General features: G+C 37.5%; 1 long non-coding RNA gene across 1 annotated transcript; it reads right to left on the bottom strand.

The window, feature by feature from the left end:
* Positions 1–12,837: 12,837 nt before the first annotated feature.
* LOC143678975 (uncharacterized) lies at positions 12,838–109,631 on the bottom strand. Its single transcript, XR_013173509.1, has 7 exons — positions 109,475–109,631; positions 107,722–107,773; positions 67,634–67,701; positions 33,948–34,103; positions 25,649–25,790; positions 23,830–23,901; positions 12,838–13,043 (listed from the first exon to the last, which is right to left on the bottom strand). It is a non-coding gene; the product is annotated as an uncharacterized LOC143678975 (long non-coding RNA).
* Between the last annotated feature and the right edge of the window lie 17,516 nt (positions 109,632–127,147).

Below are 127,147 nucleotides of genomic sequence, written 5' to 3' on the forward strand. Positions count from 1 at the left end.
GCCAGCCTCTTCAGAACATCAGCTATTCCATTCCCCTATCCCATATTATTGACAGTTCCTTCCAACATGAAAAAGTTAGAATGGGCATAGCCCAAATACCTCTTTAGTGGAGTTACACCGAGAAGGTAGGGTTTAGCACATGAGTATAAGTGCTGAGTTATTATGTTGATATTTCTTTTAGTCTCCAACATCTTAGAGTGGCTGGAAGTAAAAACTTAAAATTGTGGAATTGTAACCCATACCAAACTCTGAAATCTGTTCTACAACAATTGCTGTGATGTGCTTTGAAATTTATTGCTTTTTGGATATATGTTATTTTTTCACAAAAAAAAAGGAAAAAAACTCGATTGTGATGATTAAAATAATAATAAGAAGAAATAAGAACACCTAGGGGTCTATCTGAAATCCTGCAAAAGATTCACACAGTAAGATTGCTTTCCAGAAGCCTAAAACTTTCAGGTGTTCCTAGGCCAGATAAGTCCTGAAACCCAGAAGCACCAGTCTCTCCAGGAACATCAACTTGTTCCATCCCCTGTCCCATATTATCCACAGCCCTTTACAACATAAAAAAAAAAAAAAATTAGAATGGACAGAGTCCAAATAACCCTAAAGATTGGGAGAAGGATCAAAGGAGAAGAAAAAATTATAACAGAGAAGATAGGATTTAACAAATGAGTACGACTGCTGAATCATTATATTGACATTTCTTTTAGTCTCCAGTGTCTTAAAGCAGCTAAAAGGAAAAACCTAAAATTGTGGAACAGTAACCTATACCAAACTCTGGAATTTGTTCTCTAATTCCTCGTTACAATACTTTGAAATTTATTGCTTTTTTATATATATGTTTTATTTCACAATAAAAAAAGGCAAATAACAAAAAGTAATAGGAAACCACCAAGTGTTCTAGGAAACAAAGCCTGAAACAAGACTTATGTGCAAATTCTGTATAAGGAAATGCAATACGAGGTCTGGGAGAATGAGAGAAAAAGGATGGGAGCAGAGAAGGATGAGAAGCATCCCAGCTGGCCCTGCACCACTAAAAGACACAGTGCAACATGGGTCCCACTGGGAAAGATTATACAGACACAAAAGCACCTGGTAGTAATGCTTAGGAAGGATGGGAGTGGAGAGAGAAATTTGTCCGCAGGCTCCTTCTTATCTCCTGTTCCATACTAATCAGAGTCCCATGAAGAGTTCATTCCTCCTCCAGGTTTCACTCCTGCTCCTTTCAGCAGCCCCTGAGTAAACCAGAATCTAAGCCCTGCTGCCCTGAAGCTGGGGGGAGCAGGAGAATATAGCAGAGCCTCAGGCTGTGGAAACAGAGCCAAGCAGGACGCACAGGCAGTTTGTAGGTGGTCAAGGGTCCCAAAGACAGACGCCGAGAGAACCCAAGGGGACACACAACATGTGTGCAATGCACCAATAAGTATGTGAAAGACAATTATGAATTAAGTAATTGAAAACTAAAGCAATAGTTAGACTCCAATTTGCACCTGTGAAATGAGCAAAAATGGAAAGACGGTATCAGTGCTAACACGTTTTCTGTGAGATACACATCGTTTAAAATTGTCATGACAGATTAACTTGTAAAACATTTCTGGAATTTAGTAGTAGCATCAAAAACGTTAAAATTGGACATAGATTTTCCTTAGCACTTCCACTTCTAAAAATGTATTATAGGAATTAATCCTGAATTTGCACAAAGATTTAATCATAGCAGTATTCATCGCAACATCATTTGTAAAAGGGAAAAATTGGGTACAACACAAATGCTCATCACTAGGAGAGGTTAACAGTACTATTATTATAAATACTTTAAAAATGAGAAGCTGCTTTTCATTATATTTTTGAAAACATATCAGAGATATATTATTCATGTGTAGGCAAAAAGACAATTGGTATATGGAGATAAAAGAAACTTGCAGAAATTAGATGTGTAAACTTAAATCTCATATTTTTTCAAATGATATGAATTCTAAGAGTAATATAACAAAATAATGATTATTTCAAGGGAGGAATAATAATTTTCACTTTCTGTATTATTTTAATTTTTATACATACATATAAATGTCTAAATAATAGTTACAAATATTTTTAAAGGAAAAAAATTGGACACAATAAATATAGAAGACTCTTTTTGAGTTTTACTGCAAAGGCGAAAAAAGGTGTAGCTAGCCAAGGAAGGGTGTTAAGGGCTGTTTTTTTCAAGCAGATAAACCCCAGAAAAGATCATGTTTTAAAATTTAACCCATTCCTGAAAGAGGATCCTTATCTCACACCCCATACAAAAATTAACTCAAAATGGATCAAAGACATAAACATTAGATCTAAGACCACACAACTTTTGGAATAAAATGTAGGGAAACATCTTATAAAACTTATACTAGGAGACGGTTTCTTAGATCTTACACCCAAAGTTTAAGCATTGAAGAAAGAAATAGATAAATGGGAACTCTTCAAAATTAAACAGTTTTGTGCATCAAATAACTTTGTCAAGAAAGTAAAAAGACAGCTTACACGATGGGAGACAATATTTGGAAACGATATATCAGATAAGGATCTAGTATCCAGAATACATAAAAAGATTGTTCAACTCAACAACAAAAAGACAGACAACCCAGTTACAAAATGGACAAAAGACATGAACAGACACTTCTCAGAAGAAAAAATACAAGTGGCTAAAAGGCACGTGAAAAGATGCTCAACCTCCCTGGTTATTAGGGAAATGCAAATCAAAACCACAATGAGATATCATCTCACACCCACCAAAATGGCCACTATCAATAAAACAGAAAACGACAAGTGCTGGAGAGGATGTGGAGAAAGAGGCACATTTATCCACTGTTGGTGGGAATGTCAAATGGTACAACAACTGTGGAAGGTAGTTTGGCAGTTCCTCAGGAAGCTAAGTAGAGAATTGCCATATGATCTGGCAATACCATTGCTAGGTATCTACTCAGAGGACATGAGCGCAAGAACACAAACAGACATTTGTATACCAATGTTTATAGCAGCATTATTTACAATTGCCAAGAGATGGAAACAGCCCAGACATCCATCAACAGACGAGTGGGTAAACAAGCTGTGGTATATACATATGATGGAATATTATGCAGCTGTAAGACAGAATAAAGTCATGAAGCATGTAACAACGTGGATGGACCTTGAGGACATTATGCTAAGTGGGATTAGCCAGAACCAAAAGGACAAATTCTGTATGGTCTCACTGATATAAACTAACATTAAAGAATGAACTTGGAGAATTTCAATTAAGAACACAGGTCATCAGGAGATAGAAACAGGGTAGATTTTGGGTAATTGGAGCTGAAGGGATATAGATTGTGCAACAGGACTGATTGTAAAAATTCAGAAATGGATAGCACAATACTACCTAATTGTAGCGCAATGTTAGTATACCAAAAGGAGCTGAATGTGAGAATGACAGATGGAGGAAGGCTGGGGGCACAAATGAAACTGGAAGTAAAGATAGATGATAAAGATTGAGATGCATAATCTAGAAATGTATAATCTAGAGTGTATAATGATAGTGACTAAATGTACAAATTTAAAAATGTTTTTGCATGAGGAAGAACAAAGGAGTGTCGTTACTGCAGGGTGCTGAAGATAGATGGTAATTAATATTTTAAAATTTCAACTTATGTGTGAAACTAAAGCAAAAAATGTTTATTTGGTACAAAATTTTTATTTTGACTAGTGCAGTTCCTAATGTAACTTATGTGGACAGCTTAATTGAACACCACAAATACATGGAACCTTGAGTAGGGCATAAGATTTTGTAGGTTTGTCCAGAGTGATGCCCCAATAAATCCCAGAGTGATTTGAACAGTGAGTAAAAAAGTATTTCCCTTGGGGAAATGGTGAGAAAAGGGGAAAATTCAACTTCCCCAAGTGGAGAATTCTTGATATTCACACAAGCAGTGAGGACAACCAAAGCTATAGGCTGAGCCCCCAGACTTAGGGTTTGTTCATATGAAACTTACCCCCACAAGGATAGGTCAAGCCTACTTAAAATTAGCCCTAAGAGTCACCCCCAAGAGAAACTCTTGTGTTGCTCAGATGTGGCCTCTCTCTCCAGCCAACACAACAAGCAAACTCACCACCCTCCCCCTGTCTACATGGGACATGACTCCCAGGGGTATGGACCTTCCTGGCAAAGTGGGACAGAAATCCTGGAATGAGCTGTGACTCAGCATCAAAGGATTGAGAAAACCTTCTCGACCAAAAGGGGGAAGAGCAAAATGAGACAAAGTAAAGTCTCAGTGGCTGAGATATTCCAAACAGAGTCAAGAGGTAATCCTGGAGGTTATTCTTAATGTATTAAATAGATATCACCTTGTTGGTCAAGATGTAATGGAGAGGCTGGAGGGAACTGCCTGAAAATGTAGAGCTGTGTTCCAGTAGCCATGTTTCTTGAAGATGGTTGTATAATGATCTAGCTTTCACAATGTATCTGTGTGATTGTGAAAACCTTGTGTCTGATGGTCCTTTTATCTACTTTATCAACAGATGAGTAAAACATATGGCATAAAAATAAGTAACATGGGGAACAAATGTTAAAATAAATTTAGTAGATTGAAATGCTAGTGATCAATGAAAGGGAGGGGTAACGGGTATGGTATGTATGAATTTTTTTCTGTTGTCTTTTATTTCTTTTTCTGAATTGATGCGAATGTTCTAAGAAAATATCAGGATGATGAATATGCAACTATGTGATGATATTGTGAATTACTGATTATACATGTAGAATAAAATGATCATATGTTAAGAATGTTTGTGTCTGTTTGTTGTTATATTTTTTTAATTAAAAATTAATTTAAAAAAAGAAATGATGTTGGGGGAGAAGTTGAAAGGATGGCCTTGAATAAACGAGAAGGTGAGGCTCATTGTACATATATGTGGACAGATTGGCTTAGCAATAATGTGGAAGATTCACCTGTTGTGGGAACAAGCGGGAAGGTGGAGTAAGTGGGTGCTGGTGCTGGTAGGTAGATAGAAGTGAGAATAAGTTTCTATGGAAGTTTTCTTTTGATTGCTTTGTGTTTTTTCAGTCAAACACTTCAGCAAAAAGTGAGGATAGGAAGAAGATTTTGGAAGTGTGGGAGAGTGGAGATGGTATGAAAGAATTTTCCAAGAGAGTAAAAGTGAATGGACCAGGGGACCATGGAATGACTGCTAGGTACTATCATGGTCTGACTAACAGTTCATGATTGTGAATTTAAACTGCAACCCATCAGCAGAGTTATGTGTTAATATCTGAATATTTATTTTTAAATACTTAGGCATTCTAGATGTTTAATATGATAAAAATAAGGAAGAGTCAGAAAAAAAATGAGGTACCCAAACATTTATTAGCATATTTTCTATAATAGATTTGAGAAGAAGATAATTCCTTAAAGCTCAGAATCTATGGAAACCAAAACCTTAAATATAAAGGTTATCAAAAGGTTTGCCATAGATTGCCGATGATTTTCAGATACGGAAAGTATGGATTTTTGAGATTTGACCAGGCTATGAATTCTAGAAATCATATTATTGGAAACAATTTCCCGGATTATATTATTCTATGCATGAAAAGATTAATGATATTATTAAACATATTCAATGTTTTCAATATTTTGTACTTTAGACATCTGAAGTTTTAGAGTTAGCTTGAAGTCTTGTCTATCTAGCAGCAGTGTGGAAATTTCTCGAAGAGACCAATCTCACATCAATATGATTAAAGGAATCTTTACAGAATGGAAAATCAATAAAGAAAAGAGCCATATCCAAAAAAAAGAAAACAAAACAAAACAAAAGAGCCATGATGTTGTCACAGACAATGGAACAAACACAGCTCTGAGTGGTCTAGGAACCAGAGCCATACGCTCTGTTCACATCCTTCAGCTGTGTGTGCTCAGAAGTACTTACAACACGTGTAAACTAATAGAGTTACTGACTCTAAACAGCAAGACCATAACCCTCTCCATCATTCTTCTGCAGCCAAAGACAACATATGACATATAAAGGATTTTGGAACTACCTGATCGTGTACTAATATAAGATGGTCAAACAATGAGGAAGTGCAGCTATTGATTGTTTGGGGGTAAAAAAAAAAAAGCTGCTTGAGAGCCTATTACATTCCTCTATGCTACATTTTTCAAATTTGGAGTGTTAGTCCCTTCATCCCTGGCCAAACGCAGTGTGGGAAAGATTCTCATTATACCTCCCAAAGATTTTTCAAGGAATCTTTTTTGAAAGACTCCCCCCCTCACCTCCCTCATTACCCTCCATTCCTTCTCTACTCTCTCTGGCCTTTCAAAACACATGAAGCAGTTTCTATGGCTGCAGACATCCCCACTGGACTCCTGGTGACAGGAGTGCCTTGTGGTGGGCACTCAGACAACAGGCATCAAGGAAGACGTAATGACCACAATCTCCTTAGGCTCTTTCTTGGAATGTGCTTAATATGTAAAGATCCCCCTCCCCAAAGCAGGTATGGGTTCACGAACATGTCACCCCCATAATTGCATTGTTTCATCTAAGGAGCCAGCACAAGAGAGAAGCTGCCCTTAGGGACTCCAGGATCCCACATGATGTCATCAGCTTGATGTCTTGCTCCTTTTCTGTCCCTCTGCACTAGTTCTCTTGGCAATTGGCCTAATTCTTTCCTGTGGTGGACTGGTGTCCTCTTTGTTTCGGCAGTTGGGCAGACTTGGCCAAAGTTGGCCTCAGATTGACATCATCTCAGCTTAGTGGGCCCAGAGGAAAGATGAAGGGATCTCCCCCAGAATATACGTATGTGTATTTAAATCCCATAGAAGAATTGTGATTGTCCTGGCAACAATGGAGCTCTCCTCTCTGAACCAGTCACTGATCAGAGAGGTGGGGTGCTGTGATTAGCCAGGTCTGGGTCTCATGTCCACACCTGTGTCCTGTGACGGGCAATCCCAGTAAAACCACTTACACAGAGGATACCTTACAGGAAGGGGGGCATTGTACCAAATAAAGAAGGAAAAGATGGTGGGTTAAAAAAAAAAAAAGAGTGGTTCTACCACCTCCATATCAACAAAGCCTAATCATAAAGCAAAGTCCTGGTGCTGACAATCTGTTAATGCCTTATTGCCCCCCAGCAAAACCTTGTCTAGGGTTTCGGAAAAGGGAACCGAAGCTAACTCCTTCTATTAAGATTTAATGCTCTCCTAAATGCTCTCTCCTAAAATGGATTCATTGCATGAGTCTCTCTGAAAAGAAAGGCACATAACCACCCTGTAGGATATTTCTTCCTGATTATGATTTACATAGAGATTGCAAAAGCAAGAAACTGCTACATGTGTAGATAGAGGAACAAAAGAAACATTGTTTCCAAGATAATCTTCCATCATGATATTGGTATTAATGTTAATAATATTCCAAGAAATGGGAGTCAGTAATTTTGTTTTGGTTTACATATAATGAATATGACACTGCAATTACACACTGGTGTGTGTTACTCTTATTTATGTGGCAAATCACAGTGAAGCAGTGGCTCAAGAGGGTGAGCCAGCGTGCATTCACATGAGCACTTGCACTGAACTCAGTAATCCATGGAGCTGGCTCGGCAAGTCTGTCAACACACCGTCCCTGGCAAAGCCTGCATTTGTTCAGTCCCCTCCCACCAGTGCACATTCATTCATTCATTCTCCATCCAAATGGTTTTACTTTTCAAATACCTATTGAGTTCTTGGCACTGCAGTAGGCACAGAGTCTATATTGGGGAAGAGACAGACGACAAGATTTGATGTTACAATGTAGTCAGTGCCTGGGTACACAGAACGATTGGCAATAAATGTAGTATTAACTTAATACATGATCAGAAGGACACACCTTTGAAAATATATTAAACATTGTATTCCCCTCCCCCCCCACACACACAAGGTAATACATAATAAATCCAAATAAACATAGATAGATTTGAGAACATTAGGACTAATGATCATTTGTATGGACATAGTAGCCTATGAGAGGCTGTAAGCCTCTAAAGAAGTCTTGCATTCTGAATAGAAATAGCATTAGCAGAGAGAAGGGTCCAGAAAGGTAGACCTACTCAATATTACACATAGCGTGAAGAAGATACAAGGAGGCAAGGACATGCTAAGAAGACCTGAGAAATGGCAGAGACTGCAGGAATCAGAATATGCAGAAACCATAAAGAACAGGTACCTTGGGACTGAGGCCATGGTAGGAGTTCAAGGTCAACAACGATGGTCTGGTGAGGACAGAGGCTAATGCCCTGGGAAACACAGAAGGACATCTCAACTGAAGACCAGTAAGAATTCAGATCACAGAATGAGGATCTCTCCTCCTTCATCCCCTAGACACATGCAACTTCTCCCATGGCCTAAGATAACTCATCCTTTGGCCACACCCAAAGCCCTTTTGGGGAGAAGTCAGGGGAGGAAAGAAATCTTTCAAGACTGAGTCAGTCTGAAATACACTTATCTGGAAGAAACTGAACCAGCATATATTGTCAAATAAGTATTCCAACACTACCCACCCTTTGCTATCCAAGTACAGTACCTATAAATTTTTGGCATAATATGAATTGCAAAACATTGAATTTTCACAGATCTTGAAAGGAAATTTGAAAATTATTTTGAAAGTTAAATAAGCATGATAGTGATAAGTCAAATATTAAAGGGTGAAGGAAAGGGAAAAGTCAAAGGTGACCCCCAGATATCTGGCTTGCTTGCTGGTTGGGAGATAACATTAATCAACATCTAAATACGGGGAGAGAACACCTCAAATTGGGCTTATGGGGAAAAGGATGAATTTTGTTTTGAATCTGTTAAACTGAAAGGGCCTCTGAAACATCCCGGTAAAGATATCCAGGAGACAAGTTGGAAAGTGTGATTTAAAAGAAAAAAGTTTTGAAAATCATCAAGATGCACAGAAAATTTGAAAATAATGGAAATGGATGAGGAAAAGAGGGTGGGATTTCTGTGCTCTTATACCCAACTCTATATAATTAAACTCTAATCGTGCTGTATCTTCACCTTGGGTGTTAGCTCCAAGAGCATAAAGGACATGCTTTCTTGATCTCCAATTCCCCTTGGCTCTGAGCTGAGCCACAGGAGGCTTAGCAGATACCTGTGATTGAAATGTTGAGTGTTTCCTTTCTTGGCAGGTAGTGAACAACAAGGGGCCACTCTTCACAGTAAAAAGGATCTCATCTTGACAGAGATAGTTGCTCTCTTTATGTGCCCTCCTTATACAGAGAGACCTGTATATGATAAATAGTATCTGAGAGCTTTGGCATCATGTAGGTATGAATCAAGAGGTCCCTAAGAAACCAGGGTTCTGAGTTATATTCTAACCCCTCTTGAATGAGTCATCACTATTCTTAATGTTTCAGCTCCCTCTCCAGTCCCACCACAAGTAATAGTCAAAGACTATTTGCAAATTGACTAAGACAAAAGGTAAATTTGTTTTAGACAAAATATAGTGAGCACTTTAAAAACATGATCAATAAATAGCTTCAAGATTCGTCTTAACCCACATAGCAATAGTGTGGAAAACTACTAGGTGTATGGTCTCTCTTGGACCATTGTCTATTTAACCTTCAGAAAGCAGTAGAAAGGAGGAGTGGAACTCAAGCCAAAACAGTCACAAACTCCTTTTAATTGCGTTATACAGAACTTTTTACATTTCTCCAAAATCCCACTCCCAAACCCATTTTCACATGCTATTTGCCCTGGCTGAAAGGCCCTTAGCTTTCTTTTTCCCCGGGCAAACTCCAATTCATTCTCCAAAGCCCAGTTTAAAAACCCTTCCTCGTGGAAAAGCTCCCCAAGGCAGAGTTAGAGACTTGGAACATAGTGCTTCAATTACAGTGGTTGTTTCAATTCATCATCATCTGTTTTATTTATTTCTTCCACCTAGATTGTGAGTTCTTTAAGACTGAAGCCATTTCATTCATTTGTTAAAAAAAAAAAAGATGATCTGAGCATAGAAATTTTAATATGCATTGTTCACAGAAGGTGCACAATAATTTAAATTACACTTCCTGTCCATTGCACCTGGTCTATAGCATGATGTCTTGAAATAAATTCACACGAGAAGGAAAAAATAAAGTCAAGCATGAGCTATGTAACTCATTGGCTGAAACCATTCTCCCTTTGAGAACGAAAATACAAGATACTGTAGATCAACTATTAATACTATAAGGCAAATTTTTGGCATGCCCAAGCAACATGATGCTAAAGTTTCCAAGGAAGCATCTCTAATATTATTTCACATGTTAAATCTTCTGCAAATTTGAAGAAAACAGAAGATGGAAGATAGATCTGGCTTTGTCTGAAAATAAAGTGTCATAATGCATTTTGACATGTTTTAAATGTATTCAAAGCTGATGAAATGGAGATTTTATATTTTGGCATTGGAGAAAGGCCTTGAATATCAGCCAAAGGATTCCTAAGAGAAATAGAAATAGTTTATGTTGAAAACCAGGTAGGAAAATGTATTAGACGTTCAGGAAATATTTCAAGGTCCAAAATCATTGACTGCACTGTCAGAGAGTTAAAACCTCTTCACTGTGACTGTACAGGTTAGAGCTCATTACAGCATTGTGTTAGAGCAACCATTCTCAACACGGTATTTTGGGGACCAATTAAGTGGTGAATTACAAATAATTTATTACAAATAATAATTTACCAATGTTTGTAAATGATGTTTTCACAAATAGATTACAGTGGATGCAAGATATACTCTATCAATACATCATCATTATTCCCCAGCATCTTTTTTTCTTCTGAGTTGGAGAAGAAAGGTTGTAATTACAGATAATTCTGCAGTATTATCTGTAGATAAAATAAGTAGAAATTGCTTCCCATCCTATCCATACTGTGGTCCGTAGTTAGAAAATACCACTGGCTTTAACAGGAATTATGAATTATTTCAGTACCTAATTTCTCCATGAAATGAGGGTGAAGAAATTTTTCAAAATTTAGAAATGCACATGAAATTATATTATACCTATAAATGTTATTCAGCATGGGTATTGTCAGAAAACAACGAGTACCTCTAAGTTCTAGAATACTTATCAAATTATTGAAAATAATGTTATGAAGAATCACAGTCCATACTTTCTTCAGCCAATAGTCCTTTCTTTTTTTTTTTTACATGGGCAGGCACCAGGAATCGAACCCATCGAACCCAGGTCCTTGGGCATGGCAGGCAAGCTCTCTTACCTGCTGAGCCACCATGGCCCGTCCAGCCAATAGTCTTAACCTGACTCCAAGTTTCAAATATTTGAGCATTAGAAGGAGACTCATCTTGAGAAAGGGACTCTAAACACATTTAAAGCAATGATAAGAGCTGCAACCTTTAAAAATTGTCGTTCTCTCTTGAGAGAAGGAAAATTTGTTGTCATGCTTCAAAAATCATAGATAGATAGATAGGTAGGTAGACAGACAGACAGAAAGATAGATAATCTTCATAGTCATAGAAATGTTTACTAGGTTTGTGTCTCTCTCAATATTTTTCATTCTCCTGAAAAAAATAGCAACAACAAAAAGATTTAATTTGCTGGAAAGATGGTGTTGAAGAAAGATTTTACTCTTACTTTCCACTAATGATATTTTTTGTTTGTTTGTTTGTTTTGCACAGACAGGCACCGAAAATCAAACCCACGTCTCTGGCATGGCAGGTGAGAACTCTGCCTGCTGAGCCACCGTGGCCTGCCCTCTGTTAATGACATTTTGAAGTTATTTTTTGCCATTAAAAAATTAAAAGACCAGAGTTGTTATTTTAGAACTTTCCCCTTCTCACTTTTCCTTCTCTTGGTCTTTTGTGCATCATCTTCCTCTACCACATTATCATTCCATCGAGTCTTGCCTTTTGGCCTCTTCCATCCTCGTCGTCATTGCTGCCTTAATATTGTTACTTTCACCATCTCCATCCCTTTCCTTTTCATCCATTCCCTTAATTCTCTTCCGCTACTAGTCTGAGTTTGACACCATCAAGCCCGAGTTATTCCTTCTACTTTTTGTCTACAATCCCCATGCCTTCCTGTGCTTCTCTTTGTCCTCTAAATCCTGTACCTTCTGTAAAATGCTCAAGGTCAACAACGACACTCAAGTGGCAAGAGATAATGAGTTTTTAATGCCAAATATTCTGAGAAAAAAAGCAACTGAAGATGTATTTTAACTCAAACTCTTCTTTCTTATATTTCTACCACTATAAGAAGTTATGATTCTAAATAGTTAGAAATCTATTTTGATCCTAAATAGTTAGAAATGTATTTTGACTGAGAGATATCTAACACTACACAAATGTCACCAAGCTTTAAGAAACGTTGGGAGATGCAAACATTTGCTTTTGAGAACACAATAAAAACATTCAATTGAAAAATATTTCTAACAGAAATCTTATCATGAAACAGTTGGCTTTCTTTAATATTGAAAAATAAGTATCAAACAGCTACTATTTACATGACATTGCACAAAGCACTGGGAGACACAAAAACAGAAAATATGCCTCCAACTCTCAGTCTATTAAGAAAGGCAGGCCTGTAAACATGTAAGCAGTATAGTGGATAATCCAATGTGAACCAAAATAATGACAGAACCAAGTCAGCTACTGGGGGATATGGAGATAAATCAGTCATTTACTCTGCCCTTAAGGAATTTACAGTCTAGCAAAAAAAGAAAGGATAGGTAGATGAAAGATAAAACAAATTAGAAAATGAAAATCTTGTTAAAATTTTATTTGAAAGGGTTATGAAGTATTCAAGGAAAAAAACTTTTATTTTCATTGAGTGGAAATCAGAGAAGACTTCATAGAGATAATTATATGTGAACTGGATCTTAAAAACACAGCATTAAAAACTGACATGTACACATCTATTCCTAAATTTTAACTGTTATTTCTAAATCCTGAGATACTGAGCTCTTTGTGTATAACTTGGTAGTTCGCTGGAACTTTGAGTATCTGTGTGATTCCCAAGACTCGGAATCAGAGTACCGCAGCTCTGCAAGTCGGCATTACTCCATACAGCAACTGTTAAGCTGAAAAACAGATCAGACTTCAATTAGAGATATGAACGAAACAGACATGGTTAGGGCTAAGGTAAATCAGAATACAGGGTAAAGAAGGATGTTGACTGTATTTTAAACCTTAAACTTCTGTGTGAGAGCAAAGGAAGAGATGCTTCTTTGGTACAAAGTTTATATTTTCTATAGCACACTATCTAATTTAAACTGTATGCTCAGTTTATTTAAACAACATAATTATGTAGAACCTAAAATAGGGAATGAGATCTTGTTATCTGTACAGGTTAATGTAATCCCTGATACAGAGAATTTGGGGCAGAAAATTAAAAAGTATTTATTTGCAAAGTCCCCTTAAGGGCCTGGGGGAAAATATAGAAATATTAAACTCCACCCCCCCATCCCAACCCGGGGAATTCCTGATATTCTCATAAGCATTAGGGACTCCCAATTTAATAAGCCAAACCCTTAGTCTTGGAACTTGCCCTTATGAAACTTATTCCTGCAAAGGAGAAGCTAAGCCTACCTGTAATTATGCCTAAGAGTCACCTCCAGAGAACCTCTTGTTGCTCAGATGTGGCCTCTCTATCTCTAAGCCAATTTTGCAAATAAACTCACTACCATCCCAGCAGTATAAGTCTCCCTGGCCACGTGGGGCATGGGGAAGAGAAACAAAGTTTCAGTGGTTAAAAGATTTCCAGTAGAGTCAAGAGTCATTTTGGAGGTTATTCTTATGCATTATATAGATATCCCTTTTTAGTTTCTAATGTATTAGAATAGCTGGATGGAAATACCTGAAACTGTTGAACTATAATCCAGTAGGCTTGATTCTTGATAATGATTGTATAACTATATGGCTTTTATGGTATGACAATATGATTGTGAAAACCTTGTGACTGACACTCTCTTTATCCAGTATATGAGCAGATGAGTAATAAAATAAAGACAAATAAATAGACAAGCAAACAATGGTGGATAAGGGGTATGGGCTGTTTGAGGTGTTCTTTTTTATTTTGTGGAATAATGAAAATGTTGTTAAATTGATTGTGGTGAAGAATGCACAACTATATGATGATACTGTGAGCCATTGATTATATACTTTGGATGGATTATATGGTATGTGAATATATCTCCATGAAATTGCATTAAAAAAAACAACAAGCATCGTATAGTGGTTACTCTTAGAAGGAGTAGTAACTGGGAACTTCTGGGGTACTAGCTATGTTCCGGTTTTTTTTTATTATTCTGGCTTGGTTATTTGGATGTTTCCTACTTTGTGACTTTGTGGGACTAAATCAAGCTGTATAATTATAATTTGTGTACTTTTCTGTATATGTACTATATTTCAATAAAAATGGCAGTAGTAGCCAAAAAAGAAAAAAAAAGTGACATGTATATGTTACACTGGAATATAAGACAGTGAACATGACATAGGGATACTTTTGAATGTTTTAAATAATTAAAAAAGAAAACAGCTTAAAACTTAAGCATAACTGTTATTAGTAGCCAACGATTTGTGCTTAACAATCATGGTGCCCCAAAAGAGTACAAAATCAGCAGTTTGAGACCCAAAAGGGTATACAGTTAAGCTTTCCTCAGCCCTAACTAAGACTGAACCAGTTGTTCTTTTCTTTTAATAAATTTAAGCAGCTAAATATAAAGAGTAGTGTTACTTTTTTTTAACATTTAATAGTTTAGGAAAAGACTTAAAGACATAAAAACATCTGGGTGTAAATTGGTACTGTTCCCACACCCCAGCTATCAGTCACTGTTCAATTTTACACTAGTTCTATCCTGAGGGTAACTGGAATCAGAACTTCTTTCCTTGTCCTGGCTAGTGCAGACAACTATATCTTCTTCTGCTGTAAGGTAAACCATCAAAAATACTTTATGGTGTCATAGTCATTCTACTATGAGGACTCAACATTTCTAACTGCCCACATTCCACATTGCCAATTCAAGATTAAAATGACAATTTCTGTCTTGTTTAGCTACTGAAAAGGAAAGATTATGATATTTTTCAATCAGTAGGGAGTAATTTTCTTTTTCTAAAAATACACATATGTACATAGAAAAAAGCTAGAAGGATAGCCACAAGGTTTTAACTTGAATTGTATGGAATATAATGGTTTTTTTCTTCCTTATATGCATTTTCCAATTTTCTCCAATTTACATATACTGCTTCTGTATTAATAAAAGAATATTAAATTTACAAAAAAAAAAAACCTGACACATGTAAATGAAGAATAAGAACAGAATGCTGGGGAATATCAACATCTCTGGGAACGGCCTAAAAAGAGAGACTCCATAAAGGAGCAGAGAAGGAACAGTCTGAGAATATGAGAAGAGGTGGGAATATGGCAGAAATCAACGAATTAGAGTTTCAAGTAAGAAGATTTTCTGATTAGCTATAGCTGTGAAACAACCACTAGTAGCTATTGCTCCATAACAAATTTGGTTGCTATTTTATTATATTTCTTAATTTTGTGAGTCACAAATTCAGACAAGTTTTGGCTATTTGTCAAGAATTTGACAACTCTTCTGTTCCATGTGGCATTGATGAAGTATATTCAATGGCATTCAGCTGATAGCTGGACTAGTCTGGACAGTCCAAGACAACGTCAGTCATGTGTCAGATGCTTTGGTGGAATCAGCTGGAAGGTTGGACTCAGCTAAGCCCCTCTCCCTCTCCATGTGGTTTCAGGGCCTCTCCACCTGATTTTCCTAGCAGTCTTCTTAGCCGGTAGCTCAAAGACCCAAGGTTAGGTTTTCCCAGAGACAGGGAGTAGAAGTTGCCAGTATCCTAAAATCTGGGACCAGAAACTGGGAAGGCATCACTATCATCATTTTCTACTTGTAAAAGCAGTTACAGATCCTGCCCAGATTCAAGAGGCAGAGACAGAGAGACTCCAATCCCCTGATGGGCAATGGGTCAAAGATTTCTTCGTCTTAGTTAATGTTCCAAAGAAGGAATGATTGACAGTGGAATATGCAGCAAAGACATCGTCAAGAAAGGATCTGGGGAATGTACATGGAAGTTGACGACATGAAGGTCAGTAGGAACTGTAATGAGATAAGTTCAGTGGAGCAGCTGAAGCAGAAGTCAAAGTCAAGTGCTTGAGAAGTTAATTAAAGTTTATTATAGCTGAAAGAATACGATGAGTAGGGCAAGGGAAAACTGAACTGTTTCCAGAAGATGCCAGGTGAAGAGAGGGTTGCTGTAGGAAGGAAAAGCAAATACCAATAGGCTTTAAAAAAGAAGGAAAGAATCAGAAAAGGAGGGAGCAGCAGAAAACATAGGATGGAGAAGCGATTTTAAAAAAAGGTCCTGCAAGAAGCAAAAAAGAAAGGGGTAAAAAGCATTGAAAGTCAATGAGAGATGTTTCAACTTCTGAGAGAGAGCAAAGGAAGTGACTACCAATTACACCACTGGGTAATTCTGTACATCAAGGATCAGGAAGTTGAAGTTTATAACTTAGATCCTCAAAGCAGCTTCTTTCCTCTCTCCCTTCTCCTTCCACCACAGGAGCAGTGTCTCTTTGACTGATAAACCCTAAAGAGCTTTGCCTCTCTCCTCCCTGGTGAGCTGGAACCAGCTTTTGCAGTCAGGGGGTCAGGGGGTCAGGGTGTGAGTGCTCTACAGGGCAATCTTCAGCCCATGCAGGGCTCTGGATGAGGCAGCAGAGGAGGTCTCTCTTGCAGAATTTTCCTGGAGGTACAGAATTTCAGGTTCTGCTCATCCGTAGCCTGAACCAGTTTTTAGAGCATCTCATCAAGCATACACAAAGTACAGGAAATGGGATACAGAGACCGCCTTTAAAATATTATTCACACTACAGCTTGCTAATCACGATACTAATAATCCTGGTGAACAGCAAATGGATTACAGGTATCCTGGGAGATACTAATCCCCCCAGAACTCAGGACAACTAGGCAGCACTACCCCCAAGGCGGTCACCTCCAGCCATAAGCAGCTTCCCCTGAGAATCTTCTGAGGGTAGAAGGAGCATGAGCAGAGTCTGACATCTCGGAAATGCCTGCGGGGGACAAGCAAGTGATAACTAAATGTACTTGCTGCTCCATCACTTGCTAAAGCCAAAAAAAAGCGTTCTATTGCCCTGACTGCAGCAGATGTGTCTCTATATTACTGACTTCAGGAGCCAGCTCTCCATGCTATTTCAAAATAATAACAAAGCTACATTTTGGAGAAGGTGCAGCCTTTCTAGAGAGGTCACGGAGAGCACATCAATAACAAAAGGACAGATATACACAACATATGTGCTGTAAGAGATTCAAGATGCTGCTTGCCCGGGGCCTGCCAAAAGCCCCAGCAGGCTCCCCACCCAATAACCCTAGGTGGAGTGTGCCTTAGGGACCTGTTACATGAACTTCTCTAGCAGCTCCATGAGCCTCTTGTTCCAGGAAGTTGGACGGGCACTTCTGGCAGCCACAGGGCAGGTAGCAGCTCAAATCTCCATCACTAATAGCAGAGGTCCTCTTTAACAATGTGACCTCTTTAACAATGTTTAAGAGATGACCTCTTTAGCAATGTGAACACAGCCTACGAAATGTAGCTTTACTTTCATATTGAAATACCTGCTAAGAAAAAAATTTTATAAAAATCACATTATCATAAGAAATCTCAACATTACATTTATAAATGGAAGATAAAGAATTGTTATTTCAACTATTATCTAAGTAATAATTATAAAAATTTGTTTAAATTTTTATCATATATTTGTGTGAAGATAGTCTACTGTCCATGATGACCATAAAAAAATCAAAGATGTTATTATTAAAAAATCTTAATCCGGAATTGTGGATAACTGTTTCAACTATAATGCCTGATATTAAACACTTATATTCATGGGGTTGCACGGGTAGTTTAGTGGTAGAATTCTTGGCTGCCATGTGGGAAACCCGGGTTCAATTTCCAGACCATGCACTTCCCAAAAACGAAAGAAAGAAAAACAAACAAAAATTCAACAAATGGTGCTGCAATAATGGGATACACACATGGAAAAAAGAATAAAATATGACCCTCACCATACAGCATACAAAAAAAACTGTATATTCATGAAAGCAAATTCAAGATTCTCACTAAAGTTTTTTAAACTATTTTATTTGTTGTTTTATATTTAATGTCTCCCCTCATATCTTACAATTTCTTTTTCTTCTCATAATCATATTAATATGAAAAATAATGAATTTTTACCCAGGCTTCATATAGAAATCCTCAAATCCCATTCAGTTCATCCCAAATAATCCCAAATACCATATTTGTGTGTGTGCCATAACATGAAAATGATTAGGATGCACCAATTTACACTGATGCCAACTGAGCATAGGATTTAAAGATAACTACACAAATGAGTAATATTTGATAGAATATGGGTTTCTTTATCAGAGCATTCCAGGAAAAGACAAAGACTTCTCTTGCACTACTTGGAAATGAAAGAGAAATACTGAAATCTTAACAGTAACCTTGATTCTTAAATTCTTCCTCCTCCCAATTCCTAAAGAATATATCCTCACATCTAATTCTTTGCTTTCTTATTTGTTTGTTTGTTTAATCATTGCCAACAGACTAAAATAATGTGTTGTCTACTTATCTAATGCACAGTATTCAAATATGTATCCTGGTACAAGAGTAGCTCAGTGTTAGAGTTCTCGTCTGTCATGCCAAAGACCCAGGTTTGATTCTCAGATCCTGTATATGCCAAAAATATAAATAAATAAAAATAATCTTCCTTTAGGGTGGTGCAGTGGTAGCTCAGTGGCAGAATTCTCACCTGCCATTCTGGAGACCCAGGTTTGATTCCTGGAGCCTGCCCATACCAAAAAAAAAAAAAAAAAAAAGAATCAAATATGTATCCTAGAAAGAATGAATACAGGTGCATGTACAATGAACCAACCACAAAGGTTAAGAAAAGAGTATCCAGGATGGAGGTTAAGAATTATCCAAAATGAATTATTAAACTTTACCATTTGGGAAACCCTAGATACTGTATCAAACTTGAGGAGTACCCAAATCAAAATCAATAAGCCAAGCCCGTGATCTTGAGGCTTGCTCTTGTGAAGCTTATGCATGTAGCAGAGAAGCTTAGGCTACCTACAGGTATGCCTAAGAGTCGCCTCCGGAGGACCTCTTTTGTTCCTCAGAGGTGCTTCTCTCTCTAAGCCCAACTCTGCAAATGAAATCGCTGCCCTCCCCCCTTATGAGGAACATGATATCCAGGGGTGCAAATCTCCTTGGGATGAGCCTGGCCCTGGCACCATGGGATCAACAATGTCATCCTGACCAAAAGGTGGGAAAGAAGTGTAACAAATAAAGCATCAGTGGCTGAAAGAGTTCAAATAAAGTCGAGCAGCTACTCTGGAGGACACTCTTATGCAAGCTTCAGCTAGACACTGTTACCTATTACAACTTGTCAAACCCCAACCAAACAGTTCCAACCAATCCTAAAGAACACCGAGGGCAATATGTAAGATTTTACAAAGGTTCCATGCACTAAGGTAACTTTCCAGAAACCTACCACCTCCAATGGTCCCCTGGACCAGGTAAGCCCTGAAATGCAGAGGGTCCAGCCTCTCCAGAACATCAACTAGTTCCATTCCCCTATCCCATATTGTCAACAGCCCCTTCCAACATGAAAAAGTTAGAATGGGTTTAGCCCAAATACCCTTAACGAGTGGGAGAAAGATCAAAGGTGATGGTGGGGTTATACAGAGAAGACAGGGTTTAACAAACAAGTATGAGTGCTGTATCATTATACTGATATTTCATTTAGCCTCCAGTACCTTAAAGCAGCTACAAGTAAAAAACAAAAATTGTGGAATTGTAACCCATACCAAACTCTGGAATCTGTTCTACAACTAATTGTTGCGATGTACTTTGAAATTTATTGCTTTCTTGTATATATGTTACTTTTCACAAAAAAGGGGAAAAAAGAGAGAAAGAGGAATATAACAGAGAAGATACGGTTTAACAAATGAATATGACTGCAGTGTCATTATATTATTTCTTTTGGTCTCCAGTGTCTGGCGGCAGCTAGAAGAAAAGATGAAAAATTGTGGAACTGTAACTCCTAACAAACTTTAAAATCTATTCTGTAACTACTTGTTAAAATGTACTTGGAAATTTATTGCTTTTTCATATGTATGTATGTATGCTATTTTATTTCACAATAAAAAAAGAAAGAAAAAGAAAATGGTCCAAAATGGAAAAGAGACACAGGGAGAGGTGTGCCCGTGCTGAAAGCTGCTTCACAGGAAATGAAGCCCAGAGTCAAGTGTGGCCTGCCACTAGAGAGAATCTTAAAATGCAGCTCACAGCAAATGAAACATCTCCAGCTAAACTCAGAGGAGAAAAGTCGAGGCCAAACAGAACAGAGAAGCCTCAGATCTTGGCATGGATAATTTTTTATGACTCTAATATCAAGTAAATAAGTAATAGATAATAACCGACTTCGTTTGGAGCTATTTAGAATGATCGCCTCCTTCAGAAGTCATGTAGAACGCCCAGCAGGCTGATGGACCCTGGCAAGCGGCAGTTACGTGATGACACAGTGAGTTAAGCTGTCGGTAGAAAGGCATTTGGGAAGGAGAAAGTAAATGCGTGGAAGCAGTTGCCTGAAATCCCCAAAGCTTTCTCCATTAATGCCTGTTTTAAAATGCCGCGAGCATTTCTGTCAACGACTAAGGGTGGGCAAAGTGACCTAATAAGGCTGTTAAATTCATTCGCTGTGCGCTTGATCTAGCTCACTTCCAAATGTGTACTTGACCAAGGCCTGAGATGATAAAGCTGTCAGAGGTCATAATCAATACTAATGTGGTCACTCGGTCCTAGGCTATAGCAAAAGGCACAAGACTCCTCCGAACACCTTACTTTGGCAATAGGAACAGATTAATTGCTGTCATTTGCATCTGTAGCTATGCAAGTGATGATAATGATGTGCTATAATGAAACCTATGCCTCGGGCTATAAACGGACACCCTGAGGGGCTGGAGGAGGGTTCGCTCCACCTGTGCACCCAGATTTCATTCTTCCTAAAGTGTGTTAATAACTTTAAAGAATTGTTCATAACTTAGGGCAAGTTCCTAGCTGTAGACAAGCATATACTGGATCTTATATTCATAATTTCCAGGAACTTTTACATGCCAGATTATGTGTTGCCAAACACCGCATTTATTTGGTTCTAATACTGTTTAATCGTGATTCTATCCTAATTAATTTATAAGGCTCTAGCAAAATATGTGCATCTAGGATAGATTGATTCATGTCTATTATTCCTATTGTTTTTTTTTTTAATTCTTTAAGAAGGGTTGTTATAATTTTCTCGAATTTGGGGATCTCAAGTTATGCATTTATTAATCATTGTATAGGAATGGAGCTTTGCTTGTGCTCATACTTTCTTTAATAGCAATTGTTATGGTGCACAAAGCCAGTAGGTTGGTAGGAGGCCTAAAAGATAGTAGACTGTATCCGTGCTGAAAAAACAGAAAGTGAATAAATCTATTCGTCACTTAGAAAATTGGTCAAAGAACATTATTCCTCTTGGGATTTCAAATTATTACTGTTCACTTCTCATCTGGAAATGCAGGAGTTGGATAACCTTCTATTAGCTGTTTTGACTATTTCCTTTCATTAGGCAGATTCTAACAATCGTTTCATTACTTGCAACTTCATTGCATTAGCACAGTAAGACTTGGGGGAGTGAGCAGAGGGAGGGAATTTGAAGGTGGAACAACCCACTGCGATTTTTGTTATTGTGAGGGACATTGAGCAGGGCTGGGAGGGAATGATTATTTGTTTTCATTTCATTTTACTCCATGAGAAGTTTAAGAAAAAGCTCCTTAATTGTATATAATCTGGTTCTTCCCTGAACCTTCAGGTATTCGTTTGACACCTGAGACTCTGAGTGCTCTGAGTTAGAGCACTGAAGCTAGGAAAGTCAGCATTAGCCCATTCAGCAACTGTTCAAAAAGCTGAATAAGTGATCAGACTTTGTCTAGAGATATGAATGAAGCTGATCTGGATAGGACCAAGGCAAATCAGAATACAGAGTAAAGGATGATATGGCCCATATTTTCAAACTTCAAGCTCTGTGTGAGATTTAAAAGGAAGAGATGTCTGTTTGTGCAAAATTTATATTTTAGTTATTGCATCACCTAATTTAACTTGTGTGGTCAGTTTAGTTGAACACTATTAAATACATGGAATCTTGAATAGGGCATGAGATCTTGTTGGTTATACAGGTTAGTGTGATAGTCCAATATATCCCAGAGCAATCTGGACAGAGAATAAAAAAGTATTTGCAAAGTCCCCTTGGGGTATTGGGGAGAAAGGAAGAAATAATAAACTTCCCCATCTGGGAAATTCCTGGTATTCTCACAAGCAGTGGGGACAACAAATTCAATAGGTTGTGCCCTCAATCTTGGGGCTTGCCCCTATGAAGCTTATGCCAGCAAAGGATAAGGCTATCTACTGATAATTATGCCTAAGAGTCACCCAGGACAGCCTCATTTGTTGCCCAGATGTGGCCTCTCTTTCTAAGTCAACCTGACAGGTGAACTCACTGCCCTCCCCACTACATTGGACATGATTCCCAGGGGTACAAATCTCCCTGGCAACATGGGACAGGACTCCTAGGGATGAGCCAGGACCCAACATCATCAGAATGAGAAAGTCTTCTTCACCAAAAGGGGGAAGAGAGAAATGAGACAAAATAAAGTCTTCAGTGACTAAGACATTTCAAGCAGAGTCAGGAGTTTATCCTAGAGGCTCTTCTTACACATTATAAAGATATCCCTTTTTAGTTTATGGTGTATTGGAGTGGCTAAAAAGTACCTGAAACTGTTGAACTGTGTTCCAATAGCCTTGATTCTTGAAGAAAACTGTATAAGTATATAGCTATTACAATATGACTGTGTGATTGTGAAAACCTTGTGTTTGATGCTCCTTTTATCCAGTATGGAGATATGAGTAAAAATTTATATATAAGGATAATGAATAAATAAATAAATAATAGGGAGATAAAAGGTAAAACTCGGGTAGATTGAAATACTGTGGGTCAATGAGAGGGAGGAGTAAGGGGTGTGGGATGTACAAATACTTTTTTTTTTCTTTTTATTTCTTTTTCTGGAGTGATGCAAATGTTCTAAAAATGATCATGGTGATGAATATACAACTATGTGATGATATTGTGAGTCATTGTATAATATGGTTGGACTGTACGTGTGTGGATATTTCTCAACAAAAGTATTTTTGTAAAAGGAGATGGATTACAGACTTTTCACTATATAGTCTTTTTTACTGTTATGCTTACATATTCAAAAATAAAATGTTTTTAAATTGAAAAAGAAAAAACTCCTAAGACTCATCCTCTCGTCCCTCCTCTCCTCATGCCTGTTTCCTTACCTTTACCTTCTTTATTTTCTTACTTTTGTGGCTCTCTTCTTTTATCTTTACCAATATAATAATAGCTGCCATGTATGAAATGCCTAATAGGATGTGCCACTTCGTGTGGAAAAGCCATTTATTTGAAGTGTTTGCATAAATGATGATACCTAAAAGTTACGAAATGTGATCAAGGCTACCAGCTTTTCCAAGTTGTGCAACAGGATTTGGACCCAAATCACTTCTACTGCACTGCCTAGAACTCCCTGCTTCTCCTGTCTCTGTGTTGGGCCGGCTCAGATCTCTAGTACAACTCCCTTCGTGTATATGCTCTTGTAAAAGAATTTGCAGAAGGGTCATTGGGGATTAGGAAGACTGGAACAGAGCTGAAGAAATTTCTCTCACCTCCATCTGCAAAAGACTTTGCTGTCATCCCTGTTCTAATCAGCGTGTTTTACTCTGGAACATGCTTTGTCCCTAAGGCACATAAACAAAATTTTCTTACTGATATTTTAGTTCACGTTGATTTTTTGCATGTATCATCTGACACAGGTCACCCTAATTTATGCAAAAAAGAGAAATTTTATTCCCCCAAAAGATTTGTTACACATTGAAATTTTGTGACAAAATGCTTAATAAATATTTTAATTACCTTATAGGGTTGCCAGATTTAGTAAATAAAAGTACAGGATACCCAATTACTTTTGAATTTCAGATTTTTTCTTTAAAAAAATGCTTTTTAGAGCAATCTAAAAAATTCTCTTCTATCCAAACTATCAAGTAACATTTGAGTAGGGAGCATTAAGAGAGTTCTCTCTTTTAAGAAAATCTGGCTAAATAATTTAGAAAAGTGAAGATTCTCTCTGTAAAACTATTAATCATGCCTTAAGGCATCATTTTTGCATATTTGTATTTTTGCATAATAAGTTTCTTAAAGTGTAATTTTAAAATAGGAAGAAACATGACCTTAAAATAGGACTCAAACAACACATATTCATCAAAAAATTTAAGCAGCAAAGACAGTGATGAATTCCAGTTAACATAAAGCTGAGGACAAAGACATTAAAACAAATAGGGAAGAAAACGTACCTTCCCCAGATAACATTTTAATCAATCCAGAAATATGATCAGCACCATTTTATTCTATTCTTTCAATATAATATATTACAGTCTTACTCTATTCTTGGCATATTATAATATTTAGCGATGGAAACTTAAAGATTGTAGAAGCTACTACAACTGATGTGAGGCTGCATTTCAGAGAGGTGACCCAGGCAGAATGGGTGTTAAGAAGAAATTCAGAACTGTATGCAGCTGAAAATTCTCATCACAAAGAGTTGAGGGACCAGAAGCAGGAGCCATTTCATTCACCCTCCAAAGTATCCAGGACAGCTGTTTCTATCGGTTCCTTCCCTGTTGCTATTATCAGAAAAACAGCTTACGATAGAATGTAATGCTGAGTAGGCCCGATTTGTAACAGCACTGGTCAGGATCTTATATTCAGATTAAAAGTTGCTTTCAGTGGAACTATTATCCCAGAATCCTATAAGCACAATTCTGGCACGGAGAAGGAATATCTGAGGGTCACGTTCACCTCACATCTAAACAATGTTTAGAAAAAGATAGGAGGTATGATGCTTTCCCAACCATCCTTGGGAAAGTGCAACCGCCTCTAGTGTATAAACATGGGCCATCCCCCCCTCCGTGTGCCTTACAGAATGAGTGTTCTCATAAATAATACATGCAAGTGGCTGCAACCGTATTGTTTTGAAGCTGAAGACTATCAGTATTCTTGCTAAATTATCGCAGTGGTGAGTTTGTTTTCTAGAACTTGCTTCTTCAGAGAGGTTATTCCATAAGTGTTTGCATCTGACATGAGAATCACTGACCAACACAAACAACCAAAGGGCAGGTCATTTTATGAAAGATAAAACCAGAGTAGGGGGGAAGAAACTCACAATATTTAGGATTAGGCTATCTTCTTCACATAACAACATGAAACAGACAGGGCTCTTGTCACACCGTCCTAACTCTCAACAATCTATAATCTATGGCAATTTCTGATCGACTTCATTATTTGAATAACTAAGTGCAAAAAATATAAGTACAGTTTTTTTAATTGACTCACTTTTTTGAAATTCTTTGTAGTACCTGTACACCTGTTTACAACTCACTAGGAATAGATAAGGATCATCAGACCAACAGAAAAGTATTTAACACTTACCATGAACTTGGCCACATGCTAGATTCTATGACGAATAAAAAATGAACTGGAAGAGTCTTTGTCCTTGAGAAGTTTACACTCTATTAGGAAGCTGGGTTCCAAAAAGAAATAACTGTTTCACGAATTAGAATGTGGTAAGTGCCTGAGGAGAGAAGCAAAGTGTTATGAGAACATGCGGAAGGAAAAATGTAATTTGGGCTTTCCAGGAGAGAAAGCTGCTGAGTCTGAAGAAGGGGGGAGGATTTCATTTGACATATTTGAAGAAAAACAAAAAGTTCAAATGTGCATTCGTACAAAAACATGGATGTAATAAACGATAGAGTGTGGTCAAACAACAGTTGAATGTAGGATGACTACTGGAAAAGAACAGAATACTTAAGTTTGAGGATAGATTGTAAATAATAGATGGCCCATTCATTTCTTTTTTGGTTTTTGTTTGTTGTTTTTTGTTGTTATTATTTGCTCACCTACTATCTGTTTCCAGTATTCTAAAACAGCCTCCCATTTTAGGGAAGTTCTTTTCCCTGGCTCTCAGTCGCTGTTCCAGCAGGGCTAAAGAGAATATAAATTAGGAAGAAAAGAGTCCTGGGAGAGAAACTCTAGACACTCTAAGATTTAATAACTGCATGGAAGAAGGTTACTCACAAAAGAGACATAGAAAAGGTGCCAACAGACATGGGAGCAACATTTGAAGTTGCTTCATGAAGGCCAAGGCTAGAAACTGCTTCTACAGGAGTGGGTGGTCAAGTGTCGCATTCTGCCAAGAGGCCAAGGACAATGGTGACCGAAAAATATTCATTGAATTTATGGACAAGGTCATTATTAACAGAGAGAGTGAAAGAAAAAGCGGGGGAGAGAGGAGATGGGTGCTCTTGAGAGTGCTAAGGCTGGAAGCAGACTAAAGAGGGTTGACAAATAGAAGGCAAGGAAATGGATACGGCCAGGGTAGACAATTCTTTCAACTTCTTATAGTAACTTAGCAGTGAAAAAAAAGATGACCAATTAGTCAGGGACCCTGAGGAAATTAGGGGTCTCATGAGGTTCTGTTGGTTTTTAATTGGATGGATTAAGCATGTTTAAAAACCGATGGGAGGAATCCAATTGAGAGGATCAGTATGCTTGAGAAAATAGAAATATCAATAGTGTGGATTCCTAAGACGGTGAGAGAGATGTAATCCAGACCCTAGATAAGCAAGTCCTTCAACAAGGTGGAGGATGATAAATAGATACAAACGGGGAGAGTACAGTGTATTTGGCATTAAGGAAAAGAAGGCATCCTCAGACAATGACTTTTATTTGCTCTGAACAGCAGGAGGTGTGAGAGTGATGTGGAATCAGGAACCAAGATGGACAAGAGGGAAAAGGGGGAAATAAAGTTGGAGGAAGGAGGGTAAGCTGTTACAAAATTATCCATAGGATTATTTTTATAAGTTTTTACTTGCACATTGATTTGGTGGCACACCGTTCCAAATGACTACACTGGAAGAAGCAAATTTGAGGGTGCTTTAAAAAGTTTTTCTTAGTCTCAAAAATAGGTTAAGTAATTTGAAACTAAAATGCTCTTAACCTTCCAGATTTAGATGACTTTTCAGAGGTAAATGCACTTTGTAAGTGACGAAACTGGAGATGAGTTTTGAAAGCAAAAACTATGTCTGTATTATCAATGGGTTAATATTCTCATCATTTTAGATGCATTCGTTTTTGTATGTTACATAATCTGTAGCTACTGGCAATCACCCCAACCATTCAAATTTAATCACTATAAGGATAAGTGGATTGTTTAAATAAATAAATAAAATAATGGCTTTGTCTTTGGGGCTTAGATATAAAAGCCTATTCCATCACAAATATTCTAAAGGTATCATAAACAACAATCCACTAACATCAATCAGGGTGTATACCTTGCAAAGCAATATCACTGATGTCTGTTATCTAGCTGAGATTGATTATCTGCTTATCCTAAACTCATCTAAGTGCCAATCCAAACTGAGAGCAAGTTTGTTTCTAAAAATAGAGGGGAAAAAATTTAAAAGCCAATGCATTAGTGGTTTAGAATTTTTAATTAATCATTGTAAACCCATTCAAGATCAAGAATAAAAGTAATTGTTAGGTTGTAAGCAGCATAGAAGCCAAATAACATGGGAAATGGGCAAGACGTCCGTATGATCCTTGAAAAATATGTTTCTGGTATACAATTTTAAAAGCAGCTTTATTAGACTGACATTCAGTAAGGCCAAAATTTTGACCACATCAATCATTTTATTACCATTTTTAAAAACTCTGTCAATGAGGAATGTTCTGGTCATTAGAAAGGCAGAGACACTCCAGGGTTTTAAGCAGCAAACAAGAGCTGGTAGAACTATCTTTCTCTGAACATTAAACAAACAAACAAATGGTGAGAAAGGGGGAAAATTCAACTTTTCCAAGTGGAGAATTCTTGATAGTCTCACAAGCAGTGGGGACAACCTAAGCAATAGGCTGAGCCCCCAATCTTGGGGTTTGTTCACATGAAACTTAACCCTGCAAAGGATAGGCTAAGTCTACTTAAATTTGGTCTAAGAGTCATCCCCAAGAGAACCTCTTTTGTTGCTCAGATGTGGCCTCTCTCTCCAGCCAACACAACAAGCAAACGCACTGCCTTCCCGCTGTCTACATGGGACATGACTACCAGGGTTGTGGACCTTCCTGGCAATGTGGAACAGAAATCCTAGAATGAGCTGGGACTCAGCACCAAGGAATTGAGAAAACCTTCTTGACAAAAAGGGGAAGAGTGAAATGAGGCAAAATAAAGTGTCAATGGCTGAGAGATTCCAAACACAGTTGAGAGGTTATCCTGGAGGTTATTCTTATGCATTATATAGATACCACATTTTTAGTGAAGATGTAATGGAGAGGCTGGAGGGAACTGCCTGAAAATATAGAGCTGTGTTCCAGTAACCATGTTTCTTGAAGATGATTGTATAATGATACATACAGGGCTTCTGCAAAGTGATTGTGAAAACCTTGTGTCTGATGCTCCTTTCATCTACCTTGTCAACAGATGAGTAGAACATATGGAATAAAAATAAATAATAGGGAGAACAAATGTTAAAATAAATTTAATTTGAAATGCTAGTGATCAATGAAAGGGAGGGGTAAGGGGCATGTAAAATTTTTTTTCCTGTTTTTGTTTTATTTTTCCGTTGTCTTTTTATTCCTTTTTCTGAATTGATGCAAATGTTTTAGGAAATGATCATGATGATGAATATGCAACCATGTGATGATATTGTGAATTGCTGAGTGTATGTGTTGGGAATGTTTGTGTTTCTGTCTTGTAATTTTTTTTTTAATTAATTAAAAATTTAAAAAAGATAAAAAAATTAATGAATAAGTTAAAACAAACAAATTTAAAGTTATAATAAGACAAATGCTAAATCAAGAAAAAGGCAGCTAAAAAAATCATAGAACATGGTTTCCTGACTGCACCCATGCCCTCCCCTCACCCATCACCAGTTCACACAGAGCCAGTCCATGCACCAATGCTCGTTCCTGGACTTGATGCAGAGGAGAAACATAACTCTCATACATGTAATGAGAGCATATATGTCTGTGCCCAAATGTCTGGTGGTATAACACTCCTCACAGGCTCTTCACTGAAGAAGTTGCCCTGTGTATAGATGGCAGCTCATGTTGTTCTCCACAATACACTGTAGGAGAACAGTCAAATTACAACTGTCTTGCGGGTGCAAGGGTAATTCAGTGGTAAAATTCTCACCTGCCAAGCGAGAGACCTGGGCTCAATTCCCAGCCCATGCACTTCTCAAAAAAACCAACAAGAGATGCTGTAATAATAGGACATTCACATAGAAAAATAATGAAATGGGACCCCCACCATACAGCATACCAAAAAAAATAGACTATAGTATAGTGTAAATATAGCTTTTATATGCCCTGAGAAACCAAAAATTTCCCTTATTGCAATACTTGTTTTATTGCAATGGCCTCGAATTGAACCTGCAGTATCTCTAAGGTATGCCCATAATGTGTCATGCTGTGTTGGTTTGCTAAAGTTGCCAGAAAGCAATATACCATAAATGGAATAGCTTTTAAAAAGGAAATTCATTATATTACAACTTTACAGTTCAAAGGCCATGGAAATATTCAAACTAAGGCACCCACAGAAAAATACCTTGACTCAAGAAAAACCAATGGGTCCAAAACACCTCTGTCAGCTGGGTAGAAATGTGACTGCCAACTGTGGTGTCTTTGGCTTCTGGCTTCAAACAGCTTCCATGGGGGTATTTAATTTCTGCATCTCCAAACGTTTGGGTTTCATGTTGGCTCTGTCAGCTCTGTCAGCTCCTGTAAGCAACCCCACCTTGAATGGGTGGACACAAGTCTCCATGGAAACCACTCCATCAAAATGTCCTCCCCACAATTGGGTGGGTCACAGCTCCATGGGAAAAACTTAATCAAAAAAACTTAATAAAAAAGATCCCACACAACAATAATGAATGAGGATTAAAGAACCTGGCTTTTCTGGGGTACACAATCGTTTCAAACTGGCACACAGGTACAAGGGAGTTTTGATAAGACTAAATGCCAATTTCCCACAGAAAAATCATGGAAGTAAGAAAGCAGTGGGATGACGTATTTAAAGTACTGAAAGCAAAAATTTTTCAAGAATTCTATATCTGACAAACTGTCAAGAATAAGGGAGAGATTAAGACATTCCAAGATAGACAAAAATTGAGGAAGTTAGTTATCAATAGACTGACTTCACAAGAAACGCTAAAGGGAGTTCTTCAGGTTGAAAGGAAATGGCACTAGACATACATCAAAGTCTGATGAAGAAATAAAGATCTTGTAAAGGTAATGACATGGATAAACATAAATACTGACTGTATTTTTGGTTTATAACCTCACTTTTTCTTCCTATAGGGTCTAAAAGGCAAATTCATAAAACATAATGGTAAATCAATAGTTTGGGACTTATAACGTACAAATATTTAATTTGCAATAAGAACTATATAAACATGGGGAGACTGAGGGTATAGAAACAGAGTGTGCTAATGCTACTGAAGTTAAGTTGGTATCAAATCAAATGAGATCATTATAGATTTAAGATGTTATATTTAAGCCCCTTGGTAAACTACAAAGAAATATTGGAAAACCGTTCACAGAAAGAAACAAGAAGGATTCACTACGAAAATTAGCAGACTTAAATAAAATACAACTCTAAAGAAGATACACAAATGGCCAATAGGCATATGAAATAATGCTCAGAATCATTAGCCATTAGGCAAATGTAAATCAAATCACAATGAAAAAATACCCACTATAATGGCTATTATTTTAAAAGATGGAAAATAACAAATGCTGGTGAGGATGTGGAAAAATAAAAACCTTAATACATTCCTGGTGGGAATGTAAAATGTGCAACTGCTGTGGAAAATGGTTGGACAGTTCGTCAAAAAATTAAACCTAGAACTACTTTATAAACCAGCAATCCCATTTCTGGGTAAATGCCAAAAGAATTTAAAGCAGGGACTCAGATATTTGTACAGTAAAATTCATAGCAGAATTATTCATAATAGTCAACAGGTAGAAGCAACCCAAATGTCCATTGGCAGATGAATGGATAAACAAAACGTGGTATAGAGAGACAATGGAATGTTACTCAGCCTTAAAAAGGAATGACATTCTTATACATGAACCATGAAGAGACTGTGTTGAGTGAACTGTCAGACACAAAAGGACAGATATTGTATGATTCCACTTATATGAAAAGCTAGATATGCAAATTCACAGAGACAGAAAGTACAGTACAAGTTATTGGAGTGGCGGGAGAAGGGAAAAAGGGAGCTAATGCACAACATGTCCAGGGTTTCTGTTTGGGGTAATAGAGAAGTTCTGGTAACAGATGATGGTGAGCCTAACATTGTGAATGTAATTAATCCCAACAAATTATATTCTTGGGAGTGGTTAAGATGGGTAAATTTGTGTACATGTTACCACAATTAAAAAGAAAGAGAGAGAAATTGAACAAATGATGACAACCAAAAGTGGTACCTGATCCCTGACTGGATCTAATAATGGAGGATAATATACCCAAAAGGACATTGATGGGACATATGAGAAACCTGGAGTGCAGACCATAAGCTTTATAAGTATTCAAGGATCAGGTACATACAACCTACTCCCAAGTGTTTAGAAAATAGTTAAACTGATAGAAGGACAGAAAGATAGATGATAGATAGACATACAGACAGACAGTAGAGAGAGAGAGAGAGAGAGAGAGATAGTAAGATAGAGAGATGAAAGAAAGGAAGGAAGAGGAAAAAAAGAAAAGGAAGGAAGGAAGGAAGGAAGAGAGAGAGAGAGAAACAAAGAAAGAAACAGCAAATGTGGCAAAACATTAAAATTTGGTAGATCTAGGTATCTGGGTGAGAGGTATGTTGGAGCTCTCTATATAGGATTTATATTATTATTTTTGTAACTGTCACTTAAGTTTGAAATTATTTCAAAAAAAATTTTTTAACCTGCCAAATGTGTGAATAAAACTGTTTAAAAATGAACAGAGAGAAACAAACTAGTGCTGGAGAGAATGTGAAGAAAGAGCTGTACCTATTCACTGTTGGTAGGAAGCTGAGGGATGCAGTCTCTTGGTAGGGAAGTGTGGTGGTTCCACAGGAGCTAAGAGTAGGGTTGCCATATGATCCTACAACCCCATTGCTAGGTATATACCTGGAGGAACAGAGAGTGGGGTATGAATGGGTATTTGTCCACTGTTGTTTATGGTGGCAGTGTTCAAGATTCACAATGGATGGAGGTGAGCTAAAGGTACAACGACTGAAGAATGGAAGGGGGTACTGTGGTGTATACATAAAAGAGACTATGGAGTGACTGCAAGAAGGAATGAAGTTGTGAAGCATGCGACTAGTTGAATGACCTTGAGTACGGTATGTTGAATGATATGTCAGGAACAAAAAAATAAATATTATCATGTCTCACTCATATGGAGTTATAAAAATATACACTCAGAGAATTGAAGTCGGGAGCATGCTTTATCAGGTTGAGACCTACTGTAAAGGGTCCTAGATTGCAAGCTCTTAGAGTGGTGACATATATTCTGAAGTTGTAACTATTTTCTTCTCAATTCTGAGATGCTGAGCTATTTGTATATAAGCTAGTTCTTACCTAAAACTCAAAGTATTTATGTGACACCTGTGACTCTGAGCTAGAGCTCTAAAGCTGTGTCTAAGAGTCACCTCCAGAGAACCTCTTTTGTTGCTCATTTGTGACCTCTCTCTCTAAGCTAACTTGGCAGGTGAACTCACTGCCCTACTATGTGGGACATGACTCCCACAGGTATCAATTTCCCTGGCAACATGGGACGGAAATCTCAGATGAGCCAAGACCCAGCCTTAAAGAATTGAGAAAGCTTCTTGACCAAAATGGGAAGAGAGAATATGAGACAAAATAAAGTTTCAGTGGCTGAGACACTTCAAATAGAGTCAAGACGCTGCCCTGGATGTTATTCTCTGTATTATATAGATACTCTTTTCTAGTTTATGATATATTGGGGTGGCTAGAGGGAAGTACCTGAAACTGTAGAGCTGTGTCCCAATAGCCTTGTTTCTTGAAGATGATTGTATAATGATATAGCTTTTATAGTGTGACTGTGTGATTGTGAAAACCTTGTGTCTGATGCTCCTTTAATCTAGGGTATGGACAGTTGAGCAAAAAATATAGATTAAAAAATAAACAAATAATAGGGGGAACAAAGGTTAAAATAAATTGGTTAGAAGGAAATACTAGTGGTCACTAAGAGGGAGGGGTAAGGGTTATGATAAGTATGAACTTTTTTCTTTTTATTTATTTTTCTGGAATGATGCAAATGTCCTAAAAATGATAATGGTGATGAATATACAACTATGTGATGATATTGTGAGCTATTGATTACACACTATGTACGGAATACAGGTCAATAAAATATATTTTTTTAAAGTCAACAGAATGTAGGTAGGCATTAAAATAACTAATGTGACATCTCATGTTAAGCAGAAACTTTACACCATCTTCCATCCAAGTTATTATTCCCTGTTGTACTTAGACATCATCCAAAATGCAAGTCCTTCAAGTTACCCATTAAACATCATCCAAAATGCAAGTCCTTCGAGTTACCCATTCTGTTGCATTCATCCTGGTTACAACAATCCTGGACATTTCTGGTTTATGACTTTGTATCTCCACATTCTTACCCATGTCCCAAATACACACACATACTTATACGCACATACTGAACCCACTCACTTACCAGAATTTATATCTCTAGATCAGGAGTGGAGAGCTTCAGTATTCTCTCAGCTGCTTATTGCTATGCCCAGACTATTCTTCTTGCACCTTTATCCACAAAACCTTCTGCTGAAGTTCATGCTTCCAGCTTCTTACTCTCCTTGACAATTTCAATAACCTGTTTCAAGACCATTATCCAAATGTTACTGAACATTTTGGAACCCAGCTCATATTTCTCCTCTCATCTCTTACAATTATAGGCAATTTCAACAATTATATGGAAGTCTTAAAAATAGTACAAAGTAATAGTTAATATTAATTGCACCCCTTTACTCTACCAAGCCCCAGATAAGAGCTTTCATGAATTATTTTGTCTAACCCTCCCACAAATCCCGTGAGACATGAGCTACAATTGTCTTGATTTTATCAATGACAGAATGGAGACTTAGAAATGCTTAGTGACACTTGGTCAAGGTCACACAGTTGGTCCCCTAAGTAGCAGAGCTGAGAGTCAAATCCTGACAAACAACTGCTGAGCTGCCACCACACAATACCACCTCTCAAATAACCCACCAGCTTAATCTCACAGCTCCTTGACTTCCCCAAGCTCTTCCTCCATCACAGTCACACCCATGAGTCTGGGGACATGAGGAACTGCTCCAGTAGGAAATCATACTTTTCCTCATCTCATTATAACTTATACTTGCAGCTTCCCTTATTACCTACTCTCCCTCCACATTTTCTTCTATACCATGTGGCTCTCTGGTCTATTCCTCCAAACTAATCCCCTCCCTACTAATTTCCTTGCTTACCTTTTCTAAAACATTCGTAACCATAACCATTGTCCTCCAAACTCACTTGCTCCCAAATTTCCTAACCACACTCATTTTAATAATTTGCCTTTTTCCTCTATATCTAGTCTTCAAATTATCTCATCTCTCAGCAGCATCTGATTTAATTAATCTTCCCTCCTTATAAAATTTTGGGGTTGGGTTCATTCAATGATTATTTATGATCTATTCCACTAGCAGAGAATAAGATAACATATAGAGAACAGCTACTAAAGAAATAGAAACAATACAGAACAGCTCCCGGAGCCACGAAAGAAAACAGAAACACAGCGTACCCCATTCTGGAACGGCTGAACGGCTAAGAGAACACGCTGCGGTGAGGTCCCCGAGAGGCGCGCGCTTCCCCAAGCCGTGGCGGCTGGTGGCTGGAGCCCCACCCTCACTCCTTCCCAGGCTGGCTGGGAGATTTGGATTGGCGGTCCCTCAAGCCGAAGTGGCCGGCGCCCCCCCACACACATGGCTTCCCGGGCCGGCTGGGAGCTTTGGATCGGCACCCCCCCAAACCGCGTCAGCTGGCGACCGCCCCCATAGTGAGAGGCTTCCAAAGTTAAAGGAGCCACAGCACCTTTTACTGGTGGGACCCGCAAACAGACAAGCACCACATACTGGGCAGGATGAGAAAAACAGAGCCCAGAGACTTCAAAGGAAAGCCTTTCAACCTGCTGGGTCCCACACCCAGGGAAATCTGATTAAATTCCCAGATGCCAGCAAAAAATAATGGATCACACCAGGAAAGTTCAAGATATGGCCCAGTCAAAGGAACAAACCAATAGCTCAAATGAGATACAGGAGCTGAGTCAACTAATTCTGAATATACGAACAGAAATGGAAAACCTCTTCAAAAACAAAATCAATAAATTCAGTGAGGACATGAAGAAGGCATGGACTGAACAAAAAGAAGAAATGGAAAGTCTGAAAAAACAAATCAAAGAACTTATGGGATTGAAGGACAAAGTAGAAGAGATGGAAAAAACAATGGAAACCTACAATGGTAGATTTAAAGAGACAGAGGCTAGAATTAGTGAAATGGAGGATGGAACATCTGAATTCCAAAAAGAAACAGAAACTATCGGGAAAAGAATGGAAAAATTTGACCAGGGTATCAGGGAACTCAAGGACAATATGAACCGCACAAATATACGTGTTGTGGGTGTCCCAGAAGGAGAAGAGAAGGGAAAAGGAGGAGAAAAACTAATGGAAGAAATTATCACTGAAAATTTCCCAACTCTTATGAAAGACCTAAAATTACAGATCCAAGAAGTGCAGCGCACCCGAAAGACATTAGACCCAAATAGGCGTTCTCCAAGACACTTACTAGTTAGAATGTCAGAGGTCAAAGAGAAAGAGAAGATCTTGAAAGCAGCAAGAGAAAAACAATCCATTACATACAAGGGAAACCCAATAAGACTTTGTGTAGATTTCTCAGCAGAAACCATGGAAGCTAGAAGACAGTGGGATGATATATTTAAAATACTAAAAGAGAAAAACTGCCAACCAAGACTCCTATATCCAGCAAAATTATCCTTCAAAAATGAGGGAGAAATTAAAACATTCTCAGACAAAAAGTCACTGAAAGAATTTGTGACCAAGAGACCAGCTCTGCAAGAAATACTAAAGGGAGCACTAGAGTCAGATACAAAAAGACAGAAGAGAGAGATATGGAAAAGAGTGTAGAAAGAAGGAAAATCAGATATGATATATATAATACAAAAGGCAAAATGTTAGAGGAAAATATTATCCAAACAGTAATAACACTAAATGTCAATGGACTGAATTCCCCAATCAAAAGACATAGATTGGCAGAATGGATTAAAAAACAGGATCCTTCTATATGCTGTCTACAGGAAACACATCTTAGACCCAAAGATAAACATAGGTTGAAAGTGAAAGGTTGGGAAAAGATATTTCATGCAAATAACAACCAGAAAGGGCAGGAGTGGCTATACTAATATCCAACAAATTAGACTTCAAATGTAAAACAGTTAAAAGAGACAAAGAAGGACACTATATATTAATAAAAGGAACAATTAAACAAGAAGACATAACAATCATAAATATTTACGCACCGAATCAGAATGCCCCAAAATACGTGAGGAATATACTGCAAACACTGAAAAGGGAAATAGACTCATATACCATAATAGTTGGAGACTTCAACTCACCACTCTCATCAATGGACAGAACATCTAGACAGAGGATCAACAAAGAAATAGAGAATCTGAATATTACTATAAATGAACTAGACTTAATAGACATTTATAGGACATTACATCCCACAACAGCAGGATACACCTTTTTCTCAAGTGCTCATGGATCATTCTCAAAGATAGACCATATGCTGGGTCACAAAGCAAGTCTTAACAAATTTAAAAAGATTGAAATCTTACACAACACTTTCTCGGACCATAAAGGAATGATGTTGGAAATCAATAATAGGCAGAGTGCCAGAAAATTCACAAATACGTGGAGGCTCAACAACACACTCCTAAACAACGACTGGGTCAAAGAAGAAATTGCTAGAGAAATTAGCAAATACCTCGAGGCAAATGAAAATGAAAACACAACATATCAAAACTTATGGGACGCAGCAAAGGCAGTGCTAAGAGGGAAATTTATTGCTCTAAATGCCTATATCAGAAAAGAAGAAAAGGCAAAAATTCAGGAATTAACTATCCATTTGGAAGAACTGGAGAAAGAACAGCAAGCTAACCCCAAAGCAAGCAAAAGGAAAGAAATAACAAAGATTAGAGCACAAATAAATGAAATTGAAAACATGAAAACAATAGAGAAAATCAATAAGGCCAGAAGTTGGTTCTATGAGAAAATCAATAAGATTGATGGGCCCTTAGCAAGATTGACAAAAAGAAGAAGAGAGAGGATGCAAATAAATAAGATCAGAAATGGAAGAGGAGACATAACTACTGACCTCACAGAAATAAAGGAGGTAATAACAGGATACTATGAACAACTTTACGCTAATAAATACAACAATTTAGAGGAAATGGACGGGTTCCTGGAAAGACATGAACAACCAACTTTGACTCAAGAAGACATAGATGACCTCAACAAACCAATCACAAGTAAAGAAATTGAATTAGTCATTCAAAAGCTTCCTAAAAAGAAAAGTCCAGGACCAGATGGCTTCACATGTGAATTCTACCAAACGTTCCAGAAAGAATTAGTACCAATTCTCTTCAAACTCTTCAAAAAAATCGAAGTGGAGGGAAAACTACCTAATTCATTCTATGAAGCCAACATCACCCTCATACCAAAACCAGGCAAAGATATTACAAAAAAAGAAAACTACAGACCAATCTCTCTAATGAATACAGATGCAAAAATCCTCAATAAAATTCTAGCAAATCGTATCCAACAACACATTAAAAGAATTATACATCATGACCAAGTAGGATTCATCCCAGGTATGCAAGGATGGTTCAACATAAGAAAATCAATTAATGTAATACACCATATCAACAAATCAAAGCAGAAAAATCACATGATCATCTCAATTGATGCAGAGAAGGCATTTGACAAGATTCAACATCCTTTCCTGTTGAAAACATTTCAAAGGATAGGAATACAAGGGAACTTCCTTAAAATGATAGAGGGAATATATGAAAAACCCACAGCTAATATCATCCTTAATGGGGAAAAATTGAAAATGTTCCCCCTAAGATCAGGAACAAGACAAGGATGTCCACTATCACCACTATTATTCAACATTGTGTTGGAGGTTCTAGCCAGAGCAATTAGACAAGAAAAAGAAATACAAGGCATCAAAATTGGAAAGGAAGAAGTAAAACTATCACTGTTTGCAGATGATATGATAATATACGTCGAAAACCCGGAAAAATCCACAACAAAACTACTAGAGCTAATAAATGAGTACAGCAAAGTAGCAGGTTACAAGATCAACATTCAAAAATCTGTAGCATTTCTATACACTAGCAATGAACAAGCGGAGGGGGAAATCAAGAAACAAATCCCATTTACAATTGCAACTAAAAGAATAAAATACCTAGGAATAAATTTAACTAAAGAGACAAAAAACCTATATATAGAAAACTACAAAAAACTGCTAAAAGAAATCACAGAAGACCTAAATAGATGGAAGGGCATACCGTGTTCATGGATTGGAAGACTAAATATAGTTAAGATGTCAATCCTACCTAAATTGATTTACAGATTCAATGCAATACCAATCAAAATCCCAACAACGTATTTTTCAGAAATAGAAAAACCAATAAGCAAATTTATCTGGAAGGGCAGGGTGCCCCGAATTGCTAAAAACATCTTGAGGAAAAAAACGAAGCTGGAGGTCTTGCACTGCCTGACTTTAAGGCATATTATGAAGCCACAGTGGTCAAAACAGCATGGTACTGGCATAAAGATAGATATTTCGACCAATGGAATTGAATAGAGTGCTCAGATATAGACCCTCTCATCTATGGACATTTGATCTTTGATAAGGCAGTCAAGCCAACTCACCTGGGACAGAACAGTCTCCTCAATAAATGGTGCCTAGAGAACTGGATATCCATATGCAAAAGAATGAAAGAAGACCCATATCTCACACCCTACACAAAAGTTAACTCAAAATGGATCAAAGATCTAAACATTAGGTCTAAGACCATAGAACAGTTAGAGGAAAATGTCGGGAGATATCTTATGAATCTTACAATTGGAGGCGGTTTTATGGACCTTACACCTAAAGCAAGAGCACTGAAGAAGGAAATAAATAAATGGGAACTCCTCAAAATTAAACACGTTTGTGCATCAAAGAACTTCATCAAGAAAGTAGAAAGACAGCCTACACAATGGGAGATAATATTTGGAAATGACATATCAGATAAAGGTCTAGTATCCAGAATTTATAAAGAGATTGTTCAACTCAACAACAAAAAGACAGCCAACCCAATTACAAAATGGGAAAAAGACTTGAACAGACACCTACCAGAAAAGGAAATACAAATGGCCAAAAGGCACATGAAGAGATGCTCAATGTCCCTGGCCATTAGAGAAATGCAAATCAAAACCACAATGAGATATCATCTCACACCCACCAGAATGGCCATTATCAACAAAACAGAAAATGACAAGTGCTGGAGAGGATGTGGTGAAAGAGGCACACTTATCCACTGTTGGTGGGAATGCCAAATGGTGCAACCACTGTGGAAAACAGTTTGGCGGTTCCTCAAAAAAGCTGAATATAGAATTGCCATACGACCCAGCAATACCATTGCTGAGAATCTACTCAAAGGAATTAAGGGCAAAAGCTCAAACAGACATTTGCACACCAATGTTTATAGCAGCGTTATTTACAATTACAAAGAGATGGAAACAGCCAAAATCTCCATCAACAGACAAGTGGCTAAACAAACTGTGGTATATACATACGATGGAATATTATGCAGCTTTAAGGCAGGATAAACTTATGAAGCATGTAATAACATGGATGGACCTAGAGATCATTATGCTGAGTGAGTCTAGCCAAAAACTAAAAGACAAATACTGTATGGTTCCAATGATGTGAATCGACACTCGAGAATAAACTTGGAATATGTCATTGGTAACAGAGTTCAGCAGGAGTTAGAAACAGGGTAAGATAATGGGTAATTGGAGCTGATGGAATACAGACTGTGCAATAGGACTAGATACAAAAACTCAAAAATGGACAGCACAATAATACCTAAGTGTAAAGTAATCATGTTAAAATACTGAACGAAGCTGCATCCGAGCGATAGGTTCTTGTTTTGTTTTGTTTTGTTTGTTTTGTTCTTATTATTATTACTTTTATTTTTTTTCTCTATATTAACATTCTATATTTTTTTCTGTTATACTGCTAGTTCTTCTAAACCAATGCAAATGTACTAAGAAACGATGATCATGCATCTATGTGATGATGTTAAGAATTACTGATTGCATATGTAGAATGGTATGATGTCTTAAAAAAAAAAAAAAATGGTCAGCACAATACTGCCTAACTGTAATGTAATTATGTTGGAACGCTGAATGAAGCTGCATCTGATCTATAGTTTTTTTTTTGTTTTTTTTTCTTTCTCTTATATATTTTTGTACTTTTTATTTTTATTTGTGTTTTCTCTGTGTTATCACTTTATTTCTTTTTCTGTTGTCGTGCTATTTCTTTCTCTAAATCGATGCATATGTACTGAGAAATGATGACCATACACCTATGTGATGATATTAAGAATTACTGATTGCATATGTAGAATGGATTGATTTCTAATGTTGTGTTAGTTAATTTTTTTTAATTAATAAAAAAAAGGCTTCCAGTGATTAGATAAAAAATCACTCATTAAAAAAAAAAAAAAGAAATACAAGGCATCAAAATTGGAAAGGAAGAAGTAAAACTATCACATTTTGCAGATGATAGGATAATATATGTCGAAAATCCTGAAAAATCCACAGCAAAACTACTAGAGCTAATAAACGAGTACAGCAAAGTGGCAGGTTACAAGATCAACATTCAAAAATATGTAGTGTTTCTATACACTAGTAATGAACAAGCTGAGGGGGAAATCAAGAAACGAATCCCATTTACAATTGCAACTAAAAGAATAAAATACTTAGGAATAAATTTAACTAAAGAGACAAAAGACCTATACAAAGAAAACTACAAGAAGCTGTTAAAAGAAATCACAGGGGGCGGGCCGCGGTGGCTCAGCGGGCAAAGTGCTTGCCTGCTATGCCGGAGGACCTCGGTTCGATTCCCGGCCCCAGCCCATGTAACAAAAACGGAGAAACAGAATACAATAAAACAAGAAAATGTTTAAAGATGTTTCCCTTTCTTCCTTCCTTCCTTCCTTCTATCCTTCCTTCCTTCTCTCTGTCTTTAAAAAAAAAAAAAAAAAAAAAAAAAAAAAAAAAAAAAGAAATCACAGAAGACCTAAATAGATGGAAGGTCATACCGTGTTCATGGATTGGAAGACTAAATATAGTTAAGATGTCAATTCTACCTAAATTGATTTACAGATTCAATGCAATACCAATCAAAATCCCAACAACTTACTTTTCAGAAATAGAAAACCAATAAGCAAATTTATCTGGAAGGGCAGGGTGCCCCGAATTGCTAAAAGCTCTTGAGGGAAAAAAACGAAGCGCACGGTCTCATGCTGCATGACTTTAAGGCATATTATGAAGCTACAGTGGTCAAAACAGCATGGTACTGGCATAAAGATAGATATATTGACCAACAGAATCAATAGAATGTTCAGATATAGACCCTTTCATCTATGGACATTTGATCTTTGATAAGGCAGTCAGGCCAACTCATTTGGGACAGAACAGTCTCCTCAATAAATGGTGCCTAGAGAACTGGATATCCATATGCAAAAGAATGAAAGAGGACCCGTATCTCACACCCTATACAAAAGTTCACTCAAAATGGATCAAAGATCTAAACATTAGGTCTAAGACCATAAAACAGTTAGAGGAAAATGTAGGGAAATATCTTATAAATCTTATAATTGGACGCGGTTTTATAGACCTTACACCTAAAGAGCACTGAAGAAAGAAAGAAATAAATGGGAGCTCCTCAAAATTAAACACTTTTGTGCATCAAAGAACTTCATCAAGAAAGTAGAAAGACAGCCTACACAATGGGAGACAATATTTGGAAACGACACATCAGATAAAGGTCTAGTATCCAGAATTTATAAAGAGATTGTTCAACTCAATAACAAAAAGACAACCAATCCAATTAAAAAATGGGAAAAAGACTTGTACAGACGCTTCTCAGAAGAGGAAATATGAATGGCCAAAAGGCACATGAAGAGATGCTCAATGTCCCTGGCCATTAGAGAAATGCAAATCAAAACCACAATGAGATATCATCTCACACCCACCAGAATGGCCATTATCAACAAAACAGAAAATGACAAGTGCTGGAGAGGATGTGAGAAAGAGGCACACTTATTCACTGTTGGTGGGAATGTCAAATGGTGCAACCACTGTGGAAGGCAGTTTGGCAGTTCCTCAAAAAGCTGAATATAGAATTGCCATATGACCCAGCAATACCACTGCTAGGTATCTACTCAGAGAACTTTAGGGCAAAGACACAAATGGACACTTGCACACCAATGTTTATAGCAGCATTATTTACAATTGCAAGGAGATGGAAACAGCCAAAATGTCCATCAGCAGGCGAGTGGCTAAACAAACTGTGGTATATATATATGATGGAGTATTATGCAGCTTTAAGACAGAATAAACTTATGAAGTATGTAACAACATGGATGGACCTTGAGAACATTATGCTGAGTGAGACTAGCCAAAACTAAAGGACAAATACTGTATGGTCTCACTAATGAACTGACATTAGTGAATAAATTTGGAATATGTCATTGGTAACAGAGACCATCAGGAGATAGAAATAGGGTAAGATATTGGGTAATTGGAGCTGAAGGGATACAGAGTGTGCAACAGGACTGAATACAAAAACTCAGAAATGGAAAGCACAATACTACCTAAGTGTAATACAATTATGTCAAAACACTGAATGAAACTGCATGTGAGAATGAGAGAGGGAGGAGGGCTGGGGACATAAATGAAATCAGAAAGAAAGATAGACATTGAAGATTGAGATGGTATAATCTAGGAATGCCTAGAGTGTATAATAATAGTGAAATGTACAATGTAAAAATTTTAAAAATGTTTTGGCATGAGGAACAACAAAGGAATGTCATTTTTGCAGGGTGCTGAAAATAGATGATAATTAATTCTTTAAAATGTCATCTTATGTGTGAGACTAAAGCAATAAATGTTTATTTGTTACAAAATTTATATTTTGACTAGAGCATTTCCTAATATAACTCATGTAGATAGTATGATTGAATGTCATAAGTACTTGGAATCTCAGGTAGCACATGAAATTTTGTTGGTTTGTCCAGAGTGATCCCCCGATGAATCCCAGAATGATTTGATCAGTGACTGGAACAGTATTTGCAAGCCCCCTTCGGGGAATGGTGAAAGTGGGGAGAAATTCAACTTCTCCAAGTTGAAATTTTGATATTCTCACAAGCAGTGTGGACAACCAAAGCTATAGGCTGAGCCCCCAGTCTTGGGGTTTGTTCACATGAAACTTAACCCCACAAAGGATAGGTCAAGTCTACTTAAAATTTAGGCCTAAATTTTAAGAGTCACCCCAAAGAGAGCCTCTTTTGTTGCTCAGATGTGGCCTCTCTCTCCAGCCAACACAACGAGCAGTCTCACCACCCTCCCCCTCTCTGCATGGGACATGACTCCCAGGGGTGTGGACCTTCCTGGCAACGTGGGACAAAGATCCTGGAATGAGCTGAGACTCAGCATCAAAGGACTGAGAAAAACCCTAGAATGAGCTGAGAATTAACATCAAAGGATTGAGAGAACCTTCTTGACCAAAGGGGGGAAGAGTAAAATGAGACAAAGTGTCAATGGCTGAGAGATTCCAAACAGAGTAGAGAGGTTATCCTGGAGGTTATTCTTACACATTAAGCATATATCACCTTGTTGTTCAAGATGTAGTGGAGAGGCTGGAGGGAATTGCCTGAAAATGTAGTGCTGTGTTCCAGTAGCCATGTTTCTTGATGATGATTGAACAATGATATAGCTTTCACAATGAAACTCTGTGAATGTGAAAACCTTATGTCTGATGCTCCTTTTAGCTACTATATCAATAGAAGAGTAGAACATATGGAATAAAAATAAATAATAGGGGGAACAAATGTTAAAATAAATTCAGTTTGAAATAGTGGTAAATGAAAGCGAGGGGTAAGCGGTATGGTAGGTATAGTTTTTTTTCTCTATTATCATTTTCTTTCTTTTTCTGTTGTCTTTTTATTTCTTTTTCTAAATCGATGCAAATGTACTAAGAAGTGATGAATATGCAACTATGTGATGATATTAAGAATTACTGATTATATATGTAAAATGGAATGATTTCTAAATGTTTTGTTTGTTAATTTTTTTAATTAATAAAAAAAGTTAAAAAAAATAAAATAAATAAGTAATGGGGGAACAAAGGTTAAAATAAATTTAGTTGATTGAAATGCTAGTGATCACTGAAAGAGAGGGTTAAGGGGTATGGTATATATGAATTTTTTTCTGTTTTATTTTTATTTCTTTTTCTGAATTGATGCAAATGTTCTAAGAAATGATTGTGATGATGAATGTACAACTATGTGATGATACTGTGTGTTATTGATTATATAACAAGAATGGAATGATCATATGGTAAGAATGTTTGTGTTTGTACGTGGTTATGTTTCATAAATGAATAAAAAAGAAAAAGCCCATTGCCAGCCAGTGATTCCTAAAAAAAAAAAAAACGGAGTAGAATTCCACTGAGTATACTTAATTGATGCCATTCTCATGCCTACTTTCCCAGAAGTAACCCTACCCTCTTCAGTTTGGTGGCCATCATTCATATATATATATATGCACATATTATCTCTAAACTGTTTTCTGGATTATTTTTCTCAAAGCTATCTTCAAAATCACTAATTTTCTATTCAGCTGTAGCTAATCTGTTGTTTAACCCATCCACTGAGTTTTTTATACCACTAACTATATTTTTAATTCAAAGGAGTAGATTTTTTTCTTCTTCAGTTTATCTGCTTTTTTCTCAAATTGTCTTATTCTTTTGATATTATTTCAATATTTGATTGTATGAATTCAATTACTTTAAATCTTCTTATTTGTGGTTTTATCAGATTATTCCATTATTTAAAGTTCTGGGGAGTATGATCTTAATTTTTGTGCACCCAATTTATTTTCCTTTTGGTGAGTTTTGGGGGGTGGGATCATATTATCAGCTCATATTCAATAGAGCTTCCTCTGTGGAGTTCCTGTGTAGCCTGGGTTATAATGGGTCCTTCCACAAAAGTTTTGCATTTGCTTATATTAAGTGGCTCAGGAGTGTTCAAATTTGTGCTCCATATTTGGTCTTGGAATTCATCATGCCAAAAAACTGATGTAAAATTTGATTCTGGAAAGCAAATACTCCTGAGCCACTGGTTCTTCTACCCAAAATGGGCTACTTGTCTCCCCTACAAGAGGGAGAAACGATGGCTTTCATTAATTTAGCTCCCTTATGCATACTTTCCTTAGGTAACTAGTGAAGACTAGTGAAGAATATATTTGTACCTGTTTATACTTCCAATATTGATATTACTCATATTTTGAAAAACAAGAGAAAATATTCTGTTAAAATTATCTTAAAAGACATATAAAAAAGAGAACATTAAATTACAAAAGTAAATTCTTTCCTCTCAATTATTACCTTAAATGTCAATGGATTAGACTTCCAGGAAGACGGTGGATTAGGAAAGGATGAATTCACCCCCGGTCCAAGGTACAACTGGAGAAGTGACAGAAAAATGGCAAGGACAGCAGTTCCAGGGTTCAAGTGACCAGAGAGGGTATTTGACACTACAAAGGTTGGGGGGGGGGGGTGGTCCTGGATGAAAAAGTGGAGAAATTGGGATGGAGAAAACAAGGTGAGCGTGCTTGGTAGATACTCCAACTGGGGCAAATGGCGGTGCACAGGAAGGACCAGGTCTGAAGGAGTGGAGTGATGATGCATTCCTGCCTGCCTCCGTAGCTAGCTTGGGAGATCTTGACTCTCATCTCCGAAGGAGTGAGCTCCCATGGTGAACCCGGAAGCCAGCAGACTTGGTTTGCCTGTGCACAAAGACCTTCCAGCCAATGCATACTGCCTGGTCCCAACTCCTAAGGAGGTCTCTGGGGGTGCCCGTTTTTAAGCAGAGCCTGGGAGGCCCTCATTTTAGGTGGAGGTGGAGATACAGTGAAGTCAAGTTGACATTTGGTTGCTGAAGGAGACTCATTAGGTCCTGCTGCCATTTCCCTTTTCCCACAGAAGCCCAGAGCCCCACAAGTGTGTGTGGGTGGAAAGCCACAGCCAAGGAAGTGAGCCGAGCTGCACCACACCACCAGGCACTTCCAGGTTGGCTGAAGGCAGGGGTAATAAATTTAAGTTGCACAGACCAAGATCATTCCAAATGGGAGCCTGGAAACCACCAGAACCATTCGGACAACAAGCAGATTCTCCAACGAGGTGCACACTGTCCACTCCCCAGCCCCAGGGTTGGTGACTTTCAGTGCACACTGAGCCCAGAAGCCTTGGCTGGAATTGCACTGGATTTCTATCCTGCTTCACCAGCTGTTGCAGTTGGGAAGAAGTGGGCCTGAGGGAAGAGGTGGCTCAAGACCGCCATCTGCTGGGAAGACATGGAAAGAGCAGTCTGGCAAACTGCCTATTTGCCTACCTTTCAACAGATCTGCAAGCAGACTTGCATCTCCTGCAGGAGATCTGAGTCTTGATGGGTGGGAAATTAATGACAAACAAAGAGCAAAAGGAGACATTCAACACAAACCCAAGCAAATACAAAACCTGAGACAAGTAAGAGAAATCAACTTTCAAAGTAACATTATCAAAATAATCAAATGGAGACTTTTGGGAAGACGGCCAAATAGAATAGGTCAAGTTCAGCCCTGCTCCAAGGAAAAATCAGAGAAGGGTCAGGAGGGCAATGAGACAGTGATTCAAAAGTGCAACTGACCTGGGAGAGCCTTCTGCAATACATAAGGCAGCCCTGGTTGCAGAGGCCGAGGAACTGAGAAGCAAAAAGGCAGTGCCTTGCATGGAGGCACAGAGCCCAGGGGAATTCACAGACGGGAGCAAGGGACTAGGAACTCTATGCATGTGCACAAAGGGCCTCATGCCCTAGACGAGCACACACCAGGGTTACACCCCCCAGATAGGTGCGCCTGCACAAATCATCCTCCCTGGGCACCCACAAGTATCCACTGCAAGTACCAGTGCAATATCCACAAACTGCACCCATACCTGTCCTGAAACGAGTCACCTCTCAGTTGTGTTCTGCCCCATGCCCTGCTCCCTGCTGCACATCCATCCCACAAACAAAAGCCTTAGACTACTAAAAGAAATAAACCACCAAAGTACATCAATCAAGATATTTACATGCAACGAAAACAACAGAAGATCACTAAGGATTTCACAATGCAAACAGATATAGCCCTGTCTAATGACCAAATTAAAACAAGAGGAGACACAAACATTGGAATAACTAATCAAAGATGTTCGTATAACACTACTTAATAAAATCAGTAGGTGGTAAATGACAAAGTAGATCAAGAAGACAGTAGAAGAGCATAAAGAGGAAGTTAAAAGAAAAAATAGAAAAAGAGCAGATATCACAGAGATTAAAGACACTGTTGACCAAATAAAAAACATACTTGAACTTCCGGGCCAAGATGGCGGCTTAGCAATGTGTGCATTTTAGTTTGTTCTCCAGAACAACTACTAAATAACCAGAAACAGTACAGAACAGCTCCTGGGGCCTTGTCAGTGACCGGACACACAGCATACTCCAGTCTGGACCAGCTGGTCCGGCTGCAAGCCCCCGGAAGACCAAGAGTTCCCCAAGCCACCACAGCCAGCACCCCTCCCCAACAGGCTGCTTCCCAGAGGGAAAGGAAAGGGACTTTACCAGCACCAGGGGCTGAATGCAACCAAACGCCAATTGTGGAATTAATTAACAAATTCTGACTACTAAAAATAGGCCCCCATCTCAGGTGAACCTGGTCAAAGCTGAGGTCGCTCATTTTTGCCTCGGCACCAAGGGGGCAGAGCTGACAGAAAAAGAAGGAAAAAAAACAGGAAACAGAGGTTTTTGTGGCTCTTTTTCTATAAAGGCTTGACTGCCTTTGGATATAGCGGTAGGACTTCTCAGGCTGCAACTGCCCCAGGCATAGGCAGAAACAAGCTCCTTTGAGGGCTTGTCTGGAGTATGTGCCTTCCCCAGGGGAGAGGTGAAGCCCAACTCAGGTGGAATTCCTCCCTCAAGGAATTCAGACACCAGAGCTTGGTAATTTGAAGCCATTAAAACCACCCTACAACCTCTCCTCTGTCTCCATCACGTCCCCAGCAGGGAGAGACTGCCAAAGTTAAAGGTACTGCATCATCTTATGCTGGTGGGACCTGCAGGCAGACAAGCACCACATACTGGGCAGGATAAGAAAAACAGAGTCCAGAGACTTCACAGGAAAGTCTTTCAACCTGTTGGGTCTCACTGTCACGGAAAACCGATGCAGGTGAATCTTTCCTCCCAATAGGAGGTCATTTTTGGTCTGGGAAAATTCAGCTGGAGTCTATAATACCTAAGTAGACCCTCCTAAGGGTGGGAGGTGGGGGGAAAGGCACCACACGAGCAGGGCAAAAAACAAGAAAACAAGAACTGAAAAATTCTCCTCTGTTAAACAAAACCTAAGGTAGAGGTCCAGATAAAGCTGAACTGAATGTGAAAGAACAGATAGACAACAAATTCATCCAGCAAGAAAACCCTAGGTAAAAGAAGTGAAAGCAATCTCCAGAATAAACTAATTAAGATAATTAAATGCTTAGACACCAGCAAAAAATAACAGATCACACTAGGAAAATTGACGATATGGCCCAGTCAAAGGAACAAACAAACAATTCAAATGAGATACAAGAGTTGAAACAATTAATTCAGAATATATGAATAGACATGGAAAACCTCATCAAAAACAAAATCAATGAATTGAGGGAGGATATAACGAAGGCAAGGAATGAACAAAAAGAAGAAATTGAAAGTCTGAAAAAACATATCACAGAACTTATGGGAATGAAAGGCATGGTAGAAGAGATAAAAAAAAAAAAGCAATGGAAACCTACAATGGTAGATTTTGAGAGGCAGAACACAGGATTAGTGAATTGGTGGACGGAACATCTGAAATCTGACAAGAAAAAGAAAATAAAGGGAAAAAATGGAAAAATATGAGCAGGGACTCAGGGAATTGAAGGACAATATGAAGCTCACGAATATATATGTTGTGGATGTCCCAGAAGGAGAGAAGGGAAAAGGAAGAGAAAAACTAATGGAAGAAATTATACTGAAAATTTCCCACCTGTTATGAAATACTTAAAATTACAGATCCAAGAAGTGCAGCATACCCCAAAGAGAATAGGTCCAAATAGATGTACTCTAAGACATTTACTAATCAGAAGGTCAGAGGTCAAAGAGAAAGAGAGAATCTTGAAAGCTGCAAGAGAAAAGCAATCCATCACACGCAAGGAAAGCCCAATAAGACTATGCGTAGATCTCTCAGCAGAAACAATGGAGGTGAGAAAACAGTGGGGTGATATATTTAAGTTATTAAAAGAGAAAAACTGCAAACCAAGAATTCTATATCCAGCAAAATTGTCCTTCAAAAATGAGGGAGAAATTAAAACATTTTCAGGCAAAAAGTCACTGCAAGAATTTGTGACTAAGAGACCAGCTCTGTAAGAAATACTAAAGGGACCACTAGAGACAGATAAGACAGAAGAGAGAGGTGTGGAGAAGAGTGTAGAAAGAAAGACTATGAGTAAAGGTAAAAAGAAGGAAAATTAGATATGACATATAAAATCCAAAAGGCAAAATGGTAGAATAGTGTACTACCTGTGCAGTAATAACACTAAATGTTAATGGATTAAACTCCCCAGTCAAAAGACACAGACTGGCAGAATGGATTAAAAAACAGGACCCATCTATATGCTGTCTCTACTCAAAGGACATGAGGGCAAGAATGCAAACAGACATTTGTACGCCAATGTTTATAGCAGCATTATTTACAATTGCCAAGATATGAAACAGCCCAGATGTCCATCAACAGAGGAGTGGCTAAACAAGCTGTGGTATATACATATGATGGAATACTATGCAGCTGTAAGACAGAATAAAGTTATGAAGTATGTAACAACATGGACGGACCTTAAGCACATTATGCTGAGTGAGATTAACCGAAAACAAAAGGACAAATATTGTATGGTCTCACTGATATGAACTGACATTAGTGACTAAACTTGGAATATTTCGTTGGTAACAGAGACTGTCAGGAGATAGAAATAGGGTAAGATATTGGATCATTGGAGCTGAAGGGATACAGATTGTGCAACAGGACAGAATGTAAAAACTCAGAAATGGACAGCACAAAACTACCTAACTGTAATACAATTATGTTAAAACACTGAATGAAGCTGAATGTGAGAATGATAGAGGGAGGAGAGATGGGGGCATAAATGAAATCAGAAAGAAATATAGATGATAAAGATTGAGATGGTATAATCTAGGAATAACTAGAGTATACAATGATAGTGACTAAATGTACAAATTTTAAAAATGTTTTTGCATGAGGAAGAACAAAGGAATGTCATTACAGCAGGGTGCTGAAAATAGATGGTAATTAATATTTTAAAATTTCAACTTATGTGTAAGACTAAAGCAGAAAATGTTCATGCGGTACAAAATTTATATTTTGACTAGTGCATCTCCTAATATAACTTATGTAGATAGTTGGTTGAACACCATAAGTACATGGAACCTTGAGTAGGACATGAGATTTTCTTGGTTTGTCCAGCGTGATGCCCCAATGAATTCCAAAGTGATTTGATCAGTGAGTGAAAAAGTATTTGCAAAGTCCCCTTTGGGGGCTACTTAAAATTAGGCCTAAGAGTCACCCCCAAGAGAAACTTTTTTGTTGCTCAGATGTGGCCTCTCTCTCCAGCCTACACAACAAGCAAACTCACCACCCTCCCCTTGTCTACATGGGACATGACTCCCAGGGATGTGGACCTTCCTGGCAACATGGGACAGAAATCCTAGAATGAGCTGAGACTCAGCATCAAGTTGAGAAAACCTTCTCGACCAAAAGGGGGAAGAGTGAAATGAGACAAAGTGTCAATGGCTGAGAGATTCCAAATAGAGTTGAGAGGTTATCCTGGAGGTTATTCTTACACATTAAATAGGCATCACCTTGTTATCTAAGATGTAATGGAGAGGCTGAAGGGAACTGCCTGAAAATGTAGAGCTGTGTTCCAGTAGCCATGTTTCTTGATGATGATTGTATAATGATATAGCTTTAAAAATGTGACTGTGCGATTATGAAAACCTTGTGTCTGATGCTCCTTTTATCTACCTTGTCAACAGACAAGTAGAATATATAGAATAAAAATAAATAATAGGGGGAACAAATGTTAAAATAAATTTAGTTTGAAATCTAGTGATCAATGAAAGCGAGGGGTAAGGGGTATGATATGTATAATCTTTTTTTTCTGTTTTTGTTTTATTTCTTTTTCTGTTGTCTTTTTATTTCTTTTTCTGAATTGATACAAATGTTCTAAGAAATGATTATGATGATGAATATGCAACTATGTGATGATATTGTGAATTACTGATAATATATGTAGAACGGAATGAGCATATGTTAAGAATGTCTGTGTTTCTTTCTTGTAATTTTTTTAATTAATTAAAAAAAAACCATACTAGAGGCACACAGCACCAGATTTGAAGAGACAGAAGAAGGAATAAGCAATATAGAGGACAGGATAACTGACTTTGAGGACTCGAAACAGGAAATGGCAAAAAAGATGGGAAAAATTTAATTGGATCTCAGGGAAATGATATACAAAAACAAAGCACACAAATATAAAAATAATTGGTGTCCCAGAAGGAGAACAGAGGAGTAAAAGGCTAAGAGGAATAGCTGAGGATATAATAGGGGAAACCTTCCCAACCCTTATAAAGGACATAAATATACAATTCAAAGAAGCCCAATGAACTCCAAACAGAATAAATCCAAACAGGCCCTCGCCAAGACACATAGTAATCAGCCTGTCAAATGTTGGAGAGAAGCAGAAAATTCTGAACGTGGTAAGAGAAAAATAACCTACTACATACAAAGAAAACCACGTAAGACCGAGTTCAGACTACCTAACTAGCACCATGGAGGCAAGAAGGCAGTGGCATGTTATATTTAATATCCTGAAAGGGAAAGACTTCCAGCCAAGAATTCTCTACCCAGCCAAACTGTCCTTCAAAATTGAGGGAGAGATTAAAGTTTTCACAGACAAAGAAGTCCTGAAAGAATTTGTTAAGAAGAGACTGGCCCTACAGGAATACAAAAAGCGGATCTGCCAGCTGAAAAAAAAAAAAAGGCAGACAGGAAAGGAAGATGTAGAGGAGGGCACGGAACACAAGGACACCAATAAGGCTAATGTAAAGAATGCAAAGAGAAAGAGGGAAAATCATATATAGATCTGACAAATAAAAAGGTAAGATGGTGGATTCAAGAAACGCCTTTTCAATAATAACTTTGAATGTTAATGGACTAAACTTGCCAATTAAAAGATATAGATTGGCAGAATTAAAAAATATAATCCAACTATACTCTGCTTACAAGAGACTCATCTTAGACACAAGGACACAAATAGATTGAAAGTGAAAGGGTGGGAAAAGATCTTCCATGCAAATTGTAACCAAAAGAAAGCAGGAGTAGCTATACTAATATCAGACAAAATAGACTTTAAATGTAAACACATCATAAGACACAAAGAGGGATACCATATACTAATTAAAGGGTCAATTCCCCAAGTAGGTATCACTTAAAACCTAAATGTCATAAATATTTATGCTCCCAATCAAGGAGCTCCAAACTACACAAGACAGATATTGGTAAAACTGAAGGGAGTGATAGATATTTCAACAATAATAGCAGGAGTCTTCAATACAGCACTCTCCGCTATAGATAGTACAACAAGACAGAAGATTAACAAGGAAATAGAGAATTTAATTAACTTGATAAATGAATTAGACTTAATAGGCATATATAGGTCACTGCACCCCAAAATACAAAGATATACACTCTTCTCTAGTGTTCATGGAACATTCTCCAGAATAGATCATATGCTGGGGCACAAAACAGGTCTTTATAAATTTTAAAACATTGAAATTATTCAAAGCACTTTCTCTGATCAAAATGGGATGAACCTGGATCTCAATAACCACCAAAGAATGAGGACATTCACAAACATATGGAGATTAAACAACAGTGGGTCAAAGAAGAAATTGCTAAAGAAATCAGTAGCTATCTGGAGACAAATGAAAATGAGAATACAACTTATCAGAACTTATGGAATGCGGCAAAGGCTATGCTGAAAAGGAAATTTATTGCCCTAAATGCCTATATTAAAAAACAAGAAAGAGCAAAAATCAAGGACTTAACAGCACATCTTGAGGAACTTGAGAAAGAACAGCAAACTAACCCCAAAGCAAATAGGAGAAGAGAAATAACGAAGATTAAAGCAGAGATAAATGAATGAGAGAACAAAAGAACAACAGAAAGAATCAATAAAACCAAAAGTTGGCTCTTTGAGAAAATCAATAGTATTGATGGGCCACTAGCAAGACTGATAAAGAAAAAAGGGAGGGATACAAATAAACAAAATCAGAAATGAGAAATCACAAATAAAGTAAACAAAATCAGACCCTGAAGAAATAAAAGAAGTCATAAGAGGATCCTATAACAACTATACACCAACAAACTAGACAACTCAGATGACATGAACAAGTTCCTGAGAGCACACAAACAATCTAGGCTGACTCAGGAAGAAATACAAGATCTCAACAAACCAACCACAAATAAAGAGATTCAATCAGAATCTTCTTACAAAGAAAAGCCCAGGGCCAGATGGCTTCACAGGGGAACTTTATCAAACATTCCAAGGAGAACTAACACCAATCCTGCTCTAAGTTTTCCAAAAACTTGAGGAAGAAGGAACTCCACCTAACTAATTTTGTGAAGTGAATATCATTTTAATATCAAAACCAGGTAAAGATGCTATAAGAAAGGAAAACTACAACCAATCTCCCTAATGAATATAGATACAAAAATTCCCAACAAAATATTACCAAATCAAATCCAACAACATATTAAAAGAAATATACACACGACCAAGTGGAGTTTATACCAGGAATGTAAGGATGGTTCCACACAATAAAAGCAATTAATGTAATACAGTATATTAACAAATTGAAAAGGAAAAATCACATGATCATCTTGATTGATGCTGAAAAAGCATTCGACAAAATTCAACTTCCTTTTCTGATAAAAGCTTTCCAAAAGATAAGAATCAAAGGTAATACCTCAATATGATAAAGGGAATATATGAAAAACTGATAGCCAGCTTCATACTCAATGGAGAGGGACTGAAAGCTTTCCCCCTAAGATCAGGAATGAAACAAGGATGTTCACTATCACCACTATTACTCAACATTGTGCTACAAGTTCTAGCTAGAGTAATCAGGCAGAACAAAGAAATAAAAGGCATCCAAATTGGAAAGGAAGAACTAAAATTCTCATTATTTGTAGATGTCATGGTACTAGACTTGGTAGATACTGAGACATCTACAGTAAAGTGGTGGGGTATAAAATTAATGTGCAAAAATCAGAAACATTTCTATACACAAGCAATGGCCTACCTGAGGAGTCAGTTAAGGAAAAAAATCTGTTCAAAATAGGCAACTAAAAGAATCAAGTACTTAGGAATGAACTTAACTAGAGACATAAAAGATTTATACACAGAAACTACATAACATTGCCAAAAGAAATCAAAGGAGATCTAAATAGGTGGAAAGACATTCCCTGCTCATGGATAAAAGGCTAGATATAGTTCTCCCCAAATTGATCTACAGATTCAACACAGTACCAATCAAAATTCCAACAACCTACTTTGAAAACTTAGAAAAGCTAAGTACCAAATTCACCTGGAAGGGAAAGAGACCCCGAATAGCTAAAAGCACTCTAAAAAAGAAGAACAAAGTGGGAGGATTCACACTCTCTGACTTTAAAACCTGTTATAAAGCCACAGTATTCAAAGCAGCATGGTATTGGCACAAAGATAGAACCATTGACCAATGGAATCAAATCAAGAGTGCAAAAATACACCACCAAATCTATGGTTCATTGATTTTTGACAAGGCCCCCAAATCCTCTGAACTGGGATAAAATAGTCTTTTCAATAATTGGGTTGGCACAATTTAACCATCCACTTATTGGGGGACATCTGGATTGTTTCAGTTTGGGGCTTTTATGGATAAACTTTCTTAAACACTTGTGTACAGGTTTCTGTGTGAACATTATTTTCCATTTCTTTAGCATAAATGTCCAGGAGTGATTACTGGGTTGCACGAAAATTGCATGTTTAATTCTGCAAGAACCTGCCATACTCTTTTCCATATTGGCTGTACAGTTTTACATTTCCACCAGCAATAAATAAGTGATTTAGTTTCTTCACATCCTGGCCAACATTTTATGTTGTCACAATTTTATTATTTTATTCATTCTGACAGGTGTGTAATGATATCTCGTGGCTTAAATTTGCTTTTCCCTAGTGGCTAATGAAGTTGAACATCTTTTCACATGTGGAACACATGATCTCTGTATTATTTTTTATAACTGCATGTGAATCTACAGTTACCTCAAATTAAAGTTAAAATAAAATATATATCAAAGGAAAAACTAAAAGCAAAAAAAAATAGGTTGGTAAGAATGTATGTGTTTGTATGTTGGTATGTTTAATAAATCAAAAAAACAAAATAATTGGGAATGAAAGAACTGGATATCAATAACCAAAAGAATGAAAGAGGATCCCTATCTTATACTCTACACAAAAATTAACTCAAGGTGGTTCAACACCTAAATATAAGAACTAGCACCATAAAGCTTCTGGAAGAAAATACAGGGAAACATCTTCAAGACCAAGTAATAGAAGATAGCTTCCTAAGCTTTACACCCAAAGCACAAGCAACAAAAGAAAAAAAATAGATAAATGGGAACTCCTCAAAATCAAATGCCTCTGCACCTCAAAAGACTTTATCAAAAAGGTGAAGAGGCAGCCAACTCAGTGAGAGAAAATATTTGGAAATCATATATTGGAAAAAGGTTTGATTTCCTGTATATACAAAGAAATCACACAACTCGACAACAAAAGAATAAACAACCCAATTATTAAATGGGCTAAAGATATGAATAGGCATTTTTCTGAAGAGCAAATACAGATGGTTCAAAAGCACATGAAAAGATGCTCATTTTCATTGGCTACAAGGGAAATGCAGATCGAGACCACAATGAGATATCACTTCACACCTATAAGAATGGCTGCTATTAAGCAAGCAGTAAACTATAAATGTGGGAGAGGATGTGGAGAAACTGGGACACTTATGCACTGCTGTGGGGAATGTATAATGGTGCAGCCACCATGGAAGGCTGTTTGGTAGTTCCTTAGGAAAATAAACATCAAGTTGCCATATGACCCAGCAATAGCACTACTTGGTATATACCCAGAAGAGCTGAAAGCAATGACACAAAAAGACATTTGCGCACCAATGTTCATAGCAGCATTATACACAATTACCAAGAGATGGAAACAAACCAAATGCCCATCGACAGATGAGTGGATCAACAAAGTGTGGTATATACATACGATGGAATATTATGCAGCAGTAAGACTAAATGATGTCCTGAAGCACATGACAGGATGGATGGTGAGTGAAATTAGCCAGACACAAAAGGATAGATACTGTATGACTTCACTTTTATGACCAGCATAAAAGTATAATTAGAGGCTTATAATACAGAATAAAGGGACTTAGATATACATAGAAGCTACAGATGGGTGAACTGTTACCTAATGAGCTTGAATTGCAATGTCAGAGAATAGATAAGAGTGAAGGTGGCTCTCCAGTGGGTTTATAAGTAATATTACAAATATATTGAAGATGAACAAGATTGAAAGGAGTTGTATAGACCTATGTATCCCACTGATTAACACTAGAAATATGAATTTGTTTCTTGCAAGAATTACCTCCAAGGTATCATTCGGGTATAAAGACTGTTTAAGACCAGTGTACAGGAGAGAAAGTGCTATTGCATGCTATGGGATATGTTCAAAAGGAAAACATCTGCACTATCCCAGCAACAGCAGAGTTAAATTATGGGGGCAGGGACAAGAGTTAAGAAGTTTAGATTTCCTATTTGGAGAGAGTGTGTATATTGGTTTTCTTTCTCTTGGGAAAAATGAAATGATCTAAAATGGAGAACGTTGATGAATTGTGGACTTTGAGCACTATACATGAGTCCTGATGAAAGCAGGTGGCTAAAAGATGCACTGACTGAGAAGTAGATTGGGAAACAATGGTGTATATTAAGGAACGAAAGTTGTGCTGCTACAAAAAGGAACGAATTTGTGAGGCATGCAGTGATGTGAAAGAACATGTGGGACATTTGCTAACACAAAATAAGCTAGGAACAAAAAATAACAGTGGTATGGTCACTTTTAGAAAATGCTTATAAGAAAAAAGGGACCTAGATTATAAGCTTTTAGAGCAGACACATTAAGTCCAGAGTGGTGATTATTTATGGATTTCAAGAGGCTGGTTATATATATTTAGAGTTATATATTTATATTTAGATATTTAGAGTTAAGAATGAAGCTGGTAAGGTTGGGGTTAAAGTAATTCAGAACAAAGGGGTAAGGAAGACAGTGCCTATATTTTAGAACCACACATACTCTTTGAGACCAAAGGAAGAAAGGTTTATTTGATCTGGAACTGAAATATTCTGTAGCGCATAATCTAACCGAACCTATCTGTATAGCTCATTGAACACCTGAAACACAGGAAGCCCAGAATAAAAAAGAGGTCCTTTAATCCTGTATAGATTATTGTAATGCCTGGATACATCCTAGAGTATATTAAGCAGATAATTACAAAGTATTGAGGGATAGGAGAAAGAATATGGAACTATTAAACCTTACCATCATGGAATCCCCTGATACTGTGTTAAACTTTAGGGACACTCAAATCAATAGGCCATGCCCTTGATCATGAGGCTTACTCTTGTGAAGCTTATGTAGGTAGTGGAGAAACTTAGACTACCTATAGGTGTGCCTAAGAGTTACTTCTGAAGGGCCTCTTTTGTTGCTCAGATGTAGCTTCAGTCTCTCTAAGCCCAACTCTGCATGTGAAATCACTGCCCTCCCCCCTACACGGGACATGACATCCAGGGGTGAAAGTCTCCCTGGTGACATGGGAGATGACTCCCAGGGATGAATCCAGACCTAACACCATGGGATCAACAAGTCCATCCTGACCAAAAGGAGGAAAGGAAGTGTAATTAATAAAGATTCAGTGGCAGAGGGAGTTCAAATAGAGTCAAGAGGCTACTCTGGAGGTTGCTCTTATGCAAGCTTCAGTTAGACCTTGCTACCTATCATAACCTGCCAACCCCCAACCAGGACCATTCCAGCCAATCCTAAAGAACACCCAGGGCAATATATAAGATCCTACAAGGGTTCCATGCAATAAGGTAACTTTCCAGAAACCTACAACCTCCAGATGGGTCCCTGGTCCAGTTAAGTCCTGAAACCCAGCTAAGCCTTTCCAGAACATCAGATAGTTCCATCTCCTTACCCCATATTAGTGACAGACACTTATTAATTTATTAAAATTTTACATCAAATTATTGAAATTTAACAATATTAAAAATTTAGAATGGCCATAGCCCAAACTCCCTAAAGGGAGGAATGGAAAGATCAAAGGTTCACTATACAGTGAAGATAGGATTTAACAAATGAATATGAATGGTGAATCATTAAATTGATATCTCTTTTAGTCTCCAGTATCTTAGAGTAGCTAGAAACAAAAATTTTAAATTGTAGAATTGCAACCCATGTCAAATTCTGAAATATGTTCTACAATTAATTGTGGTGCAGTGCTTTGAAATTCATTGCTTTTTTTGTATATATGTTATTTTCACCAGAGAAAAGGAAAAAAAGTCAATTGTCAGAAATAGAAAAACCAATAAGCAAATTTATCTGGAAGGGCAGGGTACCCCGAATTGCTAAAAACATCTTGAGGAAAAAAAACGAAGCTGGAGGTCTCGCGCTGCCTGACTTTAAGGCATATTATGAAGCCACAGTGGTCAAAACAGCATGGTATTGGCATAAAGATAGATATATCGACCAATGGAATCGAATAGAGTGCTCAGATATAGACCCTCTCATCTATGGACATTTGATCTTTGATAAGGCAGTCAAGCCAACTCACCTGGGACAGAACAGTCTCTTCAATAAATGGTGCCTAGAGAACTGGATATCCATATGCAAAAGAATGAAAGAAGACCCATCTCTCACACCCTATACAAAAGTTAACTCAAAATGGATCAAAGATCTAAACATTAGGTCTAAGACCATAAAACAGTTAGAGGAAAATGTTGGGAGATATCTTATGGATCTTACAACTGGAGGTGGTTTTATGGACCTTAAACCTAAAGCAAGAACACTGAAGAAGGAAATAAATAAATGGGAGCTTCTCAAAATTAAACACTTTTGTGCATCAGAGAACTTCATCAAGAAAGTAGAAAGACAGCCTACACAATGGGAGACAATATTTGGAAATGACATATCAGATAAGGGTCTAGTATCCAGAATTTATAAAGAGATTATTCAACTCAACAACAAAAAGACAGCCAACCCAATTACAAAATGGGAAAAAGACTTAAACAGACACCTACCAGAAGAAGAAATACGGATGGCCAAGAGGCACATGAAGAGATGCTCAATGTCCCTGGCCATTAGAGAAATGCAAATCAAAACCACAATGAGATATCATCTCACACCCACCAGAATGGCCATTATCAACAAAACAGAAAATGACAAGTGCTGGAGAGGATGCGGAGAAAGAGGCACACTTATTCACTGTTGGTGGGAATGTCAAAGGGTGCAACCACTGTGGAAGGCAGTTTGGCGGTTCCTCAAAAAGCTGAATATAGAATTGCCATACGACCCAGCAATACCATTGCTAGGTATCTACTCAAAGGACTTAAGGGCAAAGACACAAACGGACATTTGCACACCAATGTTTATAGCAGCGTTATTTACAATTGCAAAGAGATGGAAACAGCCAAAACCTCCATCAACAGAAGAGTGGCTAAACAAACTGTGGTATATACATACGATGGAATATTATGCAGCTTTAAGATAAGATAAACTTGTGAACCATGTAATAACATGGATGGACCTAGAGAATATTATGCTGAGTGAATCCAGCCAAAAACTAAAGGACAAATACTGTATGGTCCCACTGTTGTGAACGGACATTCGAGAATAAACTTGAAATATGTCATTGGTAACAGAGTTCAGCAGGAGTTAGAAACAGGGTAAGACAATGGGTAATTGAAGCTGAAGGGATACAGATTGTGCAACAGGACTAGATACAAAAACTCAAAAATGGACAGCACAATAATACCTAATTGTAAAGTAATCATGTTAAAATACTGAATGAAGCTGCATCTGAGCTATAGGGTTTTTTTTTTGTTTTTGTTTGCTTGTTGGTTTGTTTGTTGTTGTTGTTTTTTACTATTACTACTACTTTTATTTCTTTTCTTTATATTGACATTTTATATCTTTTTCTGTTGTGTTGCTAGTTCCTCTAAACTGATGCAAATGTACTAAGAAACAATGATCATGCATCTATGTGATGATGTTAAGAATTACTGAGTGCATATGTAGAATGGTATGATTTCTAAATGTTGTGTTAATTTCTTTTTTTTCTTTCCGTTAATAAAAAAAAAAAAAAAAAAAAAAAGTCAATTGTGATGAGAAAAAAATATTTAAGCCTTCTAGCCTCCTATATTCTGGAGCAGCTGAAAGGAAAAATATCTAAGAGGATTGTATGGTAGCCTATGGCAAACTCTGGGATCTGTCCCATAACTACTTGTTGAAGAGTGCTATGAAAACTATTGCTTTATTATTTCTTTGCTTTGTATATAGGTTAATCTATACAATAAAAAAGTTAAAAAAAATAATCAAATGCCTCAAAGCCAACTGAAAACTGCAAAGCACATGAGAATGCAGGCAGATATGGACCAGTCAAATGACCAAATTAAAATACCAGATGAGGCACAGAATTTGGAAGAACTAATCAAAGACATTGATATAAATCTCCTAAGTAAATTCAATGGGTTGACTAATGACATAAAGGACATCAAGAAGATACTAGAAGAGCATAAGGCAGAATTTGAAAAAATAAATAGAAAAATAATATCCCATCATATATATATACTACAGATTAGCCAGAAATAAAAGGACAAATACTGTAGGGTCTGACTGATATGAACTAACACTAGTGAATGAACTTGAAGAATTTCAGATAAGAACAGAGACCATCAGGAGATAGAAATAGAGTAAATATTGGGTAATTAGAGCTGAAGGGATAAGGATTGTGTAAAAGTTCAGAAACGGATAGCATAATACTACCTAACTATAATACGATAATGTTAGTACATTAGGACAGACCATGCCTGTAACTGACTTGATGAGATTTTATACTGTCTCTAATTTTGTACTTCATCTGTATTGCTACTGAAAAGTTTAAGGTTTTCTAATATTGTTATGAAATTAATGTATTTTGTATATGGGAAAAACATGTATTTTTTAGGGGCCAGAGGGTGGAATGTGCTGGTTTGAAAGGAAGTATGCCCCCTAAGAAAAGTCATGTTTTAATATAAATCCCATTTCATAAAGGTAGAATAATCCCTATTCAATACTGTATATTTGAAACTGTAATGAGATCATCTCCCTGGTTGATGTGATTTAGTCAAGAGTGGTTGTTAAACTGGATTAAGGGATGACATGTCTCCACCCATTTGAGTGGGTCTTGATTAGTTTCTGAAGTCCTATAAAAGAGGAAACATTTTGGAAAGAGAGATTCAGACAGAGCAGAGAATGCTGCAGCACCATGAAGCAGAGTCCACCAGCCAGTGACCTTTGGAGATGAAGAAGGAAAACACCTCCCGGGGAGCTTCATGAAACCGGAATCCAAGAGAGAAAGCTAGCAGATGTCACCATATTCGCCATGTGCCCTTCCAGTTGAGAGAGAAGCCCTGACTGTGTTCACCATTTGCCTTCTCACTTGAGAGAGAAACCCTGAACTTCATCAGCCTTCTTGAACCAAGGTATCTTTCCCTGGAATTCTTTGATTGGACATTTCTATAGACTTGTTTTAATTGGGACATTTTCTCAGCCTTAGAACTGTAAACCAGCAACTTATTAAATTCCCCTTGTTAAAAGCCATTCCATTTCTGGTATATTGCATCCCAGCAGCTAACAAACTAGAATAAAAGGGCTGTAAGGGAAATTTTGAGGGTGAAAAGCATAAGTCTTCAGGGTTCATCAATGTTGTAGTATGTACAGCACTTCACTTCTTTTTACAGCTGAATAATGTTTCATTGTATAGATATACCACATTTTGTTTATCCATTCATCTACTGATGGATACCTGGGTTGCTTCTGCCTTCTGGGGATGTAAATGTTCTATAACCTGATTATTGTGATGATTATACTACACACATTTGTCAAAACTTATCATATTGTTCACTCTAGAAACCTGAAACTTACCATGTGTGAACTATACCTCAATAAATATGACAAGCATATTTGAATCCCAGGCCCTATTGATACATATTTTAAATTTAAAAATTTCCGTGGGAGACTTTTTTCCAAAATGAAAGACAGCTTGTTTGTTCTTTTTCTGTGCCAGTAGCATTTATGGAAATCCACCAATTGAAGTTCATAGCCCTTTGAGGGTTCCAACTGGGCTTGAATTTTAATGTTCTTCTGCAAATGGGACCAAAGACTTCATCCCTTGACCCCATTTGTGCTTAACAACTCAATTTTCTAGATTATTAAGAACTAAAAAACCTCCGCTTCACCCCACCAGGCAGGCGCCATCCCAGCTCACTCATTTACCATTATGATTTTCCACTCTCTCTTTGTTTCTGCTCCCTGGAAATGCCCTTTACTTTCTTAGCACAACTCTGCTCCAGTAAGATTTGTGGACTGTGACTAACATTTTTCTGGGTTTGTAGTGGGCAAGTTGTCAAGTTTTCTAGTTTGCCACATGGTCAGATCCAGAAGAGCCCTCTCCTTTCTCCTTGTTCTATAAACTGTTGGTGGGTGGCATTTATTCCCAATGTTCCAACTGCTTTTTTATGTGCCTACATATATCTAAAGCATCTAAATCCTTATATCTAGCATGGCTTTCTCATTTTAGCTCCAGAAATATATTTCCAATTGTTAAGAGGGTATTCCCACCAGAATATGGCCTAAAATTAAAAATAAATATAAAAAATAACCTCTATATGTTCAAATATAAACTTCCCCAAAAGCCAGAATTTTTTTTCAACTATTGATATCACTGTCCTTTCAGTTTCCCATATCATAAACCTGGCATTCTTAAGTTTTTTACTCCCCTCTGAATACTATATTTCTCTTCCTTACTATCCCTCACATCAGTACCCTTCTCTCTATTCCCACTGCCTTAACTTATGCCTCTCTAGATAAGTCTCCCCAGTGCTATTTGCAATTAAACATCCACCCTTCTAAATTTACCAAAAAGCGACAAATCTGAATGATGCTCTTCTTTTTAAAATCCTAATTCCCCACTGCATATATGATGAAACCCAAACTCCCTAATTTAGTGTCATGTCCTTTCATAGTCTAGTTTCTTCCTACCTTTTCCAGCCTCCACTCCTGTTGCTCCCTCACAAGCTCTAGCCTTATGGAACGTCATTGCTCCTTAAATGTGATATGCTCTTTGATGCCATGAGAGTCCCTCTGCCTAGAACACCATCTGCACCAGGCACCTCCTTGGTCTAGATTTCCTGACATCCTTCAAATATCAGTTCTAGAGACATTTCCTCCCCACCATCACTCCTGACCTTCTAGAACCCTCCCCAAAACAGCATGTTCACCCTTCTAAATTCTCAGTATAATGTTACTTATACTGTTTTGAAAAATTATTTAGAGCTACAGGAACTTTCATTCATTGCTGGTGGGAGTGCAAAATGGTACAGACACTTTAGATGATGGTTTCTTACAGTTAAACATAGTCTTATCATGTGTTCTAGTTTGCTAGCTGCCAGAATGCAACATACCAGAAACAGAAGGGCTTTTAAAAAGGAGAATTATTAAGTTGCAAGTTTATAGCTTTAAAACCGTGAAAATGTCCAAATTAAAGCAAGTCTATAGAAATGTCCAATCTAAGGCATCCAGGGAAAGATATCTTAGTTCAAGAAGACTGATGACATTCAGGGTTTCTTTCTCAGCTGGAAAGGCACATGGTGAACATGATTACATCTTCTAGCTTTCTCTCCAGGCTTCTTATTTCATGAAGCTCCCCCAGAGGCTTTTTCTTCTCTATCTCCTGGCATCATGGGCTCCAAAATATTTCCACTTTTAAAGGATTCCAGTAAACTAATCAAGGCCCACCTGGAATAAGTAGAGTCACATCTCCTTCTAATCAAAGGTTAATACCCACAATTGGGTGCATCCCATCTCAGTGGAGATAATCTAATCAAATTTCCAACCTACAGTGCTGAATAGGGATTAAAAGAAATGGCTGCCTCCAAAAGATGGATCAGTATTAAAACATGGCTTTTCTGGGTTACATAATCCTTTCAAACTGGCCCATCATGAAACCCATCAATCATGTTCCTAAGTATTTACCCAAATGAGTCAAAAGCTTATATCCACACAAAAACTTGCACATGGACAATTTTGACAGCTTTATTCATAATTGCCAAAAATGGAAGCAACCAAGATGTCTTCTAAAGGTAAACAGGTAACACCCATAGAATGGAAGATTTTCAACAATGAAAAGAAATGAGCTATCACACCACAAAAAGACCTTAAATGCGTAATGCAAGTGAAAAAAGTAAAAAGGCTGCATACTTTTTTCATTTGCTAAACACTGCCTGAATGTAATATACCAGAAAGGTAACAGCTTTTAAAAACGGAATTTATTAAGCTACAAGTTATAGTTCTAAGTCCATAAAAATGTCCAAGAAAGGTCCATAGGTCCAGAATACCTGCATCAGCTGAGAAGCCACGTGGCTGGCATCTGGTTCTTTGGCTTCTGATTTTAAACAGCTTCCCTAGGGGCATTTTCTTTCTGCATCCCCAAATGTTTCTGTGTCAGCTCTGAAGCTTTCTCCAAAATGGTTCCCTCATAAAGGACTCTAGTAAATGACCCACCTTGAATGGGTGGAGACCCATTTCCATTGAAACCCCTAATCAAAATGTCCCATCCACAATTAGGTGGGTCACAGCTCCATGGAAATAACTTAATCAAAAAGATCCCAAGTTGGATTAGAAATGAAAATATGGTTTTTCTGGGGTATGTAACAATTTCAAACCAGCACGATACTGAATGAGTCCAACTGTACAATATTAAAGTCAAAAATATAGAGAGCATAAGAAGATCAGTGGTGGCCATGGGTTCAGGAGGAGAGGGGAAGGGATGAGTAGTTGGAGCCCAGAGCATTTGTAGGGCAGTAAAGCCATTCTGGCTGATACTGTAATGGTGGACACATGACATTATGCATTTGTCAAAACCCACAGATCTGTACAACAACAGTGAACCCCAATGTAAACTTATGCACTTAGTTAATAATGTATCAATATTGGTCCATCAATTGTAACAAATGTACCACACTAATGTAAGATGTTAATAATAGGAGAAACTGTTTGCAGGGGTGCCAGAAGTGGAATATGGGGATTCCCTGTGCTTTCTGCACAACTTTTATGTAAACCTGAAACTGCTCTAAAAAATTATAAAAACTATTTTAATTTCTGTCTCTACTAGTGCAATGTGGATTCCTTGAGGGAAGGGGGTGGGGGACTGCATATTATCTATCTTTTCATTTCTCGTACCTAGTATAATTCCCGCCCCATAGTAAAGATTTTGCTGACTTGTCAATAAAAAATGTCATACCCATAATTTAAGAAAGACTACATGAGCTCTTGCCCCTTTTCAGATCTAAGTCTGTACTCTCGTGTCATCAGCTAAGGGTCAAAATAACATTACCTAGGATTATACAGGTCAAAAATGCTTACTCTCTACTATTTGTAAACCCTACAGTAAATCACTCCGTAAAGTAGATACCACTATATGTGGTTCCATAGACCACAACTTCCAGTTTTAGCCTATTTTTTAGAATGCAAAGGGATAAGTGTACATTATTCTCTCTTAGAGCAAATGGCACTTCAGCTTGAACAAGTTTAATATCCATATAAAAATCAGAAATGCCACAAATTGAGGCATATAGAAACATCTCTCATCTCTCCTTCAGGCTCTGTCTGCCATCTGCATCCTACATCTCCACTGCCAACCTGCCTCTGACCACTTTCAATCTAGAAACCTCATTCTCTGCGGAATACTTGAATCAGAACTAATTACAGCAATAACTAAAATGGTCCTATGAATGCATGCACTGCACAACAAGAATACTTTTACGGGATTACTTAGCCGTGGCATGCTAGGTCTGTTAATGTGCTTTGCCTGGCTTCACTGCAGACATACTTCAGAAAATGTAAGCCTGCAGTTAAAGTAATAGAAGGCTAAAGAAACCCTGCAAAATAAAGAATCAAATTCATCTCCTCAGGAATATGTTTTAAAACAATCCAGTAAGGGACTGAAGAGGAGATAGTAAAACAGGTTTTGTAGTTTTTGTTGACTAGTTGGTTCTTTTGCTGCATCTGTTTGACTTTAGTTTTGAAAAGCAGCCTAAGACAGCACTCAGAGCAAAAAGCTGTGCTAGGACTTATGATCCTGAAGCTCCCAAACTAGCAGCAACCCGCTGAGAAGTAAGGAAGGAGTAGGCTGATCCATTCCCCAGTTTTCTCTTAATTATAAACTCATGGCTCTTGCTATCTGAAGTGGAAATGTAGTGAAAAAAATTAATACAGTAAGGTGTTACTAAAGCATAAAAGTAATCAGCTTGAACTAATTCCATCAAAATAGAAGGAAATATAGGAATAAACAGCAACTATAAGATAATGCCTAAAGACAAAAAGTATACTGCATGACAATTAATACCTTGGACAGTGAATCAAACCAGAACTAGGTTTAAAACTTACCTCTTCCATTTATGGGCTGTGTGATCTTGACCAAATCATTTAACCTCTCTGGGTCTAAAGGACTTCGCCTATAAGAAAAGATTGACAATATCTACACTGGTTATAATAATAATTGAACAGGGTAAGATAGGTAAAGATTTTGACATAGAAGACAAAGCCAAAATCATTATGATTTTGAATCAATGAATTCATCAATGAATTAAAGCATCCACTGAAATGAATTTGCTGTTATTAAGATATGAAACCAAAAACTGAAATTCAGTTCTGTTTAGTTCCACTAAAAAGACTACTTTCCAAATAAATAAAAGGTCTAGATCAATGAAAAATATTCTTTTTTTCAAACAAAAATGTTAAAGTCAGAATACAGAATTACTTTTTGTGCATGAAAATTTAGTTCAATTCCTAATTAGCTATAAACTTCACAAAATATACTTAACATTTAGACAGCTCAAGACATTGAAAGGTATGAAGTCTAACAGAGATCAAAATTGGTTCTAAAGTCAGTGAAAGCTGTGGGGAGACTGTGATAGATCTCAGGAAGAATTTCCAAACTCTCCATTGTCCAGTTAGAATGCACAGCTCCAGGAGATAATGAATTACCTGCATTCAGTTATTCAAGCACAGAATGAAGGACCACTTCATTCATTCATTTGGCAAACTCTTATCTAGGAACTACTAATCTCTAGACAGTGCTGTACGCACTGTGCTAGATACAAAGGCTGAATGGGTTACAATTCTTGGCCTAGACAACTTCACAGTCCATTTGAGGAGATACAATACAATATAAAGAAGTAAGTGCCATTAGAAAGTGATAAACAAAGAGATGGGAGAAGTCAAAGGCATTTATGTTACTTGGGGCCATCAGTGAAGTTCACGGAGGCTGGATTTTAGCTGAACTTTGACAAAAATGCTGAAATAGGGAATAGTCTCATATCCAAGGAATTTTTGAGAATTTACTTGCAGGAAAGACAGATATGCTTGAAGAGGTCATGATGAGGGAGGTTAGATAGGGGAGGAGAGAGGGGGAAGTGACCCTAAAACCCATAACAAAGTTCCTTTTGGCATGCACACACCTAGCCCCGCAAACCTAGCCCTTACTCAGTTCAACACCTGAAAATAACCAATGAGAAGTGCAACTCATCAATCCCTTATTAGCATAGCCAGAGGGGAAAGGGCCCCTCCAAGCCCACATAATGCAAGAACCCCTACCTCAGAAGGCTTCTCTTCCTTTGGAAAATATCTGCGCTCATCTTCAAGCATGTGCCTTCGCTGCACATTAAAGTTTTGAGCTATATAGCTAGTCTTTGGATTCTTTGGCTGTACACACTGACTAGTCCTAGAGTTCTTTCCTGTGGCAGAGTTTCCTGTGGTTGAGTCAAGAACCTTCACAGCATCAGCCTCTGGTCGGAATCTAGACTTCTCCAAGAATTCCCACAACTCTCTGGCATCCAGCTGAGAATTCCCACGGTTCCCCTACATCAGCTTATTAAATTATTTGACTGTGCACACCGACTAGTCCTTGAATTCTTTCCTCAGACTGAGTCAAGAACCTTCAGGGCACCAGCCCTTGGTTGAGGTCTCGATTTCTCAGAGAACTCCTGGGCTGTCCAGCTTTATGGAGATTAAATCAGACCTTGTGAGCCAAGGTGAGCAGTTTGGTTTGTTCCATGGGCAGTGAGGAGTCAGAAGATTATTTTGAGTAGGTGGGTGTTACAACCAGCACGACTTTCCTCTGGGCCTTGACTGAAAGAGTCCTTATTTGGTCTGAGCAGTAGACCCTCGGGCTTTCAGGAACTTGGATTTAGACCAACCCCTCTGGCTGTTTCCAGGCCTGGCTACTTCAGAATACTTCTCTTCCACTACTTCTATTTGACCAGAAACCATGCAAAAAAAAATATTTAAAAGAGCAGAAGATATTTGAAATGGGTTGACCAAGGATTACTATGCAGAATACATAAAGAACACCTATACGCCAATAACAAAAAGTCACTCAGCCCAATATAAATGGCTTCATGGAGAAGGAATCAAAATCCCCAATAAAAGTGAAAAGAACTGGTGGCTCAGTGGCAGAATTCTCACCTGCTGTGCTGGAGACCCAGGTTCAATTCCCAGAGCCTCCCCATGCTAAAAAAAAAAAAAAAAGTGAAAAGACTAGTTACCAGGTAAATGCAAACTGAAATTAGATATAATTTGAAGGCCATCATGTTACCAAACTTTAAATGTTGAGCAATACCAAAGGTTAAGTATGTAGGTCAACAGGAGATCTCACACACAATTAATACAAGAGTTGGCAAAACAATTTTGCTATATCAAACACAGTCAGAATATACTCTCCCTATAATATGCCTAGGTATATATATTTATCTTAAAGAAATATTCATACCTATACACAACGAGATATGTACAAGGAAGCTTATTTTCACATAGTTTGTAATCATGAAAAGTGAAAAAATAATTTAAATGGCCTTGAAACAAAAAAACAGACTAATAAAGCGAAACGCAGTAGAACAGTTAAAATGAATGACATCATGGTATTGTATCAATATCATATATTAAATTATCATCAATACTAAGCATGTAGAATGTCTCATAAAGCATTTTTATACAAAAGTAGATGTCAGGAGCATACATCAGATTTAATTTCAGACCAAAAGGGGGAAGAATGAAATGAGACTAAGTGTCAATGGTTGAGAGATTCCAAACAGAGTCGAGAGGTTATCCTGGAGCTTATTCTTACGCATTAAGTAGATATCACCTTGCTGTTCAAGATGTAGTGGAGAGGCTGGAGGGAACTGACTGAAAATGTAGAGCTGTGTTCCAGTAGCCATGTTTCTTGATGATGATTGAACAATGATATAGCTTTCACAATGTGAGTCTGTGAATGTGAAAACCTTGTGTCTGATGTTCCTTTTATCTACCATATCAACAAAAGAGTAGAACATATGGAATAAAAATAAATAATAGGGGGAATAAATGTTAAAATAAATTTAGTTTGAAATGCTAGTGGTAAATGAAAGCGAGGGGTAAGGGGTATGTATGTATAACTTTTTTTTCTCTATTATCGTTTTATTTCTTTTTCTGTTGTCTTTTTATTTCTTTTTCTAAATCGATGCAAATATTCTAAGAAATGATGAATATGCAACTATGTGATGATATTAAGAATTACTGATTATATATGTAGAATGGAATGATATCTTATTATTTTGTTTGTTTGTTGTTAATTTTTTTTAATTAATAAAAAAAACAAAAAAAATTTAATTTCAGTTTAGGTTTGACTTGAAAACATTTCTGTGGTTTTAGAAAAAATTCCCTGGCTGATTCTAGTATGAATACATTGAGTAGGTTAAAGCTAAAACATTTCTCCATCAATTTGTGGTTAACCAATTAATTTATTGTTTAAGATATTGAAGTAGGTTAGCAAGCTCTAAATTTGGAATCCTGGTTGAATTCAGTTCAATATCCTTCAAATGCATACTTAGAAAAATTTATTATTCTTAAATTATAGTGTGCTAAATATTCCAACCTCCTCAACAACCACAAGTCTTCTGCAACCCTTGCTTAGTCTAGTAGGATAATATAAGAATGTCCTAGCTGTCCATGGTCCCAACTCAAAGTACAGCAGAAGCCACAAAGCGACTAGTCTGAAAGTAAAGAGGTCATCTACAATTTTATCCTCAACAGATGCAATATGATAATTGTACTGAAATCTCTCTATTGGCAACTCTCAACCATGACGCCCAAACATAAAGATGTGTCTCCTTTGGTTAGAATACATGTGGCAAGTAATCATTCGCAAATAATTATTTAATTTTTTTCAAGTGGATATATCAAGACAGACATATAATCATATATATACACACATATATATAGGACTGTATATATGTACGCACTAATAAATTATTCTGTCACCTGCATTGATAGTCTTTCTTATCAAGGAGAAAAATGCATGGAACTGCAGCAGGTACATCCTTGGAGATTTGTCCCACATATGGGCATAACCTGTTCTATGTGGCAGCAAGAAAAATATGCAGGAACAAGTGTTTTGTTTGGCATTCCCTTATTCCTGTTCATACTGTAGGATAAATTTGGGAATGAACAATTGGACAAGGGCTCATGGCTTAGGTATGTCCTCTGACTTCTAGGTCTTCAATGAGAAAATAGTTGAGGACTATTGACACTGAGAATAACCAGCTCTAAAAATATCAAAGGCTCCTTGATATGGCCACTCTAAACACTGTACATTTCAATTTTAAGTCTGGCTTAAGAGGAAAAATTGGAAAATGAGGTTTCCTCAGGTAATTCCAGTTGGTGTTTCCAACCAGCTTACAGATTGTTGAATTTCTGTAAAACTACCTTGAGAAGAGGTAGAATAAGATGAGTTGAATTTGGTTAAATGCAAATTTGCATGAGCTTTAGAAATGAACATCAAGTAAGGAACCGTCTCAATATTCCAAATATGTACTCCAGATGATGAAGATGAGGAAGAATTGGAGAAATCTCTTATGTAGTGGTTTCCAAATATAGCAGACTGTCAGAAACAGCTGCAGAGCTTTATAAAAAAGGATCTATTGAATAAGAATCTCCAGTTCTGGAAACTGGAAATCTTTATTTTTTAGAAAGCTCCTCAGGAAATTCTCATCATTAGTAAGGTTAGTCAGATGTGGATACTATTGATCTAATCATTCCCCTTTCCCATTCAGAATAATGCTGTTACAGATCATGTGCTCATGATTCACAATGCAAACCCACAGAATTTGACCACCAGACAGATCCAGGGGGCAGGATTTCCAGAATTAACCAAGCCCCCTTCCAATCTCCAACTGTTTCTGTCAAGGTCAGGTTCATGTGTCAATTTAACCAAGTGGTGGGACCTGTTTGTCTGGTTGGGCAGGAGCTGGCCTGTCTGTTGTTATGAGGGCATTTCATATAATTAAATCATGATCACGTCAGCTGCATCCACAGCTGATTCCATTTGTAATCAGCCAAGGGAAGTGTCTTCTGCAATGAGTGATGCTTAATCTAATTACTGGAAGCCCTTTAAGGAGGATTCAGAAGAGACAGGCTCTCTTCCTGCTTCAGCTGGTGAGCCTCTCCTGTGGAGCTCATCTAGACCCTCCATCAGAGTCGTCAGCTTCACAGCCTGCCCTGCAGATTTTGAACTCTACATCCCCATGGTTACATGAGACACTTTAATAAATTTTATATTTACAAATATAAAATTTCTGTTTCTCTAGAAAACCCTAACAAATACAATTTCCAATGAGGCCAACTTAATATTTAGATTGATGGACCCACTCCAAGGCATCAAGACATTGGTTTGTATGATTAAGTTTTCACACACAAAGTGGTTTTACTATTATTGAGAATATTCACAATAAAATAAGCTTAGTTTCAAACAATTTTGTTGATGCTTCTACTACTGCTTGCTTCCAGTATATCTAGCAACAAACACTTTGACTTCAATCAAAATCTGCATAAATGTTTCACTTTGCAAATGATTGTTTGGCATCCCGCAGGGATAATTTACCTGTTGAGCACAGTTTGCCAAAAGGATGACATGAAATAAGAAAGTATCTGACACCCTCTATGACTCCATTGCCACCCTCTCTTGCTGTCTGCCCTCAGCTCCATTACATCATCGCTAAGCCCTAACCAAAGCCTCCAGGGGGAAGCCTGAGACATAGCTAATCCCCTTTTAAATAGCTGCTCTTTGAATTTGTGAAAAAATTGAATGAATTTTAACACAATGGAGCTATAAAAGTTATAAATGTCAACAATTCTGTGATTATTTAAACTCTTTCAGTCAATCATATGCAAATTATGGTCGCTAAACTAGATAAATGGATGAAATAAGAGGGAGATAAACGAGATTCTTCTACAAATTAAAAGCGTCATGAGCTATCTTTAGAGAAATATATAAATTTAAGGAATTTCAAAAATAGGAATTTCATAGCTCACTTAAAAGTTTTCCAAATCTTTTCATGGACACTGTCGTGTTTGATCCTCACAGCGGAGGATGCAGCTGGGGAGCAGTGGAGGGAGAAGTGTACTCGGAAGCAGGAAACTTGAGTTTCCAACTTATTTGCTGCCTGATAAACAGTTATTTTAATCGATCTGCACCTCAATTTCCTCATCTGTAAAATGTAGAAGATGATAGCTATTTCCATGTGCTGAAAAGATTAAATGATATGAATATGCAAAATATGAATATGCATCTAGTTCAGCAGCTGCCTTACACTTGCGCTCTATGCAAATTCCAATGAGTTTTTTTATCTTGACAAAATGATTCTAAATAAAACAAGTTTATAGAAAGAGCCAATAAAATTTGTTTAAAAGAGTAATAATGACAGACTAACATGGTAATAGATTAACTGCATTAAAGGCCCCAATTCTCTATCCTTCCTGCACCTGCCTTTGTGAAATGTGATTCTGCAGCTCTTTCCATCAAAAGGTGGAGTATATTTCCCTGTTCACCGAGTCTGAGTTCAGTCATATGCCTTGCTTTGACCAATGAGATGTCAGCAAACTTGTTGTGAGCAGAGGCTTGAAAAGTTCTCATCATTTCCATTTTCTTGCCCTCTCCACATCACTATGGGACCACGTCTACTGGAAGATAAAGGATACTTGGCCAGTCACCCCGCATCTCCCCAGTCTATAGTCAGTAGACTACCAGACATGAGAATGAGCATAGCTAAAACCAGAAAAATTGCCCAACTTAGCCCAGCCTAAATCCAAACTTGCAGATTCTAAGTGAGCTAAAGAAATGTTTATTGTTTTAGGCCATCCGTTCTCAATAAGGTTTTCATAGGAAAATTAAGTGCTATAGAAAAATGATTTTAGGGACTACTTTCTCAGTTCTCCCAAGATGATACATAGTTAATTCATTATATACAATGGCTGCCTTAAGGTATTAAGGCTTAACTGTCTCTTGGAACTCTATTAAGAAAGTGTGTTTTAAGCCACTAGGAGGTGATTGTTATGCATCATAATTGTGGCTATAGTTACTTATTATCTGATGCAGCCATATACTAAAATACATTATAAATTACACCATTATTAAATAATGACACCTAAATGACAGCTTAATAAGTCAATATTAAATATTTTAAAAAGTCTGAAGTATATACATAAAATACAAAAGTGGTACTTTTGTCTTTTGGGGAAGAGATAAGGCATTCAATAAAGTCTGTCAGTGGCAACTATAAGGAGAACAAAAACTTACTTTGTTGCCTGCCATCTTGCCCACAGATAACTCAAGATGCTTAAAAGTATAATATTTTTATAAAGAATGAGCTATATGTTAAAAAATAGATAGTTTGTGTTATCTTTTAATGAGAGAGACTGTTTTAAGCATGATACCAAAAGAAGAAACGATAAAGGAATGTCTGATAGGTTTAACTACATAACATTTTTAATATCAATACATATGTAAATGGAAAATAAAATTTTAACTTTAGCAGAAAATTTTTATATTTTGATACAAAGTGGAAACGCAAACAGAAAATGGAATTTGATAATAGGTATCACATCTATATATGTGTATGTATTCATAGCAAATATTTCTTGAGTTTTTTCTGTATTCCAGAGCAGTGTATCTAGAGATAAAAAAGAAAGCATAAACTGGCACAATCCCTGTTCTTAGGCCACTTAAAATCTAGTGAAGAAGCCAGAATATTAGCAAGTAAATGTTACAGGAGTACAGAAGAGCATTCCAGTAATGGTAAAAGTCTCTATACAAAGGCCTTGTGGTAGTTTGATATATTTGAGAACCTGAAATAAGGCCAAAGTGGCAAGACCACAGAAAACAAGTAAGAGAGTAATTCAAAATGAACTGAAGAGGAAAACAGGGGGTCAGAAGTCTCAGGGCCTTGTAAACTATGAGAAACACTTGTGATTTTTATCCTAAGAATAAAGAAAATCATTGGGAAGGTTTTAACTAGATGGTTTAGTTTGTAAGCCACTGGAATGCAATATACCAGAAACAGAATGGCTTTTTAAAAAGGGGGGGAATTTATTAAGTTGCAAGTTTACAGCTCTAAGGCCATGAAAATATCCAAATTAAGGCAAGACTATAAACATGTCCAAACTAAGTCATCCAGGGAAATATACCTTGGCTCAGGAAGGCCTATGACACTCAAGGTTTCTCTCTCAGTCAAAAAGGTACATGGCTATGTCTGCTAGCTTTCTCTCCAGGCTTCTTCAGTGACTTCCCCAGGGGCATTTTCTTTATGCATCTCCAAAGATCTCTGGCTATACGGGCTCTGTGGGCACTGAGCTTTTTCCAAAAATGGTTCCCTCTTAAAACGCTCCAGTAAGCAATCCCACCTTGAATGGGTGGAGACACATCTCCATGGAAACCATCTAATGAAAAGTTACCACCTATAATTGGGTGGGCCACGTTACCATAGAAACAATAAAAAAGATCCCACCCAGCAATATTGAATAAAATAAAAGAACTTGGCTTTCTACTCAAAATTAGGTCTAAGAGTCACCCCCAAGAGAACATCTTCTGTTGCTCAGATGTGGCCTCTCTCTCCAGCCAACCCAACATGAAAACCCACTGCCCTCCCCCGTCTACATGGAACATGGCTCCCATAGGTGTGAACCTTCCTGGCAATGTGGGACAGAAATCCTAGAATGAGCTGAGACCTAGCATCAACGGACTGAGAAAACCTTCTCGACCAAAAGGGGGAAGAGTGAAATGAGAAAAAATAAAGTGACTGAGAGATTCCAGAGTCGAGTGGTTATCCTGGAGGTTATTCTTACGCATTAAAGAAATATCACCTTGTTATTCAAGATGTAATGGAGAGGCTGGAGGGAACTGCCTGAAAATTTAGAGCTGTGTTCCAGTAGCCATGTTTCTTGAAGAGGATTGTATAATGATATAGCTTTCACAATGTGACCGTGTGAGTGTGAAAACCTTGCGTCTTATGCTCCTTTTATCTACCTTATCAACAGACATGTAAAACATATGGAATAAAAATATATAATAGGGGGAACAAATGTTAAAATAAATTTAATTTGAAATGCTAGTGATCAATGAAAGGGATGGGTAAGGGGTATGGTATGTATGAATTTTTTTCTGTTTCCTTTTTATTTCTTTTTCTGAATAGATGCAAATGTTCCAAGAAATTATCACAATGATGAATACACAACTATGTGATGATATTGTGAATTACTGATTATATATGTAGAATGGAATGATCAAAAGTTACAAATGTTTGCGTTTGTTTGGTGTTTTTTGGTATTTAAAAATAAATAAAAATTTGAAAAAGTGTTTGTTGTTATATTTTTTAATTAATAAAAAAGCTAAACAAATAAAAGAACTTGGCTTTTCTACCCAACTCATTCTACGAAGCCAACATCATCCTCATACCAAAGCCAAAGAAATTACAAAAAAAGAAAACTACAGACCAGTCTCTCTTATGAATATAGATGCAAAAATCCTCAACAAAATTCTTGCAAACCGAATTCAACAGCATATTAAAACAATTATATACCATGACGAAGTAAGATTCTTCCCAGGTATGCAAGGATGGTTCAACATAAGAAAATCAATTAATACAATGCACCATATCAACAAATCAAAGCAGAAAAACCCCATGATCATCTCAATTGATGCAGAAAAGGGATTTGACAAAATTCAACATCCTTTCCTGTTAAAAACACTTCAAAGGATAGGAATAGAAGGGAACTTCCTCAACATGATAAAGGGAATATATGAAAAACCCACAGCTAATATCATCCTCAATGAGGAAAAACTGGAAACTTTCCCCCTAAGATCAGGAACAAAACAAGGATGTCCACTATCACCACTGTTATTCAACATTATGTTGGAAGTTCTGGTCAGAGCAATTAGACAAGAAAAACAAATGCAAGGCATCAAAATCGGAAAGGAAGAAGTAAAATTCTCACTGTTTGCAGATGGTATGATAGTATATGTTGAAAACCCTGAAAAACCACAGCAAAACTACTAGAACTCATAAATGAGTACAGCAAAGTGACAGGTTACAAGATCAACACTCAAAATCTGTTGTGTTTCTATACACTGGTAACGAACAATCTGAGGGGAAAACCAAGAAAAAATTCCATTTTTTTGCAACCAAAGTATAAAGTGTTTAGGAATAAATTTAACTAAAGAGACAAATGACCTATACAAAGAAAACTACAAGAAATGGTTGAAAGAAATCACAGAAGACCTAAATTAATGGGAGGGCATACCGTGTTCATGGATTGGAAGACTAAATATAGTTAAGATGTCAATTCTACCTAAACTGATTTACAGGTTCAATGCAATACCAATTAAAATCCAAAAACTAATTTTCAGAAATAGAAAAATCAATAACCAAATTTATCTGGAAGAGCAGGGTGCCCTGAATAGCTCAAAGTATCCTGAGAAAGCAAAAAGATGTCTTACCTAGTGCATTTCCTAATACAACTTATATTATAAGAATATAATAATATTCTTTTTATTTTTTACAAAAAAAGAGTGAAATGAGACAAAGTGTCAATGGCTGAGAGATTCCAAACAGAGTCGAAAGTTATCCTGGAGGTTACTCTTACACATTAAGTAGATACCACCTTGTTATTCAAGATGTAATGGAGAGGCTGGAGGGAACTGCCTGAAAATGTAGAGCTGTGTTCCAGTAGCCATGTTTCTTGATGATGATTGAATAATGATATAGCTTTCACAATGTGACTGTGTGATTGTGAAAACCTTGTGTCTGATGCTCCTTTTATCTACCTTGTCAACAGATGAGTGGAACATATGAAATAAAAATAGATAGGGGAAACAAATGTTAAAATAAATTTAGATTGAAATGTTAGTGATCAATGAAAGGGAAGTGTAAGGGGTATGGTATGTGTATTAGTTAGGGTTCTCTAGAGAAACAGAATCAACAGGGAACACTTGCAAATAAAAAATTTATAAAAGTGTCTCACGTGACCACAGGAATGCAGAGTCCAAATCCACAGGGCAGGCTGTGAAGCCAATGACTCCGATGGAGGGTCTGGATGAACTCCACAGGAGAGGCTCACCAGCGGAAGCAGGAATGGGACCTGTTTCCTCTGAGTCCACCTTCAAAGGCTTCCTGTGATTAAATTTAGCATCACTAATTGTAGAAGACACTCCCCTTTGGTTGATTACAAATGGAATCAGCTGTGGATGCAGCTGATATAATCATGACCTAATCCTATGAAATGGCCTCATTGCAACAGACAGGCCAGTACTTGCCTAATCAGATAAACAGCTACCACAACTTGGCCAAGTTGACACGTGTCCCTAACCATGACAGTATGTATAATTTTTTTATTTCTTTTTTTTCTGTTTTCATTTTATTTCTTTTTCTGTTGTCTTTTTATTTCTTTTTCTGAATTGTTGCAAATGTTATAAGAAATGATTATGATGATGACAATGCAACTATGTGATGATATCGTGAATTTACTGATTATATATGTAGAATAGAATGATCACATGTTTTAAAAATTTTTAATTAAAAAAATTTTTTTAAATGACGTCTTACTCTTTTTGTTAGAAACTTCTATGAGTAATAAAACAAGATCTAGATTATCAAGAGACGTGAATAATCATTTCCCAATGGTCTGGCAGCACCTTTCTTCCCTCTTGTGTTTATTCTATATGTTATTGTTATTAATAAAATTTTAAAAGACATTAATATTGTCCAATTCAGTGCTCCAAACTTGTCAATGGAGTATAAAATTCATATTAGTTTAAAATATGTGGGAGGTTTATGTAATATACAGGACATGTTCAGCCTCATCATTAGGGTTGTAAAAAATAAAAAGTAAATTTAATTTAAATATCAAAATAAGATCATGTATACAAAGTTCTTAGTCCAGTGCCTGACACAATTATCCACCATCTTCTCTTTTTTCCTTTATATGAATAATACTAAAGTCTGAAACAATTAAAGGATCATGTGCAATTGAGATTGGGTGTTCTGCTTTGTCACCATTGGTTTATTTCAATTAGATAAATACTATTACCACTTATTTCACCTTTTCCATGTTCCTTTAGTACTTACACACCTGTACTATAATATTATAATTAGTTAGAATTGAAATAAAATGTAGATAATAAACCTGACATTTTACAATATACCATTCAATATTTTGGGTTGTGTTTTGTATTTAAGAAAAGATATTTAGGGCAGAATTTATGCATATATATCTGTTACAGGTGGAGAAGATGATGTGCAAAAATAGTTAACTCGTAAGGTCAAGAATATAATCAAAAGAAGTAGCCAATTAAGTCCTTTTCTTCCTAAAAATTTTCATTAGCTTGAAAAACAACAGGAATTAGCACCACACTTGGCATTATGCATGCATTTCCCCAGCTTCGAAAAGTGGGTATTTCTGCTTTATTCATATGTTGTGTATAAAAAAACACTACTTCGCAACAAGTTTCTCTACAGAAGGAAATCTCTCTAATCCCTTCCAAAATGCCCTAAATGAGAAAATGAAATAAATAGTATTAAAGTTGTTCTATACCAGAACACATTTATATTTCTGATTATATTTCTGACAACTATAGATTATTCAGTATTACCTCATGCACCAGTAACCACAGAGCATGAAGAGTTAATAAAAGTGGTGAAGTCTTTGTACCATGTGAACTCACTGCTATTAAACCTCTTTTGAGAAATGGGATGAGCCTGCAAGTTTGTTGGGAGGATGGCTGGTAAAGTAAAAACAAGGGTAGCAACAGTGGTAATGTCTGAGAAAGATACTGGGTGTTAATGCTTGGAGATTGTTCTATCTACCCTTCAACTTTAAGAAGTGACGATGTCATATTATATATGTTTACTTGTCATAACAATCTAGAGATAAGACGGTAGTTTTATAAGATAGAAAGTGTGTCATATGGCTCCAATTATCAAGGAGCTAATAGAAATACAACCGCTTATTGTGCACTTCACACTTGACATCCAATGACTAATATCATTTGCCATAATTGTTTAAGGAGCTGAAAGGCTACTGCAGTACATTAGTTATCCAGGGCCTCTAGAAAGCCACGATGATGTTGAGATCTATGGAAGTTGCTACTCAAGGGGCGCATAAGCCTGGAACCCAGCAAGAAATAGATGATATACGCAAATTGGGATAATTTGTGAAGAGTTTTCATTTGCAAGGTGTGGCCAAATCACCACCACTGGGAGTGAAGGGTCAAGGGAAGGGAGAGTTACTAGAACCTGGAAACAGCAAAGGCTCCCCAGATATCGCCCGACAGAGCTGCGACCTGCAGAAGAGAGACGCGGGCAGCCTGAAGCCATCTTGCAGGGACGGAGCTGGAGGAACACCCAGGCCTCTCTTCCCTCTATTCTCCAGCAGGTGCCGCCCATTGGCCAAACCCAATCAGCTGTCAGGAGCAAGGCAACCCTTTGACGCCGTCTCCTGGGGCTCAGAGCAGGGTGCAGCAGGCAGGGTAAAGAGGGGATCTGAAGTAGCAAATGGAAGATATTCGACATAAGTTAGGAAGCAGGAATATTGTTTTAAGTAACTTCTAGTTTTGTCTGTCTGGTTTTTTTTTGTAATTCCTTAGATGACATTATTTGGTTGGTCTCCTCTCTAGCAAGAGCAGCTTTAACATGTGAGTAGGTGAAGGTCAATAATCTTCAACAGTTAACTTCCTTAAGCATTTCCAGATAACGTTACCTCCTGCTTCTTTACAAATATCAAGAATTCTATTTTCATTCTATAAAGAGCACCTATTATTGAGTGGTGATTGTTTTTTAAAGTGAATAAATAGTTAAAGCTCTCTATCTTTCCTTTTACAGGTGAGCAATGTACTTCCTCTGAACGATGACAGTTCCTTGACTGCCTGTGAATCCTGGAAATACTGATCAGTTCAAAATATTCGGATGCTTGCATCTCTTGAATTTGCTTACGGCAGCCCTTCTTCCTGCTCGAGTAGGAGAGAACCAGCAATTTCGCTATCATGATAAATTATCCTCCCTGGTAGGTCACTCTTTTTTTACCTAAAGTCACAATTTGCCCCTTTCTTTAGGTCACAACCTGATTTTTCAGGGTGGCAGATTTATTGCTTGCTTTTGCTCCAAAAAACAAATTGCCAATGTTGCTCAAAATGCAATCCTGTCACAAAAACTTTAGATATTTCCCAATGCGAATGAGATCCAGCATTTTTACTCCAGTTCGAATGTGGCAGGAAAAGAGGGCATTTCCCCATTTTGCTGGACCTGGTTTGGGAGAACAGTAGTTAGGTTTAAGCCAGCTGCCCATTTAAGCCACTGATCAAGCAAGTACTGTCGACTCTCTTACTCTTGGTAGTTATGTTCTAGCAAGTATTGAACCACAGTCCATAAGGGAAATACAGGGCAAGTTTCCTGTGGACCATTCGGTCAAAGTCTTCATCAACCTATTGGTGCACAACCTTGTTTTATGTGTGTTTCTGTTCACAGACATCTTATGTCTTTTGCTTCCTCAAATTTGTATACAATGGTTCCCTAAGATGGTCTTTATTTCACCAGTTGTTTAGAGACTGCCCCCATTTAACGCCATGCAGAAAACAATGTCACTGCCTTCAAAACCTTTTAGAGCAGCAGATGTGGCCTCTCTCTCCAGCCAACACAACAAGCAAACTCACCACCTTCCCCCTGTCTACATGGGACCTGACTCCCAGGGGTGTGGACCTTCCTGGCAATGTGGGACAGAAATCCTGGAATGAGCTGAGACTCAGCATCAAGGGATTGAGAAAAACTTCTCAACCAAAAGGGGGAAGAGTGAAATGAGACAAAGTGTCAATGGCTGAGAGATTCCAAACAGAGTCGAGGGGTTATCCTGGAGGTTACTCTTATGCATTAAGTAGATATCACCTTGTTATTCAAGATGTAGTGGAGAGGCTGGAGGGAACAGCCTGAAAATGTAGAGCTGTGTTCCAGTAGCCATGTTTCTTGGTGATGATTGAATAATGATATAGCTCTCACACTGTGACTGTGCGATTGTGAAAACCTTGTGTCTGATGCTCCTTTTATCTACCATGTCAACAGACGAGTAGAATATATGGCATAAAAAATATATAATAGGGGAACAAATGTTAAAATAAATTTAGTTGAAATGCTAGTGATAAATGAAAGCGAGCGATAAGGGGTATGGTATGTATAATCTTTTTTTTTTCTGTTTTCATTTTATTTCTTTTTCTATTGTCTTTTTATTTCTTTTTCTGAATTGATGCAAATGTTATAAGAAATGATGAATATGCAACTATGTGATGATATTGAGAATTACTGATTATATTTGTAGAACGGAATGATATGTTAATATTTTTGTTTGTTCTTAATTTTTTTAATTAATAAATAAATTTTTTTTAAAAAGTAAACAGGACTTTGTTTATTAAAGTAGAATCTACACAGTAGTTCCTATATCATATTGTTATTTCTTATTGAGACTGTTATAATGTAGCTGAATATACAATTTTTTTCTACATCATGGTGTATGGTTTTCTAATGTATAATACTGTTAAAAATTACGAAGTCATCCTTATCATAAACTTTGGCTTAAAGCTGAGAAAAGAAAAGTCTTCAGTTTTAAATTTAACTTAACATAATTTTAATTATACTTGTTAAATAATCTTGTAATTAATGATACAGCCAGACCTTTCTTAAACATATGAACACATAAACACTGAAGAGCAAGCCATAATGACTCAATAGTTAAATTCACCCCAAGACAGTTATGGAAATTTACCATAAATGTGCACTTGGCAAATGTATCCCATGGGCTTTAAATTCATTATCATATGAAGATTTCTTTCAGCATCTATTGTATATGTAGACTTCAAGCACGGTGTTGGTCCTTTCACCATCTGCACTGGTTTGAAAGGATTTATGTACCCTGGAAAGGCCATATTTTAATCCTAATCCCATTTTGTAGATACAGCCATATCTTCTAATCCCTATTCAGCGCTTTATGTTGGAAATTTTAATTAGATTATCTCCATGGAGATGTGGCTCAGTCAAGTGTGGATATTAAACTTGATTAGGTGGAGATGTGTCTCCACCCATTCCAGGTGGGTCTTAATTACTTTACTGGAATCCTTTAAAAGAGGAAGCATTTTTGGAAAGAGTTTGAGAGTCTGAGAGAGCAGAGAATGACAACAGAATGACAAGAGAGAAAGCTACGAGATTCCGAGAGACAGTGTCCACCAGTCAGGGACCTTTGGAGACGAAGGAGAACGCCCCTGGGGGAGCTTCATGAAGCAAGAGACCTGGAGTGGGAGCCAGCAGATGCCGTGTTCGCCATGTGCCTTTCCACTTGAGAGAGAAACTCTGAACTTCGCTGGCCTTGAATCAGGTTTATTTTTTCCCCAGGAACCTTAGATTGGACATTTCTACAGACTTGCTTTAATTGGGGCATTTTCATGGTCTTAGAACTGTAAACCTGTAACTTATTAAAATCCCCTTTTTAAAAGCCATTCCATTTTAGGTATATTAGCAAACTAGAACACCATCCATGGAACTTTAAGGTTCATAAACCAGTGATCTCTATTGATACCTTACCATGGTTCAATTTAATTCTGGCTGTTTCTTTGTTGCATCTTAACCTTATAAACTTCATGTGTACTTTTTATCAGTTTCCCATTTCCCTAGAAACACCAACCAAATAAATGTCCGAGTACAAACAGTAAAATAAAAAAAAACGTTTTAGAGCAACATATGAACAAAGCTTCTGAACATGAATTTAAGCAAGTTTAATCATAAACCACGTTGGGGGACAGGTAACTGGAGCTCATTAAATAAAGTATTGGTTCATTAATGTTGAAGTCACAGCCAACAGTGCTATAACCCATGCCTGAATCAAGCTTATCTAAAACTGCGCATTTTCTTCATAAGGCACATCACAACCATCTTGAGTTTATGAACACTAAACAGCACTTCAGCTCTACTCTTGGGGGCCATTTAAAACAGCAAAATCACCAAGAAAAAAATTCAAAAAACGTGGCACGAAATATACCATGAAAAGGACAACGTGTTTACAGTATAAGAGCTGAAATAAAAAGGCAGAGCACCCAAACACAGAGAGAACCGAAATGGAGACATTGCAAAAGAGAGATGGTCTCATAGAAAGAAGGGGCCTGGCCAGCAAAGCACAGATGACAGGGACTTGTGGGATGAAGCGATCCTCAGTATTTCTCACTGACCCTTGGGGGGGAGATTCCAATTTTTTCACTGTTTTGCACATGCCCACGAATGACTGCAAAGTTGCCGCAAATGTAGGATCTGTGGGTAATGGGTGTATTTGTTGGTGTATCTTGGGGGACCTTTTCTTTCATTTAAGGAAGCTAAAAGAAAAGCAGAACAAACGGCTAGTTCTGGCATCCAGAGCAAGTCTTTCTCTCTGATGGCACATGTTCTTCAACCATTATGAAAACTCGAATCTCCCTTAAAATATCTCTGTTGTGGATTAAATGGTGGCCCCCAAAAAGATGTCTACATCTTAATCCCAGAAACCTGTGAATGTTAGCTTATTTGGAAAAAGGGTCTTTGCAGGTTTAACTAAGATGAGATCAGCTAAATTCAATGACAAGTATCCTGAGAAGAGGAAGAGGTAGTGAAGATGGAGGCAGAGATTGGAGTGATGCAGCCACAAGAAAAAGAATGCATAGAGCCACCAGAAAGCATAAGAGGCAAGGGATGAATTTCCCCTATGGCCTCAGGAGGGAGTTAAGCCCTGCCAGCTGTCTTCATTTCAGATTTCTGGCCTCCAAAACTGGAAGAGAATAAATTTCTGTTGTTTTAAGCCACCCAATTTATGGCAATTTGTTTAAGTAGCCACAGGAAATGAATCCTGTCCCTAAAAACTGAGGATTAAACTGTGATGTTTCCATGGTTAAAGTCGTGAAACAGAGCTCTGACAATGGATATAGACTGTTAATGAAAACCTTTCCAGCCTGGCGCATATTAAAAACCATCTTCAACGCTCCACTCATCAGTCTCCAGCCTTACTGCTGGATGTGCTGCAAATCTCCAACCCTGGAATCAATCTAACTCCTGCATTGGTTAATGCAGTTCTTCTGAAGAAAGTTCCAGCGTGATACATACCGGGGTCTATAATCTCAGCTGAGGCTCTAACACACTCCAGCATCCTTTGCTCTGTCTCTTGTCAGTTTTCCACTCCTTCCTTCACCAAACTGAACTAATCTTCTGCAAAGATCTAATTATTTTCCTATAGTTCTAATTTCAGTCAATGGCACCATAATTAACAAGAAAAATCCTCCAGATTCTTCCCTTTTCCTAGACTTGCCCATCAAAAAGTTGTCAAATATCCTAAATATGCCTAAAGATCCATAAGGGGTATGCATAAAATGGAATACAATACAATAGTAAAAATAAATAAATGAACTAAAAATAGCTGCACATTTCATGGTGGATGAATCTCAACAAGGTAATATTAAAAGAGAAAAAGTTATAAGTGAACACATATGATAGGATTCTTTTAATATGTAGTGTGGAAACAAGCAAGATAAAGCAATATTTCACTCTGAAAAGACAGGCTAAGCCTACTAAAAATTAGGCCTAAGAGTCACCCTCAGAGAACCTCTTTTGTTGCTCAGATGTGGCCTCTCTCTCTCTCTAAGCCATCTCAGCATGTGAACTCACTACCTTACCCCGTACATGGGACATGACTCCCAGTAATATAAATCTCCCTCGCAACGTGGGACAGAAAGCCTGGGATAAGCCAGGATCTGGCATCAAGAGATCGAGAAAGCCTTCTTAACAAAAGGGAGAAAAGAGAAATGAGACAAAATAAAGTTTCAGTGGCTGAGAGATTTCAAACAGGTCCGAGAGGTTATCCTGGAGGTTATTCCTATGCACTGTATAGATATCCCTTCTTAATTGGTGGTGTATTAGAGTGGCTAGAGGAAAGTACCTGAAACCGTGAGCCGTGTTCCAGTAGCCTAGATTCTTGAAGACAACTGTATAAAGATATAACATTTATAACGTGACTGTGTGATTATGAGAACCTTGTGTCTTATGCTTCTTATCTCTAGGGTATGGACAGATGAATAAAATAAATGGATAAAAATAAATAAATAAATAATAGTGGGGATAAAGAGTAAAATAAATTGGGTAGAAAAGAAAGATAAAGTAATATTTCATTCTGTCATCAACAGTATAGAAGGTTCCTCTGTAGAAGGTTGTTTGATAAGGTCAAATATGGATGTCCAGTTTCCATATCTTTTCTTCTCTACAGTTGTACTGGATTCTTAAGAATAAAACATACCTAGATAACTGAAACTGGCATCTACACAAATAGACTCTGCAAATTCAATGAGTAAAATACTGACAATTAAGTCAAACTCTTATTTGATGCCATGAAAACAAAAAACATCTCCAACAAATATACAGTTATTATTTAACTTTCAAAATAAATTAAAGTATATGATATTGTGTGGACAGACCTAAACCAAATGATTTGTAGTCCCAATGTTATTATTCTAGAACATGTTTTCATCTCCATGTTACTAAGCAGTAAGTAAACACTGACTGTGTACCAGGACTGTGCTAACTCTGGTGATACAAAGATGATTGAGGCAATGTTTTAGAACTCAAGGGATTTATGGCTTGCTGGAAAAAGGATGAAGAAGCAGCAGAAAATATTTAAGAATTATAAGACCAGGTAGACAGTACTATAAATGAAGGACCTAAGGGAAAACAGAAGGAAAAAACACCCAAATTTTTTCAATGACTTGAAATAGAAGAAAACTTCCTCAGCATGATAGAGGGCATTTGTAGTAAGTTCATAGCTAACAACATAGTAGTGAAAGATGGAAAGTTTTCTCCTAAATTCAGGAACAAGACAAGTATGCACTCTTTCACCATTGCTATCCAACATTGTACTGGAAGTTCCAGCCAAAGCAATTAAGCAAGAAAAAAATAAAAGTACACCCAAATTGGAAAAGAAGAACTAAAACTAGCTCTATTCTCAGATGACATGATTTAATATGTAGAATAAGATCTTTCTCCATATAGAAAATCCTAAAGAATCACTAAAAACTTTTAGAGCTAAAAAGTAATGTCAGCAAATTTGGAGGACACAAGATTAACAGGCAAAAAAGATTTGTATTACTATGCACTAATGATGAACAATCTAAAAGGAAATAAGGAAAACATTCCATTTGCAATAGCATCAAAAAGAATACAATACTTAAGAATAAATTTTTTCAAGGAGGTCAAGGCTTATACACTGAAAACTGCAAAATGTTACTGAAAGAAATTAAAGATGATTTAAATAAATAGAAAGACATCCTGTGCTCATAGTTTGAAAGACTAATATTATTATGATGTCAATGCTGTCCAAAATTATCTACAGATTCAAAGTAATACTTATCAAAATCCCAGCTGTCTTAAAATGGTTAAATGGTGAATTTTATGTTATTTGTATGTTATCACAATAAAAAAAATGATGTGCATTTCCCTCAGCCTCCACATTTTCAAGGAGGCAGGATGGAGCAATTGTTAAGAGCATGGATTCTGGAACCAGTACACATGACTTCAAATCCTGACTCACACTTATCTCACGTGTGACTTTTTGAAAGTTACTTAACCACTCTGTGCAGCAGTTCCCTCATCTGGTAAATTGAGACAATTATAGAATTTATGTTATAGGGTTGTTGAGAGGATTAAATTAGCTTTAGCTTGTAAAACGTGTAAAATAATGCCTAATTATACAAATGTTAGACAATTTTTAAAAATTTAGCCAGATGGAAATGAAATGGTTTCTTGTGGTAGTTTTCATTTGCATTTCCTACAATGACTGTTCATATCTTTTTGCCATTTTCCTGGTCAGTTGATTATCTTTTTCTTATTGATTCATTGAAATTCTCTGTATATTTTGGATTAATCATTAGTCATTTATGTATTTCATAAAATTTTTTCCCCAGCTTGTAGCTTTTATTTTTCATTCTCTTTATAATACTCACTGTTTTTTGGAGTTTTTTTCTACATGGGCAGGCACCGAGAATCGAACCCGGGTCTCTGGTATGGCAGGTGAGAACTCTGCCTTGCTGAGCCACCATGGCCCACCTTACACATTGGTTTTTAACCTCCAGAAAATATGATTTTTTTAAAAATATTCCCAAAATACTTGAAACTCAATGCCCTGATAATTAAAGCAAGTTATTCCAAATAGATTGCCAGCTTTTATAAGACAATTGCTAAATCCTTCCTGGGCTTTTTTAGTAAATTATACTAGCTTAAGTGTCACATCAAGTTCTTAAATCAGAGTAAATTTATAGTTGATCACCGATCAATTACTTCCTTCATCACACTTAACATCTAGCTATGATAAAAAGACAAAACATATTAAAAGATATATAAAATTACAAGGTAATATAATTGGCAGGTTGTAACACTGTCATATATCATCATAATTCACTCTTATACTCAGGAAAATTATTTCATAAGTCATACCAACATCCAGAGAAAAATGGTAGCTCATTTCCTGCTGTGTTGATGGGAATCCTTGAAAAATTCCTTTACAAATAGTGTCCAATGAATCAAAGAAAAGATTTTCATTGCTGGGATCTTTAGTCCATGGACGGCGAAATTTTTGTTCTCCTTCTATACTGGTTTGAAACAGCTATGTACCCCCGGAAAAGCCATGTTCTTTTAATCTTGATCCAATATTGTAAGGTTGGACATCTTGATTAGATAGTTTTCATGGAGATGTGAAACCCCCAACTGTGGGTGCGGCCTTTTGATTAGATGGACTTTTGACTCTGCCCATTCAAGGTGGATATTGATTAGTTTACTGGAATCCTTGAAAGAGCCAACACGGACACAGATGTATGGCAGTGTTTGGAGACAGACAGAAGCTCTGAGAGCTACTGAAACCAGTAGCTGAAAGCAATGAAACTTGGGAGCAAAGGGCCAGCAGATGTTACAATATGCCCATGTAACAGAGAGGCTCCGGAGGGAATTGGCCTTTCTTTGGAGTCGAGGTATCTTTTTCTGGATGCCTTAGTTTGGGCATTTTTAAGGTGTGAGAACCATAAACTTGTAACTTCATAAATCCTCTTTATAAAAGCCAATCCATTTCTGGGTATATTGCATTCCAGCAGCTTTAGCAATATATCATCCTTACCAAATGCCATTTTTTATGGTTTCAAATACATTATGCATATGGGGCCACTTCAACATCAATTTCTGTGAAAAATATGATTTCTTCATGGGTATTTCTTGAGTTTTTCAAGGATCTTTTCAAACAGGTCCTGAACAAAAAATACTAGTTGATTTTAATCATTTTTATTAATACTTTGTTATTAATAATTTTGTGATACAGATATATATTGTAGATATATAAAGTCCAAGATGTTTGCTTCAAATCGATACAACTTTGGTCCATAGTTCAATATCAGTCATCAGAGAACAACAAAAGATATTTAAAAGCACAGTTTTCCCTGGGTATCAAAAATATTTTAATATATTGAATAATCAAAATTAATTCTGAAGTTCTTATAATAATTGTTAGAAGCCAAAAGACAAGTTGATAGGAACAACTATTTAAACTTGTTTTTTGTGAATTACTTCCTAGCCATGGACAATTCTGATCTCAGCCTGTCCTACATCTTCTAGAGAGATCTGTTTGGATTTAAGAGAATATGCCCATATAGCTCTTTAAGCTCTTCAAAGTATCATCATATATAAGGAAAGATAGAGAGATTTAAAGGTGAAGCATCATGCTTAATGAGCACAGAGTTCTCTTTGGGGTAATGGAAAAATTTTGGTAATGGGTGGCAGTGGCGGCACAACATTGTAAATGTAATCAACACCACCGAAATGTACCCTTGGAAGTGGTTAAAATAGGAAAAGTTAAGTTGCATTCATGTTACCACAATAATTTTTTTTTTAAAAGAGAGGGAGAGACAATGGGGTGAGGGTAGGGGGAAATGTATAGCATCATATCACTGAAAACCATTTAGTAAAAACTATAGGTATCAAAAATTATTGGATTATACTTGGCAGTGGTTATGAACATGCAAAGCATTTGGGAGAAATATCTTGGACACATAATAACACCCCTGACTCCAACCCATTCATATTATTTTCAATATGCATTTTGCTGATGATCTATAATAACATGCCATCAAAAAACAAATACTTCCACAAAAATCAGCAGAATTTTCCAAGGTCCCATCCAAACCACTATGTACACATGCATAATCTGAGGAACAGAATTCCTTTTCTTCTGTCAATCACTGTGTTTATTTTCTTTTGTGGCCATTAAAAGCTACCAATGAGATAACCTAGAAAATGTCCCGCATAGAGAGCTCATTGGAATGGACTTTGCTACTCCTTGGCTTATTTGAAGTAGCCTATCTGGGGTAAGAAATTTCGGAGAATGGGGAGTGACTCAAGGAGCAATGCATCCTACATTCCCTCTCATATCATTTACAACTCCTCTTCTTCTGAGCCTGATCAACACACAGGGAAATAAATCCAAAACTTGTCCTATAGTGATGGGTATTAGGAGGTCTGTAATGAAAATATTCATTTCTCGCCATCACTTAGGGAGACTATGTGGTTTAATGAAGATCAGCGAATACAACACAGAAAGATCTGAAATTGTGTCTGCCTTTAAATTAACGTGAAGCCTCACCTAAATCAATACTTCAGTTTCTTCCACTGTATAATGGCTGGAGAGTGATCTAAATGATCTCTGAGATTCCCAAAAGTTTTATCATTTTCTGACTAGATAACTTTCCATTCTAGATGTGTCTCCTCTTGTAGTATCCATGGCATAGGTTTCCCTCTATTCAGAGGAAGAAATTCACAGAAGTGACAGAAGGTAGGTCTTATATCAAAATCATTATTAAAGATTAATTTCTCTCTATGAGCCAACATAAAACAAGCACCATCCCTCAATTTGACTTTTTCCATGATAAACTCAAATCAAACTCACGACAGTCTTTAAATCTTTGTCAAAAAAGCTTTCCAGCTAGCCCTGTTAACTGTATCACAAAAGGAGTCCTTTGGAGACTTAGAATAAAGTGTGCATACAAGGGACCAGATAAAGATCCCTATTGCAACATTGCCTAGGCCTCTCCTTCCTCTTCATTCTCAGGTTTTCTCCCCTAAGTGCGGCCTATCTTATCTAGCAACGATCTATCTAACAACCCTCCCTGAGAAGCCCCAACCTCCACCTGCTTTACTTCTCTTTTTAGTACTTATCACCATCTAACGTACCACATATTTTAGTTGACCTATCTGTCTCCTCTCTATGAAAGCAGGGATTTTTGTCTATTTTATTCACTGCTATATTTGCAAACATCTGTTGCATGCACAGATGAACATGTATTATTATGCTGTAGCAATGATCATAATTTAAAAGTAGCATATATTAAGCAAATATTCAGAATAAAGGCACAGCCCCTCTGCTAAGTATGTTTTCCTGTTCTAAATTATAAGAAAAGCACACTTACCCCTACCAAAATATAACTAAATAAACGAGCACTACATATTGGCAATCATGATACAGACTGAACGTCTCTCACACAAATCAGGGGAGACAGCTTCAACATGATAAGGGAATCAGATGAACAAATTATTTTAGAGTTGTTTCAGGCTGAGTTTGGAACCCACAGACGGCAAAATAAAATGTGTGATAGAAGGCATCTCTGCTGTAGTAGCACCTGTATGAAAGCAGCCACAGCCTGTGCTTCTCAAGTATGAATTACAATGAATAGCTTCATAATAAAATAATACTAAGGCTCAAACCCACATGCCAGAGTAGAAGGTCCAGAATCCCCATCCTGGGACTTCGCCTAAATTATTCAAAAATTCCCGGGGTTTAGGCATTCTGGCAGAGAGGGCCGGACAAGGGACAGTCAATGAGATGACCATTCCTGCACAGGAAGGGCCGCCCTGGTGTCCTGTCTTCCTGTGCAGCTCTCTCAGTCCTCAGTTCCCTCGGTCCCATGACAACCTACCAGAGACTCCAGCCAGCTCGAGAGCACTATGGTAAGATAGGCTATGGAATGCAACCTTCACAAACCAAAGTCACTGTCCTACTTCTTCTCCAAAGGATCAGAACTATCTTTTCAACCACTGGCACGCAGTTTGGGGGATGTTTTTCTTCCCTTGCTTAGATAATGTTGATCACTTCTAGGAAGCTCAGACTTGGAAACACAAAGAAACCATTTACAAACCCAGTTGGCCTACTATGGTGTCAAATCTCCCAAATCCCTCAATCCCTTGGACTCTTATCCCTCACCCCACATACCTCACTCAGGACAAATATCCTTTATTCCTATATTCCAAAGCCTACGTGCTTTTGGTTCCTTTGCAGTAGTACTAAATTCATTCTTTTTTTAATTATTAGTGAGGAAAATAATATATATACAAAAACAATACATTTCAAAGTACATTGTCCTTCTAGTTGCCCCAAGACACTGGAGACTAAAAGAAATATCAGTATAATGACTCAGCAGTCACACTCACTTGTTAAATCTTAACTTCTCTGTTATAGCTCTACCTTCTCCTTTCATCTTTGTCCCAGTCTTTAAGGGTATTTGGGCAATGCCCATTCTAACTTTTTCATGTTGGAAAAGGTTGTCAATAATATAGGATGGGGGATACAAGTAGCTATGTTCTGGAGAGGCTGGCCCACCTGGGTTTCAGGACTTATCTGGCCTAGGAACCCATCTGGAGGTTGTAGGTTTCTGGAAAGTAATCATAGTGCCTGGAACCTTTGTAGAATCTCAGATGTTCTTTAGGATTGGCAGGAATGGTTTTGACTGGGGTTTGGCAAACCATGATAAATAGCAATATCTAGCTGAAGCTTGTGTAAGAGCAGCCTCCAGAGTAGCCTCTTGACTCTAGCAAATTGGTTCTCGAGAGACCTAATTTTCCTGCTTACTTTCTGGAAGTAATGCTTTCTTGTGTTATTATCATTTTACCACCCCTGTCCCCACCCCTGCTTCCTATTGCATCCTTTTTGTCAGCAGAATTCAGTTCCTTGCAGTTATAGGACTGAATATCTTATTTCCTTGCTGGCTGTCAGCTGAGAGACACTCTCAGCCACTAGTGGCTTCACAAATGCTTTGTCACATGAACCCCTCTATCTTCAAGCCAGCAAAGGTGCATTGAGTCTTTCGTGTGTTTCCTATTTTGTTGACTGGCAACCAAATACAGTTGCCCAAGCCCAAAATGTGGCCATCTTTCTTGACTGCTCCCTCTCTCTCACCCCCCAAATTGCTCCATTCTGTCTTAGCTTTTCTGATCTGCTATCACAAATACATCTCCAGTACTTACAATCACCAAGTACTACATTTAAAAAAATAATACATGAACTTGTCACCAATTGTCACGGTTTCCCTGGAAAGTAGATGACGAAAAGTCAGGGGTGCAAAATACGTATTGAGGAGAACTACTTAAGAAGAAGAAAGGGGAGAGAGCCAGATAGGCAAGGGGAGGGATCAGGCTGAGGTGCAGACTTGACAATTTCTCTGCCAGCTTAGTGGGGAGCATAGAGCAAAACTAGTGAATTAAAAGGGTCCATGTTGGACCAAAATGACTGGACCTGTTATGCCTTGCTGAGTCACTGGCTGGAAGCCACCCAGAGGAGAATGTGACCTCAGCTGGGAAACGGAGGCAGACTTTGAAAAAGCCGGACTCCGGAGGCTGCTAGCTGGGAAACAAGTCCTTTTTGAAGGGCAATCTGAGTGGACCATCTCTGTACCTGCCACATCGATTGAGGTGTTCAAAAGCGTGTGCCCTGGGCTTTGAAAACAATATCGAAAGGTGAGTTCCAAAAATAGATTGAGCATAGCAACGTCACTGGATTAAGTCTGTTTTTCCCAGGGAATTTTTGTGAAATGGGTACTCATTTTAATACATCGCATTGTTTTTCAAAAATGTAGCTCTGTAACTTTAGACTCATTACTCCTATATGTATAAAATACTGATGTTTTTATTTTATTAACAAAAATTAATTGTAATTGATGAATAGGCCATTTCTGCCCAACATTTATGCTTTTTAACATCTTGTTAAGAATGGAAAAGGTTAAATTGTCACAGTAAGCTAACATAATCAAATCTGAATACACACCCAGACCCAATTGTGCAAAACATTTATCATTTAGTAGTAATCGTTTGATAAACTGAGTAGCATGAGCAAACTACATAAATACAATAAAAAGAAAATACTTGCATTTTTGCTCTCAGCTTTCATATATATATTTGGCCTGCTAACTGTAAATTAAAAAATAAGTTTAACAGAATGTAAAAACAATTTGGCTAGATTTTCAGAAACCATAGGTAATAGAAATAACCACAAGTATTTCAGGAAAATGTTCCAAGTGAGACAAATTATTTCATGGGCCATAGACTAGGAAATTCCATTTTAAACATCTTGTATGGAAACACTGAGCCCATATTACATAAGTAGTTTTACTGAACTTAGTCATTTATGGAGCAAAATTGTTCAAATATTCCCAGAATTTTATTCCCAACAATTAAATATTTTGCACTCCCCTTCTTAAATCATCCTCTTAATTTGTTCAGTCATTTTTTAAAATTTCCTTACACTTTGTGCACATACTCAAACTTGCTTCCTCTAAAAGGATAGATTTCATGTCACCCCTCACAGGGAATGGGCTCTGTGGGATATCTTTAGAATCAGGAAGACACAAGTTACAGGGTACGGAAATGGGCAAGACTGATTGAATCCATGTACTGGAGTATGAGGACATGCAGACCTCTGTGTCGGTCTTGGGATACCAGGATGCACACACTAGAACCTGACCTCTAGTAGTTTACAATTTAGTGAAGGACAAAAAGATAGAAACTTAACTAAAGAAGCATATTAAAGTGAGGAATGAATGTGATTTAAACACAAAGAAGAAGAGGAGATTTTAACAGAATGGGTCTTTAAATAAAAGGCCTTAATACACAAAAGAGAGAAAACAGCTGTGTCTTGAAGGTATAGTTGAAAATGGATCTTATCATCATCATCATCATCATCGTCATCAAAAAATGATTGCTATGTTGCTATCAGTCACTGCTTATCCTGTGAGAGTCCCTGGGCTGTTCACACCTTTAGAAGTCATATCCTTTATCTCATTCAGATCCCTAAATGCTCACTCTAGATTAACGCACCTCAAATAGTTCTCCACTTAATGATTAACTTCTTCCTAGATCAGTGATTTATGTATCAGGAGAATGTTGTTCATTTAATCCCTTATTGAGACCCTACTAAGTGTCAGGTTCTCATGAGAAAAAAATCATATCAACTCTCAATGCAACTCTACAGAGCAAAGTGCAGGCTGCTAGTAACTGTGTGTCTCTGTGAGTATTTGAAGTCTGGTTCCCAGAATACCCTGTAACTTCCTTGGAGCGATATAATACAGTGGCTAACTTACAGGGCTGTAAGACCATTCTGCCTGGGTTCAAATGCTGACCCTGCCACTTACTTGCTGTGTGACCTTGTACAAGTTACTCAACCTTTATGCACCATTTTCATCATCTCAGAAATGATACTAGTACCTACCCTTTAGAGTTGTTGTAAGGATTAAACAAAATAAGGTCTGTAAAGGCCTTAATATAGTGCCAGCCACTTAACGATGCTGAATAAATGTTAGATATTTTTAGGGACAGGGGATATTTCTCCTTTGCTCACCAATACATTCTTTGTGCCTGGCACCTGCAGGTCCTAAATGAAATAGACCTTTAGTTCATTTCGGTCACATAACAGGACATTGAAAATGTACTGAAAGCACAGTTGAATTCCCTTATTTCATTCAACAAAAACTTGAAAGCTTACTTTGCGCCAGGCATTGTTCCAGGCACTGCAGATACAGTAATCACTAAATACAATTAAAAAAAAAAATCCCTGTCCTTCTGAAGCTTACAACATAACAGAGGAAAGGCAGACAATAAGCATAAAACATATCGAAATGTTACACTGTGTTGGGAGGTGACAAATGCAAAAGGACAAAACAGAACAGAATAAGGGGAATTGAGATACAGGAGACTGGGAGGTAAATTTAAATACAGTAGTGCTTGGAAAAGGGTCATTTGAGTAAAGACTTAAAGGAGGTGAAAGAACAAGCCATAAAAGTACCTCAGTAAGGCAGAGGCAATGAAAAAGCTCTGAGACGGGAGCAAGCTCAGCCAAAGGACAGCAAAGGGGCCAGTGGGATTGACACAGAGTAAACAAGAGGTAGAAGGGCAGGGGATGAGGTCAGAGCGTTAAAGGCAGCATGGAGGAGGGGTTAGGGAACATGTAGGGCCCTACAGACTATTTCACTTTTAATTAAAATGAATTTTGGATACATTTTGAAGGTAGAGTCTTTGAGATTTCCTGACAGATTGACATGAATCATTAGAGAAAGAAGAAGTCAAGATGTGTCCAAGACTTTTTAGCTTGAGCATCTGAAAGGACATATTTGTCAACTCAAGCAGAGAAGATTGAGTGGGGCAGAATTAGGGGTTAATGAGATCTGGAGTTCAGCTTTAGATGCATTAAATTGGGCCTACTAGACATCCGCCTAGAGAAGCTTTATAGGCATTATGGATCTCAGGGGAGAGGTGTGGGATTTATGAACATAGTGGGATGGATAATTTTTTTTAAGTCATGGCATTTTATGATATGAGTAAAATGCTATCAGAGCTCAGAATAGCTAGTTCTGCCAAGAAGAACAACTGTGAATTGTATCTCAGGGAATGGGCAGTTTTCTTGGATGAAGACGGGAGAAAAGGCATTCCCAAAAAGGGAAGAGCCAGGAATCCAGAAAGGACAAGAGAACATGGAGAAGCTTCAGCAGCTGGCAGGGTGGGGAAGGAGCAAGACAAAGACTGAAAGTAAAATTGTAACTAAATTATAAAGGGCTGTATTAAGCCAAGGAAGGTAAAGGAGTCGGGAGAAACAAACTTTTATATACATATCTGATATGTTCCTGGTGCTCCACTGTTTGTATGGCATTTAATTTTGGTTGTTTTATGATCATTTAAAATAGTGTTAGGGATTGAGATTTCTAATGAAATCAAGGATCCAGGAGGGCTATAAATTGGATCCACTACTAATTTGTTGAATATTTACCCATAATTTGAGCACGAAGAACAAACATATTCTTTCCCACCCTTTTGTAGTAGAAAGGGGGGTTGTTAGGGCAAGAGTTCACTCAAGATTGTCTTCCCCAGAGAAGAAAATCATATGAAGTTGGGAAAAGATGTCTTTTAAATTCTTCTACCTCTAACTTATTCAGCAGATATTTATTTTATTGAGGGTCTCTGTGTTGCACTGAAGGTGCTGAAGATACAGATATAAAGAAGAAAGCAAAAGAAAACTCCGCCCTCATGGGGTGTGTTTATATTCTCTGACTCTGTGATTCTGCAGAATGACCCATCCAAAATCCAAAGCTAAAAATAATCTGATCACTCCCAAGTAGGTAGTCCTTGAATTAGAAATACGTGAACTGTTAAAAAAAAAAAAAAACACTTTTCGGTGTTTTGATTGATCATCTTTTAAAAACATTCAATGGAGACTGTAAACCAGGTAATCAGCCTGATTGTTCTATAGAGCAACCACATGCGGAAAAAACAGGGTGGAATGTAATTCTCATAGTACTTCCCTCTCGGGGAATCTCTCTAGGAGAAACTGCCAGAACGTGAGTTTTCTAGTTAATTTAAAAAAAAAAAATGCTGTAACTACTCGAATCTATAATGACTACTTCCATCATCTGGTGGCCAAAGGTGTGGAAATAACCTGGCAGCACAGCTGGTATTTGTGCTAACATTAGCACACTCAGAGAAAATTTAAATAGGCTGTTACGGACCCTCTTAGCAAACGCTTTCGCCCTCCCACCATTTTTTAGAGGGCATATATGCAGGGTAACAGAAAAGACAAAGCTCTTTTTTCATCTAAAGGACCATGTTTAAAATTACTTATAGACTCTTGGCCCCAGATCATTGTATAACCTATTTGCCCAGATTACGGAGAGATTGTGTGACTGCAGAGGAAATCCAGTGGACCACACAGCCGGCCTTTCTGGATCTCAGAGCCCTTGGCACTTGGTGTTCCCTCTTCCCGAAACCCAGTGTCCCCAGATGTTTGCATAGCTGGCCACTTCTCACCAAAGCTCGGCAAGCTCGACTTCTCCTCACAGTGGCCTTCCCTGAGCACCCTTCTAAACCCTGCCCCAGCCTCCCCACCCTCCGTGGTCACTCTGTGACCCTTGTGAAGTAACTGGATGGGTCATTCTGAAACCACCTTATTGTTTATTCTCTCCATCCCACTTGAGTATAGGTTCCATGAGGGAATGCACCTAGTCCGTCTGGTTCGTCATTGCAAGGCCCAGACAGTGCCTGAAAGGAGGTAGGTGCCGAATTAAATAACTTATTGAATGACAAATCCATGACCTGAATCACCTGTCTGGTGGTCTAGAGTGCCTCGACTCAGCAGATAATCTCTCAATTGCTCCAATTCAATGGGTTAAATACCTCATAAGCAAGTGAAAAGCAAGTATTGTGGCAATTATCCAGAGATTTCAGATGCAAAAGCCCACTTTGACCTCAAATATCCATTTCAAGAGAAAGTTAATCTTTCCAGTGCCTTCACTTCTTGCCTTCATTTTGTATGTGTAAATCTGCAATAAACAGTTTCTTTTCTATTGACTGTGGGTAAGAGCTTTATCTCCTCTCTCAACAATTGAGGAGTTTCAAATTAGTGAGTTATGAATATGGTGTGTAAGGTGTTTTTTTCTTCTCTTAGAAAAGAATTGGAAAAAGAAATGAGAAGCCTTGGGTTCTATGCCCAACTTGGTGCTTACCACCTATGGGATCCTGTCCTCTCTGAGCCTCAGTTTCCTTTTTTTTTTTTTAATGGCAAGTTTTGACTAAGTCATCATTAAGGTTTCTTCCACCTGCAAAAGTTACGAAAATTTTCCATAGGATGATTAATGAGCAATACTTTATCTTTCAATTTATTATTGGAGGGGGAAGCATAGCTCTCCCTCTCTCCCTCTCTCTCTCTCTCTGTTTCTTAAATCCATTTCCTCTTCTGTTGAATTTTCTTCACATTTCTGAAGTATTGAAAGTTTTTAAAAGAAAAAAATTAAAGACTTTCCTGAGAAGACTTTATAATCACTACTTGCACACAAAACTGCTTCAATTGAATTAGAGGGCTAAATGTACAATAACAATAGTTAATACTTATTCACTTAGTATTTTTCACATAATAAGTCACTCCATCCTCACTCAACTTTATGAAGTACATAATGACATAATTATTTCTGTTTTACAGATAACGAAACAGAGGCTCAGAAGGATAAACAGTTTGCTTAAAGTCACTTCACATAGCCTGTATATGCATCTAAGCCATGCACATGGCTCCAGAGCTGACCTGTCTAATCACCACACTATATGGCTGCTAAATACAGGATTTTCCAAACCTGGAATGGGGAAAGGTAATCAAAGCATAAAAAAAAAAAAGTGTTTTTTAAAGTGGAAAATAGTACAAAATAAAACGCTGAAGGATTTCATCTACTTAAAAATTAAAACTACTCTAGGTCAGAAAACAGCTCACATGTAATTAAAAATCTGGGGGAAAACTTGCAACATTTATGATACACAAGTTAATACCCTTTGCTTTTACAAAAAGAGCACTTTAAGTTGATAAGAAAAAGACCAATATCAGAAAAGAAAAATGATCAAAGGATATGAATGTATAGTTCAAAAAGAATAAACACAAATTGCAAACAAAATGTAAAAGTATCTACAAACTCTTGGCCTTCAAAGAGATGCAATCATAACAGAATATATTTTTTTGCCTATAAAATTTATGTTTATTTTTACATGAATATTTTTATTAAAATAGCTCATAGAAATATAAATTGTATAATTTTTCTTGGAATTTTTTCAATGAACACCTGGAGCATTAAAAAGAACTGTTGACTACTGTGGGAAAATAATGAAAATTGTGAAAATGCTGATAACTGTTGAAACTGAGTGACAAGTATACAGAGATACATTGTATTAGACTTGACTGTTTTACGTACTTCAATTTTTTTCATGTTACAAATATTTTAAAGAAAAAATTTAAATATTCAATTCTTTTTTCACAATTCAAAAACGTTTACAGACAAGGATATTTATCTCAGCCTTATTGATATCAGCAAAAAAAATCAACAACATACATTTCTTATCATAGAAAATTATTTTTTTAAATAGCAGTATGTTGGTATTATGGAATCTCATATTTACATATTTGACATGAGAAAATATTCATCATAAAACAGCAAGTAGAAACAAAGGAAGCTACAACATTTTATGCCTTCCACAAGTTTATTAATGCCATAAAGAAAACTGGAAGGAAAAAATATAGTCAAATTTCACCCAGGTGTTCTTTGGAAGGTGGGATCTGCTTTTTTAAATGTTTATACTTTAAAAATATTTCCTGGGTGGGCCACGGTGGCTCAGCAGGCAGAGTTCTCCCCTGCCATGCCGGAGACCCGGGTTCATTTCCTGGTGCCTGCCCATGCAAAAAATACATATATATTTTTCTACAACATTCAAGCAGTAATGTTACAAAGAGGGAAAGTGAGATCTAAATTTTAAAAGCAGAAAAAGAGCACAAGAAAAAGACTCGGAAGTGTAAAAATAAACTAATCTTATCTGATTCCATTTAGATGAGTTTCCCTAAAAGGGCTACTGTCCTTAAGAGAGCTAGCCGTACAACAATCATGATGTTTTGAGATCTCTCACTCACCTTGAAACCCATCTCCTGAGAAGACTCTTCTATTTATTAAGTCCTAGGACATAAGGAGTGTTGGCATTTGACCAAAGAAAGGCATTAACACACTCCCAAGTTCAAATGACTTCTGGGGTCACCATCTGAAAACAACGTGTCAAGCCCAGGTGGGAGAGTAGAGTTGGGGGTTACAGGTGATGGAATTTAGCCTCAAAAACTTTCCCAGATTTGAGACCCAGACAAAGAGTTCTGGCTGGCAGAGTGTGTGAGCACTGCTGACTTTTCCAGTAGAATACACTGTGGAATCCTTACTGGAGGATTTGTATTTTATAAACAACAAAAATAATTTTGACAGTCAGCAATAGAAATAACGATTCCTCCTTGTATTTCATGAGTACCAATTCACACTCTTTTTTTTTAACTGCACTTTCAAAATGAAAAATTTGCGTGACCCAACTGAGCAAGTGTATGTTATGCTTTCTTTCATAATCAGCACTTGAATCCTCAGGTTCGAAGGTGGAATAAAAAGGCAGCAGTTGTCTGTTAAATCCTCTACCTTTCCAGATGGAAGAAATTTGAGAAAATTCAACAGATTGTCAAAATGTTTATAAGAAATACGAGATGAGAGACTCGTGTGTTACAGAACAGATAGACAAAATAAACGCATTTAGTCCTTTGCCACTTCTTAGGTCTCATTACAAACCCTTAAACTACTTAAACTGTGTGCCTGTATTTCCTCAACTGGAGAAGAGTTGAGGTAAATAAAAAGCAAAAACATACACACACACACACACACACACACACACACACAAATAATAATAATAATAATGAAAATCTCCTCCTGAGTGACGTAGAACTTTCCACCTCCCTTTGGCCTTTGCACACCCAGCTGCTCAGTGCCCAGGGCTCCTGTGTCATCTTTCCAAGTGTAATACTGTAACTGTCCAGGTGGCCGGGACCATCAGCATATAATTTGCTTTGTATATTATAACATCAACATATGTGGCCAGTTGACAAAAACAACCTGATTTACGGATTAATCACAACTGATGTGATTATATCTTTAGGCATATTTGAAAGGTGACAGTCCAGTTGGCAAATAATAGAAATATAATTTTTGGGAAACAAGTAAACTTATTTCTAAGCGAGTGGGTTTTCAAGAAGCCAAAATAAGATGTAAAATTACCAAAGAATAATCAAATACTTGGCGTCCTCTTTCTCCCAATCAGCTGTGGATTTCTTAAATTTCACCTAATTATCTCCACTTCACATTTTTTAAAAGAAAGAAAGCTGCATAGATCTAGTACTCTCATAGGTTCTTAAAAATCCAAATGAACCTTTCGCTGTTATCCTGCTATAGAAAAACATAAAGTAAAGGCAAAATTCCAAATGTTTCTGCATTCAGATTCAAAGAATTGTTGGATAAGATTAATAAGTAAGTAACCTCGGTTTCCTTCAGTTTATTAAGGAAAAAAAAAAGTGTTTGGCATTTAAAGCTCTTCATAATCAGATTCAAAAGTTGCTCCCTCCAATCTCCTCCATGTCTAATCACTGCTTCTCCAACATGTCCCTTCCAGCCCCTTGATCTTTCTTTACACTACTTCTTAGCTGGAATGCTCTCATCTTCACCCTTCCATCCTTTAAGACACAGTTTTGTCTTACCTTACTTAGGAAACTGCTACTGATTCCTCCAACTCACACAGATTTCCCCCCTTTGAACTCTTACTTCATGTTGTTCATCTTTGGCTCTGATTTATGTATTGGTTTTTACTGCTTGTTAAATTTTCCTATAGGTAGGTCTTGTCTCCCCAACTGAACTGCAAATACCTCAACCACAAGGACTGTTTTCCTATTTAAAAGGAGAATAGTTTCATGCATCGAGATGGAATGCACTAAACTCTTTGCATTTTTTACTAAATGGCACCAATCCAAGTCCAAGGTGTTTCCACCAGAAGAAAAGTTGGTAAGATCAGAAGACCATAAAGATGGTCTTTATGCCTCGGCTGACCTGGAGCAGAATCACAAATCTGGACCAGCTCAATTCACTATGGCAGGTCCTGACTTATCTCCAAGCAAAGCTTCCCAAGCAAGATCTGATCACACTGGTTTCACCTTCCCTAAGTGATCCAATGACCTATAGATAACCAAGCCAGCCTCCTCCCAACTCCTCACCCCAGGGATCAGCATGTTCCTCTGGATGGATTATTGGAATTGTACGTGACAGATTACTAGTCCTAGGGACCATTTCCTCTGAAACCAGCCTGCCCTGGCATGCTTTACTGAAAACCAACTCTTGGTCCTTCTGGAAATTAAACTACTTGGAAACTATTTTTGTACAAACAAATACATTTTTCTGTCTGATCGCTCATGGAGTTCTATAGGTGTGGAAACGATTATAACACAAAAGGACTAAATTGAGAAAGGTGTGTTTGTGTAATGAGGGTAACCTGGCTTGGTTGACATAAGGCTGTTTTCTGACTAAAAGCTGTTTTACTGCTGCTGTAAGAAATCCACCTTCCCTCTTTTTCAAGCCCATCCCTTAGAAGAAAAGAAAATATGGTAGGTGATCATTAGCTAAGTTTATTTTATTTACTAAGATAAGATTTATAGCTTTCAAGTAAGACTAAACTTATGCACTACTCTTAATTACCTTGTAAGACCAAATATGGTCACCAAGTTTCTTTGTAAATGTTGGACTCTCCCAAGACAGTGAAAATTCCTGGCCACCACTTGCCCCAGTGACCTCAAAGAAATAGTCAAATCACAGCTCATTACTGAATAGAATAGTCACATAATAAAAGTTAATGTGCGCAAAATCTCAAAACAATGAGAAAAGGAAGATTATTTTTAAATAATGTTGGGACAAATAGATAACACTGTAGACAGGAGAAAGGGGGCAAGATAATGATTTATCTTAACGCATAAGTCAAACATCAAAATAGAACAGTATAATAAAGACTTTAAGTCATTAAAAATTAGCAGAAAACCAAAGTGATCTTTGGAAGAATGATAATGACACGTTTCTCAGATTTGACACAATAAAAGAAAATATGAAAGAAAAGATAGTGAGATCAACCAAAATAAAATATTGACACTTCCACACAATAAAAAAAAAAAAAAAACTCGGATTGGAGGAAAATGATATAAGCATCAAACAAGGAGCTTAATAGATCTCTCAACTATTGGTATAAGAATCACAAAGAAGACTCCAAAAAGACCAAAGATAGGAACAGCTGAGTCACACAAGAGAAAGTGAAAATTATAAAATAATTTTCGTACAAAAAATATTCAGCCTATCAGTTTGTTGCAGTTTGAAACTGTATGTACCCCCCAAAAAACACGTTCATAAATTTAATCTTTTCCTGTGGATGTTCCATGGTAAGTTTCATTGATGAGGTGATTTCAGTGAAGGTGCGACCCACCTCAGTTGGCATGGGTCTTAATCCCATTACTGGAGTCCTTTATAAATGAATGAATTCAGACATGAGGAAAAAAGCCACGAGAAACAAAAAGCTAGAACAGAACCTGGAGAAGATGGAAGAGACCAGAGGCTGCCACGTGCCTTACCACGTAATAGAAGACCCAAGAATTGCGGACAGCCAGCCCCAGAATGCCAGTCTTCCGGGAGAAAGCATCACCTTGATGATGCCTGCATTGGGACATTTTCTGGGCCTCAAAACTGTGAGCAAATAAATTCCCATTGTCTAAGCTGAACCATTTTATGGTATTTTCTTAAGCAGCCTAGGAAACGAAAACAGTAAATAAATGCTAATAATGGCAGTAATGACTAAAATTAAAATTTATTGAACAGTTATTACGGGCTAGGCACTAGGCTAAATACTGTTTTTTAATTGAGGTATCTTCACACATGTACAGTCCATCCAAAGTATATAATCAGTGGCTCACAATATCGTCGTGTAGTTGTGTATTCATCACCATGATCATTTTTAGAATAATTGCATCACTCCAGAAAAAAATTAACAGGAAAAAAGAAAAACCCATACATCCAATACCCCTTACTCTTCCCTCTGATTGACCACTAGTGTTTCAATCTACCCAGTTATTGTTTACATCTTATCCCCCTATTATTTTTTTTTTCTGTAAACACAACCTCTAGTAATAGCTACATCAATGCTAATTGAAGTACAAGTTGCTAGGTGACACTGCCATCCACTTTCCCAAGTACAAAATATTTGCAAAAAACTGGCATAACTTTCTTCCATGGCTCTTGTAGGGGAATTTTGTTTGTTGATTTGCTGCAAGATAAGACATGCTATGCCTAATATTGCATAATAGGTAATTGGCCTCCAGAATCCACCTAAGCTAAAAATGGCAGCAACAGTGTAAGCACCAATATTTTCAAATAATATCCAAAATTACTCTTGATGAATCTCTGGAAGAGCAACAATAATTCAATCAAGGCCTTCATATGTTGGATTTCCTAATACCGAAAGAACAATTCTTCTCATCAGATTTGAGCTCAATTTTGGAGACTTAACTTGGGCATGAAGAAAAGAAAGAAAATTTTTTAAAAAGGACCAATATATAAGATCCCTTATTCAGATTTTGTTATCTTGATTCTTGTGTCCCTTCTGGTAACTTGATTCACCTTCATCATCATTCCTTTAACATAATATTAAGTGTGAAAACTGACTGCAGTAAATTATCTGCCTACTTCAGTTTGGGTCTCACTCGAGTGTCTAGGCAGCCCTGTCCAAACTGAACTTTCTACAATGACGGAAATGTTCTATGTCTACATTGTCCAATACAGTAGCAACTAGCTACATGGGCCTTTTTTTTTTAATACTTCAAATGTAGCTAGTACAACTGAGAAACCAAATCTAATTTTAAATTTAAATAGCTAGCGTCTACTCTATTGGAAAGCACTGGCTTAAAGAATACTTACTTGCTAGACTGATTGCTCTTATCTTTTCATATTTAAGCTTTGCGTCTCCAGAACCAGGAAAGTCATCTTCAATATCCAAGAAATACCCTTAAAACACCGTCAGCTCTCATTTCAAAGACATAGAAACTGCTTGAACTGCTTCAGGATTAAATTTGTGATATGCCACATAGAAGATGACCTCATTTTCACCAAAATTCAGATGATTTGTTCATTCCAACAGAAGCCTATTAATTTATAAGGTAACATCAAATTTAAAACTTAAAATGGTGGCCAATGGCAATACATGGAATTAACTTTACTGTTGAATGTGTTTTGCAAATTCATGCATCTCTATTTCACTATCAAAAGTTATCCTCTGAGCTTCACAAGGCCTGCATACTTAAATGAAGACAGAAGTTCGCATGATATTGGGGTAGAGTTGGCTACTCTTGGAGAAGCCCCCAATATCACCACTACCGCTTGCTAACAGGGTTCTATCTAGCCCCAGTGATAGCAAATACCTTCACAACGGCCCAGTATGGCAGAAACTGCCAGGTGCCTACAAATACCTTTTCTCTCCTTCCGTTGTAAACTTATATATATCCAAAAGAGTTGAAAGCAAGGATTTGGACAACATTCCTCAAACAGGCAAAGGGTGGAAGCAGCCCAAGTGTCCATCAACTGATGGATAAGTGAAATGTGATTTATATGTACAACAGAATATTATCAGCCATAAAAAGAACGACTTGCTAAGACATGCTAAAACATGGAAAAATGAACCTTGAAGACTCAAATAGAATGAAATAAATTAAATACAAAAGAACAAATATTGTATGATTTCACTTATATAAAATAATTCGAACATGCAAATTCATAGAATCAGGAATTAGAATACAGGCTACCAGGGGCAGAAATAGAGGTGAGGAATGGGGGAGTTACTGTTCAATTGTCACAAAGTTTCTGTTTCGGGTGGTGGAAAAGTTTTGGTGCTGGATGGTAGGACAACATTGTGAATGCAATTACCACCACTTGATTGTGTATGGGGAAAGTGGTTACAATGAGGTATTTATGTTATACGTATGTTACCACAATAAACAAAGAGTTTGCACGTCTCAGGAGTTTCTTTAAGATGATCTTCAACACAGAATACACCATTATCAGAAGAACAAGGCTTATTGATGCACTGGTCTTGGAAAGCTGTGCTAATAAAACTTGCTTCTGACTTCCTGAGGTTTCTCTGGAATGCAGAAAATGGAAACCTCAGAAATGGAGTTTAAAGCAAAGTTATTTTCTGCTTTACAGGAAGCAATTCTCTGGGATCTTGTTCAATGCAACCTTAGGACTGCTTCCTGGGAACAGCCTTTGATTTGTAAATATTCCATGGTGACCTCAGGCAAGCCCCAGGTGGGTCAATTGCTGGAAGCCTGCTTCTCAGGTTAAGTGCTGCCCCCACAGACTCCACTGAGCTTCCTCCTACCTTCTTGGTCCTTCTCTACAAGTGACCCTGGAGCTAGAGGACAGTCATGGACCTGTGGGAGAAAAGAAACAGCTAAGTACGATTGGAACAGCAATATGTAATTGTGCATTTATTTGTTTCCAGTCTCCTATTCTGAGCTCTAAGCTCCATCAGGAAAGGGGATGATTTTGGTTTCTTGACTGAAGTATCCCCATGCTTAACACACGGTGTGCTCATAGAAGAAACTCAAACACTTTTTGAATTAATGAATGAGTGAGAATATGAGTGTTTTAACCTCTTTTTTTTTATGATGCTATAATATTCTTTTTACAGTATTCAAATGGGAAGCTGTGATTGAGTTATGTATTTTTTTCCTAGGTAAAATAAACATTATGAGGGAAAAGATAACATTTTTATCGCATAAGTGTGTATTAAGTGGCTGTTATTTGCCAGGAACTAAGTTGGGCGTAATGGAGGACACAGAGGTATACAAGATGCTTGCCTTCAAGGAGCTAATATTATAATACAGAAAAGAAAGGGACATGTACGTGCAGAACTATGACTGGGCAGGAGGTGACCAGTGAGGAGAGAGGATTTACTTCTAGCTAAAGAGTCTCAGTGTCTTCCACGGCATTCCATTTCCTCTCGTTTCTGATTAGCTGCCTGTTAACTTGGTTGAATCTCATACTGAACTGAAAAATCCTAGAAAATCAAGGTTTGTGTCTTATCTACCAAAATAGCCGAAGCACAGGGTATGCTGACTTAGAGTAAGCATTCAATAAATATTTGTTAAATAAATTAATTAACTGTAAGGTAACAAAAACCTCTCATCATGAGTCCTTGCCCCCCCTTTCATGAATGGCCCCAGAACCTCCCCAACCCCAAATGATGATTTCCATGCCATATTCTTGGTCTCCCCTCGTGGCTCTCTGTGATGTAAAAGAAGTAAAAACCCACAAATCACAATTTCATCAAGAACTGGCTGCTGGAATCTTTAAGATCCAATATTAACAAGAGCAATAACTCCCAATAGCAATAGCTCTGGCAAGAATTACTGTTCTAGGTATTTTAAATACATTCTTTTTAATCCATTTTAAATTCTGCATGGTGAGTAATATTATATTTTATAGCTGAGAAAACTGAGGTTCAAATGGGTTATAGAATTTGCCTAAGATCAGACAGCTAGTGAGTGACTGAGTTAGGATTTAAACTTACATCTGTGTCATTCAACAGCCCATGTCTTCTCCAAAGCTTGACTTCATAGAGTAAAAATAATGCAAACACTAATATTGACTAGCATCCACGTGGCTACTAGGGTCAGTTTGTAAAAGGTCCCTCCCATAAGGTTAGCATTAATGTCAACCATGCTTATGATTGTTAATGTCAATTGGCAACTATTACATATAACAATGATTATATAATAATGATGATTAATGTCAATCAGCAACTATTACATAAAACCAGTGTCCTGATTTCCACCCTGGGCCTGGGGCTTCCACACTCAGCCTGCCCTCCCCCTGCCTCCCCTCTTCTCTCTTGGTCACAGCATTGTGAATGTAACACGCACCACTGAATTGTACACTTGACAGTGGATTAAATGGTGTATTTATGTGTTAAATACTCGTATACATGTAATCACATAAAAAACGAAAGTTTAGAGATGGAAGTCCCACTCCAAAACAGGTAGTATAACGTATATACTAGTAAAAGCAGAACTTTTAGAGCCAGACATGCCTGTGAGTGACTGGTTCTTACTAGCTGAGTAACAGCTTACCTTCTGGTACACTCAATGTTCTCATTTGCAAATGATTCAAACACATGCATCATGTAGATTACTGTAAGGATGAAATTATTAAGTGAGAAATGATATTAAATACTTATCCTCCCTCATGCCTGGTTCTTAGCAGTTGCTCACTGATATAGCTAATAGAGATTTCTGAAGCCTCGTATGTAATGGTCAGGATAGGCTAAGTTATACTTCAGTCACAGCAAGGTCATAATCTCTGTCTATTTCTCACTCACTCACAGTCTACTGAGGGTCTCAGTGACGCTCCAGGCACAGCTGTCCTTGAGGTAGCAACTCAGCCATCCAGGCTGAGGTAGGCACTGACCATCTTGTACCTTCTGGAAGGCATGGCCTCGCTGGTTACTACAGAAGGGATAAAGGGCTCTGAGGGTCTTGCACTGACTAATGTTAGTTTTACCCCAGAAGTATCACAATTGTCACTTCTCACATTTAATTAGCCAAAGAAATTTTCATGGTTGTGTTCAACCTCAGAGGGAAGGGCAGTACAATCTTCTTATGTGCCAGGAAAAAAAACAGAAGAACTGGAAATGCTGAATAGCAGCATTAATGTCTACCATATCATGTTAGACAGGAAATTAATTCGCGGGGAAAGAAGAGTTAAAATAGATGTTTCTGTCAAAATAGAAGTACAGCAAACACCATGCTAAACTCCACACTCTTTAATACCTTTGGGGGGCGGGGAAGGCTGAACTGGGAGGTGGGAGATGTGCTTTTAGTTTGAGTCCAAACATTAACTGGGTGTGCATTCTTTGTCTTTGACTCCATTATTCTGTGCTTTCTCTCTCCATACATTAAAGAGGGAAATAGGTAAAGCTCATCTCCAATGTTTTGTTCAGATCAAATGTGTATGATTTGAAGGGAAATTTTTGAGAAGGTGAACGAATTCGCATGCTGTGAACACTTTAGAATGAATTTTTATCATGGAAGTAGAAATCAAAAATGAAATAAAGAGAAGGAAAAATCCCACAGACCTGATTCAATTGACAACTTCCCTGGTTATTAGATGAGTTTGACGAGTCACAGTGATTGAGAAAGGGTAGGTGCTATGACCTGCATTCTTCAACTTTGCCACACTTAAGAATTGCACAACTGGAGCTTTCATGCCTAACCGAAAAGTCTTTGTGTTTGCTACTAAAACATTTCGCTGTTTCTGTTTTTTGCCTGCCATCTCTACTGGTGGTGAGGGGGGGTGGGAGGGCTATGAGATCAGAAATGAGGCCCAAATTTCCTCCTTTGAGTCATTTTCTGCTACTTTCAGCAAATACAAAATATATTCTGGAAAGCCTGATTTCCCCTCACCTCCAGGTGTGACCTTGGGCAAGTTGCTTAGCATTTCTGAGCCTCAGTTTCCTCATCCAGACAAGCAAAAAAAGATAAAAGCAGTACATATCTCATAGGGATGTTGTGATTTATTAAGATTAATTCAGCTAATATGCTTAAAACTGTACTTGATAAAGAGTAATGAGCAAGAAATGTCAACTTTGATAATTATCAATAGCAATAATGGCATTATAAAAAGTACTCCAACCTGATCTATCACCCCCAGCAGTTTTTGTCCAATGGAAATCTGCCTTTACATCATTGCCTTCGGACTACAGTTGTAATGGGTTGAGGCATTGTTCCTTTTACTTGTAAAGAAGTTCTGGTGGGAAACTTTAACTCCTAAAACAGGAAGGGTATCTGAGGCACCATGGCAGATGAGTGAAGGAAATAGCTTGGAACAATCAGTTTTTTTCTGCAACTCGTGAGTATAAAGTCATTTTTGTTTCTTTTGATACTAACCAGGTAACTAAGGGGTACTACTTCAGTAAGGCATCAATTAACACTATCAGAGACATATTTCCAAATCTAAAACTTGTGCATTTTTTCCAAATTACAAATAAGATAAATTCAAATTTCAGTACCTACTGTGGGTGAGACCCCATGCACCAGAGGGGCTACAAAGAATTATAGGTCACAGTCCCTTTCCTCAAAAGACCCTCAACTAATACAGACAACAGCACATGCTTTCTTAAGAAATTAAAATTTGAATATGCAAGCAAAAAATATTTGGAAAATTATAACACAAAATAACACTTTTTATAATTGATTGCTAAATGAAAATAGTGCCTACAATGAATTTGTCAAAGCATTAAGGAAGTAGGTTAAATAATTTAATCTAAAACAGCTCATATACTTCTGAATGAGAGATTTGACTCTAAAAGCAATTACTCGGGAACTGCCTCTAACTCAGAGAGTGAAGTCAGGATTGGAACCAAGAGACTGTGGCTTCCACTAACTCCTGGACAGTACCGAGCCTATCGCTTAGTCTCACTAAGCTTCTATTTCTTGATTTGAAAATTGGGGCCAGTAGGGTAAGCTAGTTTACAGATAGATTCTTAGAAATTATTAATCTATCGGAAGAATAGGAAAAAGTTTTTCAATTGTTAAAGGGGGGAAAAAAGCTATGATGCGAGTTCAAGTGATTCAAAGCAATTCATGGAAATTAAATCCCATGAAAATGGAAAAGATTCAAACTATGGGAGACCCTCAGTGGACTCGGACGTTGCAATTGGTGTATCAGGAGCAATCCAAGTAAGATCAATTTCACTACTCCAACATGACAGCCTTTTTCCTTTGCATGAAATATTAAAATTAACCAGATTGCAAAGCTTCCTGGAAAGCTACCTTTTTTTTTTTGATTGTTGTTTAAAAATAGAAGAGAAAAAATCATAGAGATAATTATGACTTTAGGGTCAGGGTTTCAGTCACCTCTCTTCAGTCTTTTATATCTCTTGAGAAAAGAATGTATCCTTATAACTTGTAACTTTCTCAAGGTCCACCAGGAAGCACCCTGAAATAGATACCTAGTATAGAATCCTGCTTTAATAGATACTCGGTATCTGGCTAGATTGAGGGGTTTCACTCAATGTATATGAGATATTGCCAGAATTTAATTTTATTCTCAGCCAAGTCAGCTTTAGAGAGCATGATGTTTTTAGGGGCACTGGAATGTCAGCTAAACAGCGTTATCTTAGATAGTCAGGTCAAGGCAAGTTATCTGCTCAGTCTAGGGGCATCCTAACCATCAGCTCCCAGTTCCTGAATAACCTAGCTCAACCTGAACTCTTTCCTTTCCTCCTCTAAACGAACAGTGAGAGTCTATATAATTCTCATTTTATAAAAGAATTCATTTAAAGGTGGCTCAAAAGTTAATGGTTAAACACATTGTTTGTGGTTCCATGAATATAGGTCACAGTAGTAAGAAGCCTTTAGACAGAAGGTACATAAAGCAGTAGTGAGCAGTTCAGGACCTTATTACAACATGTCTATCAAACCACAGGGACAAACAATATGTCTGATTGGAAAAAAAAAAAGAAAAAAGGAATGGGGGATGGAGGGTCAAGCAGGCAACTCTCACTGTGCCAACAGCCTCCAAACCTTGTCCCAAATTACAAGTATAAGTTGGAGCAAAAATTTCCCTGACTCAATTCCCCAGAATCAGCTCCCTTAAGGGCAAAACTCTCAGTTAGTCAAGATTCTCATCTTTCCTCCCACAGGTTCAAACTGCCATTCACCCAGAAATGTCTACATAACATTTGTCCCAAGGACAGACCTTCGGAAAACAAAGCAAGGCCTCCCCTGCCCCAACAACATACAACATAATGGAAGAAAGAGGATTTTAGTTTTTGTTCCCGATTATTTTTCAAGCCTTTTCCTTCACAATAAGTCAGAAGTGATCACTGTATGAACACGTTTAACTATGCCCAATGCATTTGTCCGTTTCTAAAGAAGTAAGAAGACTTTGATCTTAAAAGATTCTAAAAATACATACAACCATGCCCACTTTTCTAAAAATGCTGGACTTTTTCTTTTTACTCTCCCAGAGGAGCTTATGACCCAGTGGTTTAAAAATTCTGGATATTTTACATCTTTCCATCAGTTGGCTAATCATGTAAGAGTCAAGATATTATAAAGATTGAAACACAAGCAATCAGCTGGGTGTATTGTGCCAGACTTTCTCTTCTCGACCAACAACAAAAATCGAAACTGGCGATCTCCAGTTTGGCCTAAGCTCGAGAAGAAAATGGGCCTTGCTGTCAACCAGCCTGATTCCAGACCCACTCAGGTCCTGAAGATTAGGGCAGACATAAGGGCTTTCTCTTGCCTGTGGTTTCTTTTAATAATAGAAAAAGGAAATGGGGGAATCCAAATCTGCTGTAACCAAATTCAACATCTTGTTCATCTCTTGATAAAATGATTTGAGGCTTTGAGACTCTGAAGATATCTTCCAAAAATCAGAGAGGTCTTTCTCAAAAGCCTGATTACTTAGCTGTTTTTAGAACAAGCAGAGGTACAAACATGGTGTTTCCACTAGGAGAGAAGAAACTGAGTTGTTTAAATATGTAGTTGGTACAGAGAAATTTTGTTTTTAAGTGGCAGCCCTGGCATAATGGATTTAATGGGCGTGGTTTGCTCTCTGACCAGGCGAGGGACAGAGCTACAGCTGCTGTTTTGAGCTGAGAAGGAGGAAAAGAGAATAACAGAGCTCTTCACATTTATGCATTGACAAATGTCCCCAAAGCAAATTCAGGCTATGGGTTTTCCCTGCGGCAAAGTGGGCTTCTCAGGAAGGCAACCAACCTTGGGGGGCCTATCCAGGATCAGAGAGGTGAGCCTGGCTATTCCCCTCTCCAAGCTCTGCCACTGATCTGTTCCCCAAACTTTCGCAGCATAACCACTCAGGTCTAAGTTCTCCCATCTCAGTAAGAGGGTGGGCGGGGGCGGGGGGAGGGGATGGGGTGGGGGGGAGTGAGGCAATGATATTTAGATTTTAAGCTAAGCTTTGAGGAGTAAAATATTTAATGGAGACAGAGGAGCTTTAAAGAAAATAAATCCTTAGAAGTACAGAGTACCTTTACATTGGCTATAGAAAAGTAATTAAATTATTCCATGAGAAAGGCTTTGGAATCATTTTTCTCTGTCATCCTTTTTAGAGGTCTGATATGGCAGATCTACAATCTGTAGAAACAATAATTTTCTACAGATGAGGCAACTGAAGCTGGATAAAGGGAAAAACATTTTCACAAAAAGAATTCAAATTTAAAGTCTTAGAAACCTATTCCTCAGTCTCTGCATATAACGCATGGAACTTATCTTCAAATTTGCAAATTTATTGCAAATTCAGGTAAAAGTCTTCAGAAATTTAGATCCTGGTTCAGAAATATTTTTGAATGCTGTATTGCTTTAAGAAACTTCATTTGAAGCACATTGGAAATTATCTAGGAAAACATTTAGAAAGTGGTAACACAATAGCAATTCCCATAAAACTTTAAGAGATGGCAACACAATGGGTCTTTTGTACTTGTTGGTGACTTTAGGACTAAGATCATTGCAGCCATTCGAAATTGTCCAAACACCTCCTAAACAATGACAGTTGTCCCAAGTGTGGCTTAAGATATGGTGCAAAGTATTGTGGATCCCTCAGTTGGGCCAGTATTTGATAATGTTTTTTGACGTCAAATAAAGTAAAAGTAGTCATACTTAATTTGTATCAAACTGCTTTGAAACCCATTCTTCAGGAAAATGTTTTTTAATCCCCTAAGGCATTTCACATATACAAACATTTCCCAAAGTTTTGTTTCATCTTCTTTTTTTTTCTTTTGCCTTTCCCCCTTTGGCCTTTCGCTTTCTACTTCGAAGGGAAAGGAAAATCTCACCAGCCTTCACTGATCAAATAATTAATGCGTGGGTACTTTCTATAGAAAACAAAACACCAGCATTTGTGAATGGGAAATAAATGGATAGCCCCAGGAACATGAGGATGTCTTCTGTGCTTTGCCAATGTCACAATCTCAGCTGGTTCTCACAAGCTGAAGCTATCACAGCAATGACAGCCCCAGTACCTCAGTTCACTGCCCCCACTTCACCAGATAACTCTTTAGATTTCATTTTGTGCTGTACCAAGTCGATATCAAAAGAAGGCCTGCCTGCATAGCAGGCTTTATCAAAATGTTAATTTCCAGTATCCTTCCCAAGCAAATATTATGGCTTTTTTCCATGAAAATATATGTGTTCTAGTTTGCTAGCTGCTGGAATGCAACACACCAGAGACGGATTGGCTTTTAATAAAAGGGGATTTATTTTGTTGGTTCTTCAGAGGAAAGGCAGCTAACTTTCCACTGAGGTTCTTTCTTACGTGGAAGGCACAGGATGGTCTCTGCTGGTCTTCTCTCCAGGCCCCTGGGTTCCAACAACTTTCCCCAGGGTGACTTCTTTCTGCATCTCTAAAGGCCTGGACTGAGCTGCTAATGCTGAGATGAGGAATGCCAAGCTACTCAGCAGTGCTACATTGCGTTCTCTCATTTAAGCACCAGCCAATTAAGTCAAACATCACTCATTGCAGCAGACACGCCTTCTAGCCGACTGCAGATGTAATTAGCAACAGATGAGGTTCACATACCATTGGCTTGTGTCCGCAGCAACAGAACGAGGTATGCTCACCTGGCCAAGTTGACAGCTGAATCTAACTAACACAATATGTACGTTAAAGATGAATAAATTGTTAGAATAGATTTCTATCATATTTTAATGATTTTCTTGCTGTAGACTTTCACCTTGGAAGATCTAAGTAGTGTGCAGACAATGGGGAGAATGCAATAACTAACATTTAACAATGATATTTGCCAGGCTTTTCATGTGTTAACGTTTAATTTTCACATAACACTACCATATAGGTGCAATTACTAGCCTTATTTTACAGATGAAGAACTCAAGGCACAGAGAGGTTAAGCAACTTGCCCAAATTTATCCAGCAGACCCACATATTGAACCAATGCTTTCACCTCTAGAGCCTGTACACCAAACCCCAGCATTCCACTTCCTCTTGACACATGCACATGCACACACACGCATGCAATACACATACACACACACACATTTCTCCAAATTAACATCCTCTTTCCCATTAAGTACTAGGGATGTACTTACTTGGTGAAAATGCAGGGAATAATGGGATCTAATAACACACAAAACAAGTGTAAGGACAAAGTGATTAATATATAATATAGCCCCAGCATTTCCTTGGTCATGAGGAGCCTACCATTTTTTTTTTATTGATAGAACAACATACAAGCACATACATTCTTAACATACAAACATTCCATACATGGTATACAATGGATGCCTCACAATGTCATCACATAGTTGTATTTTCATCACCACGATAATTTTTCAGAACATTTGCATGACTCCAGAAAAAAGAAATAAAAGGAAAATTCATACATACCATACCCTTTACCCCTCCCTCTCATTGACCACTAGTACTTCCATCTACTCAATATATGTATTTTTTAATTTTTTAATATTTGTTCCTGCTATTATTTATTTATTTTTAATCCATATGTTTTACTCATCTGTCCATACTGTAGATAAAATGAGCAATAGACACAAGGCTTACACAATCACATAGTCACATTACAAAAGCTGTATCATTATACAATCATCTTCAAGAAACATGAGCCTACCATTTTAAGAAAACACTAAGGAGAAGGCCTTCACATTTCAGTGCTCCTTGATTAAAGATGGGTTTGAACTTGCATGTACTAATGATATTTGGATGGTGCTTCACAGCTAATGGAATGCCCGGTAGCTCCCGCATCTCAGTCAGTCATCACCACCGTCCAGCAAACTGGGCATTATTATACACATTTTACAGATAGGCTGCTAGGTACAGAGCAGAACTGAGATCTCTGCCTTCTAGCTCCAAATTCCAGACTCTTTCCCTCACCATGGGGCTTGTTCTGATGGCAAAAACATTAACATATAGCCGAACCACCTTGCACATCTGCTCTGGCCATACTTTTTCAATAAACACTTTATATTGTGAAAAACAACATTTATACAGAAAAAGTGATAGATTTCAAAGTTCAGCTTAACAAGCAGTTATAGAGCAAATTTCAAAGTGTAATATGGGTTACAGTTCCACAACTTCAGGCATTTTCCCTCTGGCTGTTCCAATACACTAGAAGCCAAAAAGAAACGTCTACATATGATTCAGCAGTGAAAATCCTAATCTCTCTGCCTCAACTCATCCCTCTCATTTGAGTATTCTCTCAACCTTCAGGGGTATTTGGGCAGTGATCATTCTAACTTCTTCATGCTGGAAAGGGGTGTCAGCACCATGAAGTAGGGAAATGCAATGGGTTGATGTTCTTGGGAGACCACTAACTAAGTTTCAGGGCTTACCTGGCACAGGAGCATTCTGGAGGCATTACATTTCTGAAAAATAAACTTAATAAATAAAACCTTTAAAGAGTGTTAGAGTCCTGAGTTTCCTTTGGGTTTTCAAGACTACAGCAGGGGTGGGCCACAGTGGCTCAGCAGGCAAGAATGCTTGCCTGTCATGCCAGAGGACCTGGGTTCGATTCCCGGTGCCTGCCCATGTAAAAAATTTAAAAAAATAAAAAATAAAAAAAGACTACGGTGGGTTGGAGCTTGGCATACCATGGCAATTTGTAATATCTGGCTGAAGCTTGTATGAAAGTAACCTCTAGAATGACCTCTCATCTCTACTTGAAGTCTCTTAGCCACTGAAACCCTGTTTTGTTACATTTCTTTTCCTCCTTTTGGTCAAGAAGGCAGTCACAATCCCACTGTGCCAGAGCCAGGCTCATCCCTGAAAGTCATGTCCTACATAGCTGGGAGGGTAATGAGTTTATTTGCAGAGTTTGGCATAGAGAGAGAATCTGGCCATATTTTTAATTTACCCACATATTCCTCTTCTGAACTCCACTAATGACTAGTTTACAATTCATTAAGATATTAATTATATGTGGCCTTGGTATATCGCTTCTATTATTTTATTTTACTTCAGCTCGTGTATGTGCATATTTTGCCTATCCAAGTAATGGCAAATGCACCATTCCTCACTTAGTTATTTCCTATTCCCACCTGTCCTTCAAGAACTCAAGTCTGCTATCACCTCCTCCAGGAAGTCTTCCTTGCCCCATGTCCACTTTGGATTTGTATTCTCTGCCCTTCTTCTGTGCTTGACAACACTCTAGTTTATCTTTATAATATCCTGCTACTTTGATTGCACTTGCCCCCCGTGCTCCCAGGAAGGGAACGACCTTACCTTTCTCCTGGAAGAACTTTTATTTTGAATCTCCAGGGCCTGACACAGTGCTTGCACAAAGCAAATATTCAACTATGCTCATTTAATCAGTTAAATGGTAAATGATGGCCTGAGAATACAGACTTGTGGGTTCTACTCCTGGCACTGCCATTGTACGTGTGCCCTTCAGCAAATCCCTATCTTCTCTCTGGTTCTCAGGTTCTCAGGTTCTTCAACTTCAAAACGAGGAGGCTGAATTAAAACTGAGATGACTGCTATGTATGGAATTGTGCCCCCCAAAGTATACCTTCAAGTCCTAACTTCCAGTTCTATGTGACCTTATTTAGAAATAGGGTCTTTGAAGATGTTATTAGTTAAGAAGAGGCCACACGGGATTAGGGTGAAATTTAACAATAGAACTGGTCTCCTTATAAGGAGGGGAGAATTGGGCACAAGCAGAGAGACCCAGGGGAGAACACCACAGGACAAATGCAGTAGAAATTGAAGCTCAATGATTGCTGGCAAAGCACCAAAAGCTAAGAAGGGGCAGGGAAGGATTTTCTCCTACAGATTTCAGACTTCTCAGCTGCAAAACTGCGAGACAACAAATCTGTGTCGTTTTAAGCCATCTGTTGTAGTTCTCTGATTTAGTATCCCTAGGAAACTCAGACAATGATTCTTTCAGATCACGAACTCCAGAGCTTTATTATTATTATTATTATTATTATTATTATTATTATTATTATTATTATTCCGTCTCAGAACGTAGGACAGTTCCAGGAGCACATAGTAGGTTCTCAACAAATGATTAATCAATTTGATTTTAATAATAAGGAATGGTAGAAGATGGAACTCTAAAAGATAAAGAAAAAAAAAATCAGCCCAAGTCTGAAACTCTCTGTAGCCATTGGAATTTCAGCCATAGTGAAGATAGGATAATGTGAGAACCAGTAAGTAGGGCTGCTTTTGCTGCAGGTTAAAATTTCTAAAATATGACCCAGTGGCTCTAGATTTACGGTTTTCAATCCTAGATGATTTATTTAGATATTTACTTTACAGGAGTGAGTGAGTAGATGAATGAGCAAAGAAAAAAAGTTGTAGAGGGATGGAAAGAGGAAGAGTACATCACAAATTTACCATACAGAACTTCAAAACAGATCAGTTGGAGAGTGAGAGGGCAATAGGGTGTGGTGGCTAAGTGCAAAACGATGGAATCCCAATGTCCTCCATTTCCAACCTGTTCGATCTTGTGCAAGTTTCACAACCTCTCTCTGCCTCAGTTCTTCATCTTTAAAATGGGTGTGATTAAAATGGTACTTAACTTGGAGGGGTGCTGAACAAATAAGTAAATTCATATGAAGTACACAGAACAGTTCCTGGCACAGAGTAGTTAATATTTAAATGTTTGCTATTATTACTACCGAAATGAAGGTAAGATGACAACATCCAAACAAGATAAAATAAAGACAAAAAAGACTGCAAACACTTTGGTTCTATTACCTGTCAGCCTCCTTGTGAATATTCCGACAGACTTAATTTTATTTTCCTTCTGCACTGTCTTTCTGTGTATCATAGATAATGACTGTCAAGATCAATGAATTGGTGGCAGTTTTTACAGCTCTGAATTGTTGATATAACTTCCTTGGGGAAATATGGGGTTTCCAAGATTCTTATGGCTTTAGGCTTGTTTTGATTCTCAGGGTTCCTGCCTTCTGCACATCTTCCCTTAGTACAGTCGGGTAGGACATGGTAGTTTGTTGACAGGTGTGACCTCCAGCTAACCTGCCTCTGGCACAGTCACACTTATTCTCTTCTCCTGTGAATCTTCTTCTTTATTTTTTTGCCTGAGGCTATTAGATTCTCCACACACGTGCTGTTACATGACTAACTCTGCAAACTGTGTCCTGCCTACTTATGCAAAATGAGTGGTTGTTACCAAGAGGTGGATGTTAAGGAAGGTGGGAATGAGAGGGTAGGACAGGAGTGAGGGAAACAAAACTGAAGGGGGGAAACAGACACTATTGACTGGTTACCTCCAGATCCGTTCTCTCATTCTTTCTTGACAGTAGAACCCCAAGTTTTTCCCTCTGGGAAAGGGACCCTGTTTTGAGCTCAGCTCCGGGGTAAATCTTGAGCGTTCTAAATAACCCTGGCTATTCCACTCCCTATTCCAGTGACAGGTCAGGGAGGCGGCAGGAGACCAGGCTGCTCTCAAGGACATGAAGAGTATGTCAGGGTGTTATCGGGAGGATTTCTTTTCCAACAAGGAAATATAAATTAGAGCACCTCATTTCTTACATTTGCCTTTTATTTATTTATTTATGTGTCTGATGTGATTCCTGGAATTTCTGCAACCATGCTGCAACAATGAGAGCTACCAGAAGACAAGCCAACATGTTGAAAATGGCAGGGAGAGAAAGAACCGGCAACCTGATGGTGTCACCAAGCCATGAATTAACCAACCCCGGAGATGCCCCCCCCCGCCCCAAACCTCTTATTACGTGAGGGATTATATTTTCCCTATTGTTTAAGTGAGTTCAGGCTGAGATTTCTGTCACCATCAGCATTACTAAACCAAGGGCAAAGCAGTGTCCTCAAGAGGAAAGCAACCTTAAAATATGATTGGACAAAAAAGAGATAGAGTTGGGGTGGAGGCAGGGGAGAAGGAGAGGGCAGAGGGAGGTTCTCACGATGGATTCAGAATTCATTTTAATCTGTTGTTTTAGTTGTAAGAATGGCCTATCCTTTAGCAAGTAATAGCTGGTTTTTGATATTTGCTCCATAAACTTTGTATTATTTACAGCTGTACAGAAACTACAGAACTGTGGTCTTGATCCAAAGATAGTAAAACCGAGTATTATTCTAATTTTTTTGTTAAATATCTCAAGTTTCATCAGACATCCAAATTAGAAGCCAAATCTAGCATGCATTCTTCGCCACAACATATGGAGCTTACCTTAGGCATTATTATGAAAAGAAAATCAATGTTAATTGTTCAAATCATTAGCTCTCACTAACTGACACCTCAAATCTTTGATACAATGATTAACTACAGATAACCCTAGCTAACCCTACAGATACTAAATTTAGGAGAGTGTAAAAGCGTTTTTATTTTTAATGAGCTAAAGGGGAAGACACTCCTCAAGTTATCTCTCTGCATAGTCTCTTTGCTAGAATCCAAAGTCCAGTCAATCAGAAACGGAAAGACTTCCAAATGTGCCAAACTACAGAGTGTGAATTTCAGTCTTTCTCAGAATTTAGAACTAAGAGATGCAAAACCAAGGCCAGCAAGAATTTGTAGTTATTTGTGGTTCTGCTGCAATTCCCCTATCAAATTAAACATTTTGCACATCCTGGACATTTCCCTGGAACCACAATTACAAAACTTGGGTGCCCTCAATCTAAAAGTTTGCATTTTTATTTTAAAGCAGTCCATTCACTCCTGGCACTCTCAATGCTGGTTTTCTTATATTCATATGTTTGGGATTTTAAAAACATATCATAGTCTCAACTGTTCTAGCTTTCAGCTTATCAACTGCTAGAGCTTTCAGGATTCCATATCACTATTTTAAAATAAAATAGGTTTAGGTTTTGCCATCTACCTTATTAATGTTCTTTTTGTTCACACTTCTACCATCGAGGCTACGGAAATCCTCTACCCTCAATTTTTTGTTCATTGTATGACTCATGGCCCAGGCCTCACGGCTATGGATGGAAAAGGGCATAACCACTCTGTGCCTTTCGCTGGTACTCTGAAACCAGCCTCTTTCTGCAGTCTCTCAGAGGACATTCTGACCTTCTTGACTTGGTTTCCTATGACAGAACTCTGTCTCTTTACAGCTCACCCGACAGCACTGTAAGAATGTCAATAGCCATCTGCCAAACTATGAAAGGAGAAAAAGAACCAGGCTGGCTGTGCAATTTACTACAGTGACTGATGGGGCACACTTGACCTTACTGGACAAACAGGGAAGCCAGGTCTGGTCCAAGCTCCATAAAGGATTGAGGGAAGTAGAGGGATTGGTGCTACGGCACAAGAACCAGATGGATCCATTCCTCACTGGCCATTGACCATGGAAAAATTTCCAGTTTTCTCAACCTTAAAATGGGTCTGGGGGGATATTGCCCCATGGGGGAACTCATATCATTTACCTAATACAGGGTTGGTTGTAATGATTAAATGGCGCTCTATGTCAGACCTCAGCCCTGTGCCTGAGGAAACAGGGACACAAAAGTTACCTATTATTGCCTTATAGAGTAGTCCAATCTGCACCTTCCCAAACCAGGAACAGATTCTCCTTACTCTGTCTTTTCCCTGTGATAAGCAGCCGAGTAATCAACCCATAGAGTCTCTTGCCAATTTCACCACTCCCATTAGCTTCACATCCTTCCCTTTCTTTCCCCTATCACCTTCTCTATTTCCCTTACTATTTCATCCCATTTCCAGGGGCCATTTATTTTTTTGTCTCTTTCTTCCCTGATCTCTCAAATAACTTTCCTCTTAATGTCTTCTTTCTTACTCCCATTCCTTCCTCAACCATTTACTGTCAGATCCACAATGTGTCAGCCAGCGTGTGGGGTGCTGGAGACAGACAAATAAGGGACTCACGTCTCAGTGAAGAAATAAAAGAGAAAATAAAGCACACCACTGCAGAGAGATAAATCCTCAAACGAGTTATATGCTGGGTGCTGTGTGAGCACACAGGAAAAGCATTTTACTGAGATTAGTGACCTTTCAGGAAGAATGGGTGAGGGCCTGCGGTGTATCAGACACCACGCTAAGCACAAATACACTGTTTAATACCTACAATAGAATAGGACGTTGGCGCTGTCATCTTCATTTTTTAAAAATATTTTTCCTGTAAACAACAAACTAACATACAAACATTTTTCACAGACATTCTTGACATGGGTACAATCAATGGCTCACAATATCATCACATAGTTGTGTATTCCTCACCATGATCATTTTTTGAACATTTGCATCTCTCCAGCAAAAGGAATAAAAAAGAAAAAAGGAAAAACTCATATATGTCATACCTCTTACCCCTTCCTCTCATGGACCACTAGTATTTCAATCTACTCAAATTATTTTAACTTTTGTTCCCCTATTTTTTTTAATTTCTTATCCACCATATTTTATTTTATTTATTAAGCATACCAACATGCAAACACAAACATTCTTACATATGATCATTCCATTCTATGTATATAATCTGTAACTCACAATATCATCACTTAGTTGTATAGTCGTCATCATGATCATTTCTTAGAACATTTGCATCAATTTAGAAAAAGAAATAAAAAGAAAACAGAAAAAAAATTCCTACATATCATACCCCTTACCCCTCCTTTTCATTGATCACTAGCATTTCAATCCACCAAATTTATTTTAACACTTGTTCCCCCTATTATTTATCTATTTTTAATCCATATGTTTTACTTGTCTTTCAATAAGGTAGATAAAAGGAGCATCAGACACAAGGTTCTCACAATCACACAGTCACACTGCAAAAGCTGTATTATTATACAATCATCTTCAAGAAACATGGCTACTGGAACACAACTCTACATTTTCAGGTACTTTCCTCTAACTACTCTAATACACCATAAACTAAAAAGGGGATATCTATATAATGTGTAGGAATAACCTCCAGGATAACCTCTTGACTCTGAAATCTCTCAGCCACTGACACTTTATTTTATCTCATTTCTCTCTTCCCTCTTTTGGTCGGGAATGTTTCTCAATCCCTTGATACTGAATCCAAGCTCATCCCAGGATTTCTGTCCCATGTTGCCAGGGAGGCTCACACTCCAGGGAGTCATGTCCCACATAGAGGGGAGAGGACAGTGAGTTTGCTTGCCATATTGGCTGAGAGAGAGAGAGAGGCCCACATCTGAGCAACAGAAGAGGTTGTCTGGGGGTGACCCTTAGACTTAATTTTAAGTAGGCTTAGCCTATCTTTTGCAGGGATAAGTTTCATAGGGGCAACACCCAAGAGTGAGAGCTCAGCCTATTGATTTGGTTGTCCCCACTGCTTGCAAGAATATCAGGAATTCTCAAAATGGGGAAGTTGAATTTTCCCCATTCCCCCAAGGGGACTTTACAAATACTTCTTTGTTCACTGTTGTCATCTTCATTCTTGAAGAGGAGAAATTCTCACGCATTCCTGAGAAGACCTTCCTAAGAGGAAGCATTCACTATTTTGCACCTGACTCGGTGTGGCAGTTTGAAGCTCTACGTACTCTAGAAAAATATGTTCTTAAATCTAATCCTCTCCTGTGGATGTGAACCCATTGGAAATAGGACCTTCTGATGAGGTTACTTCAGTGAAGGTGTGTGTGGCCCAGCCCAGTGGGGATGGGTCTTAATCTTATAAGGGAGTCCTTACAAATGGAATAAATTCAGACACAAGGAAGAGAAAGAAGCTGAAACAGAACCCAAAGGAGACCTAAAGGTGCAGCTGCATACCTTGTCATGTGTTAAGCTAAGGACCAGGGGTTGCCAGCAGCCAGCCTCCCACTGTGAGTCTTGAGGAGAAAACAATACCTTGATGATGCCTTGATTTGGACATTTTCCCAGTCTCAGAACCATGAGCTAATACATTCCTGTTGATTAAACCAGCCCATTTCAGGGTATTTGCTTAAGCAGCCTAGGAAACTAAAACACTCAGTTATGAACAAACTTAGTTTTTTGTTTGTTTGTTTGAGTTGTTTTGGTTTGGTTTTTTTTTTACAGGTATTTTTAAATTTATTTATTTTTTAATTATATTTAATTAATTTTTAAATTTTTTTTAAAAATGACAAGAAACACAAACACTCTTAACATATGATCATTCCTTAGAATCATCATGATCATTTCTTAGAACATTTGCATCAATTCAGAAAAAGAAATAACACAACAGAAAAATATTCATACATACTATACCCCTTAACCTTCCCTTTCATTGATCACTAGCATTTCAATCTAAGTTTATTTTAACATTTGTTCCCCCTATTATTTATTTTTTAATTTATTAAAATATTAAGAAACCAAATAAAACATCTACATATATAATCAGTAATTCACAATATCATCACTTAGTTGCATATTCATCATTTCTTAGAACATTTGCATTAATTCAGAAAAAGAAATAAAAAGACAATAGAAAAAGAAATAAAACGAACACAGGAAAGAAAAAAAAAAGATTACACCTACCATACCCCTTACCCCTTACTTTCATTGATCACTAGCATTTCAAACTAAAGTTATTTTAGCATTTGTTCCCCCTACTATTTATTTTTATTCCATATGTTCTATTCGTCTGTTGACAAGGTAGATAAAAGGAGCACCAGACACAAGGTTTTCACAATCACACAGTCACATTGTGAAAGCTATATCATTATACAATCATCATCACGAAACACGGCTACTGGAACACAGCTCTACATTTTCAGGCAGTTCCCTCCAGCCTCTCCATTACATCTTGAATAATAAGGTGATATCTACTTAATGCATAAGAATAACCTCCAGGATAACCTCTCAACTCTGTTTGGAATTTCACAGCCAGTGACACTTTGCCTCATTTCACTCTTCCCCTTTTGGTCGAGAAGGTTTTCTCAATCCCTTGATGCTGAGTTTCAGCCCATTCTAGGGTTTTTCTCAATCCCTTGATGCTGAGTCTCAGCTCATTCTGGATTTTTGTCCCACGTTGCCAGGAAGGTCCACATCCCTGGGAGTCATGTCCCATGTAGACAGGGGGAGGGTGGTGAGTTTGCTTGTTGTGTTGGCCGGAAAGAGAGGCCACATCTGAGCAACAAAAGAGGTTCTCTTGGGGGCAGCACTAGTGTATGTTAACTGTGTAATATTGGGCAAATTTCTTAAAATTTCTAATAATAAATTTTCTCAAATGTAAAGTAAAGGTAAATAAAATAATTATTTCAAGAATTAAATACTACAATGAATGCAAAGCACTTAGCAGAGCATCTGACATATATGTACTCAATAAATGTAGAAATGATATATGAGGATATAGAGGCAAAGAGGCTGAAAAACAAGTCAAAAATCATATATCCCAATAATAGAGCAGTTCTAAAATAATATATTTTATTGTTAGTGAAATGAAAATGGAAGCTTTAAGATCATACTAAATTGTACACAGCACAATTAAGTTTTTGTGGTAATGGAAGATAACAAAAGAGAGAATAGGTAATTGAAATTCTATAACAATTTCAAATTTGTATTTGCTCAAAATCTTAAACTTTTCTTCTCTCAGTTGTCTGGTAAAGCTAGCAAAATTTGATTAGATTGTGGCCTTCTGGGAAATGCAAAGTTACCTGGAAATCTTGAAAAGCTAAATTTCAGTATCAAAATAAATAATTCTTGCAGATATAATTTGCTAGATTCATCGAAATAATACTAATAGGTAGAAAGTAAACCTACCTCCTTGAAAACCACTTTAATTTTTGCAATTTCATATAATACAAGCAGAGCTTTCTAAGTGTCTTCAGTGTTTTTCAATTAATTCTTTAAGTTTTGGTTTTATACTCTCTCAAAATTTAAAGAA

Source organism: Tamandua tetradactyla, chromosome 4 (assembly GCF_023851605.1).
Source record: "Tamandua tetradactyla isolate mTamTet1 chromosome 4, mTamTet1.pri, whole genome shotgun sequence".
In the NCBI taxonomy this organism is placed as follows: Eukaryota; Metazoa; Chordata; class Mammalia; order Pilosa; family Myrmecophagidae; genus Tamandua; species Tamandua tetradactyla.